The sequence below is a fragment of the Pipistrellus hanaki genome (genome assembly GCF_964339955.1).
Source record: "Pipistrellus hanaki genome assembly, chromosome: 2".
Classification (NCBI taxonomy): Eukaryota; Metazoa; Chordata; class Mammalia; order Chiroptera; family Vespertilionidae; genus Pipistrellus; species Pipistrellus hanaki.
The window spans coordinates 188,515,785-188,656,173 of NC_140504.1; the positions used below are offsets into that span (position 1 = coordinate 188,515,785).

The 140,389-nt window shown below is 51.6% G+C and overlaps 2 protein-coding genes across 15 annotated transcripts in view; both read left to right on the forward strand.

Moving 5' to 3' along the window:
* Positions 1–2,583: 2,583 nt before the first annotated feature.
* On the forward strand, positions 2,584–69,234 carry USP48 (ubiquitin specific peptidase 48). 7 transcript variants are annotated; one of them, XM_084874860.1, is made up of 28 exons: positions 2,584–2,958; positions 3,143–3,355; positions 16,281–16,401; positions 16,646–16,802; positions 20,824–20,951; positions 21,281–21,405; positions 21,910–22,018; positions 25,050–25,183; positions 25,844–25,926; positions 29,534–29,713; positions 31,039–31,167; positions 32,318–32,467; positions 36,330–36,527; positions 38,672–38,786; positions 39,900–40,027; positions 42,115–42,186; positions 48,176–48,300; positions 48,430–48,552; positions 48,822–48,883; positions 49,152–49,262; positions 51,962–52,092; positions 52,452–52,558; positions 53,556–53,660; positions 58,617–58,772; positions 62,465–62,590; positions 64,011–64,059; positions 65,234–65,260; positions 66,539–69,234. In XM_084874860.1, the coding sequence occupies exons 1-28, from the start codon at positions 2,945–2,947 to the stop codon at positions 66,559–66,561; spliced, it is 3,201 nt and encodes a 1,066-aa protein (XP_084730986.1). In that variant the 5' UTR covers positions 2,584–2,944; the 3' UTR covers positions 66,562–69,234. The 7 variants fall into 7 exon arrangements, with proteins under 7 accessions (XP_084730986.1, XP_084730987.1, XP_084730984.1 ...); XM_084874861.1 differs by having other exon boundaries at positions 2,736–2,958; positions 31,042–31,167; positions 39,897–40,027; XM_084874859.1 differs by having other exon boundaries at positions 2,750–2,958; positions 39,897–40,027.
* A 7,157-nt stretch (positions 69,235–76,391) lies between these two features.
* Positions 76,392–140,389, forward strand: part of RAP1GAP (RAP1 GTPase activating protein) — a 64,754-nt gene continuing 756 nt past the window's right edge. Inside the window, exons 1-25 of one of the 8 annotated variants that reach the window (XM_084874916.1) lie at positions 76,392–76,495; positions 93,653–93,688; positions 111,596–111,689; positions 118,024–118,059; positions 119,092–119,139; positions 120,367–120,405; positions 120,775–120,960; positions 123,648–123,751; positions 123,997–124,075; positions 124,481–124,534; positions 125,608–125,691; positions 126,168–126,268; positions 126,388–126,517; positions 127,534–127,689; positions 128,069–128,140; positions 128,790–128,876; positions 129,240–129,377; positions 132,224–132,355; positions 134,617–134,694; positions 135,454–135,563; positions 136,540–136,653; positions 137,899–138,022; positions 138,907–139,009; positions 139,341–139,444; positions 140,091–140,389. The exon at positions 140,091–140,389 is cut by the window's right edge and continues 756 nt beyond it. In XM_084874916.1, the coding sequence (XP_084731042.1) occupies positions 118,042–118,059; positions 119,092–119,139; positions 120,367–120,405; positions 120,775–120,960; positions 123,648–123,751; positions 123,997–124,075; positions 124,481–124,534; positions 125,608–125,691; positions 126,168–126,268; positions 126,388–126,517; positions 127,534–127,689; positions 128,069–128,140; positions 128,790–128,876; positions 129,240–129,377; positions 132,224–132,355; positions 134,617–134,694; positions 135,454–135,563; positions 136,540–136,653; positions 137,899–138,022; positions 138,907–139,009; positions 139,341–139,444; positions 140,091–140,389 (2,360 nt within the window). In that variant the 5' untranslated portion in view covers positions 76,392–76,495; positions 93,653–93,688; positions 111,596–111,689; positions 118,024–118,041. Of the gene's footprint in view, positions 76,496–91,664; positions 91,739–93,652; positions 93,689–111,595; positions 111,690–114,056; positions 114,175–115,699; positions 115,885–118,023; positions 118,060–119,091; positions 119,140–120,366; positions 120,406–120,774; positions 120,961–123,647; positions 123,752–123,996; positions 124,076–124,480; positions 124,535–125,607; positions 125,692–126,167; positions 126,269–126,387; positions 126,518–127,533; positions 127,690–128,068; positions 128,141–128,789; positions 128,877–129,239; positions 129,378–132,223; positions 132,356–134,616; positions 134,695–135,453; positions 135,564–136,539; positions 136,654–137,898; positions 138,023–138,906; positions 139,010–139,309; positions 139,445–140,090 lie in introns of those variants that run through there. The other 7 variants (XM_084874910.1, XM_084874909.1, XM_084874915.1 and 4 more) reach the window with 7 other exon arrangements.

The following is a 140,389-nucleotide window of genomic DNA, read 5'->3' on the forward strand; positions in this document are numbered from 1 at the left end:
TTGCTTGGCTGCCTCCAGCACAACCCATACTGGGCATCAAGCCCAAGTGCCCTCGACCGGAATTGAACCCAGGGCCCTTTCGTCCACAGGCTGATGCTCTATCCACTGAGCCAAACCAGCCAGGGCCTTTGTTGCATTATCTACCTCACTTGGCATTGTTAAAAAACAAAATTCAATTGAGCTGATCTGAAGACCTAATAGTCATTAGAAAACCATTTATGAATCGGGCAGCACCTCACCTAACAACTAGAAGGGACTAGTTACATGAATTGGTAGGTTTTACAGGCGCACCTCAGAGGCAGTACAGGTTTGGTTCCAAGATTACCCCAGTAAAGCAAGTATCACAATAAATTGTAAATTTCTTGCTAGTGGAGGTTCTTGCCTTCAATGTGTAAGAAAACAACATTTGGGAAATGGGATAAAGTGAAACACAATGGTAAGCCAGTATAGGCAGAGAGAGGGTGGGACAAGGAAGTTCAGTGGATTCATTCAGGCAAGGTTACCTGCCCTGAGGGAAAGGCGCGGGGTCTTAACAGGTAATCCTCACTAGGACTGACCAGCTAATTCCAGACTGATTGGTTTAATATTCCATTTCCCAAGGGCAGGTGTAGCTGGTTTAATTCCTCATAGGGGTGAATGCGGAAGGCAACTGATTGAAGTTTTGAAGTTTCTGTCACATCTCTCTTTCCCTCTTTCTTTTTTTTCTCTTTCCCTCTTTCTCTCTAAGATCAATTTTCTAAAAAAAAAAAAAAAAAAATCAATTCCTGGAAGAGGCTGAAACTGCAGGTACAGACATATCTTGGAGATATTGAGGGTGCAGTTCCAGAGCACTGCAATAAAGTTAGTGTAATCTTTTTTTCTGGAGGGTCTTGCCTTCAATTTATAAAAAAAAAGCAACATCTGTGAAGTGCAATAAAGCAAAGCTCACCCTCGCTGCTAGGGCCTATCCAGTTTCACTCAGTAGATAGAGAATCGGCCTGCTGAGGACTAAAGGGTCTGGGGTTTGATTCCCATCAAGGTCACATACCTTGGTTGCAAGCTCCTCCCTGCAGCCTGGGGCTCTGGATGGGATTTATGCAGGAGGCAACCAATGGACGTGTTTCTCTCTTCCACTCTCCCAAAAAATAAGTGGAAAAATATCCTCAGGTGAGGATAACAACAAAAAAGGAAACGGCAATAAAACTAAGCCTGCCAGTAGTAAGTGTTGGCGGGGCTTACCAAAGTGACTCCATCTTGGGTGTGTGGTTTCTTTTTCTTTAAAAAAAAAACACACACATTTTTTATTTCAGAGAGGATGGGAGAGGGAGATAGAAACATCAATGTGCCCTTGACAGGATCAAACTCGGGACCCTTCAGTCTGCAGGCCAAGACTGTTTATTTGAAAGACTCAGATTTAAAGATGGTGAATGATATATGAAAGATTTACATTTTTGTGTAGCTTCCTTCCCTCTGGATCAAGGCTATATATAAGGGGCAGTGTCATAGGTATAGAGTGAGAAGAAAATTTTGAAAGATATTTACAACATATAATTGATACAATTTGCCGAAACCGGTTTTGCTCAGGGGATAGAGCATCTGCCTGCGGACTGAAAGGTCCCAGGTTCGATTCCGGTCAAGGGCATGTACCTTGGTTGCAGGCACATCCCCAGTAGGAGGTGTGCAAGAGGCAGCCGATCAATGTTTCTCTCTCTCTTCCTCTGTAAAAAAATCAATAAAAATATATTTTTAAAAATTGGTACAATTTGATGACGTTGGTCTGAGTACTTCAATGTCTGAGTACTTCAGATGAAGACAGTTTAGGTCTGCCTCTCAAGCCTTAGTTCTCACCTCTCCAAGTCTCAGGATTTGTAGCCTCACACCAGGAAATTTCTCTCTTCTGTGCCTTAGCTCCTTGCTGTTCCCTTTATCTGGAAAGGAGCTTTTCTCCTACCTGGCTAAATCCTACTCATCTTTTAAGGATGAGTTTAAGAGTTACCTCTTCTGGGAAACCCGGTTCTCCCAAGTACTCCAAACCTTCCGAAGCTGGGAAGAGGACCTTGTATTTCTACTCCTCTCACCTTACCCATCTCCAAGGGCAGGGGCCAGGTCTTATTTTCATCCTTCCTTCAGGGAATGTCTGAATGTCTACTGATTAGCACTGGTTAGAATACAGTCAAATTCAGGAATTAGTGCTTAGACTCCATAAAGCTCTCATTCAAATGTAATGTTCTCAAAATCCTCACTCAAGCATCGCCCTTTAGTTTGCAAAACATTCTGATAAGGCTCTTTATATCCTGAGGCAGAAGTTTAAAAAAAAGGGAGTTTTTAATCCCTGGGGCTAGAGAAGAGCTTCAAGAAATAAGTTATCTTATACCGACAATAGCTTTGTAGAGAGTCAGGTGCTATAAAGGTGACCCCGCCCCCGCTGTGCGCCTCTGCAAAATCCCAGGCACATCCAGCTCTTCCTCCAAGACTACAAATCCCAGCATGCCTCGAATACAATGAGTGGCAGCGCGTAGTGCACGCCGGGACCTGTAGTCCGGTTCCAGTTCAGGAAAAGGCCCCGAACGTCTCGTGACGTCAGGTGGGCTCAGGAAAGGGAGTCGGAACCAGTCCAGGTTCAAGTCAAATCTTCCTCTAGAGAGCAGAGCCTGGTTTCTCTGGTGACCCGGTGTCAGGCCCCACCCCACAGTACAGCGGACCTATGGTGTGCGTTGAGTAGCCTCTCGCGTGATTCCTTCACGGTTAAACGGGAGGACCAGAAGGCAAGAATAGGCATTTAGCCCTCGCGGCGCCGATTCGTCAGGGTAGTGGTACACAGGACGCCTCCCTGCACACGGGCAGAGACGCTGCTTCTCCAGCGGCGCTGAAGAGGACGCGGCAGAACTCTCCCTGACAACCACTCGCCTCTCCTCCGCCCGTCAGCTCGGAGGCGCGGGAGGCGCAAAGGCTGCTGGGAACGCGCATGCGCCCATCCGGGTAGGGTGTACTTTCCAACGTCTGCGGGAGCGAGGCGCGGGGGGGAGAGAGTGTCGCGTGTCTGCCGCGGTGCTTTGCGGCCGGTCGTGCGCGGGCGGGCGCGGGCGGGCGCGGCGGCCGTGGCGCGCGCAGGTGACTGACTGGCCAGCTGGCTGAGGGAGCGTCTGGTCTTCATCGCTGGCAGGTGGCGGAGCCCAGTTGGGCGGCTGCGGAGGCAGCAGCGGGAGCCCGACTCCGGAGGCGCTCCTCCTCTGGCCAAGGCCATGGCCCCGCGGCTGCAGCTGGAGAAGGCCGCCTGGCGCTGGGCGGAGACGGTGCGGCCCGAGGAGGTGTCGCAGGAGCACATCGAGACCGCCTACCGCATCTGGCTGGAGCCTTGCATCCGCGGCGTGTGCAGGTGAGGCCCGTGCACCGGGCTCGCGCCCTTCCATCGCGTCGGACCTTGCAAAACGGGGCTGGGGGTCGGGCTGCGGGGAGGAAGACGGCGGCCCGTCGCGTGCATCCCGCAGGAGCGGAGAGGAGCCGGCGGGGGGAGGCTTCCTCCTTTCCGCCGGCCGGGCGACCTGGGAAGCGCAGCCTGCCCGCGCTCTGCGCGGCGGTGATGCTGCTGAAAGCCCATCTGCACGGGTTCTGGGCTCTTCCCTAGAAGATGGCGGGGGAAACGGTTAAAGGCAGGAGCCCGGAGCTCAGCTAACCTTGGTGGGATGTCTTGGCCACGGCTCGGCTTTTTGTTTGTAAAAGGGAACTACTTCGGAGTGAGCCTCCCTCGTTACAGCGCATCCCGCGTGAGTGCTGACGCTGAAGCATTGGTCATCGTAGTGTTACTTTTGGGTAGGCTTGCTTTGGAAAAACGTATGGTTAACCTTGTCATCGGTGCTCTTCGTCCTCCTGGTGACCTCCCTTCTTTCGCGAATCTAGTATTTTTTTAGCGTCGTCGTCCCCCCCCCCCCCTTTTTTTTTGTCTTTCAGACTCTCTCTACCAAGTATGATGTTTGAGTTGTGCAAGTTTTGTCCTTCCCTTTGCTCAGCCTCTGAACCTTGCCTTACTTTTTAGATCGAATCCTTGGGCTTTGTGCCCGACTCTTCTGCTTTTCCACCTTTTCACGCGGGAACTATAGTTTTTGTTCCGGAATGTTGTTGCATTGACTTGGCCGAGCCGGGCATGCTCAGTAGCCGCCTTTCAGCGGGCTCTCTGGTTTCTGCGTTCGGTGGCGGGATCCGGAAGGAATGGGAGTCAAGGTCTCGGCTCTGGAGCTCCCAGTCTGGCTGGAGAAGCCGGACAAAGTTAGGAACTTCCATAAGGAAAAGGAAGCCGTCCCAGCTCCGGGCGCCGGCCTCACAGGGAGGGCAGATCTGACTCCAGCAGAGTGCTGGGACCACCAGAAGGGCCTGTGTAATAGAATTTATTAAGCTCTAGGTCGTCCTCTCGACAGAATTAGGCTCCAGAGCAACCAAAAAGTGTAAGCGCTTTCACGTAGTTCTGATTTTCCCGGGAGGAAAGGAGTAGAAATTGGCTGAGATCAGTAGAAGGTGGATGTCGGAGAGAGGATGAGTTTTTAGCTGCGGTTGCAAACTTTACACACCCAAGCAGTTTTTTGTTTTTTTGTTTTGTTTTTTTTTAAACATGGAGATATAATTCACAAAGACGATTCACTTTGAAATGTAGAGTCCAGTGTTTTTTTGTTTATGTATACACAGGGTTATCCAGCAATCATCACAATCTGGTTTTAAGACATTTAGGGCCCCCTGAAAGAAGCCCTGTTTAGATTGGCACTCATTCCCCCCCCCCCCCCCCCCAAGCCCAAGCTCCAGGCAATCACTGATCGATTTTCCGCCGCTACTATAAATTTACCTACTTTGGACATTTCGAGTAAATGAAATCATGCAATATTTGGACTTTGGTGACTGGCTTCTTTAACTTAGTATATGTTCAAGGATCATCCATGTTGAAGCATGTATCAGTATTTCTAAAGCATTGTGTAAGAAAACATCATTTGTCATTGTAAGGCACCCAATTCAGTGTGTACAACTTTTACGGGGTTGTGCACACATCACGGTTGTCTTGTTCTAGTCCTTGTGTTCCATCACCCTAAAAAGAAACTTCCTATCCATTAAGTTCACTTCCCATTTCCCTCCCCTCACCCCCTAGCAACCACTGTTCTGTCTCTGGATTTCTCTAGAATGGATATTTCATCAAATGGACTTGTAAAACATGTGGCCTTGCCCAGGCCGGTTTGGCTTAGTGGATAGAGCGTGGGCCTGTGGACTGTAAGGTCCCGGGTTCGATTCCGGCTAGGGGCATGTACCTTGATTTCCGGCACATCCCCAGTGTGGGGTGTGCAGGAGGCAGCTGGTCAATGTTTCTCTCTCACCAATGTTTCTAACTCTCTATCCCTCTCCCTTCCTCACTGTAAAAAAAAAAAAAAAAATCAATAAGATAATAATAATAAAAAACAACCATGTGGTGGTGTATGGCTTTCACTTTGCATAATGTTTTCAAGAGTCATCCATGTGGTCGCGTGTATCAGTGCTTGGTTCCTTTCTCTGGCTGAGTACATTTTATTGTTTAAATTGACCACATTTCCTTTATCCATCAGTTGATGGACTTAAGAAACGCCCTCCCTACCTTGGCTGGAGGGCTCAGTGATTAGAAGGCACCTGCCTCTCTGCCTCTGTGGGGCACGTGCTACTAATCCGTGTCTCCCTCCCTTTTACTCTGTAAAAGCAATGGGGAAAATATCCTCAGGTGAGGATTTAAAAAAAAATCCCAATCTTTTATTGAGGAATAATTGACAAATAAATTGTATTATATTTAAAGTGTGTAAAGGTGCTGACTTTATATGTGTGTGTGTGTGTGTATTTGGTATGAGTTACCGAGATCAAGATAAATAAACCTGATGGACATTTTGATAATTTCCAGTTTTTGGCTATTGCTAAGAACATTTGTTAGGACATCTGTTTTCTGTTCTTCTGGAGATACACTGTACTTAGGAGTGGGCTTGCTGGGTCACGTGGTAATTATGTTTAATTTGTTGAGCTGCTACACTGTTTTCCATGGCTGCTCTGCTGTTTTACATTCCCACCAACAATGTAAAAGGTTCCAATTTCCTTGCCAACATTTGTTACTTTCTATGTTTTCTTTTTTTCAAAGGCATTTCATTGTGGTTTTGATTTTCCTAATGACTAATGTATTGAGCATCTTTTTATGTGCTCCTTGGTTATTTTCTTTCTTTCTTTTTTTTTTTTTTAAATCCTCACTCGAGGATATTTTTATTCTATTTTAAGAGAGAGTAGAAGGAAGGGAGGAGGAGAGAGAAACATCAATGTGAGAGAAGCACATCGATTGGTTGCCTCCCTAATGTGCCATGACCATGGGGATTGACTCTGCAACCCAGGTACGAGCAAGCCCTTGCCTGGGAATCAAATCTAAGACCCTTTGGTGGGTAGGCTGATGCTCTAACCACTGAACACACCAGCCAGGGCATCATTTCTTTTTACCCCCTGAATAATCCATTTTGTGTATACACCTACTACATTTTATATATATTTATTCATCAGCTGGTGGACATTTGGGTCATTCTGTTTGTTAGCTACTATGAATAAAACTGCTGTGCACATTTGTGTATAGATTTTTGCGTGGACATTATGGACAAGTTATTCTTCAAAGTGGCTACATTATTTTATATACAAAGTATAAGGATTCCAGTTTCTCCATCTTTATAGCTGATGTTTGTCTTTTTTTTTTTTTGGTTTCTCTTTTCTTATGGCCATCTAGTGAATGTGAAATGACTTTGGTTTGCATTTCTCTGATGACTAATAATGTTGAGTGTCTGTGCTTTTTGGCTAATTCATATATCTTTGGAGAAATGTCTATTCAAGTGCTTTGCCCATTTAAAAATTGGATTATTTGTCTTTTATTATTGAGTTGTAAGAGAATTATTTTTAAAAATTTATCTTTATTGTTGAAAGTATTACAAATGTCCCTCTTTTTCTCCTCATTCACCTCCACCCTGAACCTCCCCACCCCTCCTCAGGAGATATTTATTTATTTATTTGTTTGTTTATTTATTTATTTATATTGGAGGCCCAATGCACGAAATTCGCACCCCAGCTTCATTTGGCTGTCTGGTCTAATTAGCATATGCTTTTATCACTATAGATTGGATACAGTCCCTTATTTGCATCTTTCATTCTGTGGGTTGTTTTTCATATTCTTGATGGTAATCATTAGCAGTACAAAAGCTTTTAATTTTTATGCAGGCCAGTTTTTTAATAACTTTTACTAAAGTATTTTTAAAAATACATTTATTGATTTCAGAGAGGGAGGAAGAGAGAAATATAAACATCAGTGATGAGAGAACCATCCATCGGCTGCCTCCTGCATGCCCCCATTGGGGATCAAACCCACAGCTCAGGCATGTGCCCTTGGCCAGATCGAACCCAGGACCCCGCAATCCACAGGTGGACGCTCTATCCACTGAACCAAACTGGCCAGGGCATATTAAAAAAAAAAAGAAAAGAAAAAAAGAAATATATATATATATATATATATATATATATATATATTTAAATATATTCTATTGATTTTTTACAGAGAGGAAGGGAGAAGGATAGAGAGCTAGAAACACTGACGAGAGGGAAACATCGACCAGCTGCCTCCTGCACACCCCCCTGGGATGTGCTCACAAGCAATGTACATGCCCTTGACTGGAATCGAACCTGGGACCCTTCAGTCTGCAGACCGATGCTCTATCCACTGCTGAGCCAAACTGGTTTCAGCGCCGGCTAAAATATTTTTTAAAAAGAGCACACTCACACTGGGAATTGAGCCCACAACATGTGCCCTTGATTGGAATCAAACCTGGAACTCTGCAGTCCACAGACCAACATGCTAGCCATTGGACCAAACCAGCTAGGGCTTTATTGAAATATTAGAGGCCTGGTGCATGAATTCTGCAAATATTTTGTCTTCACTCTTAAAACTAGACATGTTTCCTAACAGTGAGGATAATAGTCAAGTAAATTCCTGGCGGTAAAATCGGTGGGTAAGCATTGTGCATTTTTTCATTGTGATCCACCTTTTTTTTTTTTTTTTAATATATATTTTATTGATTTTTCACAGAGAGGAAGAGAGAGGGATAGAGAGTCAGAAACATCAATGAGAGAATCATCAATCAGCTGCCTCCTGCACACCCCCCACTGGGGATGCGCCCGCAACCAATGCACATGCCCCTGACCAGAATGGAATCTGGGACCTCTCAGTCCGCAGACCAACGCTCTACCACTGAGCCAAACCGGTTTCGGCATGATCCACATTATTAACTTGCCCTTCAGAGTCAAGGTTCTACCTTACATTCCTCTGTCAATGTGTAAGAATGTCTTGTTTCCTCCTACCATCACCAGCACGATAAGTTAACCACGCTTGTTGATCTGATAGGTGGGAATGGTGTCCTGTTAGTTTGCTCTTTTTGCTGACAGTTAAAATTTTGATATGAATTTTTATTTTTTTGTGTGTTTTTTTTCATATATATATTTTATATATGAATTTTCAAAGTCTGGACTTATCTAATTCTCATTAGAGGAATAGTAGTACATGACTTATAAAGTTAAAACTTTACACAAATGAAATGCAATCTATAAAGTTACTGTCATGACATTATTTTACTTTAAATATGTATTTTTATTGACTTCAGAGAGGAAGGGAGAGGGAGGGAGATAGAAACATCAATGATGAGAGAGAATCGTTGATTGGCTTCCTCCTGCGCGCCCCGCACGGGATGGAACCAGCAACCTGGGCATGTGCCTTTGACAGAATTGAACCTGAAACCCTTCAGTCCACAGGCCAATGCTCTATCCACTGAGCCAAACCAGCTAGGGCTGTCATGCCATTTTAAAAAACACCTCATTCTTAAACTTTTTTTGTAAATAAATTAGTTTCAATTTATTGATTTTGAGAGTCAGAGGCAAGGATTTATTGTTACACTTATTTATGCATTCATTGGTTGATTCTCAATCAATTTTTTTTATTGATTTTTGGAGGCATAAATATGAGAGAATCATTAATTGGCTGCCTCTCGTACACTCTTACTGGGCATGTGCCCTGACCAGGAATCAACCATGACTTACTGGTTCAGAGGTTGACTCAACCACACCTCCTCACAAGCAACCACTGCCCTTATTTTGGATAGAATTGATTTTGCCAATTTTGAACTTTGTATACATTTAAGTATACATTGTAGCTCCTCCTGTGTCTGGCTTGTGCTCAGCATTGTGAGATTCATGCCTGTTGTGGGTAGAAGTATGTTCCTTGTTAGAGCTGTACAGTATGCCATTGTTACTATATTCTTTATTTTTCCTTCTGGTGATGGTCCATTTAGTGTTTTTTTCAGTTTTTTGGCTATTATGAATAAAGCTGCAATGAAAATTCTTATTTTTGCATGCTATATATGCATTTTAAAATATATTTTTATTGATTTCAGAGAGGAAGGGGGAGAGAGAGAGAGAAAAAAAAAAGAAAGAAACATGATGTGAGAGAGAAACATTGATCAGTTGCCTCCTGTACCCATCCAACTGGGATAGAACCCAAAAACTCCAGGTTGTGCTCTTATGAGGAATTGAACTGGTGACCTTTTGGTGCACAGGATGATGGCTCAACTAGCAGCACACCTGCAGGGGCTATTTTGTTGATCTGTAGGAGTTTATTTTGATACAAGTGTTTGTTGGATATATTGTAACGAAAATATCTTCTAGTCTTGCTAGCTTTTAAATTTTTTTTCAAACAAAATTTTAAAAAATTTGATTTCAGAGAGAGATTGAGCCTACAACCCAGTCATGTGCCCTAACTGGGAAATGAACCATGACCTCCTGGTTCATAGGTTGACGCTCAAGCAGAGCTACTCCAACTGGTCGCCTTTTAACTTAAATGGCATATTTGATTAGCAGAAGTTCAAATTCCAGTATAGTCCAATTTATCAGTATTTTTCTTTGTGACTATTGCTTTTTTTGCATGTATCTCATTTAATAAATGGCTATTTTCCCCAAGATCCTAAAGGTATTGTCCTGTGTTATCTTCTGCAAGCTGATTGGTTTATTTTTCGTGGTTAGATCTAAGGTCCGCCTGGAATCAATTACTTACTTATCCTTGTCAGTTGGGAAGTAGGGGCATGGAAAAGTTACAGATTTCCTGGACTCTGTCACCATAGCTGGGTAGAAGGTTGAATGACTGCTAATGGGAAAATCTCTGCTGCTAGAGAAAGTAACAGGTCTAAGTGAAAAGGGAGGCATATGTAGGGGGAAATTAACCAAAAAAGTCAACACATCAACCAAACAAGACTCTTGCAAATCTTTTTTTTTTTTTTCATTTTATTTTTTTTTATTTATTTTTAAATATATTTTAACCGCTGAGCCAAACCGGTTTCTGCAGTTTTCATTATTTTTTAAAGCCAGGAAGACAGTATATTTAAGTGGACCCTTAGACAGTTAATTTTGGAAGTATGTGGTATACTCCATAGTTCTAAGTCTGAGAGGTAGAAAAACATGGGAAGCATGCATAGCCTTTGACTCTGAATTTGCAGCTAGCAAGTGCTCGGTGAACCACTTTAGAGATGGTGGTTTCCTTTTTAGAGTGTATTTACCTTTATCTAAACAAACAGGCCTATTATACCTATTTTTTTTTTAATTAAAAAATATATATATTTATTGATTTCAGAGAGAGCTGTCTCCTGTACCCTGCTGGGGATCATGCCCCAAATCCAGGCATGTGCTTGCTCTGAACAGGAATTAACCTATGACCTGGGTCATATGTCAGTGCTCAACCACTGAACCACAGCAGCTGGGCTTTATCAGCCTGATCTCCAGGGGAGCGGGGCCTAAGCTAGCAGATGGCCATCCCATGAGGGGTCCCAGACTGAGAGGATGCAGGCCAGGCCAAGGGACACCTCTTCTCCCCTCCGTCCCCCCCAGTGCATGAATTTCATGCACGAGGCCTCCAGTCCTATATAATAAAAGCCTAATATGCAAATTGACTGAAGGCAGAACAACCAGTTGAACACCCAGTCACTGTGGTGTGCACTGACCATCAGGGGGCAGATACTCAATGCAGAAGCTGCTCGCAGGCCCCAGGCCATTCAAGGCAATGCCATCAGGCACAGCCCCCCCTAAAAAAAAAAAAAAAATCACCCCGCTGGGTGATCACCAGTCAGGCCTAGGGGCCCTACCTGTGCATGTCTCTAGTCCTATCTAATAAAGAGGCAATATGCTCATTGACCATCACCCACAGCAGAGGCCGAGTTCCCATAAGGAGCCTTAATGGCAATCAGCAGGGACCTGAGGCTCCGCCCTCCCCCACCTCCATAGGGCTTGATAGGGGAACTCGGGCTGTGCCCCCCACCAGGTGGGGCTTTACAGGGGCCTTCAGGGCACGCCCCCACTCCAGCACCAGGCCGGGGGCCATCAGAATGCACCCTCGCCTGGCAGGGCTTGACAGGAGACCTCAGACTATGCCCCCCCACCCAGTGAGGGGACCTCAAGGTGCATACCCAGTGCTGGGTCAGGGCAACTCAGGCCCAGGCTGTGCCCCCCCTCCTGGTGCTGGGCCGGGGGGACTGAGGCTGCACTTGACAGGGAACCTTAGGCCATGACTCCACCCAGCAGGGCTTGATGGAAGACCTCAATGCACCCCCCTCCTGGTCAGGGGGACCTCAGACCATGCGCCCTCCCCCCCAATCCTGGCACAAGGCCAGGGAACCTGAGGCTACGGCCCCTGCCCAGCAGGGCTTGACAGGGTGGGACTGGCTGGGTCTGGGTCTGTGTCGATTTTGAGGTGCATGTGGGTGGGTGGGTACTTGACTCTGGCAGTTAGACCTTGCTCTGGGAGCCCTTGAAGGATGTCCAGCTGACAGGGAGCGGGCCTAGACTGCAGTTGGACATGTGCTGCCTCAGAGGTGGGAGAGGCTCCTGTCTCCACTGTGCTCGCTGTCAGCCCAGCTTGTGGCCGAGCGGAGCCCCCGCTGTGGATGTGTGTGTGCCATATCCCAGAGAGAAAAAGCTTCTGCACAGCAAAAGAAATCAACAAAACACCAAGAAAGCTCCCTGCATTAGAGTACTGTACATATATTTGTCAGTTAAGGTGCATGCTGGTTACCTTCACTTTGATCACTTGGTTAAAGTGTATCTGCCAGGTTTCTACTCTCAAAGCTACTACTTTTCCTTTGTAATTACCAAACAGCTTGTGCTGAGTCTGTTACTTCTCAAACTTGCTCATTCTAGCATCCTTGATGATTGTTGCCTGACTCTGTAATTAATCCGGTGGACACCAAATGGTGATCTTCTAATTCTGTCCTTTTACTTTGTAAATTGGCTTTCTTTAGAGATTTCCCACCCATCTCATTATAGACACCTAGTTTATTCAGTAGCTTATAATCCTATTGTTACCTATTTTGTTGGATCAAATTGTTCCTGATCTGGCAGTGGAGCCCCTTTAAAATGCATTTTAACATGTCCCAGCATGCTTTGAGTGCATCTCTAACTCTCTGGGCACAGCAGATATTCCATGTTTATCTTGTGTTTTCCATTTCCCATGCCCAGCCTTAACAACAGCCATTTCTCCAAGGAGCCCTGGCTTCTTCTTGTGGGGATTACTTTGAAATAAAGATCTGGTTGCTAGGTGTGCTCATATGTACTGCCCAGTGTTTTACCTAACAACATATTCTGCCTTCTCTCTATATACTATACCTCCCTAGCTTTCCTCTCCAAAATTTGGTTCCCTTTGTCAGTAAATTTACTTTTTGTTGAGTTGTAGAATATATAGGAAATGGTTTCAGAATTGTTCATCCATGTCTCTGGAAAGGAAGCCATTGAGAGTTGGTAATTTATTCCTTTTGTCTTTACCCTAAAGACACTACTGATTGAGATTGCTGACCACTGTTCAGGTTGCTGGAGTTAGTCCCCCCATCCTTCAGTGTGGATATGTTACTTATGAAAATATATTTGTGTTGAATTTAGGGTTCCCCCATCCGTATTGACTGTGTGTGTGTGTGTGTGTGTGTGTGTGTGTGTGAGAGAGAGAGAGAGAGAGAGAGAGAGAGATGCGCCAGAATTCAACAGTGTATGAAACAGTATAGTCAAAAAGTGTCACACACTTCTCCTTTTTTTTTTTTACCCTTATCTTAATTTCATTGGTCTCTGCTTTGTCTCTCTCCTTTTTTTTTTTTTTTTTTTTAAATCAATCTTTATTGTTCATATTATTACAAAGGTTCCTCATTTCTTCCCCCCTCCACCAGGTTCCCACCCCACCCTCCGCCCCCTCCCCATCCCCCATTGTCCTCATCCATAGGTGCACAGTTTATGTTCAGTCTCTTCCTCCCTCCCTTTCCCCGATAGTAAATCCCTTTTCAGATAGTAAATCTGTTACTTAGCATTTTCTCATATCAATAATACCTCCACATGCCCAATGATACACTTCACACAGAAGACATTTTCAAATAGGTCAACCAGCCTCATCCAGGCCCCACCCAAGGCACTCACAGATCAACACCCCAGCGCTATACTAACTCAACACATCCAGATCTAAGCCTTCATCACTTGATTCAGCAGACCCTCAAGTTCCCGCAAAAGTTTCCAGCCATGTCTGAGAGGCAGCCGTGGGCAGGTACAGGTGAGGAGCGAGCTGTTTCGGGCCTGGCTGCTCCGGGCCTGGCCTCTGTTGCTCTGGTTCGTTCCACAACCAGCTGCTCCGGGTCTGGTCACTGCCGCTCCCGACCTAGTTGCTCTGGACTTGGCTGTTGCTGCTACAGGCCTGGCCGCACCCGACCCGGCTGCTCTGGGACCGGTTGCTCCGGTCCCGGCCGCTCCGGGCCTGGCCGCTCCCAGCCTGACAGCCGCTGCTCCGGGCCTGGCCGCTCCCAGCCTGGCAGCCGCTTCTCCAGGCCTGGCCACTCCCAGCCTGGCAGCCGCTGCTCCGGGCCTGGCCGCACCAGACCCGGCTGCTCCGGGCCTGGCCGCTCCCAGCCTGGCAGCCGCTGCTCCGGGCCTGGCCGCACCAGACCCGGCTGCTCCGGGCCTGGCCGCTCCCAGCCTGGCAGCCGCTGCTCCGGGCCTGGCCGCACCAGACCCGGCTGCTCCGGGCCTGGCCGCTCCCAGCCTGGCAGCCGCTGCTCCGGGCCTGGCCGCACCAGACCCGGCTGCTCCGGGCCTGGCCGCTCCCAGCCTGGCAGCCGCTGCTCCTGGCCTGGCCGCACCAGACCCGGCTGCTCCGGGCCTGGCCGCTCCCAGCCTGGCAGCTGCTGCTCCGGGCCTGGCCGCTCCCAGCCTGGCAGCCGCTGCTCCGGGCCTGGCCGCACCAGACCCGGCTGCTCCGGGCCTGGCCGCTCCCAGCCTGGCAGCCGCTGCTCCTGGCCTGGCCGCACCAGACCCGGCTGCTCCGAGCCTGGCCGCTCCCAGCCTGGCAGCTGCTGCTCCGGGCCTGGCCGCTCCCAGCCTGGCAGCCGCTGCTCCGGGCCTGGCCGCACCAGACCCGGCTGCTCCGGGCCTGGCCGCTCCCAGCCTGGCAGCTGCTGCTCCGGGCCTGGCCGCACCAGACCCGGCTGCTCCGGGCCTGGCCGCTCCCAGCCTGGCAGCTGCTGCTCCGGGCCTGGCCGCTCCCAGCCTGGCAGCCGCTGCTTCGGGCCTGGCCACACCAGACCCGGCTGCTCCGGACCTGGCTGCTCCCAGCCTGGCAGCTGCTGCTCCGGGCCTGGCCGCTCCTAGCCCGGCAGCCGCTGCTCCAGGCCTGGCCACACCAGACCCAGCTGCTCCGGGCCTGGCCGCTCCCAGCCTGGCCGCCGCTGCTCCGGGCCTGGCCGCACCCGACCCGGCTGCTCCGAGCCTGGCCGCTCCCAGCCTGGATTCTTCGTGGTTGTCTACTGCTGTTCTGGGCCTGGCTGCTCCCAACCCGGCTGCTCTGGGCCGGGCTTCTCCGGGCCCAGCCACTCCGTGTCTGGGTGTTCCTGGACTGGCCACCCTGGGCTTGGCCGCCTCTGCCTCAGGCCTGGCTGCCACTGCCCCAGGTCTGGCTGCTCCAGTGCTGGCCGTTGATGCTCTTGTTCTGGCTGCTGCTGTTCTGGGGCCTGGCCACTGCTGCTCTGGGCCCAGCTGCCACTGCCTTGTGCCTGGCCACTCTAGGCCTGGTCGCCGCTGTTCCAACATTCTGTCCCTTTTTTCTCTTCTTTTTTTTTTTCTTTTTTTTAAAAAAAACAACAAAACGCATTTATATTGCAATGTTGGCTGGTGCGTTGAGTTCTGACTTAGTCTTTGATCCTTCAAGATCTTCTTTGTATTCTTTCTTAAGTAATTTTACTATCATTTGCTCTCACTTGATTTCTTCACATTGAGAACTTCTTTGGTTTCTTCCTCCTTGTCCTGGGAGCTCAGCAGGTTGGCCTGTGGCACCCCTTTGTTCTCCGCGGGCTCCCACGCTGCTCCAGCCTGTTGCCGGGGTCGGCGCCGCCCAGGAAGCAGCCCCCGTCCTTGGCTCCGTTGCCAGCGCTCAGCAGTCGATTTTTTTTTTTTTTTTTAAATGTATTTTTATTGATTTAAGATAGGGAAAGAGATAGAAATATCAATGATAAGAGACTCATTGATAAGCTGCCTCCTACACTGGGGATCAAGCCCACAACTTGGGCATGTGCCCTGACTGAGAATTGAACAGTGACCTCCTGATTCATAGGTCAGCGCTCAAACACGGAGCCACGCTGGCAGGGCTGTCCTTGTGTTTCTTATTGCTTACGCACACACGTGCGCGCGCACACACTCACACACACGCTAGTATACTGTAGGTATTCTCTTGGCACTTTGCTTTTTTCACTTACTAACATAGCCTAGGAATTCGAGAGCTCCTTCCTGCCTTTTGTCTGTCGGTTGCTCTTATGTGTGTGTACCATATCCCCTGGTTGGTCCTTAGTTTGTTTCCGGCAGTTTGCAGTTCAAACAGTGCTGTAAGGAAAGACCTAGTGCTTGTGTGTTTGCACTGAAGGAGTTGTATCTTCAGGGTGAATTCTTAGAGATGAAATGGTTAGCTGTAAATGTGGATTTGTTAAGAGACTACAAAATTCTTCTCTGTAAGAGTCCTACCAGTTTGTATTCTCATTAGTAGTAAATTCATTGTTTTCCATAGACTCACAAACTGAATGTTAAGTATGGTGGAATACTTTCTCAGTTATGTTAATCTTATAGATAACAAATAGATTTTTAAAAAATGGTATGTCATTATAGTTTTAATTTGAGTTTTTGTTATCATGGAACTACAGTATTTTAAAATTAAACTTTTTTCTTTTTCTTTTCCATAGACGAAACTGCAAAGGAAACCCAAATTGCTTGGTTGGGATTGGTGAGCATATCTGGTTAGGAGAAATAGATGAAAATAGTTTTCATAACATTGATGATCCCAATTGTGAGAGGAGAAAAAAGGTGAGCCATCGTTTTTAAGTGATTTCATATGGTATCCCATGTTTGTTGCCTATGATCAGAAACCATGATTGGTTTCTGGTGAGTGTGAAATAGGTCTTTCATCAACGCCATGCCCTACCCTTGGCCAAGAGGCTGAAGGTGGTTCTACCATGTTGGTTGAGACAGTTTTAACAAAATTACCTGAAATTTAAAAAATGATGCCTCCTATAGCTTTTTTTTCGTTGTAAATTTTCTATGTTTGTAGAACTCATTTGTGGGCCTCACTAACCTGGGAGCTACTTGTTACGTCAACACGTTTCTCCAAGTCTGGTTTCTCAACCTGGAGCTTCGGCAGGCGCTGTACTTATGTCCAAGCACCTGTAGCGACTACATGATGGGAGATGGCATCCAGGAGGAGAAAGGTCAGTGGGGTGGGGTGGGGTGGGATGGGATGGGATAAGTATGCTAGGAGGTCACATCCGAACCAGCCAAATAGAGGAAACTTCCTTCCGAGTGTTCCTTCCATGCCAGGCATGGTTGTAGCTCTCTATAAACGTTGTCAGGATTCAAAATCATTTTCCTTTTTTTCTCTGTATCTATCATTTATGTAAAAAATGGCTAATACTCACCCAGCCAGTATAGCTCGGTGGTTGAGCATCGACCTATGAACCAGGAGATCACAGTTTGATTCTAGGTCAGGGCACATGCCTGAGTTGTGGGCTCGATCTCTAGATCCCCAGTAGAGGATGTGCAGGAAGCAGCCAATCAATGATTCTCTCTCATCATTGCTTCTGCTCCCTCTCCCTTCCTCTCTCTAAAACCAATAAAGAAAGAAAAAAAAAAAAAGGCTAATATTCAAGCGAAGAAAATATATTTGATGATTCTTTAAAATTTTTTTTAACATTTAAAAAATTTTTATTGATTTTTAGAGAGAGATATATGTTATTCCACTTATTTATGCATTCATTGATTGGTTCTGAATATATATATATATATATATATATATATATCAATATAATATATATATTTTTTAATTGATTTGTTTGAAGAGAAGGATAGAGAGTTAGAAATATTGATGAGAGAAACATCAAGCAGCTGCCTCTTGCACACTCCCCACTGGGTATGTGCCGCAACCAAGGTCCATGTCCTTGACTGGAATCGAACCTGGGACCATTGAGTCTGCAGGCTGATGCTCTATCCACTGAGCCAAACGGGCCAGGGTTGGTTCAGATTCTTGTGTGTGTCCTGACCCAGGATCAAACTCACAACCTGGATGCATCGGGATGATGCTCTAACCAACTGAGCTACCCAGCCTGGGCTACATTTTATTATTCTTATGTAGTTTACAGGTATACTTCTCTAAGTAATAGGCTGTGATTGTAGTCCATTAATTTCTAGTGACTGATAAAAATCAGTCAATAAAGCAGGCAAGGTTACTTTTTTGCCTAGTTTGTTACCTTGATGTATTTTAACCAAATAGTTCAGTATAACGCCAAGTAAGCAAATAACACTAAGAAGCTACTGTCAACTCTAATGAGGGCGATATACAGCCTAGGGCAAGGCCCTAGTTAGTAGTTCATCTGTAAACCTCGTGCTGTGTTTTATATGATTTATTTGGGCACAATGCTAACCTCCTTATTTTGTATTTTTTTTATTTTTATTGATTTTGGAGAAGAAAGGGAGAGAGAGGTTTGAAGCATCAATGATAGAATCATTGATCATCTGACTTCTGCACGCCCCCTACTGGGGACCGAGCCAGCAACCCAGTGCCCTTGACTGGAATTGAACCTGGGTCCCTTCAGTGTTCAGTGTCCCGTGTCCCCCCCCACCCCACCCCCTCCCCTCCACACACACACACTATCCACTGGGCCAAACCAGCCAGGGCACAACGCTAATCTCTTTTGCTAGGAGTGGGAAAAGATAGGATTTGTAAGCCCCACATCTTGCAGCCCTTCAGACAATGGTGATACTTGAGGGTCTTGGTTTTGTGCCTGTCAGTGGTAATCTTTGCTTCACAACACAATGTTTAAAAATCCTTAAGTTTGTTTCCTCAATACTTTATTTCTATATTTCTGAATATTTACATCTAGATCAATAGTGTGTTAAATATTTAAGATAATAGTGTATTTGTAAAGGATGAAATCATAAAAATGGATCATTTAAAAATTTTTAGCATTGTTTTGCTGAAGCATGAATTTACTAATGAGAAGATAGTTAAACAACAAATGAAAACTAAATTTTTATTTTATAAAATGATGTACCATAGCCGAAACCGGTTTGGCTCAGTGGATAGAGCTTCAGCCTGCGGACTGAAAGGTCCCAGGTTCGATTCTGGTCAAGGGCATGCACCTTGGTTTCGGGCACATCCCCAGTACGGCACACCCCTTCCTCTCTGTAAAAAATTTAAAAAAAAAAAAAAAAAAAAAAAAAATATATATATATATATATATATATATATATATATATTAAACATAAATAAAGATGTACCATAGCCAGAATTGTTTAGGTATCTTTATGAAATTTAAATATATTTTCTAAACACATAAATTGTAATATTTCACCAACATTCTTCATAAGCATGTACATTTCTGCTGTTATCTTTTATTTTTTTTAATATGTTTTTTTTAAATAAAGAGAAGAAGGGCAAGGGAGAGATTGAAACATCAGTGATGAGAGAAAATCATTGATTGGCTGCCTCTTGCACACCCCCCTACTGGGAATTGAGCCCACAACCCAGGCATGTGCCCATGACTGGAATTGAACCCAGGACCTTCAGTCCGAAGGCTGACTGCTCTGACCACTGAGCAAAACCTGCTAGGGCTCTGCTGCTATTTTAAGTCAACAGTGCTATGTAGTAGAGAGGCTTATGTTGGGAATGGTGGGATCTGAGATCTAGGCACAGCTCAGCCACTCCGTTATTTCATAGATAGGAAAACCAGTTGAAGATCTTATGGAGTACCTATTGCCTGTAAAATAAGAGTTGGAATAGATAAGACCTACTTGATAGCTTTAAACAGGCTGCAAAGACCTTTCACCTCAGGAAGTGAGATTTTTATCTTTATTTTGCAAATGAAATAACTGATTTCCTGGAGGTCACAAAAGAGATAAACTGTCAGTTTAATCAGAAGACAAACTGCACAATAACTTGAATGGAGAAAGCAAAGGGGATTATTAACAGGAAATTCAAGTAATGGGGAATTGTTTAGTAAGAATTAAACAGGACTTGAAACAATACAGGAGTAGCAGACATAGGGAGCAGCCATTAAGTCTGGGGCGGAGATCCGACCTCTTTGGAGAGAGCATTGCCATGGTCACTAGATGCCCTGACACGGCTGAGATGCCTCAAAAGCCTCTGAAGGCACCTGAGAGGTGCCTGAAGGTCATTCACTGGGTGTCATTTAGGAGGAAGTGTCTCAACAGACACATGCTGCAGTGAAGCTGGCTACCAGAGGAGGGACCGAGGGGCGCTCCTGGCCACCTGGAGGCTGCAGGAACCCAGAGTCTGAGAAGCTGCGCCTCCCGGAGCGTGGTGACAGGCATAACTGAGCTCTCCAGTGCCTCCTACTAATAAGACTTAACCTTGCCCTTCCTGGCAAAGGAGAAATATTTGCAGAGCTCATCTCTGTTACCATAGAGCAGGCAAAGAAGGGTGGATTTGGAGATGAGGGGCAATACATTAATAACTGGCACAGAAGGTAACACTCAACGTCTTTTAGGGCCCTTGAGGTTCATGCTTCCAGTTTGCGTACCTTCCCCAACTCATTAAAATTTGCTATTCAAAAGTTCTAGGATTTTTAAAAAATATATATATTTTATTGATTTTTTACAGAGAGGGATAGAGGTAGAAACATCGATGAGAGAGAATCATCGATCAGCTGCCTCTTGCCACCACCCCTACGGGGGATATGCCCGCAACCAATTTACATGCCCTTGACCGTAATTGAACCTAGGACCCTTCAGTCTGCATACCGAAGCTTAATGCACTGGGCCAAACCGGTTTCTGCTGTAGGATTTTTAACAGCAAAATCTTCCTTCAAATTTGAAACTCTAGGCTTGAGGTTCCTGTCACTTGCTCTGAGTGCGGCAAGTCCACATTAATGAGATTTCATTAAAGTGTTTGGCTATCTTTTACGAACGGGGAATATGGTCTTTATTGCGGGAATCAATGTTTTCAGTGTGATTTGACATTGTAGAAACTAGTCATGACTGTGATTGTTGAAATGTACATATGGCCTCTTGCTTTCATGGGATGTGTATAGGCGGCTCTGGCTGCCTCATTACTTCCAAAAGACATGGTTATGAATTTGTTTCTTTTGAAGTTTTAAAACAGTAATAAAATACTGTGTAGCTTAAATGTAAGGGTGTTTAATTATATCTCATGTGAAGATGAAGTACATTTTAAAGAGTAGCAGTTTTTTAAACATAAACATTTTTTAAAAATAGATTATGAGCCTCAAACAATTTGTGAGCATCTCCAGTACTTGTTTGCCTTGTTGCAAAACAGTAATAGGCGATACATCGATCCATCGGGATTTGTTAAAGCCTTGGGCTTGGACACAGGGCAACAGCAGGTAAGAACCTTGTGTTTATTTTTTTCAATATAAACAAGTTCCCAAGCTTTCCTTGGAATGTTTATAGAAGGGAATGAGTTTATAAATTATTTTTTCTATCTTGAATTAGAGCATTTATTTACTGTTCCATTTATTATACATTTTTCTTGATCCCATTTCTGAAAATTCCTATTTTGGGCACAAGCTGATTCATTATAGCTCTAGTCCTTGTTGGAAAATGTCAGATAGTTCAAAGTACAGATAGTTTTGGGGATGCTAACATATTTCTATTTGTATCAGAAGTTGAAAAGCAAGATACGATTTTTCTTTTTATTAACCCAAACTTGTAGGATGCCCAAGAATTTTCAAAGCTCTTTATGTCGCTTTTGGAAGATACTTTGTCTAAACAAAAGAATCCAGATGTGCGGAACATTGTCCAACAGCAGTTCTGTGGGGAATATGCGTATGTAACTGTGTAAGTGTGCTTCTCAGCTTTCCATGATACCTTTGATTTTAAGACAGTCGCTCATATGTTATCTAATTTTTAGTTCAGTTCCAGATTATAGCTTTAGTGGGTTATCATGGGACCTGAAGTATTTATAGACGTTGCCATGGGAGCATGTAAACAGCTGTCTTGATAGTTACAGTTGAACCCATCCAGGTGTTGGGAAGCTTGTCTAGTTTAGCACTTGCCATTTATTTTATGGCTGTGGCGTGAGCTGAAAGAGTAAGATTAAAGTCAGCTAGAATACTAAGAGTAAATATAGAATAACTCCTAGAAACTTTCCTAATCATAAAACACATGGCCTCCCCAATCACTTTCTGTGTTTACTTATTTACTAAGTATATAGATAGTGTGAATAATTTCTGTGAAAAAGGACTAAGGGGATAAATGCTTCTTTCCATATTTCTAGGATGTAAAACAATAGAACTTTGTTTTTCCCACCCTGATCTTAATTTTATCACTATTTTATTGCAGTTGCAGTCAGTGTGGCAGAGAGTCTAAGCTTTTATCAAAGTTTTATGAACTGGAGTTAAACATCCAAGGCCACAAACAGTTAACAGATTGTATCTCGGAATTTTTGAAGGTATTCAGTTTTGGTGTATATATTGTTTCTGCTCATTAACAGTTAAATACTATTCTGAATGGTTTTTTATTTAATGGATAAAGTCATTTCAACATTTTTTATATATGAAGTGTCTCTGGGTATGTAATGATCTAGAAGAACCTTAGTAAATTATAAAGTATTAAAGCAGGCTGCATCTTAAAATAATTTTTGGCTATTTCAGGCTATTTTTTGTATATAAAAACTTCCTGTATGATCAGGGGTGGTAGAGTGTTTGAGGAAATTGAAGCTGTTACTTTGTTTAATTTACATTTTCATTTAATGAGAGCTAGAATGTGTTGAATGTAAATAGTGTTTACATCACTGGTTATTCTTCAGGTCCGCCCCTTGATATCTCTACTTCCTGTATATTTATATTTACTTCCTGATGTGAAAGTGATCTCCTTTTGTTGGGGGGGGGGGGGGGCGCTGCTAGGCAGAAACCTTGGCTGTCAAGTAGGAACAGACACATAACATAATAGGTGAACTTACTGATTTTTGTACATTTCCTACTCCCTTAGTACAACCATTAGATGCTGGAGACACTCATTTGTTGAGTCCACTCAGCTAGGTGTTGAGTGGTCGCTGTTCTGGCACTATTTCAGCTGTCAGGGATAACCATAGTGAGGAAAACGGACAAAACATTTTTGCCTTTAAGAAGTTTCTAGTGTAACGGTGTTGGGATCAGGGAGGGGCAGTACGATAAATACAAGGAGAATACAGAGTGTCTACTATAAGGAGTGCTGTGGAGAAAACCAAAGCAGGGATGAGGGTGAGGTTGGTTACAGTTAGAAACAAAGTGACAGAAGGTGATGGTGTGAGCCATGCAAGAATAGGGAGGAGCGTATTTGGGATATTTTGTGACTGAAGCGAAACAAACAAGGGGAGAATGACAGGAGATGAAGTTGTAGAGACAACCAAGGACCGTTTTGGACAGGGCCTGGTACACCTTTGTCAGAAGTTTGACTTTTACTTAGAGTGAGGTGAGACGCCATTGGAGAGTTGTGAGCGTGGGAGGGATGGAGCCTCTTTCACAGGATCACTGGGTGCTGTCCCGAGAAGAGGAGGCTGATGGTGGTTTGGACCAAGGGCTAGCTGAAGAGATGATGTGTTTGGGTTTTAGGTGTATTTTCAGAGTAGAGCTGATGAAATTTGCAGGTTGGATATGGAGAGCAAGAGGTACCAAGGATTACCAAGGTTGGCCTGAGCACCTGGAAGAATGTGGTTGCCATAACCCAGATGTGGAGGATTGTGGGAGGAGCAGGTTTGGGAGAGGAATAGGAGTTTGCACTGGGGCATGCTACATTTGAGAGGCATAGTTGAGGGATAAATTGAAGCTAGATAAAGTCCCTGGGGATGCCCTATCTGGTTTGGCTCAGTGGATAGAGTGTCAGCCTGTGGACTAACGGATCCCGGGTTCGATTCTGGTCAAGGTCACAGGCTCGAGTTATGGGCTCGATCTCCAGAAGGAGGCATGCAGGAGGCACCAGTCAATGATCCTCTCTCATCATTGTTGTTTCAATGTCTTTTTCTCCCTCTCCCTTCCTCTCTCTGAAATCAATAAAAAAATATTTTAAAAAAATCCCCAGGGGTAAGAGGCAAGGGCTAAGGACTGAGCCTGGGACATTCAAGCATGAAGAAATCAGGGAGATAGGAGCAGTGGGCAGAGGATGCTGAGGAGGAGGAGGACTGGCCAGTGAGTTAAGAGGGAAACAAGTGAATGTGGGATCCTGGAGCAAAGTGAATAAAGTGGTGGTGCCAGTCTTGTATTATTTACAGTAATCTGTAACAAAGCTTTTATAGAAACAAAAGGAAGAATGTAGAAAGAAACTTCCGTTAGCTATATATAACATTGGATTTTCCTGCACTCTTATCTCTCTTATGTGGTTCAATAATTTTAACAGTGTGTGCGTGTGCACGTGTGTGTGTGTGTGTGTGTGTGTGTGTGTAGAAAGATAGATAGATATAATAATTTTATATTGTGGTGCCCAAGTGTAGTTTGTACCTATTTAATATTTTTAAATTAAGCTGCATCAAAATGCATACCTATATTTCTTTTTTTTTTAAATATATTTTATTGATTTTACACAGAGAGGAATTAAGAGAGATAGAGAGTTAGAAACATTGATGAGAGAGTCATCGACCAGCTGCCTCTGGCACACACCCCCAACTGGGGATGTGCCTGCAACCAAGGTATGTGCCCTTGACCGGAATCGAACCCGGAACCTTTCAGTCCTCAGGCCAATGCTCTATCCACTGAGCCAAACCGGTTATGGCTATTTTTTTTGTTAAATTAAATCTTTATTGTTGAAAGTATTACAGATGACCCCTTCTTCCCCCCTCCCCTCCCCATATTGAACCCTTCTGTTATGCCCCACCACCACCCGAGGCCTTCACCACCCTACTGTCTGTGTCAAATGGGTTATGCATATATGCATACAAGTGCTTTGATCTCTCCCTCCCACACCTCCCCCTTCTTTCTGAGGTTCTGCAGTCTGTTCTATGCTTCTAAAACCCATTTCCTTATAATTCTCTAACCTGCATTAACTGGACAGAGGACCAAACACAAATATTTTTTTAAAAATCGTACATTTTGATGCCGGGACCGGTTTGGCTCGGTGGATAGAGCGTCGGCTTGGGGACTGAAGGGTCCCGGGTTCGATTCCGGTCAAGGGCATGTACCTTGGTTGCGGGCATATCCCTGGTGGGGGGTGTGCAGGAGGCAGCTAGTCGATGACTCTCTCTCGTTGATGTTTCTAGCTCTCTATCTTTCTCCCTTTCTCTCTGTATAAAAATCAATAAAATATATTAAAAAAAAAATTGTACATTTTGAAAAGAGGCACATCAATTTTAAAAAGACGAAAGCAGTGCTTTTTATCTTACATGTCCTTCATTATTTAGAGTAGCTTGGTTTTAAACAGTCTGGGAGCTATTAATTAAGCTGAAATTCTATGATCAGTTTTAAAAATCTTTCCATCTTCTGGTTTTTAAAGCATGTCTTATTCCGTATTAGGAAGAAAGACTAGAAGGAGACAATCGATACTTCTGTGAAAACTGTCAAAGTAAACAGAATGCAACGAGGAAGATCCGACTGCTAAGCCTTCCTTGCACTCTGAACTTGCAGCTCATGCGTTTTGTCTTTGACAGGTAAGTATGTGCAAGTGGTAGTGTTGGTAGCTCATTGTGGCATAATGTGCAGATTTTACTGTAGACAGGCAATAAAATGCTTATAACTTGTCATTTAGCTTTGAGGGTGAAAGTTATAGATGGAGCCTGTTGATTTGAAATGCGCGTATTTCATGATTTTATCACAAAGTTCTTAAAGAAGCTAGACATAAAATTCAGAACCAGAAAAAGTGGAGACTCCTTTTCATTCTATGTAATTATTTTTAAGGTGCAAAGGAAAAGCAGACATTTAGGTAGGAACTGAATTACCTTGGCATTCTGTATTATTAAGAACTGGAGTAACATTTTCTGCTCCTTATGGTACCCTCAACTCCATGAGAATACATACCTTTTATTTTATCATTAAAACCAGTCTTTTCTTCCACGAAACAGCAGGAGAATCTGTGGTTTCCTTTTGTGATCAAATCCAAAGCTCTGGGGAAAAGTGCTGTGTTTGGAATTAGCACTTTACATTCATACCTCTTAAGGGATTGGTTTATTTTGCCCAAAAGACAGCATTACGTTTGCTTATATGGGTCCTTGAAGAAGGAAATCTGTTGAGTTGATTAAGATAGCTGACAGAGCTTATGCATTGTTTTATGATTATTTTAAATATAACTAATTAGCTTTTCTCTTGCCTAGGCAAACTGGACATAAGAAAAAGCTGAATACCTACATAGGCTTCTCAGAGCTTTTGGATATGGAGCCGTATGTGGAACATAAAGGTAATTTTTTTACTGAGCAGTGATAATCAGAGTGCTCAGAGATCATAACTTGTGATCTGCCTATGATGAGTCCAGAATAGTCCTGCTACATTTTATTACCCACTCTCTGGGAACAAAGGCTTTCTGGGTGAGCTGAGATGTTACTTCATTTTCTATGAGTTCGGCACATGACAGAGATTAGATGGTTCAGCAATATGTGCATAATTACGGATATCTATATAATAGAAGCCTAAGTGACCATTATGGCAGAATGACCAGAAGGACTGGTTGCTATGATGCGCACTGACCACCAGGGGGCAGATGCTCAACGCAGAAGGTACTCCCTGGTGGTCAAGTGTGCTCCTACAGGGCTAGCCCTGCTCAGCCAGAAGCCAGGCTCATGGCTGTGCTGGAGAGAGCAGCAGCGGTGGCAGGAGCCTCTCTTGCCTCTGCATCGGCACTAAGGAGCAGTGAACTGAGCGGTCAGGAGAAGGGAGGTTCTGGACTGTGAGGGATGTCTGACTGCCGGCTTAGGCTGCTTCCCTGTGGGTTTCCGGACTGCCAGAGGGTGCATGTGGGGCTGGGGGACACCTTGCAGGGCCCCCCCACACACACACACACAAATTTCATGTACCAGGCCTCTAGTAAAATAATAAAAAATGAAAAAGATATTTCATTGTTTCTGAACCCACGCTTGCTACCTTTTAAGTGTCAGTATGTATAATATTTTTAGTAGATTGTCTCCAAGGTACCTCCACATTTTTTTTACTTATTTAAAAACCTTTTATCAAAAACTTTAGGTGACATAATTCTAATATGTATATTGTAATTCATGTCTGTGACCACTGGTGAGAAGAGTTCTAGGATGTTATGAGATAGTTTCAACAAGAAATAGTTTACTACTTCCTCTTTTGATAGCCTTGACCTTACCAAACAGGGTGATTCTTATCAGAGAAAACCAACATCTTGCCCTTACTAGAAGGACTGTTTTACTTCCCTTTCAAGATTGATTGTACTTTTTTTATTTATTGATTGATTTTTTACAGAGGGATAGACAGAAATATCAATGAGAGAGAAACATCGGTCAGCTGCCTCCTGCACACCCCCCACTGAATTTTTTATGTCAAAATTACATATCAATGAGAAATATCAATGAGAGAGAAACATCGATCAGCTACCTCCTGCACACCCCCCAATAAATTTTTGATGTCAAAATTACATAATAAACTCTGAAATAAGCCATAAAACAAAACATTGAAAAGAAATGACTGTGGGGAGGTTGGGAAGCCATGTGGTAAATATGTGAGGTTTAAAATGTATGGTGCTTTGTCAGGAATGTGGCTTAAAAATTGGATCTTCCCTGGAAGAATGAAACTGCTGACCACAGACTGTGTCACTGTTAAATTTGGCCGAACAAATAAGTGGCCTTCGCTCTAACCCTGGCCGTGTGGCGCATTGGTTGAAGCGAGGTCCTGTACACCGGGAAGTCCGGGGTTTGATTCCTGGTTGCAGGTTGGGGCAGACATCCAGGTTGCAGTTTCCACCCAAGGTCAGGGTGCTTACAGGAGGCAACTGATCCATGTTTCTCTCCCTTGTTCTCTAAAATCAATAAAAACATATCCTTGGGTGAGGATTAAAAAAAAAAATTATCTTAAGTGGAGTATAAAATTTATCAGCAACAATGGTAATGTGATAGGATACAAGGGTAATATTGCTAATGCCAATACTTATGTGGTTTATTGTCATCATTAATAATTTAGGAAATACTGCCCCAGCCTATCTGGATCAGTGGATAGAGTGTTGGCCTGCAGACTGAAAGATCCCAGTTTTGGTTCCGGTCTAGGGCACGCACCTTGGTTGCAGGCTTGATCCCACCAATCAACATGTCTCACGTGTCGATGTTTCTCTCTGACTCTTCCTATCCTTTCCATTCTCTTTAAAAAAAAAAAAAAGCTATGGAAAGATATCCTCAGGTGATGATTAAAAAAACGCAAATGCTATGAAGAATTATTGGTTTTAAAAAACCCCCCACAGGTTTCCTGGTGTAAATGAGTTAATGCATTTGAGTATTATTTTAAATTCTAAATGATTTTCAGTTGGGAGGGGTTAGGTATTTTTTGCTACAGCTTTTAATTTGCATCACTGTCTCCTACTGAGTTACTAGAATGCTGTGACTGTCCTTTCCTCTGTTCTCTGTGCCTAAATCGTGTCCATCATTTGTATTTGTTGAATGAGTGATTGGTTACAGTTTTAAGGAAATTATAGTGGTGAAACGTGCAAAGATTTTTACTACAAAGCTAATAATTATTGTTTGTAATGCCCCTAAAATGCTTCCAGTCTAAATATTGAACAGAATGGGAGTTGTCCAGTATAGTGTGGTACTTGTACATAGTCATTATAAATAATTTTTAGAAGAATATTTAAATGATATGGAAAGATAATGATATTTGTTAGAAAAATCCTGCAGGTTTAAATATCAATAGTTTTATCTGTGAGATTGCTAATGAATTGTCTTCTCTTTTTTAATAATAAGATGTAGCCAAAACCGGTTTAGCTCAATGGATAGAGCGTCGGCTTGGGGACTGAAGGGTCCCGGGTTCGATTCCGGTCAAGGGCATGTACCTTGGTTGTGGGCATATCCCCAATGGGGGGTGTGCAAGAGGCAGCTGATTGATGACTCTCTCTCATCGATGTTTCTGACTCTGTATCTCTCTCCCTTCCTCTCTGTACAAAATCAATAAAATATATTTTAAAAAAAATAATAATAATAAAATGTAGAAGTGATTTTTTTCCAACACAAATAATGTGTTAAGTTTACAATCTTTAAAGTATATATTCTAACTTTAAAATACTTTGTTGTATCCTAAAATATAAATATTCATTTGCTCATATATTGCTGTATAGATAAATAAAGCCTTCTTACACAAACCACTGGCACAACAGGCTGATGTGTAGGCTTTATTTTTTTTTAATTATTATTTTTTTTATTGATTTCAGAAAGGAAGGGAGAAGTAGAGAGGGATAGAAATATCAGTGATAAGAGAATCATTGATTGGTTGTGTAGGCCTTGTTTATTTAAAGGAGAATAGGAACTTAATGCTTATGAAGAAATCTGAGTGAAGAATCAGTATAGATTTTTAATGTTTTCTCTCATATCCAGTTGTCTTCCCTATACCTATTGTGAAAGGCAGGTTTTCTTAATGACTTCCTCCCCCCCCCCCGCCCCCCCGAAAACATTGTCCTATTACATAAGCAGTAGATTTTTACTTTTGCAGTCATCTTTCATTAGTTTGCGTAATTGATTTTTGTAACAAGTTGGAGAATTTGAACAGAATTTTGGTAAGTATATGACTCAGGCAAATTACCCGGGAAAGGCAAAGTATAACACCGAGTAACTTTGTAACCCTGAGTACCCAGGATGCCACAGCTTTTCCTCTGTCTATGAAGGGATGAAGAATTAATATAGTGAGCTTATATTATCATGTAAGTCTTAATTTCTTTTAATCTTAGGTGACATGTTTAGGATTCTATCAGATGCATAAAGAATTGTATTCATTATCATTTAGGCTTAGAGTACAAGAAAAAATATTGTTACCCCAAATTTTATTTTCACTTTCTCCTTTCCTAGGTGGATCCTATGTGTATGAACTCAGTGCAGTTCTCATACACAGAGGAGTGAGTGCTTATTCCGGCCACTACATCGCCCACGTGAAAGATCCACAGTCCGGCGAATGGTATAAGTTTAACGATGAAGACATAGAAAAGATGGAGGGGAAGAAATTACAACTAGGGATTGAGGAAGATCTAGGTAAAACCTTTAAGTTGTGAGTGCCCTTTTAAAATATAAATATTTTTTTGCCGGAAATATTTGTGATAAGTTATTATGGTCCAAGATTGTATGGGCTGTCAAGGATATTTGTATTTATTAAACATAATCTCTGAACATCTTTTATTAGCAATGCTTGAATTAAAAAAAAAAAAAAAGATTTTGCTCCAGAGGTGGTTTCCATAGTGTCATGTTTGAAGGCAAATATTTAAATGTTTTCAGTTATCAGGTTAATTGGGAGAGACAGAGGCGATGGTAAGTATTAAACTAAACATGATGGCCAGTAGATTTAATATGTAGGATTTGTAGTCCTTTTCTCTGGGTCGGGAAATTTATTTTTGGCATTAATTATAGCAAGGGAACTTTGCTTCAAGGACCGTACCTACTCCTTCCTGTTGAATGTCTTATCCCAACCATGGAGCGGGGAGCAGCACCTCTGGGGAGGAAGCTTTTTGCCATTTTGTAGTGATGAGTCTGCCTTAAAAAGTACTTCTTGAAATAGTATCTTAGTATGGAGCTCTCATCAACATAGTTTTCTTAGGCCAAAATACCCGTTTATTCCCTGAAGCATTTATTCCCTGAAGGGAGTACATGGTTTTCCCAGTAGGAGCCATTTCTCTGAGGTTTTCCAGTTGTCATTTTTCGGTGAGATTTGGACGGGATCTAAATAAGGGGAAAGGAATGGGAATGAGCGTGTGTCTTCGTGCCACTGTTTTTTAATGGATCAGAACCACTTTTCCAAAGAATCGGAGGAGCATGGCAGTTGGCTGGCTTTGCTGGCTTTCAAGGCATGTGGACAATCTTTCTACAGATCTCCATGTGCCAATTATTCTTGTGATTTAAATATAGAAAACACTCTTACAAGAATAGTAGGTATTCATAGGCCAGGTAGAACATTTCATGTTAGAGTGTCTTGGAGAGTGTGTGTGTGTATATTAATTTTATTTCTTTGGGCAATTGAATTAAGTCTGGATTTATTTTTATAATTTAAGGCCAATATTAAAATAAAACCCAAGTAGTAGTACTTTTATTGTTGTTCCAGGTATGGTCTCATGAAAAACACTACTTGCCATTTTTTGAGAATGGAATATGGCAGGCAAGGTAGTGGGGGTGGAGGGAGGAAACCTTTTTAAAGAGTCATACATCTGTAGAGCCTGCTAAATTTGTGCTGCATTTTAATGTTTTAGATCATATAAAAGTTTCTTGATCATATATTATAGGATTTGTTTTTAAGTCCACGCCACCCCCATGAAAGAATAAACAAACGAGGCATTCTGATTTAATCATCTTTGATTTCTTTCCCTCAGCAGAACCTTCCAAGTCCCAGACACGTAAACCGAAGTGTGGCAAAGGAACTCACTGCTCTCGGAACGCATACATGTTGGTTTATAGACTTCAGACTCAAGAAAAGCCCAACACGTCTGTCCAGGTACCAGGTAAGCCGCTTCCCATTATTGTGTCAGGGAGTATCTTAGAACGCCATGCTGGAAGGTCAGGGACAGGAACAGACTGTTTTTGTTGTTAATATAGGTTGATTGATTTTATATTGTTAGTATTGGTGAAAGTAGATATAATCATTATAAATTTACTCTAACGTAGTGAGTTTTTAAAATAGGGCATCCTTTAACAGAACTATTCCATTGAACCTCCCTAACCTCCTACAAAAACAAACAAAAAATCTCCTCCCCTCCCCCCCAAAAAATGCAATTTAAAAAAATCCAATAGGCAATCCAGAAGTATTTAATGAGCAGATTGGGTCTGGTTGGCGTGGCTCCGTGGTTGAGCGTCAGCCTATGAATCAGGAGGCCATGGTTTGATTCCCGGTCAGAGCACATGCCTTGATATCTCCAGAGCGGGGAGTGCAGGAAGCAGTAGATCAGTGATCTATCTCACCATTGATTTTTCTCCCTCTTTCTCTGAAATCAAATAAAAACACATTAAAACCACAATTTGGTTTTATTTTGTTCAATTTGTAAGTATTTTCTAGATTTCAAAAAAGAAGAGTTGCTACTGGCCTGTAGAATTCTTTAGTTGCCATTTTGTCTATACTGTTCTGTGCTCTGTAGCACCGTGTGTGTGTGTGTGTGTGTGTGTGTGTGTGTGTGTGTGTGTTGTGTGTTGTGTTGTGTTGTATTGTGTTTTTAAACATGTTATTACGGTTTTGAGAGAGAAACATTAATGTCAGATAATAGCATCACTGTCTCCCACATGAACCCCAGGGGAATGAACCAAAACCTGGGTATGTGCCTTTACCGGAACTCAAACCGGCAACCTTTCGGTGCACAGGATGGCACCCAACTGAGCCATAAAGGCCAGGGCAGTAGCATGTATCTTAAAGTTGTGTTTCGAGCCGTCTGATGGTTCTGGTTGGCTGTAATACCATGGATAGCCAGGTGGGGACTCACTCTAGTGTCTGTTCAGTTTCACGTTTGCCTTCAGGTTGGGGGTCTCTAACAGAAAAGGAGACCACAGTAGGAAACTGCCTCCAAAATATGAGCCAGCGTTTTATGTAATTTAGAGACCAGCGTGGTTCGGTTTCTGGAAACGGGATAAAGTGGTTTTGTTTTTTCTTTCTGTTTTGAACAGCCTTTCTTCAAGAGCTGGTAGATCGGGATAATTCCAAGTTTGAAGAGTGGTGTGTGGAAATGGCCGAGATGCGTAAGCAAAGTGTGGACAAAGGCAAAGCAAAGCACGAAGAGGTTAAGGAGCTGTACCAAAGGTTACCTGCTGGAGCTGGTCTGTAAGATATTCTGGGACAGCACTGTTGCCATTGAGTGCCTTGTTCTATGTTCACAAATGTGTACGAACTTTTCCCTTCCCCGTCTTATAACTCACTAATGCCAGCCTTGTATGCTATAAAATTGCCATGTAAACCAGCACTAATGTGATGTGTAGCATTTCATATAACTTTCATTATCATGTACTTTTCAAAATGGGAAGCTCTTAATTATAAGATTTAGGTCAGCACTCTTCATATGAGACAAAATAGATATTCCTATTTTGTGAGATAGCAACTGAAGGACAAATTGGATTGGGTTACTATGGAGGCAGCCCAGTCTATTTGGTTTCCTTGTACTTTGTACCCTTGCAGTATTAACGGGCATTCTTATTAATATGAGTACTATTTCTTAGGATTAATTTGAAATTTAATATAAAAAGGAAACCTCAACTTTTTAAAGCTGGTATGCCATTTGTAGAAATATATTGTCTTAGTCCTTTCATAGACACGAATTCCTCTAAACCCAATTTCTACTTAAGAGAGGCAATTTAATCCTAATTTTAGAACATAAACACTAAAGCATAATTGTACTTACGTATTTTGTCTTTTTTATAATCTTAATTCTCCATTACTCTTAGAACTTTAAACAAAAGATGAATATAAATGACTAAATCTGAGGAATACCTCGTAAAAGTTCTTTATTTTTAAATCCTCACCAGAGGATATATTCATTGATTTTTAGAGAGAAGGGAAAGGAGAGAGAAACATGGATTGGTTGCCTCGCCTATAGGTCCTGACAGATGATCACATGTGCAATGTAGGTATGTGCCCTGATAGGGAACTGAACCCAAAATCTTCCGTGTACTGGACAATGCTCCAACCAACTGAGCCACACCGGACAGGGCTTAAAAGTTCTTCGTAAATGATTTGATTCTGAGATTTCTTTGTAAACTATTACTGTCTCTCTGTTTCAAAGGTTGGGATTGTCCTAAAGAATTAAAAACTGACCTTAATTTTCTTGGAAATGATTTGGAAATGAACATATGATTCAAAGTTGTAAATTCAGTCATTGGAGTTCGGAACCGGGAGTCAATTTATTGAACTTTAGTCCGTTTTCATTATTCATTGGACAAGAGAAAGGGATTTGCGGAGTCTGAAGGAAAATGCTCTTTGGAACCACTCTTTATAAATCCGCATGGTCCAAAGATGTCAAGTCAGCGCATGCTTATGCTTCTCTTGGCTGTTTTCATTCCATCTGTAAGGACTGTGCTGTAGTAAAATAATCTTAAATTATCTGTAGATAAAGTATTTTAAATATTTTTTAATGACTCAATCTTTATAGACTGAATAATGCTCCAAAAGAAAATATTTTGTTCAAAATCCAGGCATTAAAATATTATAACTTTGAACCCAAATGTGCATTTCCCTTTGGTAAATATTGTAACAATAAGCTTTGCTGGTTTGTCAAATGCTGAGATTTTATACAGTGTGTTATCTCCAGATTGATCATTAAAAAGAGTGTTTATCGCCATTTGGCGAGTTGGCTTACCCATGCCTCTGGAAGGCAATGCTTAGGTAGTTTGCGAATCACAGAAGCAGAGCACGTCTTTGAGAACCTCCCAGGAGCCTTTCTTTCGGGCAGAAACATCTGTGGTGTAAAAAGTGCTCCATAAGTGGATTCTGACCTAACCATTAAAACGGATGCTAGACCTTGACTGCCAGGGACGCTCTGGGCAGAGATTGATCCAACTCTAATGTGATGGGGATGGAAAGTGGAAAGAAAGAGCTCAGTCACTTCCCTTCCATGGGTTTCTCAGCACACTGAAACTGGCGCCCAAATCTGCACACCTGGGGACTATAGATTTACACCAGAATTATAGGCCCAGTCTCCGCTCTGTTCCACACTATACACCACACGTGATTTTTCTAATCTTCATGTAGTGCACTGAACCCAAACAGGAAGCTTCACTGGGAAGTTCACCCTGGTATGGGGATTGGAAAATGTCCGGAACCAATCGCCTCGGAGTCCCATTGCTATTGCATGGGCCGGGATAGAGGCGCTCTGGGCTTTGACCCAGCAGTCACCCCCTGGCAAGCAGTGCTATTTGCTCTTTTAGTTTCCCTATATTTCTTATAAAGGTCAAGACTCTCATGGCTTATTTTTTCATTTAGAAACAGCAGATACTTCCCCAGCTGTGGGGGAAACAAGAACACCTGGTGAATCCTTCTTGAAAGTTGCTCTGTGTGGAAATCCCGTTTTCCCGCCTTTGACAGCCTTCAGATTACTAAATTTTAATTGATGTGACTATATGCGGGGGGGAAAGTCAGACATGCTAAGACTTTGATTTTTCCTTTCTTAGAGAGGGATTTCACTTTCTTAACTCGATCCCTGCCAAGTTAAACTTGATAAATGGCAAATAACAATGAGAGGTATTTTAAATTTCATTAACCATATCATTATATGTTGTGAAATGCCATGGCCATGTTACCTCTACTAAATCTTAAGGTCTCCTCTTTTATATATTGTATGAATTGTATAATTAACTTTTCTGTATCTCTTTTCTTCCAAAAAGCTCAAAATGCTTCACATATCTTATCTTTTATATTCAACAACATCCCTGTGAGGTAGGTAGAAGGCAGGTATTATTATCTTCATTTTACAAATAAAAGATATGAAGCATGGAGAGTTTAAGTGACTTGCTCAAGTTCAGTCTCTTGGTGGCAGAACTTGGATTAGACCTTGGAATCAGCTTGTAGTCAGTCACCTGCTCTTCCTCTGCAGCCGTGTCTGAGCTGATCAGTACAGTTTTAGCACAAACAAGCATCCAGAAATCCTGAACTTTGTTTTTGTAAATGTTGAAATGTTTTATGCTAAACGTAAGATGGGAGTTAGTTTTCTAGATTTGTAACTCGAGAGAGGTATAAAATTGCTCACAAATGGGCTTTGAGGTGAACTGTCCATCCCTCAGATCTCATCAGAAGTAGTATATAATACAAATATATAAATTCAACCTCTGTATGTTTTCTTCTATGTTTTATGCTTGGACTCACTGGAGATCTTTGTAAGTAATCAAAGCTGGCCCTTTACCTTTAATTTTGGCTTGTAGGGAACTCAGGGACTCTTGTTTTCCCAAATTAAAACTCACGTTGAGGTGTTTGTTTTTTTCTTAATTTTTACTACTTCAAATTGAAATTCAATTCTAGTGCATTTCATCCTGGAATTCATTTAAAATCGCTTATTTCCTTGAAACAAATAATAAATAGATGATGATATGGATTGGGTGGGGAAATCAGTTACCTCGTCCTCCATATGCCCATATCATCTTGGATGAAGAAAAGTTCAGTGATTGAAACAGGCCCGTTAAAGTGCGGTTATCGCCGATGGGGTTAATCTCTGACTTAGAACTCAGTCAGGCTTCTTTTACTTTTCAGATGTATGTTATGTATTGACGAAAAGGATTGATGAAAAGGGTTTTATGGAATACACAGTAGGGGATGAGGTTATGTGATTTGCGAGCCAGCATGGAGCGGCTTGTCAACAACAATCACGGTGTCCTGATCAAAGCTCTGCTGTGCTATCAAGCAAGACACTTCTCTCTGTGGATACCTCTTTTGTAGAATGTGGTTAATAATACCAGCCGATCCCCTAGGCACTCAGCAGATTCACCCCCGTCACACAGCAGCTTGAAGCCAGAGGAAGGAAGGATAGGGTAGTTAAATGGAGCTCTGTGTCATATGTATCCAACATTTCCCCTCAGCAATGATTCTGATTCTGCGAACTTTGGACAGAGTTTGCATTGTCTTTTGAGAAAAATGAATGTATCACGTAGTTAAAAAGCTGTGAAAATACATAGGCTCTTTCCCTTGCTCTCTTCTCAGAGCCCTATGAGTTTGTCTCTCTCGAGTGGCTGCAGAAGTGGCTGGATGAGTCGACACCTACCAAGCCTATCGATAACCACGCCTGCCTTTGTTCCCATGACAAGCTGCATCCCGATAAAATATCGATCATGAAGAGGATATCCGAATATGCAGCTGACGTTTTCTACAGTAGATACGGAGGAGGACCGAGACTCACTGGTAATTTCCGATGTCTTCTCTGCTTTAAAAAGAGTGATGCTGTAGGGCCTCATCACGTGGTCTCCATGGTCACTAGACCCAATCTAAGCCAGACTAAAGGTTCCTTAAACTGCAAGAAGGATTTGCTAAAGAAAGCAGAAGTAGCATTATACATGGTATACTTATGGTGTTAGGAAAGAAACTGGTACTGCTCAATGGGCTTTTATCTTTTTCGAAGCAGACGGAATAGGATACTTTTGAGAAAATCATCTGGTAGGATTTTGTTGCTTTATGCTTGAGCCCTGGTTGGGTAGGTCATTTGGAGCATCACCTGATGCACCAGGAGTGCAGGTTTGACCCCTGGTCAGGGCACATACAAGAATCAACCGGTGAATGCATGTAATAAATGGGAAAACAAATTGATGCTTTCTGTCTCTAAAAAAATGTAGTGTGTGTGTGTGTGTGTGTGTGTATATATATATATATATATATATATATATATATTATTGATTTTTTTACAGAGAGGAAGAGAGAAGGATAGAGAGCTAGAAACATCAATGAGAAAGGAACATGGACCAGCTGCCTCCTGCACACCTCCTACTGGGGATGTGCCCGCAACCAATGTACATGCCCTTGATTGGAATCGAACCTGGGACCTCTCAGTCCACAGGCTGAGGCTCTATCCACTGAGCCAAACTGGTTTCGGCAATATATATATATATATATATATATATATATATATATATATATATATATATATTTTAAAATATATTTTATTGATATTTCATAGAGAGGAGGAAGGGAGACAGATAGAGAGCCAGAAACATCAATGAGAGAGAAACATCGACCAGCTGCCCCCTGCACACCCCCTACCGGGGATGTGCCCGCAACCAATGCACATGCCCTTGACGGGAATCGAACCTGGGACCTTTCAGTCCGCAGACCAACGCTCTACCACTGAGCCAAACCGGCTTCAGCAATATATATTTATTTTTTAAATCCAAGTCCTCGAAGCCTGGTCTAGTTGATTATAGATCTTACGCATCCCTGCTATAGTGACTTCTAACAGTATGTGATGTGCACGTTGTTACTTAGCTTATGGATGGAATCTGTGTGATTCTACTCTAATAAACGAAAACACTACCCCTTCCCGCCCGCCCCCTAAAATAAATGCTATTTTCTGACCATGTCCCACTTCTGCATAAAAACTGGCACTTAACTATGTGCTCCAGGGCTTGTGTGCATCTGGAGTTTTCTGTTTTTTTGATTCACAATCAATAAATAGCAATGGGATGATCTTCCAAAAAGTAAAATTGCTATGATTCCTGGCACTGTGCTTTATAGCAGGCCTTGCTTTTTGTTTTCCCTTTCCTGTTCTGGGCTTTGAAGTGTTCCCGTGAACCTCTTAAAACGTTTAACATTACATTCATGGTTGTCAGATGCACTGACTCCCCACCGCACCATTATTTGATTGGTGTCTTGTGAAATTGGCATCCAAAATTGCATTTCATGGGACAGATAGTTTTGACATATAGCATTTTACCTCTTATAACAGTGTTATTATGTTGATATTAACATTACAAAATAATTTAGGATATATATCTATTTAAAAAATATTTTTATTGATTTCAGAGAAGAAGGGAGAGGAAGAAAGATAGGGAAAAAAAGGTAGAATATTTCACTAATGTTAAAAATACTGATTTCATAAATAGATATAAACATTTTAGGTAGAGTGAATTGAATTCATTGTATTAAAAATTGAAATCACCTATCTTCTAAACCTGTACTTTCTGCTGTAGGGTTTTTTTGTTTGTTTGTTTTTTTTAATGTTTAGAAACCACTGTCTTTTTAAAAAAATATCTTTATTGATTTTAGAGAAGAAGGGAGAGGGGGAGAGAAACATCAGTGATGAAAGAGAATCATTGATTGGCTGCCTCCTGCACACCTCCCCACTGGGGATTGAATCCGGGATCCTTGAGTCCGTTGGCTGTCGCTCTCTATCCACTGAGCGAAACAGCGAGGGTGATACATATTAATTTGCTGTGTTGTCAGCATTTGTGACCTTGGTTTAGAATTCTTTTGTGTTTCCTGAAATGGTGAAACATTTTCTTGACAGGAAATCTGTACGTGAGTAAACTATTTTCTTTCATTCTCTCTGGCCCTAGTGAAAGCCCTGTGCAAGGAGTGTGTAGTAGAACGCTGTCGTATGTTGCGTCTGAAGAACCAACTAAATGAAGATTATAAAACTGTTACTAATCTGCTAAAAACAACAATAAAGGGGTATGTTTCACCATGTATATTGTTTATGATAAACTAAGAAAAAACAATTAGAAGAACTAACCCGGTAGCTGATTATTTTTAGATAAGAGGGAATTGGATTTTTTTTAAAGAAAGAAGTGTGATGATATGCATGGCAGAGCCACATCAAGTTTTGCTGTGACTGCCAGTGTGGTAAAGACACAGAAAGCTGAGTCACACAGCCTTTGCGACAGTATCCCATCATTAGAAAGACGGAATCAGAGATGTGGACCTGAGGCCAGGTCAGAACAAGGCAGGGGTGCATGCCTGTGTTTAGGCATGGAATTATGGAAAGCCGTGGTGCAACTTCATACTGCCTGGTCTGGTGGTGTCCGCCTGAGATCTACAGAATGAAGTATGTGTGTTAACAAATGGTACCCAGCAGACATCCTTGTGAGAAACATGCAGCCCAGTCAATCCAATTGAGAAAGAAAGAAAGGAAAGGAACATCCAGGGTCCTTTAGAGCAGTGGTCGCCAACTGGTGGTCCGTGAGTCTGGAAGTTTGGCCACCATGTTTTAGAGTATGCTGAGCGGGGAAACAACACCCCCCCCCCCCCCCCAACACACACACACACTCACACTCCCTATAGTACCTGTGGATTCAGATACAATAGAGTCAGATGGCATTTATTATGTCTGGATTTTTTTTTTTAAGTTGTGTATTACCCAAACAAAGATTAATCTAGTTGACCGTTTTTAGTCATTCCACAAACAGCCTAAATGTGTGTTTATGTGTAGACATGGATGTATATATATGTGAGTGCGTCTGTGTATACTTAGAGGCACAGCTGTATGTGATTGTGAATAGTAATCAAGTGAAAGAAAGCAGCCAGTTGATTGATGTGACCGGAATAAATGTAAATGAGGATTAGGAGAAGCAGGGTGAGGTTTAGGATGGAAAACTACCTGCAGTTCAGTAATAAGGAGTAAAAATGGCCTAAATGAGGAAGTGGGTTAGAGAAATTGTGTACATACCAGCAGACTTTGAATATTTGAGATTCCTTTTAGTTGTGGCCTTTAGAGGGAAGGAAAGGGAGGGGAGGATGTGAGGGAACGGGACACGCATGATTTCACTTTCTCTCTGTTCCCAGCAGCGATGGCTTTTGGGTGGGAAAATCGTCCTTGCGCAGCTGGCGCCAGCTGGCTCTTGAGCAGCTCGATGAGCAAGATGGTGACGCAGACCAAAGCAACGGAAAAATGAACGGCAACACCTTGAATAAAGGTACCTTCTAGAACCTGTGTCTGTGGCGTGAATTCTATCACAAAACTGTAAACATTTGTTTTTAGTAAAATTGGTTTGATTCCAATCCCTGTGATTTTAAAGAACATTTTTATTAAGCCTACAGCTCTAAAAAAAATGCCTCATAACAAATGAAAAGTGTTTAAGCTAATGACATCGAGCAAGGGTCAAAGGTCCAGCAGCTCAGAAAGGGGGGACTGCTGCCAGCTGCAGAGTGTGCTGTAAGGCCAGGACATGTTGGTTGTGGATTATCGGCCTCACTGACAGGCTGCCTTCCTCAAGTAGAGGAGCCTGGGCTTCGGATGAGCGGGCAGCTTTTGGATAGCTTTTTTTTTTTTTTTTTTTTTTTTACAGAGAGGAAGGGAGAGGGATAGAAAGTTAAAAACATCGATCAGCTGCCTCCTGCACACCCCCTACTGGGTACGTGCCTGCAACCAAGGACCCTTATCCACTGAGCAAAACCGGTTAGGGCTGAGTTTTGTTTTTGTTTTAAAGCTATGCTTTCAAATAGGAAATTATGTTAGTCTCAGCAAACCACTAAACTTAATTTTATAACCAACATTTTATAAGATATCAAGGAAGATTAAGGCATAGGAACTATTTTTAGATTAAAAATGGAAACTAGATGTTTGATCAGTTTACTAATTCAGAGGTAAATTAGTGATCCATAAGCAATTATTTCACTTAATTTTTCTCATCTTCAAATATTATTTACATGTATTTTTACCATTTTAATATTCTTAACCATTTTACTGAAATACTTTCATTTTCTGCATTCAACCATATATCATTCCATTTTGCTTGGTGTGGCCTTGGTGTCAATACCCCTTTGAGAAAATAAAAACACCAAAGCCATTATTAGTTTTAAACTATGATTTTTAACACTTAAATTTGAAGTTCAAATGAATTTGTAGAAATTCCTGGACCAGAGAATTATCTCCATATATAATTGCTATAAACTGACACACAGTGGTAAATTTCCTCCAGAAGTTATTTCCTCATGCTTTCGTCAATGTAAAGAGTACATCAGTCACATCCATTTTTTCCCCAGACTGATGAAGATGAAAAATGACTTAGCAGTGTCAAGGCTTATATCTTTCAAAACCATCACTGAGGTCGGCCCTCCTCATATATTTGAGTTGTTATTTGTGCATATATGACAGATGCCAGAGTTACCTGATTATGTCCTTCCTTTGCTCATTTCTCTATACTTGAACTTCTTAACATTTTACAAATTATTCTTTTATTAATTAATTTTAAAAATGTATTGTGTTCTTAACTTGGAAAACCCATAGATATCATAACTATTCTGATCTCCTGATACTTAAGACTTCTCTTATTTGATCATGTTCCTTGTATATAAAACTAAAAATTGATGTTGATACAGTGTGGGCAAGTAAGAAAAGTAGATACTGGGAGAGAAATGTTAACAAGATAAGCAAAGTTCTTATTATATGTGTTTGACACTAAAGGTTAGGTTTTTATTTTATTGGCCTCTAAAGCTTTCTGTTCAACCCTTAAAATCAGAGAACGACATGACATGTAGATTATTAACCCTTTGCACTCCGAACCATTCTGGTCATTGGCTACCAGCTACTCGACGCTACTTTGCGGCGGAGTGCGTTGAAATAACTCAATTCCCCGTAATCACTAATAAACTGCAATGTCCCCTGAGAGTGGACATCCGAGTGATATGCTAGAAATCCAATGTCCCCTGAGAGGGGACAGCGGAGTGCAAAGGGTTAACTTGGTTATGACACCATTTTGAACATCTTGACTAGAATTAACGGAAGGATATGTAAGTTGCTTTTAAATTTTTTGGGAAAAAGCTACATTTTCTTGCATAATCTAATTCTTTAAAAAGTTAAACTGCCATTCAGATAGTCCTCTTTCCTTTTCAAGGAAAGAAATATAACACTTAGCAGAACTGTGTAGGAATTGCTTGGGTCAAATTTTAAGAATGTTTTAACGTTTTCTTTGTTCAAAATTGTGCAGAGTATTATCTCTGCTACTTTGACCTTTAAATACAACAGCCAGAGCAAGTTACTCTCTGTGTTTCCTTTGATTAGACGAATCAAAGGAAGAAAGAAAAGAAGAGGAGGAGGAATTAAATTTTAATGAAGACATTCTGTGTCCACATGGTAAGCTAGAAGCATAAATCTTCCGGTGTCAGACTTGAGCACATTGTAAATATTTTGTTAACTGTTTTGTACTTTCTCTTAGGAGTTCGGCCATAATACAGCAGCCATGGTTTTTCTAAACTGTACTTGATTCTGATGTTTCTATTCTCATATCCTTCTTAACTGTTAGATTCTAGTGCCTGATTTCAGGCCAGTGCCTCACACACCTTTTCTTCAGTCTTTGCAATATATGTATATATACACAAAATAGGATTTTTCCTATATTTAGTGGAGAGGGAACTTTTTGGTCACTTGTCTCCTTGAAGGGCTATCTGAGTGGAAAGGAAGACTTCTAGTTGTTTCCCACGGCTGTCTTTGTCCAGTTTGAACACTTTGAGAACAGTGTTCATCTGTTTCTTACTAGAGGCCTGGTGCACGAAATTGGTGGTGGTGGGGGAAGGGGCGGCTCATCCCAGTATGCGCCCTCTCGCTGTCAGGAACCCCTCCCTCCTTACGCCTGCCTGCTTGTTGCTCCTTACTTCTCTGCTCACTGTTCCTTAGTGTTGCTGCGGAGGTTCCTATCACCGCCACTGTGCTCGCCAGCCACGAGCCTGCTTCTGACCTGAGTGGTGCTCCCTCTATGGGAGCACATTGACCACCAGGGGGCAGCTCCTGTGTTGAGCTTCTGCACCCTGGTGGTCAGTGCACATCGATTTGCGTATTTGGGTTTTAATATAAAACTGGTAGGGTTATTATTATTATTATTATTATTATGGGTATTTTTTGGTTTAGTTTCTTAGACACTCCTATTTATTTGTTTATGTATTTATTTGGTCCTAGTTAGAGCTCACTACTAGTAAGTAATTTTTTGCAAGGGATTCTTTATATATGAGACATGATAATCTATTCTGTTAGCACTCTGAAAGTCAAGCAGGTCTCTGCTTCTCAAAGCCTTCTACTAGGTAAGGACCCCTCACCCCTAGTAAAAACTTGATTTCTTCTTCTAATCCACATCTTCGCGTTTCTTTCGGGTTTTTTGTTTTTTTGTTTTTTTTTTTGAGAGGGAGAGAGAAACATCTATGTAAGAGCACAACGTTGAATTGCTGCCTCCTGCCTTCCCGCTACTGAGGATCAGCCTTTTGGTGCACCTGTCAAAGCCCAGCCGAGCTACCCATCAGCCAGGGCATGTGTGTTTCTTGTTGTGTGCTAATGTTGCCCAATCACAGAATGCTTGTTGGTCCTAATAAATTCCTAATTTTGGGTCTTACTTCATTGGTTCATCATGAACCAATACGTAATATCTCGCCCTCGTGCACTCTAGCCCTTTTATATCAAGGGTCCTTGATGACAGTGGTGACGGTGCTCCCCTGAATGGTCCTGCAGGCTGGTCTTTCTGGATATTGTCTCCCTGCGCTTTAGCTTACTAGCTAAGTGGCATTCTCATTTACCACACTGCTAGGTGGGGAGGGAGGCCATCCTGGGATTTGGATTTAAGTCTCTGCATCCCAAGCCCATCTCTCCTTCCCGTCCCATCACCTACAGCCCAGTTTGTCCACCTTATACTTTGAAGTCACAGCAGGAGCACGAAAGTGAGAGAAGTGGCTTCCTGGGTGGTAGACAGATTGAATAAATAAATAGGGGGAGGCGGAGTAAATAGCCAAAAGTAGATGAGTTTTTCTCGAAATGCTTTCTGTCATCTCTTACTTTACCTTCACAGCATGATGTGGACCTAGGATGAGTGCCTTCCTTTTTTGAGAGCTGAGGAATGCTTGATCTGTGATCTGTCCTACTGTTGAAACAGTGCCAGAACTCAGATCGTCAACTCATTCCTTCGCCCACTGACTTTTGCTCTGTCTTCCCACCTCCTGTCTCATCTTGTCATTTCAGTATTACAGTTTTGATTAGAAAGCCTGGCAGAGCTGAATGTGATTTCAGGACATGTGCTGCACTCCTCAGCAGAAATTGTACTTGAGCTGCTTTTTAGTTCCTTAGCTTGATCTGGTACTTGTTAGCCTTTTCTTGCTAAAGGATAGTTCTCAACTACTGTTTTTGTGGACATCAATTGTCCATGTACTGTGTCTCTGAGATCAGATTAACTTCACTCATTAGGTTTATATTAAAACTAGTGACCCGGTGCATGGATTCGTACTCATTGAAAGGAAGTTGCCGGGACCGGTTTGGCTCAGTGGATAGAGCGTCGGCCTGCGGACTGAAAGATCCCAGGTTCGATTCTGGTCAAGGGCATGTACCGTGGTTGCAGGCACATCCCCAGTAGGGGGTGTGCAAGAGGCAGCTGATGATTCTCTCTCATTGACGTTTCTAACTCTCTATCCCTCTCTCTTCCTCTCTGTGAAAAATCAATAAAAATATATATTTAAAAAAAAAGAAAAGAAAGGAAGTTAATTAGAAGGTGGCCTGTGGGGTGGGACTGAGCAAGGTGGGTCGGACAGGCCCGGGAGCCAACCTCCTGTGATCCCCCCAACCCTGGCATCTGTGGAGTGAGTGGGTTCCTCCGGCAGGAAGGGTCCCTTGGCTTGGTCTGCAGGGATCAGGTCAAAACCTGCTGTCCGTCCCCTGAGGATTCCCGGAGTGCGAGAAGACATTCTGCAAAGTTGCTGTTGTACAGGGTGTGGAACATAAACACAGATGTGCAGTAAACCAGTGCCGCAGCAACAACATAACCCTGGGCCAGAGGTGGAATTCTGCAGCCCCGTGAGACCTCCCAGCTCTCTGTTTCATCCGAGAACTGCCTCTGCCAAGTCACTGCAGCTTGGCAGCTCCTGCCTTGAGCATCTGCCCCTGTTGATCACTGCACGTCACAGCAACCGGTTGGACAGTCAGACACTTCGCATACTAGCCTTTTATATACATAGATTTGTTCCTAGAATGTGATGGTGGTGGTAATGGTGGTAGTGATGGTAGTACTGAATACAAGTACTAGTGAGATGATGATAGTAGTCATCTTCTGAATGTTTATACCCATGCTGGTAGTTTTCTAAGTGTGTAGATATTAACTCGTCTATAAAACAGTGCCGAGAGTTCAGTATTACCGTCATATCAGTTGTACTGATGAGTAAATAAGCTGAGGCATAGAGATTTAAGAGTCATTTGCTCAAGATCACCACATTTAATGGATAGTTTTACCTACGAGCATAATTTTCTCAAATTACTTCAGAAATTTAAAGGACTTGCACTATCTTTCATTGTGCCATTTGTCCATTATGCGTAATTGATTCTTTTCATTGCCTTTTGGCAGCTTGTAAGATTTTTATTCCCAGTGTTCACTGGCATCTCACCGTGGCCTGCCCTGGTGCAGGCCCGCCCTCCCTCCCTCCCTCGTGTGAGGTGCTTGTGGAGGCCGGGTGCACCCAGGAGGGCCTCGCTGGGGAATTCCGGATGTCAGTATCTGCTCTTGGGCTGCTCAGATTTCTCCATAGGCATCCATTCTCCTGCCTGGAAGTGCAGCCATGGCTGTGCCTGTTCTGGGGTAGAGAGAAGAGGGCTTGGGAGGCTGCCTCTGTCAGCTCATTGCCTCACTCCTCTCTGTGCTTTGTGCCCCTGGTGCAGAGGGCTGATTCATATGTCACCAGAGAAGGTATTCCTTGTGGGTAGAGGGGCAGCTATCTGTAGAATCTAGAGGAGGCAGAAAATAGTAACTGCCTGTTCAATAGACTTCTAATCCATTGCGGGTTTTTTGTTTTGTTTTGTTTTGTTTTTAGCTCCACCTGTACTTCAGGTGACCACAATTCTAGGCAGTTGTGCAGTGTAATAAATCTTGTTATTTCTTGACTTTTGCCGATTTAAAATTCATTTTTCATGTTTCATCTGTCTGCTTTTTTTTAAAAAAATATATATTTTATTAATTTTTTTACAGAGAGGAAGGAGAGAGGGAGAGAGAGCTAGAAACATCGATGAGAGATCGATCAGCTGCCTCCTGCACACCCCCCATCGGGGAAGTGCCCACAACCAAGGCACGTGCCCTTGACCGGAATCGAACCTGGGACCTTTCAGTCTGCAGACCGACGCTCTACCACTGAGCCAAACCGGTTTCGGCTGAATTTTCTTATTTTTTTGTAACAGAATTCCCCTTTTTTTAAACAAATTGGGTTATACCATTCATGTACAGAGGAAGAGTTTTTTTCTTTTTCTTTCTTTTTATATTTTATTTTTATTTATTTTTTATTTTTATTTTATTTTTATTTTAATTTTTTTTTATTAAATTATTATCTGTTCTTTCTTTTTTTTTTTAAAGAAGGAAGAAAAGGAAAAAAAAAAAACACTTAAAATTATTTTTAATTGCCTTGGAGTGCTTTCTAGAAAATCAGGTCATAGAAATATACCTTTCCTTATTATGGCTGCATTGTATTTCACTGTAAAGATGTACTATACTAGGCTTGGATAATCAATTAATCTTTTAAAGATATTCCCTAATTGTGTCTTAGGGTATGCATGTTGGATTAAGTTTTTATAGCCCCAGAGGAAATTTAAGTTAATAGCCTATTCAGAAAGAAAGTTAAATTTTACATTGTGACCCATTTTTCTCTGGCATTAAGTTTATTAAAGCAAAGTGATAATTCCTTGGGATTGTTTGAAGGTCAATAAGAGGCGAAGGGTGGCAGTTATGAAGATATATTTTTTGGTATTAGAAATTATGGAGTTTGAATGAACATACCTGGGTTCATAGTCCAGCTTCATTATTCTTCAGCTGTGGCATCCCTAGGTATATTAATTTTTCTAATTCTAAGTTTATTATTATATAAAACACATGAAGCAAAGAAGATACTTATTTTAGTAAAAACATTTTTTTTTTAAACCAGTGATATTCACCGGTGTGTGTCTCAAGATTATTTTTAATATATACTTTTATTTTATTTATTTATTTTTAATCCTCACTCAAGGATATTTGACTTTCAGAGAGAACAGAATGGAAAGGGAGAGACAGGGAGAAGCACCAATGTGAGAGACACACACATAGATTGGTGGTTGCCTCCCGCCATGTCCCCTGACCAGGGCTGGGAGCCTGCAGTGGAGATATATGCCCTTTAACGGAATCAAGCCCAGGACCCTTCAGTCCACAGGCCAGTGCTCCATCCATTGAGCCAAACTGGCTAGGGCAGAATGATCATTGTTTTTAGAAAGCTTTATTTTAACACACATGAAGGTGCCTGGCAAACGGGGATAGAAAAACATATGGCCTTGGGAACTTCCAGATGGTTCTCTGGGTAATGACCCATTCAGTACATAGGGACAGTTCATTAATCCATCAGTTAGGAAAAGCTGAATCAATGAAAACTAGAACCCCAGGTGGAGTGGGATAGAGTTGGGGGAAAGGCAGGGGCTGCTGAGGTTGCAGGTTTCTGCCCTTTGGCCGTTAGCACGGCCTTCCGGGAAGAGGAAGGGTGGTGGTGACCAGTCCTGTTTTTTTCTCTGGATTTTTAAAGACCCACAGGGATTGGGGTGATGACAGTAGGAAACTAACAGGATCTTGTCTGGACACAGTTTATCAGTTGTACAGTTGATAATTATTTAACTCTGAATCCATAACTTAAGAGAATGGACACCAATTGAAAATACCACTTTAATTCAGGGCGATTTCAGTGAGGCAGCACGACCGAACGGGCGGAAGTGCAGCCTGCAGGAAGCTGTGAGGGAGGGTGGGCGGAGACCAAGTGCTGCTCGGCAGCCCTGCCTCACGCAGAGCCCCCCGGGTCCCGGGAGCCCCCTCCGGCAGGAAGACAGACAGGAAACATGCGCGGCGCTGGTCTCACGCATCTGTCTTTATGGCCTGGTTTTTCAACCACAGATACAGTGAAGGACACACAGGAACGGCTCCTTTAGAATGAGATAAAATAAAACCAGAGACTTCTGAAACCAAAGAGAGAGAGAATTTAAACACTTTAGAAGAGAATATTTTTCTTAGGTTTAAGAAATTGGAAACATCCTCTTTGGAGGCTGTCCATTGATGTTTTTGGTTTAAATGTTAAAAAAAAATTTTTTTGGTGTCTGTTAGGGGAGTTGTGCATCTCTGAAAACGAAAGGAGGCTTGTCTCTCCAGAGGCCTGGAGCAAACTGCGGCAGTACTTCCCCAAGGCGCCCGAGTTCCCCAGTCACAAGGAATGCTGTTCGCAGTGCAAGGTACTGAGCACAAGGCTCCTCCCCGCGCCCGCGTCCCGGCAGGAGCCTGGCTCTTTGGCCCAGGGTGGGGGGAGGCAGGTCCCCCCGTGCTGTCAGCAGGGGATGGTTGATGGCTTCATTCTCTTCCAGATTTTAGAAAGAGAAGGGGAAGAAAACGAAGCCTTACATAAGATGATTGCAAACGAGCAAAAGACTTCGCTCCCGAATCTATTCCAGGACAAAAGCAGACCTTGTCTTAGTAACTGGCCAGAGGTACAAGGGCCCCAACCAAGGAGAGAATTCGTCTTGTGTGTCAGAGGCTTTTCTGCTGTATTGTTTCCAGACAACCCTGAGCTGCTCTGATTCTCTCTGTCTAGTTTTTTTCTAATCAGGGGGCTTTACTCTAACTCTGTTTCTTGGTGACGGGCTGTGTTTCCATTTTATTCATGAAGCTTAGTGCATGGAAAATCATTTCCCCCCTAAAGGATTCAGTTCAGAACGCGATGAAGCGATGGCTGCTTTAATGTGATTTCCTGTTCTAGGATACAGATGTCCTCTACATCGTGTCACAGTTCTTTGTAGAAGAATGGCGGAAATTTGTCAGGTAGAATCCAAAATGTTTCTGTTTCTCTTTTTGGGGGGTTGATTTTAGTGTTTTAAGAATTCATAGACTCTGGTCATGATACCTTTTACTTGCTTTTTCTAGCATGTGCTCAAAAAGCTTTCGTTTAGGTTAAAGGAATAATCCAGAGAAACATTTAATTTCTAATATCTTTTTGAATCTATCTCATTTTTAAGTAGTTGTCTGAGCACGGTTCTGTGTGCTCCTGCAGTAGTGAGGTATGTTGATCCTCCTTGTCTCGTTTGAGTAGGAAACCCACGAGATGTAGCCCCGTGTCGTCGGTGGGAAACAGCGCTCTTCTGTGTCCTCACGGGGGACTCATGTTTACATTCGCTTCCATGACCAAAGAAGATTCTAAACTGTGAGTTTCTTCTCTTCATGCCATTTGTCTGTTTCTAACCATTAGCAAGTTTCTTATCACTTTAAGAATCTAGTCCCTTGCTGAATTGTGGGTTTTTCCCTCTTTCATATACTCACTGTACTAGAAGGAGCACTTTTTTTTTTTTAATCTTAAAATATATTTTATTGATTTTTTTTTTTTTTTTTACAGAGAGTAAGGGAGAGGGATAGAGAGTTTGAAACATCAATGAGAGAGAGACATCGATCAGCTGCCTTCTGCACATCCCCTACTGGGGATGTGCCCGCAACCAAGGTACATGCCCTTGACCAGAATCGAACCCGGGACCTTTCAGTCCGCAGGCTGAAGCTGTATCCACTGAGCCAAACTGGTTTCGGCTACCAGTTTGTCTTTTAAAATAATTTTTAAATAACTATCCTATCTAATAAAAGAGTAATATGCAAATTGACCATCATTTCAACATAAATATGGATGCCCCCCATGAGCCAAAGATGTCCGCCCTCATGTGGACACAAGATGGCCGGCAGGGGAGGGCAGTTGTGGGGGGCAAGGCATGCAAGGGAGGGCAGTTGGGGGAGATCAGGCCTGCAGAGAAGGACAGTTGGGTGAGATCAGGCCTGCAGAGGAGAGCACTTGAGGGAGACCAGGCCTGCAGGGGATGGTTGGGGGGAACCAGGCTGGTAGGGGAGGGCAGTTGGGGGCAAACAGGCCTGCAGAGGAGGGTAGTTCAGGGGAACCCAGGCCTGCAGAGGAGGGCAATTGGGCTGGCAGGGGACTGGTGAGGGGGTGATCAGGCTGGCAGACAGAAACAGTTAGGGGCAATCAGGCAGGCAGGTGAGTGGTTGGAGCCAACAGTCCTGGATTGTGGGAGGGATGTCCAACTGCCCATTTAAACGCACATCCTCGAGGGATCCCAGATTGGAAGAGGATACAGACTAGGCTAAGGGACACACACACCCTCCATGCATGAATTTTGTGCACTGGGCCTCTGGTATAAGACATGCCTCTGACCTTGCCTGTAAACCATGAAAAGAAAATTGAAAAATTAATATTCCTATGGGACAAAGCTAGAATTTGGAGTTTATTACTCCTATATCAATACTTTTAGCATCAGTTCAGGAAGCTTAGAGTATACATATATTTTCTTCTAGGTACTCCCCTGTTTGTTGGGGAAATATCTATAATAATTTAAAAAAAAAAAAGTGGGACACCAATTATTTAAAAGTTAAATTCAAATATAGTTGAAGGGCCCTCAGTACTTAACCTTTTAGTCATCCTTTTCTCTTTTTATTCCCGACTGTCTCACAGTAACCACTGTCCTGAAAATTTTTTTTTATTGATTAAGGAAATACATATGTCTCTTTATCCCCCCCCCCCCATCTCCACCCACCCACACCCTGCTTATGCCCTCACCCCCCTGGTGTCTGTGCATGCATACAAGTCCTAGGGTTGATCTCTCCCTCCTTACCCCCACCCTCTCTTGCCTTCCCTCTGAGGTTTGACAACCTGATTGATGCTTCTCTGTCTCTGGATCTGTTTTTGTTCATCATTTATGTTGCTCATTATATCCCACATGACTGAGATCATGTGATATTTATCTTATTGTGACTGGCTTATTTCACTTAGCATCTTCAGGTCCGTCCATGCTATTGCAAATGGCAGGAGTTCCTTCCCTTTTACAGCAGGGCAGTATTCCATTGTGTAGCCTCTGCACTGATTCTGAACATACATAATATACATCTGAAAATTAAAAGTGTACCATAGTCGAAACTGGTTTGGCTCAGTGGTAGAGCATCGGTCTGCAGACTGAAAGGTCTCGAGTTCTATTCAGGTCAAGGGCATGTACATTGGTTGCGGGCACATCCCCAGTAGGGGGTGTGCAAGAGGCAGCTGGTCGATGTTTCTCTCTCATCGACCGTTTCTAGCTCTCTATCCCTCTCTCCTCCTCTCTGTAAAAAATCAATAAAATATATATTTTTTTAAAAAAGTGTACCGTAGTTTTTTTAATCCACTCATCTGCTAATGGACACTTAGGCTGTTTCCAAATCTTAGCTATTGTAAATTGTGCTGCTTTGAACATAGGGGTGCATATGTCCTTTTTGATTGGTGTTTCTAGTTTCTTGGGATATATTCCTGGAAGTGGGATCCCTGGGTCAAATTACCCTGAATTTTTGAGAGTTATCCATCTCAGAAAGGATTTGTTTAAACACACACACATGCACGCAGACAGGCACACACAGTAATGTTTTGCACAGTTAAAATTTTTCTATCCTTGGCCAGTGTGACTAGAAAGATTGCCAGTTCCATTGCTGATCAGAGCACATACCTAGGCATGGTTGTCCCAGTTCGGGGTGCCTAAGGAGCCAATAGATGGATGTTTCTCTTCTCCTCTTATTCTCTCCTACCACCCCCTCTTTTTCTCACTCCTTCCCTTTCCTTCTCTCTAAAATCAGTAAAAAATCATAACCAACTATGTTCTTTCTCAATTTAGGTTTCTGAGATTTAACTAAGTTGATTCATGTAATTTTAGTTCCTTTTGTTTTTTTGCTTTGGTAGCATTCGTTTGTGTGGGAACAAACACCCAAACTACTGTCCCTCGTTGCCGATGGTGTGTCTTTCCCCTCTGACTCCTCTGTGTTAAAGGCTGGCTGTGATGATCTCGCCAGTTCTCTGATTAAGGCATGTTGTGTTTTTTTGCACAGTATAGCTCTCATATGGCCCAGTGAGTGGCAAATGATACAAAAGCTGTTTGTTGTGGATCATGTAATTAAAATCACAAGGACTGAAGTGGAAGACGCAAATCCTTCAGAAACACAGTATATTTCTGAGCCGAGTAAGTTTTCATGCTGCTTTTGGTTTGCGTAGTGAAGAGTTGACATTGTCAGGGAAGTAAGAGCCTGGGGGTATTATGTTCTCTCCTTAAGAGTAAAGGTCCTGTGGCAGTCCAAACTAATACTCCCGGGGGGGTGGGGGGGATCATACAATGATGTCATGATTTGTTCATTTATTTCTGGATAGTAAATGGGTTTCTGTATTATTGTTATTTGCATATAACAGTACAACAATTCAACAGTTAATAGAAAATATGAGTAATTGTTTAATGGATACTCACTGGTAACTTTGATACATGTTTTTAATTATTTGGGTCTTCGATAGTAATTCCTCAGCCACTGCTCTTTCACTTTTCTTTAGAACTCTGCCCAGAATGCAGAGAGGGCTTACTGTGTCAACAGCAGAGGGACCTGCGTGAATACACTCAAGCCACCATCTATGTCCATAAAGTCGTGGATAATAAAAAGGTACCAGTCCCTCTTGTGGCCCTGGTTGGTAATGGTCAAGTTTTTTTTTTCCTTTTCTTTTTTTCTTCTTTTTTTCTTTTTCTTTTTACTTGCTCTTGGGAGTTTCACTGAGAATTGCAAAGGATCACATTTTTGTTTCCATGGAGCTTTTTGGTATAAGAATTAAAATTAGACAGGAGTTGAATATGAATAGTTATGTGGTTGCTTGTGGAGTTGGTGGAATGAATATTCGACACACAAATACTTATTGAATGTCACCTGTGTGTGTGGAATGGCTGCACTGCTGGGGGTCCAGGGGTGAAGAAGATAGACAGGACCTGGCCCTCACGACCGTTTGTGCCTCCTGAGGAAGATAAGTAGCATTGGAACTCCTCTATCTGAACCACTCGAGCCTTGAAAAAGCCCGACAGTCAGTGTGCTGGGAGAAATGGAGAGCATTTTTGAACTGCTGCAAGATAACATCATTGTTAAAGCCAACAGTGAATGTTCTATAGAGATCACTTTACGTTTATGGTGAATGCATTAAGTGCAAGAATAAACCACAGGATAAAAACCTAACATGTTACAAGAGGATACAGAGCCCCTGAGTCTTGAAGCTCTGGTGTGTGTGTGACTCCCAACGGTGATAAAGGTGTTCCTCCTCTTTTTTATATATATATATATATATATATATATATATATATATATATATATATATATTATTGATTTTTCACAGAGAGGAAGAGAGAGGGATAGAGAGTTAGAAACGTCGATGAGAGAGAATCATTGACCAGCTGCCTCTTGCACACCCCCTACCGGAGGTGTGCCCGCAACCAAGGTACATGCCCTTGACCGGAATCGAACCCGGGACCTTTCAGTCCGCAGGCCGACGCTCTATCCACTGAGCCAAACCGGTGCCGGCGGTGTTCCTCCTCTTGATAATGGGGGGCAATCAAAGCCTGTAGCTCATCTTCTTAGGTCTGACCTACGTCTGTCTCTGCTTTCCTCACACATTCAGGTGATGAAGGATTCCGCTCCGGAGCTGAATGTGAGCAGTTCCGAAACAGAGGAGGATAAGGAAGAAGCTAAGCCAGATGGAGAAAAGGACCCAGATTTTAATCAGGTACTTGTTGAAGCCGCTTTTCATTGTCATACCTTCGGCTGTGCTGGCAGGGAGGGCAGCCTCCGTACCCGTGGGTCCTCAACACCCTTCGTGTCCTTCGTGTTTGGTGGCGTGCAATAGCCGTCCTGATTTCCCATGAGAAGCTGTGGACAGCATTATTACAGGATTACAGTAACAAATTTTTAGCTAGAAAAGAAGACTAAACAAGACCCACATCTTGGTTTGTTGCTGAATTATGGAATCTTCAAGTATGAAAGGCTATCTTAGATTTCTTCATTATTAATAAACAGTGGATTTGATAATGGAGTTTATAGATGAGATATTTGGGTCTGTAAGTAGACAAATGACCATATTAACTTTAGTCTTTTCTAGTTCTGTTATGATTTTCTATCTCCTCTCTCTCTTTTTTTTTTTTTTTGTCATACCTTTGGCTGTGCTGGCAAGGAGGCCTCCGTCAGCATTGGGGATTGTTGACTTCAGTACCAGTTCAGATCTCTACATTTCAAAATATGTTTCCACTGGTTTGAGAGAGAGACGTCAATGAGAAAGAGAAACACTGGGTAGTTGCCTCCTTGACTATATTCTGTATGTCTATTGTATTGGGAAAATAGTCTTAAGAACAGGAAATAACGTAGGAATAAGTTTGGTTGCTGTACAATGTAGATAAGCTTGGTCTTTTCCAAAAGTCAGTCCACTGTATTCCAGGATATTCTATGGATACCTTAATTCATGGAATTTCTGCTCTACCTAGAGTTAGTTTTAACAGATGAGAGATTTTTTTTCTGCCAAAATACAGGGTAGTCAAATGATGGCCGTCGTTCTCCCTGATGGAGCAAGTGGTATAGTGATCATCTGCTGTATCTGTGAGAGCGGAATTCTGGGCTTGTCCTGTGTGTGCTCACCGATCCTGCTATTTCATTTTTAGCATTGAAGAAGAAAGTCAGAAAAGCCCTCTTCGACTTGAATCTTGGTCTCCCCGAGCTACATGTTACTGTGGTTTCCCAGCTGGTAGAGATACGTCAGCATTTGCTTTCTGTGCTGTCGCATCTCATAAATGTTAACTGTAAGGCACCTGTGAGAGAACAAAATCGTGCCTTCTGTGCACCATCCTCCTGACAACCATCAGCCACTCTTGTTCAAGTTGTCCCACCAAATTTGTATTTCCGTCAGTCAGCATTGGGGGCCCTCAACTTCAGTGCCAGTTCCTATCTGTACATTTCAAAATATGTTCCCACCGGTTTGAGAGAGAGACGTCAATGAGAAAGAGAAACCTTGGTTAGTTGCCTCCTGCACGCCACACTCCTGACTTGGGATCAAGCTAGCAACCTGGGCTTTGCTCTGACTGGAAATCTATGCATGGGATGATCACCCTCAACCAACAGCCACACTGGACAGAGCTATATGTACACGTTTTACAGGAATGCAGGCTTACAGCTCTGAGGGGATAATGGCAAATAACCCTCCTATGAAAATCCATGTGCAGATATCCCTTCTGTTTCTTGGGATGATTTTTGAGAGGTGACAGAGTCAAATAATATATCTCTTGGTAGGAGTCTGCAAACCTTTCTGCCTTTGGAACCTGTTTATTGTCAACTTTTTCATGTTTCAAATTCTTATATGGTTCATCTTCCATGATCTTCACAGATCTACAAACAAGTCTATTTCCTTTCCTAGTTGATATGCTAAAAGAGTGTGTGTGTGTATGTGTGTGCGTGCGTGCGTGCGTGCGTGCGTGCGTGCTTTTACCCATCCTCATTTACAGCTTCATTCTCTTTTTTTATTTGCTTGGCTGGCAGCACCATACTGTTTAATTTTTATCTCTCAGGTGTATGGGACTCTCATCTTCTCTCTATATTGTTTATTACCTGTGGTCACCAACTCACTTTCTGTTCCTTCGGTAAACTTTAAATTAATTTGGAAAACTTGACATGTATGTTCTTATTGTTCTTAGTTTCTGTTATTTCAAGGTTTGCTTTTCCAACTAAGAAGTATTTAGAAAACTCTTTACATTTTCAAATGACTTAGGCTTTTGGGAATCTGACTTTTTTGAATATGTAGTTTTATTCATTATGGTCATAACCACAGCAATTTACAAAAGTGAATGTGGAATTCTTCGTTGTGGATGACAACAGATTTCACATGTACAAATATGATAGAGAACGTTGGGAAACATTGCTTTTTATGCTGTAATTACACTTTATACTTTGTAATTTTCTTCTGTCTTCCTTCTCCTTGTTTGGAAGTTGTAATACTCTAGATGTTTTAAATAGTTCTTGTCCCACAATAAAATCTCAAATGTAACCTTCCTTCTTTAGAAAAGAGTGGAGTCCCAGAATATCAACGTTTCAGAATGCCAGCCTCCTCAGACCTTTTCTTTGTACCAGAGTTGATCCTTGAGCAACACTGGGTTCGGGCTGCCGACCCCGCATATAGTCAAAATCCACGTATAACTTGACTCCCCAGAAACTTTCCCAATAGCCCACTGTTGGCTGGAAGCCTTATCGACAGCATAAGCAGTCAGTTAACACATCTTGTATACTATCCATAATGTATACTGTATTCTTAACAATAAATTAAGCTAGAGGAAGGAAAACATTATTAAGAAAATCATAAGGAAGAACTCTGGCCTTCGTGGCTCAGTTGGCTGGGTGGCATCCTGGGCTCCTCCTGTCAGGTTGCATGCTGGGTTCCCGGTAGGGGGCGTGCAGGAGCTAGCTGCTTGATGTTTTACCCTCGCATTGCTGTTTCTCTCTCCCTCGCCCTTCCTCTCTCTCTAAAAATGAATGGAAATATATTTTTTTTAATAAAAGGAAATCATAAGGTAGAGGAAAATATACTGATTGTATTTATTGGTAGGAAAAATCCACGTTTAAATGAACCTGCTAAGTTCAAACCCGTGTTGTTCAGTGTCAGCTGTACATTACAGTATCTCGGTTCGTAGATAGCTTTTAGAATTGCTGTTGTAAATCCCCATAATAGCAAATGATTTCTACTTGTCCTTAATGGAGATGAACAAATCTCTCTTCCTCTTTTCTCTTAAGCTAAATCAACCTAGTTCCTTTGACTCTGACCTTATCTACAATTTAGGTTAATAATGAACCCAGTATTGGTTATCACTTAGGTAACTAAAAGCCATCTAAAACCATCGGGCTGCTTTTTGTCAGATAAGTTGGATTTAAATTCTATGGCTTTTTGTTTGTTTGCTTTTAAAGTAATTCTGGGAAAAGCTTTTAGACCCATTTAAAACCAGTCATTAAAAAATGTTTCATGCTTAATGCTCAGGGCTTTGTTATTTGGTTGTTTTTATATTTCTAAAGTAAAATTTTACATTGCTGTAGTTACTTTTCCTAATTGTGGAATTAAGGTCCAGTTTTACTTTTCCTTTCAATTGTCTATCGAGATTAAAGAGAATGTTTCACCAGCTTTGACTATTTATGAACTCCAACGTTTACTTAACCTTTCCTTACAACTGTCAGATTCGTTGAACCCATCCGGTGCAGTTCCTAGCCTGTGGGCATCACCCTAAACAAATGCTCTTCTGTGTTTGCATCCTGAGCCTCTTCCGCTTGTAAATCTCTGGGGCTCCCATGGTAATGACTGTGGCATCTGTGTCCATAAATGATCCCTAAACCGCTCTGTCGTGCGCAGCTGACACTCCAGTGTCTCGTGGTTACCTCATTCAGATTTCATTAAACCAGGGAAAGGGTTCTTTTTTGTTTGTTTTTTGTTAATCCTCACCCGAGGATATTTTTCCCATTAATTTGTAGAGAAAGTGGAAGGGAGGGAAGGGGAGGAGAGAGAAACATTGATGTGAGAGTGACACACATTGATTGTTTGCCTCCCACCTGTGCCCTGACCAGGGCCATGAATTGAATCTGTGACCCTTTGTTACGTAAGTTGACGCTCTAACCGCTAACCCATACCAGCCAGGGCCTCTGTTAGGCTCTTGATGAGTCTTGTAGAATGACATTTGGTCCTTACCTATTATTTTTTTCCTTAAGACTAGTATAAGATGTATTACGTGCTCATGTGGATTCCTTTATTTTGTTTCTGAACTGCCCTTAAGTTCATTATGACATTTCACGTCTAAATACTTAAACCTGCAAGGAAGTGTTTAAAGTTCTCGGTAGTTTATATTTAATTCCCATGACTTTCTCAAGAACAGAAGAAAATATTTAGTACAAATAAGTTAGGATGATGAATTCGATTAATAATCTTAGCCTTGGCCCAGTGGCTCAGTCATTTAGAGAGTCATCCTGTACACCAAAAGGTTGTGAGTTCAGTTCCAAGCCAGGGCGCATACCTAGGCTGTGTGTTCTATCCCTGTTGGTAGGGCACATATAAGAAGCATCCGATCAATGTTTCCTCTCTCTGTCTATTTATTTATTTATATTAAGGTATTATATGTGTACATATCTTTCCATTGCGCGCGCCCCCCCCCCCCCCACGCCCATACATGCTCTATGTCTCTTTAAAATCAATAAACATATTCTCCAATGAGGATTAAAAAATTTTTTTAAAGAGTTTTCCTGCATATCACATGTATTCTGATTTAAGGTCAGACATATCATTTTGCTTTTAAATGTCCTCTTAATGAAGTCTTCTTAAAACAACTGTGGATATCTCATTTCATTCTTTATTCAGTTTTATGAGCCTGCTTAAATTAAAATGAGTTTCTACGTATTTTTTAAAGTAATATAGGAAGAAAAGATTATTTAAAGAACAACAACAATTTATTGTTGAAAGTATTACATATGTCATTTCTCCCCCGCCACAGGCCTTCACCCCCCTACTGTCTGTGTCCATGGGTTGTGCATGTGTGCATACAAGTTCTTTGGTTGATTACCTTGACTTATTTCTGACATTGAACTTCAATGTTTAGGGAACCCGTAAGTGGAGCATGGGTAATACTGTGGATCATTTCATTGCTTTCTTTGTTTTGAATCTTTATTATAGAGCAACGGAGGAGCAAAAAGGCAAAAGATATCGCATCAAAATTACATTGCCTATCAAAAGCAAGTTATTCGACGGAGTATGCGACATAGGAAAGTTCGTGGCGAGAAAGCACTTCTTGTTTCTGCTAATCAGACATTGAAAGAATTGAAAATTCAGGTGAGAACAGCTAACACTGAGCATGTTATAGATGCAAAGGACCTGCATAAATCTTGCTTTCCACCCATGTTTATATGTGTAATTGGTTTTTCTAGGCTGATCTCTAGTCATGTATTAAGCCACTGAGAGGGTTTTATTGGTTTCAGAGTAATGCCTGCTGGGCCCCAACATTAAAATAACTCTTTCTTTAAAATGGCCACAATTCTCTAGAACAGACAAGAAGCTTTCTATGAAGATGAAAGTGTTTTTGGTTTCTGGAATTTGAGCTTTCCAATGAGAAAATTGCGTGTCAGTCTGTTCCCATGTTGGGGTTGTTCTAGAATAATTGGTCTCTCACTTGATTGTGCTGTTTGCTGTTCTTTGACCACTTAATGGGCATTTGAGCCGATTATTACCAGGATCTGTCAAATTTAAGGGGATGTAAAAGGCAGCTGCTTAATTGTTTATTGGGTGAGTCAGAAATTATTTTTATCATAATATTTTTTATGTCAGATAGGTCTGTTGGGTAGAATTTTAAAATTACCTTCACCTCTATTCTCAGACTGGTGTTTTCATATTTTTTCTTAAAGGTTCGTTTTAGATCATTTTCTCTCTATCCCCCTAAAAGCATGCATTGCTTTACAGATCGATTTAACGAATGCAATGTGGGCATTGTGAAAAGGCTTCACGGCCATGTCACTTCTCGGTGCTTGCGCTGAAGCACTGTAAATGAGCATGCCAATGGTATATCTCAAAACACAGGCAGAGGGGGCTGATAAGTTCAAGATGCCCAGGAAAAAAGTCTGGCCCCTGATCTGCTTCGGTCCCTGCTATATGTCCAAAAAGCTGACCAAACTCCCCTCTCTGCTACTTTCATGTGGCATAGTTCAATGGTTACGCATTCTTCTTGTTGCTGATATTTATCATCGTAATTGAGGCAAAAGTACAGGCTTCCTTTGAGGGTGTTATGTGTTCCAGATTGTCCAGGGAACGGTATTTCCCTCGGTTGAACCCAGGGCTCTGAAAATAAACGTGTTGGCACAATCTCTCCCCTCTGTTTATTGTACCTTTTCCATCTGAGAAAGCTTGCTTCTGTCACCGGCTTTCTCCCTGTCAGTGGTAAACCTCGAACATTCAAACCCTTTCCCAGCACACAAAGGGCCCCTGTGGTGGCGGCGGCCTTTGAAAAGCCTGTGCTGCTGCTATTGTGGGCTGCCATTTTTTAAGAATAAGTCAGAAGAGTCAGCAGAAACCACCTCCATCTCGGAGCATGTAACCTGCACCAATGGGTTGTTAGGAGGCAGCAGCTGCTCAGAGGTTCCTTTACAGGGTCCTTCCCCTCATCTCCCACCTGCTCGAGCACCGCTGTGACCCAGGCAGGGCCCAGACAAAGGGCAGCGAAATGTCATCTCTTCCCTCTGCTCAGTGTGGCAGCTTTGAAAGCTGCAGCTGGATGTGACCCCTCTACCTCAGCAGCCTGGACAGCTTCGGCGTTTGTGGTGGGTGGTTTTTTGAACAGCATGTTTTTTTGTGTGTGTTTGATGGAGCCTTTCCTCCAGGAAATACTACAATTCCAAGTTAATAGGACGGCAAGCTTTGTAAAACTGTCAGTGGCTTAGCCCAGACATACCCATTTGCAGCTCTCTAAAACCTGAAGAAACTTGCTTGGCCAAATTACTAATTCATCCACCTATGATGCCATAAAGTAAATGAAGTATAATTTATTCATCTCCTTTCTCAAAGGATGCACAGTATTTTATTGTGTTATTTCAATTTTCCAAGAATAGGTTTTGAGTGGGTGGTATTGCCTGCCTTAGAAAGGAGGAAATGTTGGCACAGGTTAAATGGCTGGCAGTGGAAGCCATTGCTTGTACATTTCCTTATTTCTCTCTCCCTCTCTCTCTCTCTCTCTCTCTCTCTCACACACACACACACACACACACACACACACACACACACACACCAACAAGCAGCAGGGAGCCACTCACTGTTAGGAAAACACTGTTCCCTATTTCTCTATAGATCAGGAAAGCTGTATCTACTTTTTAAAGAGGCTTATAGTAGTTCTACTCAAGCGTTCTCCTAGTACTTATGGTTTATGAGCTATTATACCAAAGACCTCCATGTCTTTAATTAGCCTGTTCCCTTGTTCTAAAATCATTTTCTCCTCATTAGTACACACTTGTTCATTTGTCACTGAACCCCTTCTACAAAACCTTCCTTGGCCTCCGGCTGTAGAGCTGGCTGTTCTCTCCCCGCCATTTCCCCCCTGGATCTTACAGGTACCTCCCGCTGCCGCCTTCACACTGTGTTGCTCTCCCTCCTGTGAACTCCATCGAGGCGTCAGTCACTTTGATCTTTCTTGCACTTAGCACAGTATCTGTCAGGTAGCTTCTTAGTAAATGTTTCATTAGTTCTTGAGTGAATTTTAATGTCCTTGTCTGTGTGCTCAAAATAATAAAGTCTGAGCACCAGCCCCTCATCCATCGTACTTGTGTCTCGTGTCCCGTAGTATTTGTTGTTAGTCCATAGCGTGGTGCAAAGACGATGAGCATTCAGGGATCTGAACCAGCATTCCTCCAGCCAAGCAGCTGCGTCATTTCCCACAATCATTGTCTCAGATGCCTCCGTGCGACTACCTTCCTCACAGGTCCCGGGGCCCGTGCTCGGCTGGCTTTGGGAGAACTGTCCTGTGGATTCTTCTTCCCAGAAGCAGGCTTGTTGCTTCGTAGGCAGTGGTTGGATGATGTCCGTGCACTGTAGCCCCCCACCCCTGTTTGATCAATCCCCGCTAGTTTCTCGGGGGCTGATGTCCTTTTGAGAAGTCCCGTTGAGGTTCTTATTTGTGTGCCGTTAATCAAACCCCTTTTCTGGCCCCAGCTGTCCCGGCATGGGAATCTCCGGCCCCTGTTGGTTCAGGCTGCTTTGCTAGGCTCGTTTTGTCTTCACAGCTTCAAAGGGTAGAGGAAGAGAGTCCATGGAAAGGTAGGATTGTTTTCCTCTAATATGGGTATAGGAGTCATGGAAAATACATGTAATAGAACGCACTCCATGAGGACGTAACTAAGTTATGAAGCATGATACAGTGCACACCAGATGTAATAAAAATGAAAACATTTTTTTCTGAGATTGAAAATGTGTAAGTGTTATACCTAGTAGTCTTTCTGAATGTATTTAATTTAACACTAGGCTAGAACTAGGGTCCTTCACCCTTACGGAATTCCAATTTTGGTTCCTAGACGAAGGACTCAGTCTAAGAATATGTGTTCCAAGGACTGAACTGTGTAGTCCAGGCTGCTTGCTAAAGGAATCGAAGCAGAAGGAAGAAGAGTCCAAATCGCCTGCGGGCTAATTTACAGACTTGGTGATTACACGCCCACGGGACTTGGGCTGAGTGACAGTAGTGGCCCTGTCCAAGCCTCATGACCAGAGGAGCCGTCAGCTCAGCCCCTTCTGCTCCTTCATTCCCCACCCCCGCCCTCACAGAGGTGATGGGCACAGGACTAGAGGATCTCTTCCAGCCTTCCTAGGGCAGGTCCCAGATGTGGTGGGATTATATAGCCACCTTTGGTAGGTACAGGTGGGCTACCTGCACACAGTAATGTCTTTTGTACTCAAGTTCTTTTATCTTTTAAGGAATCTATTTACCCAAATAAGATATAAGTCTCCACATTTTACTTTATGTCAACTTTCTTTTCTTTTCCTTTTCTCAGATCATGCATGCATTTTCAGTGGCTCCTTTTGACCAGAATCTCTCCATCGATGGAAAGGTTTTAACTGATGACAGCGCCACCCTCGGCACCCTTGGAGTCATTCCCGAGTCTGTCATTTTGTTAAAGGTGAGTGACGGCTTCTTCCCTGAGAAATTCTAGGTTTTTTCCTTCTCTTTCCTCTGCAAAGTTCTAATGCTGCACACCCACGTGTGAACTGCTGCGGTGGAGGTTACAGCTGCTCGGGTCCCCAGCAGGCCGTGGTACCAGGTGATTGCCACAAATTCGTGCTGGCTTCTCGGTTCACCAGCTCTGTCCGAGCCGCAGAGACTTAGAGGAGGTCACGGCATCATTGAAGTTTTCATAATTTTGTTAAAAATAATGGATCTAGATTGCACCTCCTCCCTAACTTCTGGATCAGCAGAATCAACGATACTTCTGCTATGAAAGCATTCGCTCATTTCCTCGTGGCTCAAAAACAGCAGCTTGTCCTGTTCGGAATCACACGGACCCGAGGCTTGGCCTCAACAGTCAAAGCACTTTTGGTTGCCCTCTTGTCCAGCTCATGGACACTGGCTTTAGGTAGAATGGGTGTAGGAGTTGTTTTCAATAGCGGGGCTTCTGAGAAATCATCCAAGAAAGTGAATCATTGGACCAGCCTTATTCGCCCAATGGTTCTCCTGAGTAGAGGGTACCTACTCAACACATTCATTTGCTGCTTTTGTTTGTATGTGGCCAGAAGCCATCCCCACTGTGCTAAAAGTGTTCGTAGGGTGTTTGAACTGTGACATACGCGCCTCAGTTCTGGGGAGATAAGCTAGGCCCTGACGTGATGGAGCAGACCCCTATCTGCCCCACACACACACACACACCCTCACCCTGCCACCCACCCCTCCTGCTGATCACTTTCTACTTTCTTGGAACTGGAGGTTCTGTGGAATTACTGTGAAAGCCTGTTGACTTGCTGAGTCCTAGCAGGCCTGTCTGAAATCCTAGGAACAGCAGTATTGTTAACGGGTTTGTACTTCCCGTGGGCAGTTAGATTCCCACTGGTCACTGGCTCCTGTCCTTCCAGCTAATCCCACCGGAAGCTCGGGCTCTGTGTTGGCTTCTGCCCTAACAAGGATCAGGGTATTTTGTTCTTATTAGTGAGGCAGGACAAAAATGTATTTTTAACCTAGTTAGTATATTTAGAGGACCAGACTGGCTTTTTATTCCTACCTAACTTGGCCACCACCAGCATGTGAATTCACATTAATTAAATCAGTTTAGTTACCTTGTTATCTAAACCTCTCTACATCTAGAGGTGTTTTTAGGAGCTGGAAAACATGCCACATACATGTGCACTTCTGTGGGTGATGAGTTTAGACCTATTACAAGGCAGGCCACCCTTCCATTAATCCTCAATCTCGCCGGCTGTGGCTGGAACCCAGTTCTGTACTGGACAGTGGTTAGATCTGTGTCCTGTTGCCACATAGTCTGCTCCTGGGCCAGACTTCCTCCTGGCTGCCTCTCCCTTATGTTTTGAATTGTCTTCTTTGTTGTCTAGGCTGATGAACCAATCGCTGATTATGCTGCAATGGATGATGTCATGCAAGGTAAAGACGAATCTACTATAGGAATTTGTTGATTAACTTGTTAGAAGTTCGTGGAGTTATTGGTATTTAAGCTTTCATCTATAATACTATTAACCTTAAAAAAGGGTTCCACATGCTGAAAATGGGAAGCAGAGAGAAGAGTAGTAATTATTTAGCTGACCCGGGAAAAAACAAACAAACAAGAAATGTCAGCCTAGAGATGGAAGAGGTCACCAAGAAGCAAAGCTAATTCAGTCAGGCACACAGGAATGGGAGGCCCAGGCACCCCTGGAAGTGGGCGTGAGGGGTGAGCCTGAGAATAGGAAACTGTAAGAAGCAGGAGACACCTCGCTGTCCCCCAGACCCTCCCAGCCCGTTGCTTTCCCTCCATGTCCCGCTGCCTCTTCCCCGGCACCTCAGACGGCAGCTGGAGTGTGTGTCTCAGCTCAGTGAAAAAACTAAACCAGAAGGTGAGGCTGAGGCCGGCCCCTTCTGCGCACCCGGCGCAGGAGGAGCCGCAGGGTGCGTGAAGGCTTCAGGAAACTGGACTGTCCTGAGGCTCACAGGTCTTTGAGAGCTTGCCCTTGAGTTGGAGATGGTGTAGAGAAGATGGAACACGTAAATAGTGCAGAGCCACCAACTCAGAAAAACGAAAAAATCATACCAGACAAGCAGTGCAGCCACAGTACACCGAAGGGTCCAACTGCAGGCAGTGTTAATAACGTTTAAAAATGCCAGTGATGTGAGCACCGGAGATCGGCCTAACAACAAAGTATCACAGTGTGGGCAGGAGGATGTGCAGCCAGTCTCTTTCCTTGAGGAATTGTCTAAAATAGTGAAATAGCAACAGAAGCATGTGATTTAGGGGGAAAAGGTTGCACACCGTAAGAAATAGCTGCAAGAGCCAGAAGTGGTTCCTTCTGGCGTAGGGGGATTTGGTGGGAGAGTGGAGGGTGGAGAGAGGGGGGTCTGGCTCCGAGGTCAGTCCCAGGGTTGTCTCCAGACTTCCCAGGAGCTGCACAGAATGTAAAAACGAAGAATGTCATCTGATTATCATCACCCATAACTTCAAAAGTAATGATTATGGGTGAAGTAATTAAAAGTTATTTTAAACCTCATCTTTGGGCATTGACATGATCTTGTTCCTTACTATCTGTCACGACAGTCTTTCTAATTTGGATTTTCCCCCCCCCAGTGTGTATGCCAGAAGAAGGGTTTAAAGGTAAGTTACATTTGTCATGTTCTGTTCGTGAATGTCAGAGTCATACTGTAATTTTCTATTAAAGTGAAGGCTATAATTTGATTTTAAAATTTAATTCAATCTGAGTCTCATGACTGAAATTAATTTTAGTTAAATGCATTTTTTATTTGAGCTTCTTCGTTACCTTTTTCAGCACTCCGCTTCAGATGGGGCCTGTGTGGTCACAGTATCTGCTAGCACATGTCCATTCTGCTTTCTCTTTGTCTGACGGGGGCGTGGAGTGGGGTGGGGTGGGGTAGGGGAATTAGCTAGTGGCATTTCAAGGTTTATATTTAACCTGTTTCCAGTTCACCCTGTCAGTCGCATCTGCGAGCAAAACAGTTTGTATGCAACCGATAAGAATTAGAGGAGAAGAATTTGCTGAACTACATGAGGTTCAGTGAAAAGGTTTCATTAATCTATTTAGAGTTAAGGCATGTCTTGGGTTATGGAGACACAGCAGTGCCTTGTTCTATATCTTGGCTGCTACAGTTGTAGGCACCAGTATTAGTCACTAATCCACCGAATGCAGACCTCTGGCATTTACTGCTGCCATTCTCCCTGGCTGTGGCCGGCTCCAGAGGTTTAGGCAGGCTGTGATTTCGCCCGGGAGTCTGTTTGAATCGGATGTCAGGGTGCCTTTGCTAAAGGAAATGAGTGACAGAGCCACTGGCCCGTGGAAAGCCTTCCTCCCCGCGCCCCTTTGTTGTCTGCGCATCACGACTGCAAAGAAACCCTTGATGTCACAGCCAAAGCAGAGAAAACATTTTTATGAAAAATGGCCATCAGATGTGTCAGTCAAATCTCATTAACTGCATGAAGACAACAAACACATGGCTTTGAACAGAAATGGGATTTAGCTGAAAACCTACTGTTGGGCTGATTTTTAAAAATATATGCATTGATTCCAGAGAGGAAGGAGCAGAAGAGAGAGAAAGAGAGAGACATCAATGATGACAGAGCATCATTGATCGACTGCCTCCTGCCTGCACCCTACTGGGGATCGAGACTGCAACCCGGGCATGTGCTTTTGACCAGAATCGAACCGTGGACTCTTCGGTCTGCAGGCGGATGCTCTATCTACTGAGCCAAACCAGCCAGGGCGTGGCTGGTATTTTTTCCTGCCCTTCAGCACCGAGGGTCTGCCGCACTCGTTGATTAAGGTGGATGGTCCCTGGGGTGGTGTCTTCTGGGCGAAGGTTATGCGTGGACTCTGCGTGTTTGGTTCGTAACCATACTTTCACGTGTTTCTTTCCCCAGGTACTGGTCTCCTTGGACATTAATCTCTCGGACCTTTCCCGACCGCTGAGAAAGGACCAGAAGGGAAGAGGAGATTGACATGTTAGGGCATTAACGAAAAGCTGGATTTAAGAATCGAATCATTACGTGACTCTTCCAAAAGGCAGAAAACCATTTCAAAAGTGACCGTCCCAAATGCCTTGTGTCAAATAAAGCCGATTGCACTGAAGGGCCTCAGACTTGAAGGAAATGTTTCAGGTTTTCTATTTAAGGGGTGGGGTTAGGGGAAAGGCGAATAAAGATCAAACCAGTTTAGTAGCAGTAACAGGAAATCATGTTTACATATGAGATTTATAGTCACGGGAGGGAGTGAAATTCTGTCCTATTTCCTTGCTCGAGTTTCATGCCAGATGCACTGGTCCGTAGGAATTTGTATCACAGTAAACGGGACAGCATTCTGCTCTGAGCTAACCGTAACTCTTTTATATAGAGACGTAATCTGCTTACCAGTACCTGTCTTTGATTCCTATTTTACTTTCAATAAAGCATGGAAGTGAAGAACTTGCCATGATTGTGGGAAAGTATCTTCAGACTAGAGGCCTCTCTGCGTCGGCTGCAGCACGCCCGCCTCACGCTGCCCGGCAATCTGTCTCTCGGTGTCGGGCACAGGAGGGGGCGCCTGCAGTGACCGAGGGACCCTGCCTCGCTTCTGACTTCAAAGGCTTTTTGCTTTCAAGCCTTCCGGAAAGGACGACGAATGTTAGACCGTGTGGCGGCATCTCCCTCCGGTTCTGCTTACTCAGGAGCAGAAAATCAGACCCGCCTCGCACCTTCGGACAATCCAACCTCGGAAGAGCAGCGTGGACGACACAGGCTTTTGTAAAATGTCTTCCTGTCTCTCAAGTCCACCATCCTTCGCATCTCTCAACTCTCTCTCTCTGAAAACATTCTTCCGGAATGGCCAGAAAGCATCTTTACATCACTTTGTTTGAAATTGGGGGAGAGCGGCCATTTTACCCGATTCAGGATTATTGTCATGAGCGACATGCAACCGAAGCAATATTCCTAAGAACACTGAAGGACTTTCAAATAGAGTTTACGGCGGGAGTGTGTTGAGCTGTCTCCTTTGTTGAGCATGTATGTACATCTCTGGGGTCTCTCTTGCTAACATTTCCCCTCTAGGTTTGTGCTGGGGTTCCTGCTCCCCCTTTTCTAAACGTTGAAACTCAACGGAGGGGGGGGGGGGGTCGGGTTTCACTCGGAGGGCTAGGCACCCTGGTGGCAACACCCCTCTTTTTATCAGAATAGCCATAGCTTTTGGGCAAAATTATGGCTTCCTGTGTGTCCCCCCTGTGTTTGCAATGCCTTCGGTCTTTGCCCCCTGAAGACACTGTGTGGGAGAGGGCACCCAGGAGCCTCGAGCCAACCCAGGAGCCAGTAGTTCCCACCTGCGGTCAGCACAGGGAAGGACTCGGTTAAGGCCACAGAGAGCTGATCATCTTTTTAAAAATATTTTTTTATTGATTTCAGAGAGGGAAAAAGAAACAAATGATGAGAGATGTGTACGCCCCACACACAGGATGGAGCTTGCCACCCTGGCATGTGCCTGAACTGGGAATCCCAATCACGACCTGGCTTATAAGTCGATGCTCCACCACCGGCCCACGCCAGCCGGGTCTGATCCTCCTTTTTAGATCTCGCTCTTTTATTTTGCTCCCAATGGAGCTGGCGCATAAGAGGAATAACATGCCAAGCGACTTATTCTTTCCCGAGGCAAAGACTTGTGCAGAGGTTTGCCTAGGGCTGGAGGGGGCAGCTGCCTTTTCCTAGTCAGCAGCTGTTTGCCAGAGCACATTCTTCCTGGGGGTTGACATCGACCTGTCAGTAGCTCCCCGAAACCCAATCTGTTTCTCCCAGCCTGCCATTAGTAGTTTTAAATCATGCTACTTGAGCCTTGCTCTCACGCAATGGCACAAAATAGCGGCCTTGTGTGCGTCTTCCGGGCAGGTGACCCAATCTCATTTTAATAACTCCTTTAGTGACACTCGCCAGGGCTGGGGGTCGGCTGGGCCCAGGGAGCAGGGGGTACTCCCCAAGCCTGTCCTCGTAGCCCCAGCAGTGGTCTTCCCCTGCCCCATCAGTGCCGCTCAGGTGCTGGCCGTGCACCGCAGCACCACAGCGCTGTGTCAGGGACGCAGGAACCTGGGCCCGAGACCCAGTGAGGTGGGATCTGTCCCCACGGGCTGCCCCGAGCTGTTGGGATCAGGCTGGGACTTCTTTCCCAACCGCAGTCGTGCCCTTGCAGTGCCACCCTCACCACTTAGTAGGGGAAAGCAGGTCCACGCTGTAGCTGAAGGTCCAGTTCTTGCTTTGTAGTGACAAAGATGGAGACCAGTTGGCTGTGACCACATTTCAGGGCGGAGACTTTCCCTCGGGCTTTTAACACGCACGTGGGTTTTTTTCCAATGTCAGGCCAGTCCTTGGTAGAAGGTTCCTAAAGCTGGAGTCCTCCTGCCGCCCTTCCCCTGTCGGCCCTTCCTCAGTCCCGCGCTGAGGTGCGCAACACGTCAGACCTGAAACAGAGGTTGCCGTTCGGACGTCTTCATTCCCTGAGGGAATAAGTATCTTCCTGTGTATCGAAGGACTTTGTTGTTTGGAATCACTGTTATCTTTCTGCCAAATTAAAAAGAAACCAGTGTCCTTTTATTTCTATGGAATCCTCGTCCAGATGAATTTTTGTTCCTCTAAGTGTCCCGTTGGTTTAGGCTATGTGGTCAGACCCTGGTGAGCATGTAAAGCGAATGCTGGGTTTGAAGAACCTGTTTTAAATACCCGAGGGATGGTTTACCACTGACGTGATGCTGGAGTGAAAGGGCATGAAAGCCTGTCCTTCCTGTTCCAGGATCAGGGAGGGGCATCGTCCCCTCTCTCTGGCATCTTCGTGTGCAGCCCGGTCCGGCTGCAGGGACGGAGCAGAGTGCAGGCGGGTGAAAGGCCAGTGTTTCCGCTGTTCAGTTCTCACCCCACACACCTGTGAGCACCTCTCCCACCATCACCTGCTGCATCTCTGATCCTAGAGACCAAGAGCTGACGACCTCCAAAACCTTATTTTTTATGGACACTGATATTAACGGGATTTGATCAACATTTGCATCCTTTATTCATTAAAATAAAATTAGAAACACCACCCCTTTGACACGTTTCACTGAATGAACAGCCTTGTGCAGAGTCCTGAGTGTGGGAAAGTCTAGAGAGACGGCAAACCTCACATCCGGAGCCTTTGGGTGTTTTCAAGTGTTACTATTTCATTTGGCTTAGGAGCCTGCGAGCTGTTCTAGGTACACACGCATGTGGGCAAGTTTGAGAAGTTGGGTCACCTGTGTTCCAGATAATTTTGCCATTTATGTTATGACAGAAGTTCATTTGCTCTGTCTTAAGTTTTCTTAGCGCAGAGAACAAGGCAATATTTGCTGCCTTGTTTACCCTGCGCACTGAAGTTAAGCAGTAAAATTATTGGGGTGAAGTACTTTGTGTTACTCTGTAATTAGATTCTACTTTTGTGAGAAAACGCTTTGGAGTCCTCTGCGAGTCTTCAAGAATAAACAAAGCCAAGCTACCTGGACCCCCTGCCCTGGTGGCCCCTGGCAGCTAAAATGCCTGCAAAGGTGTCTGGTTGTCCTGTGCCAGGAATGTTTCCTCTTGTCCCTTAAGGAACACGAAGCTAATGGTCAAACACAAGCCTCGTTGGTTCTTTATTTGCGGGGTTATGTTGAAAGATACTCAGGACACAGTTAGAATGGGCTCTGGAGATGTATGTCTGATGGGCAGGTCCTTTCCCAGAGGGGCAGCTTCCCATGTGTTGCCAAGAACATCAGGAACAGGTGCCGTGAGCCGCGGAGGCGCCAGGCAGTACAAGACTGGCCAGAGCCCAGGCTACTTCCATGGCCCGGGCCTCACGCTTGTCATTCACCTCTGGAGACATGAATAATGTTCCTGACAACAGTGCACAGAACAGGTATTTCTTGTGCTTTCCCCCAACAAATAAGCCACAGAACCAGTTTTTTATCAAATGAATACGGCATACTGTTAACCATATCACATCACTTAAAATTTTAAAAAATAATTGGATTTAGAGGTGGGGGGAGGGAGAGAAACATTGGTTTTCTTAAAAAAAATTATATATCAATATATATATATATACTTTTATTGATTTCAGAGGAAGAGAAACATCAATGATGAGAGAATTATGGATAGGCTGCCTCCTGCACGCCCCCTCATTGGGGGTCGAGCCCACAACCAGGGTATGTGCCCCTGACCAGAATAAAACCTGAGACCCTTCAGTCCGCAGGCTGACGCTCTATCCACTGAGCAAAACCGGCTAGGGCAATGTTGACTTTTTTTTTTTAGACATTCATTGGTTCATTGGTTGATTTCTGTATGTGCCCTGACTGGGGGGTCAAACCCACAGCCTTGGTGTATCAGGTTGATGCTCTTAACGAACTGAGCCATCCGGCCAGGACTTGGCACTTTTTTTTTTAATGCATGTTTTGGACAAGTTGGTGATATTTCTTCATTCCTGAGCCCCATCAAATTTTAGGAAGGAGGAGGTTGCAGAGTTCATCCTGTGACTTGTCTAGGAGGGTACGATCTCTTCTGGCTGACCTTGGACTGCTCTTGGGATTGGGATCTGCCCGCACTCATTGCTGGACCGAGCCTTCCTCGTGTCCCAGGGGAAGCAAAGACCATGGTCTCTGGTGATGGGGATCCTGTTGTCGAGGGTCCTCCCTCCTACAAGCGCAGGTGGCACGTGGCTCTCCTACAGTTTCACACTTTCACCCATGAGGCTCTGAATCCTCTGTGAAGTCCATCCCAGGAGCTTGTCCAGCATAACTACCGAGGCCATTGTCTGTGTTTGCCCCAACATGCTAACAGGAAAAAGCACCCTGCTTTCAAGGACTTGGCTAAGACCCGGGAGGCTAGGCCCTTTGAAGTGGAACTGCTCTCCATCCGGAAGGGAGCCAGACTCGTGACAGCAGCTGGAACCCCAGATCTGTCAGTGCTGCCAGCAGGCCGGCCTGGGCCACAGGAAGTGGGGACCCGCCCCAGGGGAGACAGAAGGCCTGGGCTTTCTGTCCAGGGCCGAGTGGTTGCCAGCCGGCATGCTGGCCTTTGCGCACTCGAATCTTGGCTCCCCTGCCCCCTCCCCCCGCCCCCCTCGGTCTCTGCTGTATTTGTGTTTGTAACCTAGGGAACACTCAACGGCTACCCGCTCTTTACCATCCGGGACAAGTGTTTCCCTCTGGGCCGCAGTGTTCTCTGAAGGGAAGCTGGAGGGGTGGAAGTTGTCAAACATGGACTAGGTGGAAGGAGACCGTGGCCTCCGCTCCTCAGCTCCTCGCCCGCACCCACCCACGCCCTCGGAGCTCCAGGGAGTGCGCTTGGGAAGTCGCCCAACTGGACGGCCTCTGGGGACTTCTCTGCATCAGCCCGTGAGTGGTTTCTGTGCTGGCTTCTGTCTGGCCTTTTCGCTGCATCTTCTCTCAGCTGGAGCAGGCTCTGACTCGGGGTGAGAGGCTCCAAGCGGTGCTAGACCGTTTAGAATTCTGGAACTAGAGGGAACTGTTTTTTATTTTATTTTATTTTGTCTTCCTGGGAGCCAGAGTTAGGGCTGGCCTGGATCTTATGTCTGCCCCTAAAGCCACTCCGATCCCAGAAATGAATCAACCTAATTATGAGACTGTTCTTGTGCCCGAGGGCAGGGGCTCAGCCGGCTTCCTCGCCACATCCCACCGGGAGCCACATGACCTGTTCTCAGCCAAGAAAATGAATGATCCCTTCAGGGTCCACTAGACACTCCTTTTTTTCTGTGACAGCAAGACCTCAGGGGGAGAGCTTCTCTTCCTTCAGTCTAACCACGTGGGGGCTTATCTTTTCCACCCTCACAGGGGGGGTTTCTAGCTGTGTGCACATTCATGACCCAGACTTCCCCGAGAGGGGGCCCCCCAGGGCTGCATCCTCTGTGCTATCTCCAGCATCAGTGGGGCAGCCAGACACAAGGCCCAAGGCAGCCAGACACAAGTTCCCTGGTGCCACCTCCCACCCCTCATCCTGTCTTATGCTCACTGGAGTGGCACTGCCTTCTCCCAGTCAGTCAGCCCTGCAGACAGCACCCCCCTCTCTCCTTTACCAGCCCCTCCTAGATCTTTTTAAAATATATATATATATATTTTCGCCGAAACCGGTTTGGCTCAGTGGTAGAGCGTCAGTCTGCGGACTGAAAGGTCCCGGGTTCGATTCCGGTCAAGGGCATGTACGTTGGTTGTGGGCACAGCCCCAGTGGGGGGTGTTGCAGGAGGCGGCTGGTCGATGTTTCTCTCTCATCGACGTTTCTGACTCTCTATCTCTCTCCCTTCCTCTCTGTAAAAAATCATTAAAATATATATATTTTTAAAAATATATATATTTTATTGATTTTTTACAGAGAGAAACATCGGTGAGATACCGATTCAGCTGCCTCCTGCACACCTCCCACTGGGGATGTACCCACAACCAAGGTACATGCCCTTGACCGGAATCAAACCTGGGATCTTTCAGTCCTCAGGCCGACGGACACTCTATCCAATGAGCCAAACCAGTGAGGGCCCCTCCTAGATCTTACTGTTGCACAGACAACGCACCTTGGGGACCCATCGCTCTTGCGTTTTCTCCCCTTGCTTTTCCTGCTGGGCAGTCTCTGGCCCCACCTTCCTCCCCTTTGATCCAGCCAGGGAGGGGTGGGCATCGAGGGGGGAGTTATTTCCCTCCTTCCCGTCGTAGGACTGCATCGTGCATTATTCCGAGTTCATTGTGCCTTCCACACTTTCACCCTCCAGTCTTCTTAGATGTCAGCCGTTCTGAAGCCAGCTTTCATTTCGAGGACTTGGGCGAGCAGGGGTTGTGGCGAGGTCGCAGTGTACTGGTATTAAGTGGAAAAGCAGAGGCTGGTGCCAGGAGGCAGCCATGCGTGGCTGGTCAGCCCTGAGTGGTTTGGACTGAAGTAGGGCAAGGAGAGCAAAGCTGCGGAGCCTTTGTCCAGCCTTCGCTGCCATGCCCAGGCTCCGTGCCAGGCCCTGTGCCCAGCCCCCCTGCAGCTCGGCACATGCTGCCTTCTCCCCAGGGGCCCTGCCAGTCTCAGAATGCTGCCCCCACCCCGGGGCCGGCTGGAGATTAGAAGGCTCTTGCGCTGAGGTTTTCTGGAAAGAGGGAAATGCTGTAATTGAAAAGCTCCTTGATTATAAAGAAGAAACGGAGAGGCCTGGCGCAGAGGAGCTTTTGCTCGTTGGCCTGCCCGGCCAGGGTTGGGCACGTTTAGTCCCTGGTCCCCCGGTGCCAACAGACCTCAGGCCCTTGGGAATCCTGGGAGTCTGCCGGGCCCAAACCATGACAGGCCACAGCTGCAGCTCCTCAGGGAGTGCGTGTTCACATCCCCACGGCCGCCGGCTGCCCTCGCTCCAGCTCAGGTGGGGGCCTTCGTCCCGCTCGCAGTCTGCAGCCGTATCTCAGCACCGCCCTCCTGGCCAGAAGTGGGAGTCTCAGCATGAAGGGGGGGCGGGAGGGGGGGCTCCTTGGGGAAGTCGTTAGAGAAGCAGGAAGAGACACCGGGATTGTGACCAGAATTAAGGATACATCTGGCCGGGCATACAAAAATGAGCCAAAGGAGCCCTGACCAGTTTGGCTCAGTGGATAGAGCATCTGCCTGCGGATTGAAGGGTCCCAGGTTCGATTCCGGTCAGGGGCATGTACCTTGGTTGCGGGCACATCCCCAGTAGGGGGTATGTAGGAGGCAGCTGATTGATGTTTCTCTCTCATCAATGTTTCTAACTCCCTATCCCTCTCCCTTTGTCTCCGTAAAAAATCAATATATATATAAGCCCAAGGATATGGAGATATGCTTCAGAGGACCCTGAGATGGGTGGGCCTAGCTCCAGGTCTGGAGGCTTTCAGTGGGCCCTTCCCAAACAGGATCTGTTCTCACCGAGCATCTTCCAGGGCCTGTGCCCTGCGGGACATGCCTGGCTGGGGCGATGGCTACGCAGGGAAATCCCTTCTGCACCATCGTCAGCGGTGCCTCGGCCATGCTGGTTCAGCTTCTCCCTCATATGACTACTCCGAACCAGCTCTGTAGCCACGGTGCTTGCTGAGAAGGGTCCAGGACCCAGGCCCAGGTCACATGCCAGGCGGGGAATCAAAGGGCCTCCATGGGGGGGAGTGATTGGCAGGTGATGCTCCAGGAGTCCAGGGAGCAGCCGTCTGCCTCCTGCCCTGACCTTAACCTTGTTCCACCAGCAACTCACAGTGTCTGTGGCCCCTGGCACCAGCAACGCTGCTCGGCTTTAGTAGAAATGCCGGAACTCAGGCCCCAGACCCCCTGGATCCAGACGTGCATTGGGATCAGGCCACTCCTGGAAGTATGAGAGGCCGGGGCTGGGCCTCCTTTCTCATCCATGGCTTGGGGGAGCTTGAGGAGGAGGAAATGGACGGAGAGGGACTGGAAAATAAGGGCCCAGTTCCACGTCCCTTCTGCCTTTTCCCATTTGCTGGAGGATGGGATGAGGATGAGACAGGTCCTGCCACTCCCTCTTAATGCTAATCTCTCGGAGGGGGTGAGATTCTCGGGGGGGGGGGGGGGGGGACAGCTGCGGTGGGACTGAACACGCAGCCCTGTGCGCCTCAGGTCTTCCAGGGGCTGAGGCCAGGGTTGCTGAAGGGCCAGAGCTTTTTCTTAAGGAAATGCAGTCCCTGTGGCTGGGAAGACAGAGGGGGAGGTGGACTGACAGTCATTTGTTAAGTACACAGCAGGTGCCCAATAAACGTAAACAGATGAAGACTTGAGTCCTCCCTAAGCCCTCGCTGTGGAGGGGGCCTGGGACTGGCTGGCCTTGAGGGTCGCCTCTGTTTGACATACTATTATAAATGGTTACAAATGAAACGGAGGTTTGTCTCTGTCCCCTCTGACCTCAGTGTCCCCTGTGATTAGAACACGGGAGTGCGATTCAGGGGTCTCCAAGGTTCTCCCTCTAACAGCGTCCTGACTCAGGCATGATCTTGGGGCCACCAGGCACGCCCTCGCCCACTGTCCCCCGCCGCCCGGACTTTGCAGACACACGGCCTGCTTCCTGGATGCAGCTAGGGCTGCCCCTGGAGGGGCGCGCATGGAGACAGAGGGAGGTGGGGAGCGGGGCCCAGGGGCCACAGTGTCAGCGTGGCTGCTGCTGCTGCTCACTTGCACGTGACCATGGTCACGTCTCTTCCCCTCTGTGGGCCTCGGAGGTCAGACTAAGCAAGGGGATCCCTGGGCCCCCTTCCTGCCTGGGTTTTCAGCTCTTGTCCTGACGCCACCTTTCGCCTTCCGGTTGGATGGGAGTGGGGAGCCAGCTGCCGGTGCAGGGAGGATGTCAGAGCAGCTAACCTGCTGGGGGCGTCACCGAGGCCCTGAGCCCCGCTCGCCCCGCTCGCCCCGCTCGCCCCGCTCGCCCCGCTCGCCCCGTGCCTCTACCCGGAGCCCAGGGGGCTGGGGCGCCTCGCCCACCTCTCCTGTCGCCCATGACGGTTCTCTCCCGCTGGGCACAGGCTGGCTCGCTGGCTGTTGCAGGGGAAGGGGGGGGTGATGGGGGGAAAGAGAGGGGGAACCCGGCCACGGTCCAGCCGGTAACCTTGAGCAGCCCTCGCCCTCTGGCTCTGTTTCCCCACCTGTGCGAGGGGCCAGGCGCCGCGGGGACCTGCCGTGGGGCGGCGGCGGGGGCCGGGCGCTCGGCGCGGCGGGCTCCGCGGAGGGGGGGCCGCGGGCGGGAGCGCTCGGCGTCACGTGACACCCCCCCCCCCCCAGCTGCGGCGGCGGCGGCGGCGGCGGCGGAGCGCTCCCGGCAGAGCTGCAGCGGCCGCCGCGGCGCCGCACCCGAGCGCAGGACCCGGCCCCCGGCCCCGGCCCGGCCCGGCCCGGTGAGTGCGCCCGCCGCGCCGCCCGGGGAGGGAGGGGACGCGGGGACCCGGTCCCGGGGGCCGGGGGTGCGGGCTGCCGCGGGGCAGGGGGGCCAGGCCCGGGCGGAGCGGCGAGCCCCCCGCCTGCGGGGTGCGGCCAGGCCGCCGCGGGGGCTCGGGTCCCGCCCGCCGGGTGGGTGGGGGCGCCTCGGCTCAGAGAAGGGGACGGGGAGGAGAGGGCAGAAACGGGCGCTCCCCGTCCCCGGTCCCGGTCCCCGGGGCAGGGGGCCAGCACCGCCCAGGATGAGGCGCCCGGAGCCCGGCGGGAAGTGGGGGCTCCCAGGCCAACGCCCCCAGCGGGGAGGCTGGGGAGGCTGGCGATGCCCTTGCGTCCTCAGGACAGAGCCGTCCCCCGCCTCCCGGCCCGACCCGCCGCCGGCAGGACTGGGCATCACACAGCGGGGCGCCGTCCCGGGCCCCCAGGGTCTGAAGGCTGGGGGAGGGAATCCACAGGGGGGCCCTCGCGCCCCGCAGGCGCCCTGGTGCTGGTCGTGGGGCGCCTGGGCTGGGACACACACACACACACACACACACACGCACACACGCACAACTAGCGCCCTCCGTGGTCGCCAGACCCTGACCTGTGCGTGACCCCCAAGCTCCTCAGGGTCATACCCAGGCTGGGGTGGAGGCCACCCCGCACACAGGGCACCTGGGCATCTGTCTCCTGGCCTCACTCCCCTCGCTCCCCAGCCAGCGGCCGCAGGAGGCACCAGAGGAGCCGGGCCAGGCGGGAGCAGGAGGAAGGAGGGGGACATGAAGCCCGGAGGCGGCTTTTCCTCCCAGACCAGACGGGAGGGAGCCCACCCGCCACAGGACAGCGGGCCCTCCTTCCCCAGGGGTTTGGGGAAGAGATGAGGATGGGGAACAGCCCTGAGTTTTCTAGCGAATGAGAAGGAACTCAGTTCAAAGGTTGAAGGACGTGGAGGCCGGCATAGTGGGAGGGCAGCCTCTGGGGTTGGGGTGGCGGGGGAGGCGGTGGTCGCGCCTCAGCCTTGCTCTGGGACCCCTGGCTGTTAGAGGGCCTGGGCAGGGGAGGGGGCATCCTCACGGCCTGGGCGGGAATTCCAGGGGAATGATTGATCCTCAAGTGGCAGGAGCGCCTCCCCGCCCACAGCAGGCTTCCAGGCCAGGGCTCATGCGCCCATTGCACAGATGTGGAAACAGAAGCTCGGAGAGGCTGAATACACTGCCCAAGGTCACAGAGCCGCCCTCTGCCTGGTCCTGTGTGGATCTCCACAGCGGCGGGGTGGGGGGAAGGTCACGGGTGGGATGGAGTGTCCACAGTGGGCCTGCTCCCCTGTGCCGCGTGGGGGTGCGTCTGGATGGAGGCGGAGAAGCTGGCACCGGCTGAGGAGAACCCTCCACCTTCCCCAGGGCCCAGAACTCAGAGCTTCTCCTCCTTTGGAACCCCGTGCATGCTTGGCCACCCCTTCTCACAGCCAGGATGCTGTTCCCGCCCTGGGACCTTCCCTGCTCACTACCACCCTTGGGCAAAGCCCTCTTCTCGTCTCTCTGCCCCACGGCGGGGGTCTCAGGAGGTCTCTCTCCTGGCTCCACCCAGCTGCCCCGAGGGAACAAGAGGATTCCTCCTTTGGCCTCTTGGAATGCAGAGCGTCTCCTTTTGGCTTGGGGGGGGGGGCGGTCTCTGCTGCATGGGCCTCAGCCCTTCAGCACGATCTGCACAGGCCTGGGGTTAGGCAGCCCCGAGCCCTCTCTCTCAGCTGGCCCTGCCCCCCCTCGAGGCCCTTGGAGGACTCCTGGGGCAGGTCTGTCTCAGGCGCCACCTGTCTGTCTGCAGAGGCCTTTGTCCTGGCTGTCAGAGGCTGCCCAGCAGCCTCATGTGCTGCTCAAACACCGAGACCCGCGCACAGCCAGACGCAAACGCAAACAGGATTCAACTCACAAATATCTGAGCCCCAGACACAGGACCCCTGCCTCCCACTCTGAGCGCAAACACGAAGCACACCGCCCGGCCGTGGGCACACAGATCGGAGGTGGTGGTCGGCAAGAGGAGCTTCCTCCGAAGCCCTCCACCGCTGACGTCTGTTCCCATGATCTCCTCCGGGGCGCACACATGACACACACACACAGGAAAGCCCCGTGCCCTCAGAAATGAGCATGGCAGACCTGCTCATGCACCCACTCACGCCCGGGCCACGGGGGCGTGCACACGCGTGAGTGACATCAGCTTCCTGCGTGTGGGACGTGAACTCATCACCCGGCAGAGGGGGGCACAGGCCCCTCCCTCTGGCCACCCCAGCAAAAGCTCACCCGCTTCCTTCTTTTCTGCCTCGTGCGAAGCCAGCTTGGCTCAGAGAACTGGGAGCCTGCCTGTGCTTCCCCTGATGGACCCTCCTCCCCCCTCCTCCCCTCCCACACACACCTACACCTGCCCCTCCCACCAGGCTCCCCCTGGCTGCCCCTGCCAGAGCTCCCTGTCCTCCCCCCCAACACACACACAAATCAGAACACTCTCAGCCCAGACTCCACAGCCTGGGTTCCATTTCCTTTGCCACTTTTGCCAGGAGGCCTTGCCAAGTCTTTCTAGGGGCCAGCTGGTGTGGAGGGAGGGGAGTCCTCCGAGCTCCCCTCTGCTTACCTCCTCGCCTGGCAGAAAGCTCTGCAGCCTGGGCCTCTGGCACCGCTGGGAGCAGCTGCTGAGAGGCGCTCCTGTGGGCTCAGATGACCCCCGGGGCAGGCTGGTGCTGGGCGGGGAGCAGGGAGGGGCTCGGAGCTTGGCCGCTCTCACTTGGGCACTCACCCACCCTAGGCTTGCCAGAGCGTGGTTCTGGGTCCAGGCCTGGCCCTGCCTCCCGCTGGCTGTGTGGCCCTTGCAAATCTTTCCCCATCTCCGGCAGCCATCCCCGGCTCTGGGCGGCAGCCCCCCCTGTGTGGGGAGTGTGAGGTGGGAGGTGGCAGCCCTGTGCTAATGAGGAAGGAAGTTCGGCTCAGCTGGGCCGTGTGGGCAGATTGGAAACTCTAGGCCCACACCGGGTCAGACAGGGGGTGCCAGTCTGGGACTTCCTGGGGCGGGTGGCCACTCTTGGGGACCTGAGAGCAGGGGGCTGCAGGGATAGTTCCTCTGTGGGTGTTTGGGGCCCCCAAATGTGCTCTATTTTTAGGGCTGAAGGCTAGTGCTTGCAGACAGTGACTCAGAGAGGGCGAAGGGAGGAGCGGGAAGGTGCTGGTGGAGAAATATCCCCAAACAGGGGAGTCCCATGCGACCCCGGCCTTCCCCACGGGAAGGGAAGAGCCAGACCCCTGGAGCTCGTGCTGTGTGCGGGCACCAGGGCGGGGACCTCGCTTGCACACCCACTAAGGACGCTGAGTGTGTGGTGTGTCCCAGGGACACGGAGAGGCGCTGGGTGCGGCATCTGTGGGTCCCACCAGGCCCAGGGTGGTTTTATGTGGTCACATCTCCGAGGAGGAGGAAAGGCTCAAAGAGGTGAAGCGCCCTGCCCACACCGCACCACACTGTGCCAGCGTGAGCCACCTTCCCTTGGGCCTCCTCTTTGAAGAAGGAGACCTGAGTTCCAATTCTGACATTGCCACTGACTAGTTGTACAACGTGGGGCAAGTTACTGCATCTCTTTGAGCCTCTGCTGCTGCTGCTTCTTTTTTTTTCTTTTTAAATATATTTTTATTGATTTCAGAGAGGAAGGAAGAGGGAGAGAGCGAGAGGAGAGCGAGAGAGGGAGAGAGGAAGAGAGAGAGAGAAACATCCATGATGAGAGAGAATCATGGTGGATCGGCTGCCTCTTGCAAGTCCCCCACTGGGGATCGAGCCCACAACCTGGGCATGTGCCCTTGACAGGAATCGAACCTGGGACCCTTCAGTTTGCAGGCCGACGCTCTATCCACTGATCCAGTGAGCCAAACCGGCTCAGGCGAGCCTGTTTCTTTATCTGTAGAGTGGGGCTCACCCACTGCATGCGCCTGATGGGGTTGCTTCCAGGGGCCATGCCCACCTCCTCCTGGGCACTTGTGGACTAAGAGGATATGGGCTGGGGCTTGTCAGGAATCCAAGTCCGGTCTCTGCTGTGTGACTTCGGACAAGTCACTCGCTCTCTCTGTGCCTCGTTCCCTTCTCCATAGGAAGGGGTGACAATACTTGCTGCCCACCTGGGGGTGCTGTGTGTGCAGATCAGACATGATGGCCGGGAGCTGCTGTGAAAAACAGAGCTGCACCCAGAGATAGGGGAGCGCAGAGGAAAAGCAAACGCCAGAATAATGTGGAGAAAAAGTATTTTAAAAAACCTTCAGATATTTTATTATAGCAAGAAAAAAAATAAGCCTTTTCTTCAGTTTTTTGGGGGTAGTGGGCAGCTTTTCCATAATTTCACATTTACAGGGCAGTTGGCCTTGCTGTCATCATGTGAGACGGGTAGTGTCCCCCTGAGGAGTCAGTGTCGGGCACATAGTAGGTGGTCAGTGAATGGTCATGACGGCGCCGAGTGGCCTAAGTTCCGTAGTGAACGGGGCTGCGGTGTTTCTGGTTGTGACTGCTCCTGCATGGTGACCAGGACTCTGGCTTTGCTTCCGTGGAAGGTCGGTGTAGGGTTGAGCTGGGACAAATTTGTTAGGACCTTGGATGCCAGGCTAAGGAGTTTGCATTTTCCTGGAAGCCATTGGGTGAACCAACGGAGGGATTGGCTGAGCCTCCTGTGGGCAGGCCTTGGGTGCTTGGCCAGGCTCACCAGCCAGGAACGCGGGAACAGCCAGCACCGTTCTCTGCCCTGTCCCTGCTGGGTCCGTGTGGCTGTTTCCCTGAGAAGCCTCCATCACGTTCCATCCGGGGCAGGCGAGGCGGCCTGGCCTCAACCCATCAGGGCGGGAGGGGGCTGTCCTCTGTGCTGAGGCTCCCATTCCTCCTCCGGGTGAGCTTGGCCAAGTCACCTGCCTCTTCCGTCTGTGCAGTGGGTGTTTACAGCGTCTGCGTTGCCGTGTGACACTAATGAGACCGCGCTGGTGACCGCGTTAGATGAGCCTCAGGTGGGTCATGTCTCCGGGGGACGCGTGCTGTTTCTTATAATGATGTCTTCCCCAGGCTCCTCTGAGACGTCGGGGCTGCTGGGGCTGGGGTTGGGGGGGGGGGGGGACAGCAGTGAGGACAGACTCCTTAGACACCAGGGAGGCCGTGACCTTCTCAAGGCCACAGGAGCCACGTGCCTGCCACAGCCAGGCTGCTGGAGGGAGTGGGGCCAGCCTTCCGCTCTGCTCCTGAGTCCTCAGCCCTGAGTCTCTGCAAGAGGGACTTCCCGCCCCAGCTCAGAGGACAGCCCTCTCCGAGGCCCCGCTCCTCTGAGTGGGGGTCTTCGAGGTGGGAGGAGGCGGCCGACGGAGGGGGACCTTAGAGACTCCTCTCTGCTCGCAAGCTCCGTCCGCACCGCGGGGGCAGCCCTGGTCCTTCCGTTCTTGTAAGTGGGGCGTGTCGTTGGCCTTCGAGGGGCTGCCAGGATGAGGCCCAGGCTGACAGAGGTCCCGGGGGGGCCCGCCCACCCTGGCAGACTGCTGCAGGCCCTCGGGCCAGCCGGGCAGCAGGCTGTGGATGCCACTGGGTTGAAGGCTCTGAGTCGGTGGCTCCAGCCTTGCCCCGTTTGCCTCACCTGAGACAGGGGAGCTCTGCCAGGCACAAAGGGGTCCCTTCCAGTCCCTTCCCCAGGGCTCCGAGTCCCCAGCGGCAGGACTGTCCCAGTCATCGGGCAGACTTCCCTGGCTGGCTAGAGAGGGAAGGCCCTCAGGGGTCCTCAGAGGGCAAAGAAAGCTGGGGCCTGCCCCCCGCCCCTGCCCTTGCTCCCACACGACACCATTGGGGCCTGCGCTGAGCCTGCCAGGTGAGAACTGGCTTCTGGCAGGGGGAGCAGAGGGAGGCTGGTGATGGGACGCAGGTGGGGGCATGCATCGAGTGCTTACAGCACGCTGGGCCCCACGCTAACCACTTTTCACGGATCTATCTCATTTAACTCTCAGAGCAATCTTCATTAGCTGCCCAAGGTCACCCAGCTGGTGTGTGGCTGGGGCTGAGATTGAATTAAGGGCTGTCTGATCCCACTGTCAATCACTCGGTGCACTGCATGCAGAATCAGGTGGGGAGGGGAGTGAGCAAGAGAGAAGAATGGCTGTGCCCTAGGAATGGGGGCAGTTGGGGGCACGAACGGGGGCAGCTAAAACTCTGGGGCGGCCCCCACCCTTTCCGGAGCTGGCCCCAAGCCTCCAGATCCTCCTCCCTCCCTTTCCCCTTCCCATGGTCTGTCCTTGGGGCTCAGAGGCCAGGACTTGGGGAAAGAGGATGAATGGGGAGATCTGTTGGCAGACATCCCCGGGACGAACAATCCCACAGACCCTGGCTTCTCCCGGCCCCCCTGTCTGCATGAGCTCCGAGCTGCGAACCCGGGAAATCCTCAGCATCAGAGCTGGAGCGGAGCCCGTGGAGATCAGCTGGTCCAGCCCCCTCGTTTTACAGATAATAATTACCGTGATTACGCTCAATGGTGGCAATTCACAAAGGGCTTTCACATCTGGGCTGCCTCTGTGCGCGCCAGAGCCCCTGGGGCTGGCGGAGCTGCTGTGCTGGTGTGTACGCCCCTCCCTGCTTTGTGACGGAGGAAGCCACGGCTTAGCGGCCAGGAGACGGGTCTCGGGCACACATCTGGCTTTGGTACTTACTGTAGGCTCCAAACCCGGATCTCTCTTTCCCCTGAGCTCCTCCCACCATCTTGGGCCCCTGAGGCCCAGAGCCCACCAGGCGTGGCTCAGGACTACATCGCGCGTGAGGGCTGAGAGGTCAGCAGGGGGACAGGGCGGTATCCGGTGAAGCTCTGGCGGTATCCGGTGAAGTGCTGTTGTGAGAACACAGTCCCCTTCTCCATGACAAGAGGGACAGACTGAGGGGCAGACCTGTTCTCTGGAGGCCCCCACCCACTATGCCCATGAGGACCAGACCCCTCCTCCCCACTAAAATCATGGGGACCAGCCCCCCACCCCTCCCTAAACCCATGGGGACCAGGCTGCCCCAGAAAACCAGACTTAGAAGGCACCTTGGAGGGCCCTCATTATAGAGAAGGAAACTGGGCTAGAGGGGTAGGGACCTGCCCACAGTGAGCCAGTGGCAGGGCTGGACCCAGGACCCGGGTCTCCTGACTGAATGTGTGGCTGTGCCAGCACGTGCCCAGCAGCAGGAGTAAAGACAGTCCCTGTTTAGAGTTGCCAGGGCTGAGCACGTTACATGGAGTCCTAAGAACAACAAGTACTGTTCTTATCATTGCCACCCCCTTTTACAGATGAAAAAACTGAGGCTTTGAGAGGTTCTGAAAAGGTCCCAAGGTCACAAACCAGGAAGTGACAGAGGCAAAGATTCAAACACATGTCCATCTGACTCATGTGAGCCCGTGCGTATGTAATATGACAGGAATGGACCTGATGCCGTCTTTCTCCTTGTTCCTGGCCAGCCTAGGACGTCATTCATTCATTCACTGGGTATTTACGGAGGGCCTCCCCTGCTGAGGAGACCGGGGGCTGATCGGGGGTCAGAGGCTGAGAGCTGGCATAGCTCCCTCTTCCAGACGTGAGACCTGAGGGTCAGAGTCACACAGCTCAGGCCCGGACCAAACCCTGCTCTGTCTGGCCTCACATCCGTTTCCCGTTTCCGCCCGGGGTGGCTCCCTGGGCCACGCTCTGGGCCCAGGCTCGGTGGTTATGGGTTTGGAGCCCTGGTTCCTGCAGGCAGGGCTGCAGCCAGGCAGCAAGCACTCCGTGAGCACCTGCCCAGGCCGGGGAAGTGCTTCCTGGAGCTAAAACGCGTGAGGCATGAGGGGCCCCGTGCCACCCTCCCACCCGTGCCCTGGGGTGGAAGAGGCTGCCAGGCCTCTAGGGGTGTCGGGGCAGGGCAGTGTGAGCTGGCTGAAGGGCTTCTTCTTGGCAGGAGTGCCCCCCAGAGGGACTCAGCAGAGGTAAGGCCTCAGAGGTCTTTACAGCCCCTTCTACGCTCACCTGTCCTTGAGTGGCCACCAGCCCAGCAGGCCGGTTCCTGGTCTGAACGGGGGATGATCACAGCACCTAACTCACCGGGTGGTTATGAGGATGGAACCAACACGCGGGCTTGGCACAGGGCCTCGGAACTAGGGCTTCTCTCCTGAGCCGGGGTGCAGGTCTGACGGGGGTGCAGAGGTCGGGAGGCGGGGGGAAGGGGGCCTGAGGTCTGGAGGAGGCATCAGAAAGGCAGGATCTGCTTGTTCTCAGGCCTCAGTTTCCCCATCAGTCATGGTTGTCACGTAACTGTTGCAGGATCTGCATCACGGATCTGTGGTTGGGATCACAGAGGCCCCAGGGCACGTAGGTGCGGTTCGTGAGCAGCGCACAGGGCGAGGGGGCGGCGGCACGTGGTGGCATTGTGCCCCCGGAGAGGCGGCAGTTCGCATCAGGCGGGGGGCAGGCTTTGGGGGCCGCCCCCGCACCAGGGGAGGAGTGAGAAGTAAGGGGAGAGCAGGGCGCTCCCCGGGCCCCCACCCTCCTCAACGGAGACGCCCGCCCGGAGCGCTGTCCCTGGTCCTGGAGCCCGCCCGCCCCTTCCCTGCAGTTCCCGTGATGGCCATTGGAGGTCGCCCGGGACCGCGGCGGATTCGCAGGCCCGGTGAGAACACTTTTTTTTTTTTTTTTTTTTTTTTAAGAGCATTCCTTTTCCTGTAATGATCTACCTACACTCCTGATTTCAAAAACCGAAAGATATCCCGCCCTGAGAGAGTAAAAGCCCTCGCCCTGGGTGGTGTGGCTCAGTGATTAGAGCGTTGCCTCGCAGACCAAAGGGTTGCAGGTTTCATTCCCGGTCAAGGGCATATACCTTGGTTGCAGGTTCAATCCCCAGCCCCAGTTGCGTGCATGGAGAAGACAACCAATTGATGTGTCTTTCTCACATCAATGTTTCTCTCTCTCTCTTTCTCTCTCTCTCTCTCTCTCTCTCTCTCTTTCTTGTTCTCATTTCCACTTTCTCTAAAAATCAATGGGAAAAAATATCCTCTGGGAGGATTAACAACAAAAAGTAAAAGCCCTCTTTTCCATAGATACTCTAGCATGATCACACCCCAGTAATCAAGCATTTTGAATGTAAAAGGCTAATATGCTAAGTGTCCTTCCCACCTTCCGTCTGGTGGCTATGATGCACACTGACCACCAGGGGGCAGACATTCAATGCAGGAACACAGGTGGAAACATTTTACACTTTAACCCTGTGGTCGGCAAACTGCAGCTTGTGAGCCACATGTGGCTCTTTGGCCCCTTGAGTGTGGCTCTTCCACAAAATACCACATACTGAAAAGATGTAAGAAATGGTGGACCTTGAAAATGACTTCAGGTTTTCTCACTGCACAGAATATAGTCAAATACTGCTGCAATTAAATATTTTACCCTTTGTTCACCAATCGTACACATGTGTTTCCATTTGTCATTGTTGATTGTGAATTTGGTTGATACTTCTATTATAGAGAAAGGGCGAATAGCGATATTAAAAGATTTTTTCTAATTAATTTCCTAGTACATATATAAACCAATTAGGTTCTAGAATGGGATCAATGGGCTCTTCGCCCACATGAATATCTGGGGGATATTTGATGCAGGGCAAGTCTTCCTTGGGTGGAACCTTTCCCAGTTTAGCTTTCCTGGCCCCCACCCACTGAATGATAGTGGGCGTCCCCAGTAATTGCCAAGGACAAAAACCATCCCCATTTATTTATTATTTTTAAAAAATATATTTTATTGATTTTTTACAGAGAGGAAGAGAGAGAGATAGAGAGTCAGAAACATCGATGAGAGAGAATCAGCTGCCTCCTGCACACCCCCTACTGGGGATGTGCCCGCAATCAAGGTACCTGCCCTTGACCAGAATCGAACCTGGGACCTTTCAGTCCGCAGGCCGACACTCTATCCACTGAGCCAAACCGGTCTTGGCCTCGTTTATTTTATTTTATTTTATTTTATTTTTTAAATGTATTTTATTGATTTTTTTACAGAGAGGAAGGGAGAGGGATAGAGTTAGAAACATCCATGAGGGAGAATCATCGATCAGCTGCCTCCTGCACACCCCCCACTGGGGATGTGCCCGCAACCAAGGTACCTGCCCTTGACTGGAATTGAACCCGGGACCCTTCAGTCCACAGGCTGATGCTCTATTCACTGAGCCAAACTGGTCAGGGCCTCATGTATTTTCTTAGTGCCCTCTAGGACGCCCCCATTGAGAATGACTGTCAAGGTGGGGGACCTTGGCTGGGTGAAGAGGGGCTCACAGAATCCTGGACTGGCTGAATGGGAGGGTGGAAACTTAAGGCATTGTCAGGGCACCCCATCACCCATCTTACAGATGGACCAACAGAGGCAAAGTGGGAAGAGTCTGTGCTAGAAAACAATGAGTGACCAGCAGAGCTGGGGCCCCCACCCAGGTCTCCTGCCCCCTGGTACGGGCTCAGTAGGCCTAGTTGCACTGGGTAGAGCTTTGGGCATCAAGCAGTCTCCCTTCCAGCTCAGCCTACATGCCCCTGAAAATGGGCGGCGGGTGGGGGTGGGGGCTGCCCTTAGCAGAGGGTACAGAGGAAGGCTGGCTGACTCCAGCCTACAATGTGTGAGAGGGCCCTGGCTTCCCTCTCATTGGGGTGCAGTCATTGCACAGCCCTCAACCCCCAAAGAGCCATCCCTCTCCTACCTTTATTTCTTCCCAGTAGTTATCTGGGCACTGTGTGTGTGCGTGTGCATGTGTGCATGTGTGTGCATGTGTATGTGCATTTGTGTGTGCATGTGTGTGTGCGCACAGTGTGTCTGTATATTACGTACATGTGAGCATAATGTGATCTAAGGGTGTGTAGGTCTGTGACTTCTGTGCATGAATCTGTTGTCATTGATGTGTGTTCACATGTGTGTACAAACCTAGCCACAGTCAGGAAGTGAACACACGCTGGTTTTGGAACGTATGGGTGTGAGCTTGATGTGACTTTGCATGTGTATGTGCATGTGGGGTTGCAGTGTAGGGACTGACGTTCGTGCGGGCAGATCTGCATGAATTTGATCTGCTCTGACCTCTGAGGGCATGGGTTAGATGCCTCTGTGCACGATACAAGGGCAGGTGCTTGTGTGTCGGTGAGGCTCCTGTGCAGGTGTGCACACAGATCCTCCCAGACTCGACGCCTTGTTATCCTCTGTTACGAGAGCCTGAGCAGTGCCGGGTGCACAGTGCATGCTCAGCAGGCGTTAGTCGAACGGTTGAGGAAGGAAGAAAGACATGCCCTTTGGTGTCTGTTTCCAAAAGGGCTTTGCTCTCAGGGACCTATGGAGGCACCTGGCCCCTGTGTGGACCAGAGCACGTCCTTAGGGGTGTTGGCCTGAGTGGAGGCATTTATTCTGACCATTGTGTCCGGGCCACATTGTCCTGGTCCCTGAAGGGGACACGATGAATAGGCAGGTGTCTCAGGAACCCACTGAGTAAAGTAGGAGTCTGAGAGCCAGGACGGGGGATGGCTGGGTTGTGAACCTCACCGGACAGTTGCTGGGGAAATGGTGTGAGCCAAGCTGCACCCACTTCTCCCTCCCTCCTCAGGGCCTGAGGTCCCCCCCACCCCCAGGCTCCTTCTCCAGGAGCTCAGGGTGTACAGCATGTGATTGGGTGGGTGTGGCTTGGCTACAAAGACCATGGCTACGGGTAATGCTATTTCGATAATGGAGAGCGGATAATGGAATCCTCCAAAGGCAAATGCATGTTTCCATTATTTTGTCTCGAACCCCGCAAGGTGAGAGGGGGTGTTCATCAGATGAGCAAACTGAGGTCCGGGGAGGAAGACGGATTATTGCAGAGCCACACAGTGGGCTGCTGGCCAGGCAGCTGAGACAGATTCCCTGAATGGGAATGATGGGGCAGGGGAGGTTGCCGGGGACCCGGGTAAGAACTGACCCAGCAGTCCCACCTGGAGCCCGGGCCTGAGATCTTCCCAGGAATCGGCGCCTCGATCACATTCCCTCTGCGGGCTGGGACGTGGGAGCTGGAGGCAAGTGGGTGGGACTCCCAGAGCGGAACCCAGGGGGACCTTGGGAAGAGAGCTCTGAGCACGCCATGCTGTACCCTCCTTTCCTTCGCACAGAGTCTGGCGCCTGTCAGGCTCAGGTGCAATCCTAGGAGGTCCAGCAGAGGAGGCTGCCTGCTAGGAGGAGGGCCTGGCCCCTGGAGGGCAGCCCGGCTCTGCTTTCTAGGTGAGAGGCTGGAGGGAAAGGGAGAAGGGAGCTCTGTCCCCTCCCAGAGATGGCAATGACCTCCTGGTGCCGTTGGCGAGCGCGGGCTCTGTGCTGACTCTGGGTCACAGTGTGAGGCCAGCTTTCGGGGTGCTATTAACTAATGTGTTTGAGATCTCAGAGCTAGGAAGTGTCAAAGCCTTGTCCATTGCGTGTGTGTGTGTGTGTGTGTGTGTGTGTGTGTGTGTGTCTGCCTTGTAGGTTGGTCCAGATGTCCACACCTAGACCTGGCCCATTCCTTCCAACAGCTGGACGGCATTGCATGGTGTAAACGGATCTTGATTTATTTGTCTGACGCCCTCTGGATGGCCATTAGTTTGTTTTGGAATTCTTACTACAAATCTTTGCTAACTACAAAAATGGTGATTTCATACAGTTTAGCCCAAGGCAGACGACGCTGCAGCAAGTGCTTTCTCTAATAATAAGCACATGCTATTCAAATACTATTCTCGTGCTTTATAAGTATCCACTTAAAGCCAGTCCTCGGCAAAACCCTTCGAGGGAAGTCCTGTTCTCTTCATCATCAACCCCGTTTTGCAGATGCAGAAACCGAGGCGCAGAAAGATCGAAGCGACTTGCCCAAAGTCACCCCGCGGACCAGCGGGAGGGCTGGGATCCAAGCAGGGTGAGGTGGACATTTCACAGGCATGAGGACATAGACTTGTGGTTCTCTGTCCCTTGTCCTTGGCCCTTTATCTCCAGGCGCACATGCCCCGAAGTAGAGGCTGCATTCTTGGAGGTGACCTTGCAGGTTAAGAAGGTGCTTTTCAGTTATGCTGTTGCCTGAGGGGCCAGGAGCCGGCCAGGGAATGTAGGTGCTTTCCTGGCGGAGGGAACGTGACCTCCCGGCTCGCCTCCCCTCCCCCCACTCCTGCCAGTGAGGCAGCTGCAGCTGGTCGGAACCCAAGAGGCGGGCGCCCACACTGGGCTCTTTGTCCTCGGTGGGAACCCTGTGGCCCCCACGGCCCTTCTCAAGGGCCCACTGTCCCAGCACCAGCAGGACCTCCCGGGGGCTGGCCCGGCTGGGAAACTTGGCACACGGAGGCCCGTGGCCAGCCTGCCAAGTGGACACGCAGAGCCCACTTATGAGTCATTCCTACGGACAAGACAGACCCGAGCCAGAGGGCCCTGTCCTAGGGGGTGGGTGCGGCAGCCTGGATGTGGCTGGAGTCCTGGGTCCCAGCCCTGGCACTGAGCACGCCCCCAAGCCCAGGCCCGGCTCCTGGTCTTCCCTCCCTCCGGCTCTCTGCCCCCCTTCCCCACTGCCACCACTCAGGAGGGAGAGACGTCCTCCCTTCTCAGGCCAACCTCGGTGCCCCTCGGGGCCATGTTGGATTGCCCTGTGGGGAGTGGGCATCCCTCACTGCCCAGGACGTCCCTCCGCCCAGGAATCTGCCTGGTTCCGGAGCACCCGGCCGAGAGGGAGCCAGACCCCCGCTGAGGGCCAAACCCAGCGGGCAGTTCTAAGGGCAAGGAGGTCGGGCTGCCCTGCTGGGGGTCTGCACGCTGCGAGGGGCTCTGAGGGCTCCTGTGCCCACCAGCGCGGGTAGCGAGGAGATGGTCCAGGGTGGGGGCAGAGAAGAGGCTGGGGGTGGACCCCCCAAGAGAGCAGTGATTGCTCTGGTCTGGGGTCTTCATCTGAAATGTTTTTAACACTTTATGTTTTATTGTTTCCTTTTTCTTGGGTAACACGGGTCCGTTCCTTCTTTCACGCTCTGCACCGCCTCCCCCTGCCTGGGTGAGAAAACGGTGAAGCCTGTACCCAGACCAGGGGAGATGGCGCTGTGCCCTGGCCCAGGGCTTGGCTACACAGTTCCTGAAAGGCTTTTGAAGCATCCCTCTCACCCTGTCATCATGCCCCTGGCCGTCCGTCCTTCCTTCCGTGCCCCCCACTGCATCTGCTTCCTGTAGTCCTTTTTTTTTTTTTTTTTTTTTTTTTTTTTAAATATATCTTATTGATTTCTTACAGAGAGAAGGAGAGAGTTGGAGAGATAGACAGAAACATCGATGAGAGAGAAACATCGATCAGCTGCCTCCTTCACCCCCCCACCCTAACCAGGGATCTTCCCGCAACCCACGTACATGCCTTTGACCAGAATCGAACCCAGGACCTTCCAGTCCCCAGGCTGACGCTCTATCCACTGAGCCAAACCGGTCCCGGCTCCCTGTAGTCCTTTTAACCCGTGGGAAACTCCGTGGAAAACCTGAGAGCTCTGGTGGCTTCCCTGGGTGGGCATCTGGAGGGGGGAGGGGAGCCCTGGGGGGCAGGGCCAGTGCGCCCCAAAGAAGGGAGGGTGTTATTCTTTCATTCTCTCACTGGCCTGAGCAGAGCTTCTACCTAGTGCGGGACTCTTGGAGCTGCTATTTTTGAAGCATTATTGTATCAACTCATTCCATTACCGCAGGGGCGGGGAGCGGGCGGGGGAGGAGGTGAGTCCCATTTCACAGACCAGAAATGTGAGGAACGCACCAGGAGGCCGCAGACTGCCCACACTGCGACCCTTGACCCTGGAGTCCAAGTTCTTGACCCGAGCAGCTCAGCTTGCTGTGACGACGGGGCAGGTCCGCGCGGCCCGAGGAGGGTCTGCGGCCCGGTGCGCGCCCCCCCCCACCCCCCCGTCTGGGGGTGAAGGGTGGGTCTCATCTACCCCCTCCCTCCTCCTTCCCCGCCGCCCCCCGCCCCCGCCCCCGGTCCAGCTGGGAGAGCCCCGCGAAGCCCCCGCCCGGAACGGGGGAACAAGCGGCCCTTTCTGCGGCGGAGCTGGCCCGCGGCCCGCGGCGGACAGGCCGCCGGCGGGGCGGGCGGGGCGGGCGGCCGGGTTGCCGGGGTGACCGGGCGGCGGGGAAGGCGGCTCCGGCGGCTGCGGCCAGAGGGGCGGGCGGCCGCGGGGGCGCCATGAGCTGCCGGAATCGCAGCTTCACCTTCGGGGCGTACGGCGGGTAGGTGCGCCGGGCGGGGGCGCCCGCGGGCGCGCGGCCCGGGTCCGGGTGCCCGGTGCCCGGTGCCCGGTGGTGAGTGTGGCTGTGCTAGTGACTGGGCTGGTGAGTGTGGCTGTGAGTTGTGAGCTGGTGGGGGGTGAGCGCCGGGAGGCCAGCTCCGTCGGTGTGTGCGTCCCTGCGCGCTGCGGTTGGGTGTCCACGGGCACGTGTGGGGTCGGAACTTCCCGTGTTTGTGTCCCAAGTTCGCGCGGGCTCTAAGGCATGAGCCTGGTGTGTGGTCGGAGGCCGGGCCTGTGTGTGTGCCCTCCTGGCTGCATGCATAGTGGGGTGGGCTGGGGCAGGTCAGCGAGGCCTTGCAGGGGCCCCCACTTGGTCTCTGATCAGCTGGGCCCTGCACTGGGGCTTTGGAAGAAGGGAACCTAGAAGCCATTTGCAGCCCCCCCCCCAGTCCCGCCCACCCCACCCCTTGGGCTGCCCCTATGCCATGCCCCCGTCTCTCAGGGACCCCCTCTCCCCAGGGCTATTGGCTGCCAGGGCCTGGAGACCTGGAGACCTGGGTGGAGGTAGTTGGAGTGGTGACTGTACATCTTGAGGTCACCATCCTTCTTGACTTCAAGTGCCCAACTCAGAGGGGTGCAGAGGCATGCCAGGGGGGTGGGGTTCTGGCCTCAGGCGGAGATTTGGTAAATGGGAAGGGAGATGGGTAGGCAGCCTGGGGCCAGAGCCCCTTTCCTGGCTGGACAGGTAGTTGCATAAGCGTCATCAGGACCTGCCTCCCTGCAGTTAGAGGGACACACGCCTTTGGGGTGAGCAGCAGGTGGGGTTCGCGCCTGTCACGCTGCTGGTGCAGGCGAGGTGCCCTCTGAGCTGTGGGCACTGTGTCCCGCGTGCCTGCCCTCTCTGGACACCCAGCCTCGGGCTGCCTCTGTCTGGGGCCTGGCGAGCCCGCAGGTGAGGAGAGGAGCCGGGGTTCTGGTCAGCGGACTCGGACAGGCAGAACAGGCTCTGCTGGGTGACCTTGGGCAAGTCCTGGCTTCTCTGGCCTCACTTTCCCAGTCTGCAGAGTCCACCCCAGCGGACCCCCGGGAGACCCCGGTCCTGCCCCCCAGAGGGTGCCCCCTCGCCGGCGGAGTCTGGCTTGGTGCCCCTTTGCCATTCTCCTCCTCTGGGTTCTGGGCAGGAGGCAAGAGCTGTTTGTTGTCCCAACAGCTGCTGAGCCCTAGGCCCCCGCTGGGCAGGAGGGTGAGCGCTCTCCAGCCCGCCCAGCCCCAAGGTGCCCTCAGAGGTGGGTCGGGGGAGAATCTCCCTCTGAAGGGGGACCCGGAGGGGCGGGGGGATAAAGCCTGGGGGTACCGCTGAGCTCTGGGAGCTTGAGGACCTGCTCTGGCTCTGCTCTGGGGGCAGGGTGTGTGTGCTGGGGGGCCTCCTGCTCCCACATTCCCCGGCTTCTGTCCCCTCGTGGCTGTGAGTGCCAGAGCTCCAGCTCCAAGATCAAGGCCGGGGCGTGGGGGAAGTGTGTGTGGGGGGTTCTTCCTCAACCCCCACGTGTTTAGTCCCGTCTGCAAACACTGGGGGGGCCTCAGCCACACCCCACGTCTTTGCTCTGGCCCCACATGCTGTGGCCACCGTTCCTCTCTACCTGCTCCAGGACCTCCCATGCTGACCCCCACATAGCCTGGCCCCGGGCCCCTGCTCCCTACCCCTGGGTCCCCAATCCTGCCTCTTTCCTTACCCCTTACCCCACACCTTCCCGTGCCCCTCATCTGGCATGGGGGCCCCTGTAGCCGGCGGGGGACAGTGACATGGCACGGAGCATCTCCTCCGGCCGCCTCTGGGTGGAGGGTGAGGGGGGTGGGCAAGTCCGGGTCAGAAGGGACTGCTCCCTCACCTGTTGCCCCTCTTGCTGTGTTTCAGGGTGGACAAGTCCTTCACCCCTCGCCGGAGTGTGTGGTAAGTGCCGGGGCGAGCTGCTGGGCGGGGCAGTCTTGAGCTATTCATTGCCACCCCCGATAACGCCAGTCCAGGCCCCGCCAACCTCTGGACACTCTCTGCAGGCAATGCCCCCCACGTATCGTCCCCCCAGGTTTCCTTCCAGAGCACTCTGCCGGGGGGGTCAGGCATGTCAGCTCTGCCACTGCCTGTGCGACCCTCAGCAATCCGCTAACCCAGGGGTCGGCAAACTCACTCGTCCACAGAGCCAAATAGCAGCAGGACAAACGATTGAAATTTCTTTGGAGAGCCACAGGTTTAAATCTTAAACTTCCTCTAACGCCACTTCTTCAACATAGACTCGCCCGGGCCGTGGTATTTTGTGGAAGAGCCACACTCTAGGGGCCAGAGAGCCGCATGTGGCTCCCGAGCCGCAGTTTGCCGACCACGGCACTAACCTCTCCACAGCTGAGTGCTCTCCTCTGTGCGGTGGAGACGGGAGTGCCTGGGTGACAGTGGAAGTTGTAAAAACAAAACAAACGGCCCGGCATACTGAGGCCCTCGCTGAAAGGCTGTCCTTCCTCTCTCTCCTCCATTCCTTCCACCTCGTGGCGGCTCCCGGCTGGGCTGGGGGGGCCCTTAGCCTCTGGGCTGACCCCCTCGCCCTCTAGTTCCACCTCACGCACAGCCCTCCGATGCCTCCCCTCCAGCCCGTGTCCTCGGCGGGAGCGGCCTCCTGTGGGGGAGGAGGGGAGGGGGCGGTGGTGCCTGCAGCCCCCCCAGCACTGAGAGCAGTGGGTGGAGGTGCAGCCTCACCCCGGGGTTCACAGCACCCCTGGTGCTGCCTGGCTTCCCTGGCACCAGCTCCCCCCGGGCCCAGCTGGCTGCTCCTGCTGCCACTTCAGCTCCCTCAGGCAGCCCCCGAGGGCTCTGGCTCCTGCTTCCCGCCCCCGCTGAGGGCTTCCCAGGGTCCCCGGGCCCTACAGGGCCCCCAGCTGCTGGGCGACTCCTATCTGGCATTACTGCCCCCCAGGAAGCCCTCTCTGGGGTGGGAGGCACATGGGGTGCCCAGGCTGGGCTCCGGGGTCTGCCCTTTTCTTCTCCTTTGATGCGCTCTGTAACCTGGGGCCCGTTCCTCTCCCTCTCTGGGCTTAGACCCTGCTGCTGTGCCCTTTGAGCTTCTGCTCTGTGCAAGACTGTGCTGGGCTCAGAGCAGAGGTTGGGGGGAGGGGAGGGAGACGCCGTCTTCTCCTCAAGGGGTTCAGTAACAGCACCCCCACAACGGCCACCTGTCAAGCACCTGCTGTGACCGGGTACTGCCAGGTGCTTGAACTACATCACCTCCGAGAACCTTTCCCACATCCCCGAGTTAGGGACCGTTACCTCTGATTACGGATGAAACCGTGATGCTCAGAGGGGGGCGTGGACTTCCCCGGGTCCACACAGCTGGTCAGTGGCAGAGCTGGGGTTTAAACCCAGATCTTCTAGACTCTGCAGAGCCCAGAGTCTCACCTGCTCTGTCCAGGCCTCCAGGCCACAGAGCGGCCTGAGTGAAGGATGCACTTGGGGAAGACTTGGAAGAGGGTGACCCAGAGAGTCCACTCGAGGGAGCCCTGAGTGAAGAGTCAGAGATAAGGGCCCAGAACTGATAGGAACTAACCTTCTCTGTGAGGTTGGGCAAGTCCCCTTTCCTCCCTGAGCCTCAGTTTACACCTGCAACGGAAGATTCTGAAATCAGGATTTGTCCATGACCCACGACCTCCTTGCTGGAGTTGCTGTCCAAGGTGCTAACACCTAGATCCTCCCTCCCCCCCTCTCCACCCCCACTTCTGGAAGCCAATTACTTAGCCCCCGCCCTGTGCCTGGCATATCGTTAGTGTACAGTGGGGGTCATTTTGACTATTCGTTATGATTCCTGGCATTCAAGGCCTGTCTCCCCCTCCTTTTCCAGCCCGGGACTCACGTCTCCCTTCCCCGCATTTCTCATCCGTGGGAACATGGACCCTATGATCACGGTCTCTGTGCTTTGCTCACATTCTCCCCTCCCCTCGCCATGCCCTCCCTTCCCATTTCCACAATCCTTTGCCTCCAGCCCACCTTTGTCACTGTTTGTCGAGTGTTTTCTTTCCTGATCCCTGCACCCCATCTTTCTCTCCTTAGAACACCTCTCCTTATCATGCCTGTCGAGCGCACATTAGGCTCTTTTCTGGGGCAGTGGGGAGTCATGGCCTTCAGAGTCGGACGGACATAGATTAGAAGCGGCCTCTGCCACATGTTAGTGATGTGATCTTGGGCAGGTCATTTCCCCTCTCTGAGCCACTTGGTGCTCAATACGTACTTGTTGGGTTGGATCTTCCAGGGAGCTGACCTCAGCTGAGTGGAATGAATCTACATTATACTGCAGTGCAGAGCAGGCTCTAAAGTCCTTGGAAGCAGAAGTTACTTAAATATATATATATATATATATATATATATATATATATATATAAATTATTGATTTCAGAGAGGAAGGGAGAGGGAGAGAGAGATAGGAATATCAATGATGATAGAGAATCATTGATTGGCTGTCCCCTATTGGGGATTGACGCTACAACCCAGGCATTTCGGAATGGTCCTGGGTTCAATTCCAATTGAACAACCACAGGCCGACGCTCTATCCACTGAGCCAAACCGGCTAGGAAGTTACTTTTGACTTAGGCCCACTTTCCAGCTCTGGTTCCATACAAGTTGGGCTGTGCTCTTCTGATCTTTCTGTCCTCCACACGGTCTGGCACAGCTGTCCAAACCCAGCAAATGCTTAATGGATGTTTGTGGAATTGAACCGAATGTGTCTAGAGAGTGGGACGGGTAAGACTTTGTCAAGTAAGCTGGAGAGGCTTCCTGGAGGAGGAGGAGGAGGTAAAGCTTCCCCAACTCCTTTAAAGAAGGGATTAGAGATTGGGGCTTGCATCCGGGGAGCAGTGAGGGCTGGTAGGGGCCAGATGTGATCATGACTGAATTCCCCACCCCTGCACCTCGTCAGCAGCTTATTTGCAGTGGAGGAGCTCAGAACAAGTGTGCAGGTGTCAGAGGGATGAGGCATGAGGCCCAGTGTGAGGCTTGGGAGCCAGTGGGAGTGGGTAACTCTGGTTCTGTAGTTGGAATGAGGGCTGGACATGTTTTTTCTTTTTTATGGAATTTACTGCAGCGACATTGAGTAATCAGGGGGCCGGGCACGGAGGGAGGATACGAATGGTGGGGAGAGGAAGGCGTGACCCTCGGGTGGGGGAATGGCTGGTGCACTTATCCAGGGAAGGGGGTTCTGGAAGGGAAGAGTCAACTTTGACCATAAAGCTGGGGGCCTCGGAGAAGGAAGAGGCGGGACCCAGCAAGGATCAAGTGCCCACTGTGTGCCGGGCATTTCACAACGGTCGTCTCCTCCAGTCGTGATGGCAGTCCTGCAAGTTGGCTTAGTGTCCCCATTGGAGAGGCCAAAACCCAAAACTGAGGATGGCGAAGGGAGGCTCTGACCCAAAGTCACAGAGCTGGTGAGGGCTGGAGGTGAGTCCCGATTTTCCTCTGGCCAAGCAAGGGACCTGGCCCGGGGTGAGGAGGCCACAGCAATGAGGGGAGTCCTGGTTCAGGGCTAAGGAGAGGGAGATGGCCCGCAATCCCTCCAGAGCGGCAGTCACTGCCCAGCCCCAGGCGCCCCACTGGGAGGGCCCATCTGATCCCCAAGATATCCCCCGGGACAGCGATGCTCCCAGTTGCTCCCCATAAGAGGCATTTCCTGGGTCCCACCATCTGGGCTGAGCACGTCATCTGCATTATTTCATTCCATCTCTAAACAGCTTCTTCCCCAGCTGTCTCCCCCATTTTATAGATGAGGAAACTGAGGCTCAGGGAAGGAACCTGTCTGGTGTAGACAGGGCCAGTCTAGGAGAGGCACGGTGGTCAGCCTGAGCCCAGACCTTTAACCCTTGCTCTCCTGCATGCTGCCTGTGATGAGTGCGGGCTTTGGTGGGCAGCTTCTGTCCTCAGGTGGCTTCTCCCTGTAAGGACTGAGCCGTAGGCCCTGGCGGTCTTTGTGCCACTGCAGGAAGCACGAGGCTGGCCTCATTAGTGGCTCCGAAATGCCAGGCAGGCACAGCCCGCTGGGCCTCCTCATCTATTATGCATCTGGTGGGCAGGCCCCCGGCGGGTAGCTGGCAGAGCACAGGATGAGGGAGCGAGCAGCTGCTTCCTGAGCCCACACCTGCCACCATACCTCCGGGCAGGGATCCCCAAGGCAAATGCTAAGGCATCTGCCTGGTCCAGCTGGGGTAAGGGGGTCCCATTGGGGACAGAGGCACCGATGCTGGTCCCTACCTCATGAGCCTGCCTGTTCCAGTGGCCACTTCTAAGAATGTCTGGGGGTCATTTGGGACCAGGGTGGGAAGAGGTGGGCTAAAATAGAATCTTTTTTTTCTTTCTTTATAAAGACAATATCTTTTTAATATATATATTTTATTTATTATTTACAGAGAGGAAGAGAGAGGGATAGAGAGTTAGAAACATCGATGCGAGAGAAACATCGATCAGCTGCCTCTTGCACACCCCCTACTGGGGATGTGCCCGCAACCAAGGTACATGCCTTGACCGGAATCGAACCCAGGATCTTTCAGTCCGCAGGCCGATGCTCTATCCACTGAGCCAAACCGGTTTCAGCTAAAATAGAATCTTAAGGGCATAGCTTCCTGTCTGTACCGCGCCTCTGAGTGATAGAGCCACAGTCATTAACCCTTCATTCATTCATTCATTCGGCCACAGGTTATTGCTGAGCACCTGCTGTATGCCGCCCTTCAAACTCAGTGGAAAGTGAGGCAGGCCCAGCCCCTCTCTCCGGAGAGCTTGGTGTGGCCAGTGCTTCCCATCTTTGAGCCTCAGTTTCCTCATCTACAAAATGGGGAGTAAAGAACATGGCCTATCAGTAGGCAAGAAAGCAAACTGTGTGGTTGTGCTGAATTTTGAAGCAGGGTACACACTAGGGAGAGCTGACCCTCACCTAGAGCCTGCTGGGTGTTGGGCTGTGTCCCAAAGCGGTTGCATGTAAGGATGGACTTACCCCTCACAGCCGCCTCATGGGGCAGGTGCTATTCTTACCCCTGCTTGAGAGCTGCGGAGACGGAGGCGTGGAGGGGTCACACAGCCTGTGTAAGGCCTCTTAGCAAGGCTGGGATTTGAATCTAAGCAGTTGGCTCCTGTTTGCACATTCCCCTAAGCTACAGGGATGGAGGATGACGGAGGAAGCCATAGAAGGCCTTTGTGAGGAGGTAGCATTTGAACCCAAACCTGAAGAATGGGAGGCATTGGCTGTGGGAAGAGTTGGCAGGAGCCAGGGGGCCGTCCTGGCAGAGGGGGGACAGGAGGGGCCATGGCCCCGAGGCAGGAACAAGCTTCGTGTGTCTGGGAGCAGGGAGGAGGCTGGTGTGGCCGGAGGGAGGAGGGAGAGTGAGGGCAGGGGTGGGTTTGGAGAGAGCGGAGGGGCCAGATGGATCAGGGTCTTGCAGGCAGTGTAGGAGTGTGGATGCAATGTCAGCGCCTGATGCGCAGAACCACTGAATCTTAGACTTCCGGCTTTGTAAATATTAGAATCAGGAAACCTGGGTCTCCTAGAATCTTTGGAGATGGAAGAGACCTTTGACATACCCTCCGATGGCCTCCCGCTTAGCAAGGAACCCTTCCTTCGGTCCATGACCCCTTTGAGTGTTGGAAAAAACCTCTGGGGTCTCCTGAGAAACATGCAGCTTTATCTTCAGCGGCTTCAGGAACCTCTTGAAACCCGTCATCCCCGGTTGAGACCATCATGACCGCTCCCCAGCTCCTTGACCAGCCCTTCCTTGCTCAAAGTGGCCTGTTCCATTGTTGGACAGCTCAGATGGATATTAAAGTTCTTCCTTATTTAGAATCAGCTGCCTGAGCCTACATGCACCCCCTGGGTCTCCCATCCCCCACTCGGGCTCTTCGGTGAGATAAGGATGGGGATTACATGTATCTCCCCAAGTCGGCTGTCTCTGGTCTGATCGGCCACTGGTCCGGGCCTGCCCTCCTTTTCTTTCTCTAGTCGGCTCAGCCCTTGCACGAAAACGCCCCTCTGGTGTAAGGAGTCGGGAAGATGCCCTCCAGGTGGGTTTTGGTCCTGGGGCTGCCCTAATTTTCCCGTGTGACCATGGAAGTGAGCCCCCTCTCTGGGCAGTTTCCCCAGGCCCAGCGTTGGCACAATGAAGAGGCACAGGAGGCTCCTCGGGTCTCTTGCAGCTCTGAGGTTCCCAGCCTGAGGGCCCTGCTGGCCTCTACCTCCCGGCCGTGCCCAGGCTCAGGCATAGAGAGATCTGGGTTCTGCTCCTGGCAGACCTGACCTCCTGTCAGTCCAGGCGTGTAGGGTAACTGCTCTGGCTATTGGTCTCTTCACCTGTAGAATGCAGACACTAAAGGCACCAGCCTCGTAGGTGGTTGTGGGATTCAATGAGGTAATTTGTGCCAAGGGCTAAAACCAGGGCCCGGCACAGAGCGACGCCCGGAACGCAGTTACTGCGGATCGTCTTCTGTGCTGGGCCCTGGGAAGGGGGTGGAATGACTCCGTGTGTGGACTCTGCCCTCTGGAAGCTCACCACCTGCCTGGAGGTGAGTCCTGCTTACAGGTGAGCGTGCTTTCTGTCCCTGGGCGCTGACCTTGACACCGGCCTGGAGAACACCGGCTGTGCAGCCAGGCAGGCTGGTGCTGCGTGTGTCCTGGCTGGGTGACCTGGGGCAGCACGTTCCTGGCTGAGCGGTGGCACCGGTTCCTTCCTTTGCGCAGCAGGTGGAGGTATTAGCAGTCCCCACCTCGGGGTGAGTGAGAGCAGTGAGGCGATAGGGTAAAGCCCTGGCTTAGCACAGCTGTGCGGTGTGGAGCCCGGGGCCGAGGGTAACAGGTGGAGAGAACAGTGTGTGCAGAAGCCTGGAGGTGGGGCAGACACGCAGGGCCGAGTGGGCCGCGTGAGGCAGCTGAGCCTCCATCCCGCGTGCAGCAGCGGGAAGCCGCTGGGGGCTTTCAGGCAGGTAGGTGATGATAAACAACACGCGCTCGTGCAAACCCACGCACGCCCCAGACAGAGCACTTTCTGTGCCACCCACATGTTACGTTCCTGCCAGCCCTGCCATCCGCACGCTCCCCCACAGAGCCACACCCCCTCTCTCCGCCAGGCAGGGCTGTGGAAAGCCTGGTGCTGGCTGCCAGCAGCAGTGTCAGACATGTATCCCACCGGCCTGCTGACTGTGGGGCAGGCGTCCTCCACTCCATCCGGGAGCGACCTGTGTGCGCTCCATGTTTGCACAGGCATGCACATGCCTCAGGCACACATGTGCAGGATCGTGACATTGAATTCTCCTAGCAGCCCTGCAGAGACGGTGATCAGCCCCATTTCACAGGGGGGAGGGGGGAATGGAGTCGTGGAGGTGTGGAGAGGCGAAGGAACTTGCCTCGCTCTGCAGCGGGAGCCGGGATTCGAACTCAGCCCATCTGACTTCTCAGTGTGTTCGCTGGCCCATCCGGCCATGGTTGTCCTCTTTCCGGGCTCTTGCTGGGAAGGTGGCAAGTGACCTTCAGCGCCAGATTGTTCCAGAAACAGGTTGATCAACATGGAAAGTTATTTAGAGTCCCAGCTCATGCCCACCTGCCTAGTGACCCTGTGGCCTTGAGGGGAGTGCCAGGGCTGGGGCTGGGTACCTGCCAGCCCAGGGCAGCTCAGGGCATGGAGTTGAAGCCTGGAGCCGGGGCCTGCATTTGCATTTGCAAATCAGACAGACAGTGCTGGCCCTGGACATCTGGCCTCAGCTGGCCTGGCTCCCAGGATGTGGCAGTGGAGGTCCCCCGGCACAGCCCTGTGCCCCAGACCCAGGCTGCTTCTCTCCTGCCTTCTCTCTTCCCTGCCCCTCAGAGCAGGTTGCCTGAAGAGTGTGAGCTTTGGAGTCCGCCGGGCCGGGTTACAGCCCAGCTCTGTCTCTCCTGGCTGGGGGACTGTGACCATGAGGTCCCTCGTGTCAGAGTCTCCTCCTTGGAATTAAGAGTGAAGACTCTCCTCAAGATGATTGAAAACGATGAAGGAGTCAGTCCTCAGAGAGCTAACTCATAGTGAATGTTCACTTTTAAGAAATATATATATATATTATATATATTTTTTATTTTTTTATTTTTTTATTTTTATTTTAAAAAAAAAAATTTTTTCTGGTCACAAAAATAACAACTGCTCATTGTAAAAATCCAAGCCATGCAGACAACTAAATCCTGTAGAAGGCAGAGTTCTTATCCAGGGAGAAGCTATGTGAACTTTTACATGCAATTTTAAGTTTTTGCCAGTAAGCTGCTTGCTGTGCAACCTGCTGTTTTCTCTTCCTAGTAACCACTAGGCCTCCAGCCCCTTTTCCTGCCAGGACTACAGACCTTCTTCGCCACCACTGAGTCTGTGGCGTTTCATGGTTTGTTTGTTTTTTCTTTTTCTTTTTTTAAAATATATTTTATTGATTTTTTACAGAGAGGAAGGGAGAGGGATAGAGAGTTAGAAACATTGGTCAGCTGCCTCCTTCACACCCCCTCCTGGGGATGTGCCCGCAACCAAGGTACATGCCCTTGACTGGAATCAAACCTGGGACCCTTCAGTCCGCAGGCCCATGCTCTATCCACTGAGCCAAACCGGTTAGGGCATCATGGTATTTCATAGTTTGCATGTACCTTGATTTAGTTATTTAACCAGCCTCCTTTGAATGAATTTGGGGGGTGGCTTCCAGACTTTATTGTGTACCCCGCTGCAGTGAATGCTCTTCGCTCATGTATTTTTGGGCATTTGTGTAAATATTTCTGGGGGAGAAATGTCCAGGAGTGGAGTTGCTGGGCCAGTGCACGTTTTCATCTTCGACAGGGATGGCCGGACAGCCCTGCAGAGAAGTAGTAGCAGCCTGTGTGCCCCAGTCACCCCGGGAAAGGCCATGTCCTCAAAATAATGGGAGTGACCCACCGCCTCGGGCCTCAGTCCCAGGGACCTAGTCATCGAGAGGCATAGAAACCACGTGGAGGCCCCCGGGAAGCCACCTAGCCACGCCCGGCCTCACTGACTCCTCCTGTTCCTGCACGTCTGTCTCTCACCGCTACACCCCGGAGAGGCCCTGCCTGCCGTGCGCGACAGGGAGCTCGGCACCTCACACGGCGGGCGGCTTTACTCTTGAGCAGTGCTAGCACAATCTCACCAACCTTCCCTGGAATCCTGCCTTGCTTCTTAGCAACCTGGCCGAGAAGGAAAGAAGGAAGGAAGGAAGAGAGAGAAGGGAAGGCCAGAAAATGCTCACACTTTACATGCAGTCATTTAGTCCTCAGGACAGCCCTTTGTAGCAGGCACCGCTATCCCGCTTTAGAGATGAGGACCCTGAGACTCAGAGAGGTTAAGCAACCTGCCCCAGGTCACACAGCTGTTAGGGAGCAGAGCTAGGATACAAGCGTAGGCAGCCTGGCTCCAGAGCCCACACCTCTGATGTTCTACCTCCCCAGGCAGGAGTCTATGGTTTATTGAGCACCTGATGTATACAGTTATGTGCCACTTAGCCACAGGCGTACATTCTGAGAGAGGCATCGTGAAGGGGATTTCATCGTTACGCAAACATCATGGGGTGCACGTTCACAAACCTCAGTGGGATAGTCTGCTGCACGGCTAGGCTGTAGGGTACAGCCTGTTGCTCCAAGGCTACACACCTGTACAGCATGTTACTCTATGAATACTGTAGGCCAGTGTTTCCCAAAGTGTGGTACGCGTACCCCCAGGGGGACGGGAAGAGTTTGGTGGGGATATGCACTGCACCGTGCTTAGCTGCGCCTAATTCTACGTTCTCATGAGTACGAGGGGTACTCAGCGTTATGAAAATTATAGAAGGGGCACACATATGTCAGAAGTTTGGGAAACACTGCAGTGTAGGCAATGGTAAGACTTTGTGTATCAAAGTATATCTAAACCTAGGAAAAGCACAGGAAAAATGCAGTATAAAAGATAAACAGCCCAGGCTGGTTTGGCTCAGTGGATAGAGCTTTGGACTGTGGACTGGAGGGTCCCGGGTTTGATTCTGGTCAAGGGCACATGCTCAGCTTGCGGGCTCGATCCCCAGAAGGGGGCGTGCAAGGAGGCAGCCGATCAATGATTCTCGCTCATCATTGATGTCTCTATCTCTCTCTCCCTCTTCCTTCCTCTCTGAAGTCAATTTAAAAAAAAATTTAAAAAGGTAAACAAGGACACCTGGGTAGGGCACTCACCAGGAATGGAGTTTGCAGGACTGGGCGTGGCTCTGGGTGAAGGGGTGGGTGAGTGGGTGAGTGAGTGGGTGAGTGTGAGGCCTGGGGCACCGCTGGACACTGCTGCAGACGTTATAAACATGTACGTTTAGGTGGCACTCAATCTTCAAAACAACAGGAGATTAAATCAAGCCCAGGAGAAAACGATGCCATCAGGAGACTCGGTGCACACGAGGTGTGTGCGGCTGTTGCTGGCATAACACAGTAAACTTCCCTTCCTGGCAGTAGCAAGAGGGCACTCTGAAATAACAATGAAAAGCACAGTACAGTAAGTACATGGTCGTTCAGCATCATTATCCGGTGCCGTGTACTGTGCATAATTGCATGTGCTGTGCTTTTATGTGACTGGCGGGGCCGGAGGCTTGTTTACGCCGGCACCGCCACAAACATGTGAGTCATGTGTTGCGTGGCAACATAAAGACGCCTCCAGCGTCACCAGGTCACAGGAATTTCTCGGCTCCGTTCTAATATGACGGGGCCTCCGTCCTGCAGTCCCTCATTGACCGAAACGTCATGAGGCAGCACGTCTGACCTCAGCCCTGGGCTGGCCGGACTGCACACGCAATATCTAATTTACTCACACAACAACCCCTGAGGTGGGTGTGACTGTCCCATTTTGCAGATGAGGAAGCTGAGGTCCAGAGAAGAGAAGCAGCTTGGCGAGGAGGCACCTCCACCACCCGCTAGGGTTCCAGTTTCATCCAGTCTCTGGCAGCCTCCACGCCCCGTTTCCCAGCCACCCATTCACCCTCCTGCACTGTGTCTGAGCCAGATCTCAGCGCCATCTCGTCTCAGTCCCCGTCACCAGTGGGAGCTGTTGGAAGAGGTGGCGGTGACTTAATCGGGAACGCACGCGATTCAGAGCCAGTGCCAGGGCTTTTCCCGCCGCCGCCGCCTTTGGTTAGGAAACGGTGACCTTGTCTCTCTCCAGGGGAGTGTTCCACCTTGGCCCGGCAGGATCTTCTGTCACCAGCCTGGCCCCAGGCCCACGGGGCAATCCCACTGGCCAGGGCGGGAGAGGGATGGATTAAGCAAGGCCTCAGCATGGGAGGGTTTGGTGTCTGGGTTAGCAAGGCCCAAGCAGTGCCAGGAACAGCGGGAGAACAGTCCGGGCCTGTGCCGCCGGGGCTTGGCGTTGAGGTGGGGGAGGCCTGGCTCGGCCAGCTTGGCTGCCAACACCCGGCCCCATTGTCCAGCCGAGAGCAGGCGGCGGGACATGTGTCCTAAATGCGTGACTGAGCGTAGGAATGAAGGGCAAATGGGGGAGTGGGTGGATGGTGGGGCGAGTGAGTGAAGGAATGCATGGGGTTCAGAGGAGGGAGACCGCTGGCTGGGGGGGTGGGGGGACTGTGAGGCGGGGTGGGGGGTGGGGGGGAAGGACAATAGGTTAGTGAGCATCGGGCCCAGCCAGTGAGTGCTGGGCGGTCCTCTGGCATGGGCACTAAGGAGGGGCAGCACGTTGCAGGCCCATCACTGGGGTTGTCCTGCCTGGATGGGGCAAGGGGTAGAGCAGCTGGGTTTGAGCTTCGGGCCTGGTACCTTGGGCAAATCCCCCGTCTCCACAGTTTTCTTCCGGCGGAATGGAGGTAACGTTACCGGGCTCAGGTTCCGTGAGGGGCTGTTGACAGAGTCCCGAGGGAAGGCGGTTTGTAAGCCGTCAAGTGCCAGGCTGGAAAAACATGTTATTACCGAGCAGAGGCCCCACGGCTAGGTCACTCAGTGTCACTCCTCCCCCCGGGCCCCGGTGCGGGGAGGAGGCCATCCCTGGGAGGCAGGGAGGGGAGGCTGGTGCCACCGCGGGGCCAGGCCACCTGGGCAGGAGCAGGTGGAGGGAGGCCCCAGGTGCCCGTCCCCGGGTGGGGGCCGGTCCCATGACCTCCGCTCAGGGCTGCCAACCTGTTGTTTGCTCAGGAGGCTGCTGCCTGGCCCAGCTCCGGGATCCGGGTGTCTCGGCGCACAGCCAGGGCGGGGTGAGGGTGGGGGCCCCCACCTGCCACCTCCCAGCTCACCCCTCTGCCCGGCCTGGAGCCTGAGGCCCTCTCCCCCACCCGCGGGGGACCCTGCCAGCTGTCCCCCTCAAGTGGCTGTGAGACTGAGGGCCCATCTTGCAGCTTCCCTGAGCCTCCACCTCCTTATCTCGGTAGGGGGGTGAAGATGGCAGCGCCCTCAGTCAGGGTGGTGGTGGTTGTAAGGATTACAGGATATCACGGTGCTTGGCTCCCCCCACCTCGACCCCATGCTCCCCCTTCAGTCCTGGCAGAGGTCAAAGGTGCCTGGACAGAGAGAGTCAGGGGCCGCCATGCCTGTGGTCCACCCTCAGCCCCTCCCCATGGGCTCTGTAGGAGGGGGTCAGGCTCTCCGGCCTCACTTCAAAAATTCACTCACCGGGCTGCCCCTGGCCACCATCCTGACACCTTGGCAGGGCTAGGGGCAAGCAGGGGGGCAGTGCCCAACGGGTAAGCTCCAGAGACAATGGGCCTCTGTGGCCCCTGGGCAAGGGGCCGTTCCCGGGCAGTGTCTGTCTCTGGTTTCAGGAGATTAGCGTTCCCTCAGACCTGGCACCAGGACGGGGAGACGGGGAGCGCCCAGGCCCCACCCAAAGGGGCTTCACTCAGGGGCGACAGGAGTAGCCCTCCGCACCCTCTTCTCACTCGGCGGTCCCTGCTCCGCCCCTGACGGGAATCACCACTGAACCAGCTGGTCTCGTGGCCTCTGGTGAGGAGCACTGGGCTGGGCTGGGCCCCTCAGGCCCCTGTCCTAGACTGGTCCCTCCATGTCCTTCTCACCCCTACCTTCACCGCCCCTGACCACCCAAGTCTGGTTTCCCAGCATGCATGCGTGCCATCCGGCTCCCCTGCTCCCCATCACAGGCTCCGGGCCTCAGGGGTCCTGTGTCACCTGCTCTGGCACCATCTCACCTGTGTAAGTTGGGTTTTCAAGCACATAATAGGTAGCAGCCTGTGCAGGGAGGGGCCTGCTGTGTGAGACACGTGCTTTGGTTGGAAATGGCCTGCAGCCCGGCCAGGCTAGAGCAAGGCGACTGGGGCGGCACAGAAGGGGGGCTGGTGTGTGTGGGGGTGAGGCTGGGAGAGCCAGCAGCAGCCAGGCCCACCTGGGGCCTCCATCGGGCAGCAAATTGTGGATGGGCAAAGGGCCAAGTCCTACCCCCAGGACAGTCCAGTCCCCCCTCGGGGGGTCTCAGGAGAGTGGCTCACAATAACAGCGCTCACTCTGCTCCATGGCTCACAGCAGCCCAAGGGTGGGCACCTCACCTCTCCTTTTGCAGGTGAGAGGACCTTCCTACCCACTCTCCTCCTCCCCTTCCTCCTCCAGGACAGCAGGTGGGAAGCCGCCCAGGGAGGCCTCTGGTCACCTGTCCTCCCTCTCCCATATCTCCCCACCCGTCTGGGTCTGACCTGCGTTTTGCAGAGTGAGGGTGCCCCCCACCCCAGTGTGGCCTGTGAAGCCCTGGGCTGATAGAAGGCCTGGGTTCTGGCCCCCAGTCTGCCCCCACCTTGCTGGGCGGCCTTCTAGTGGTGCTTTAACCTCTCTGAGCCTCAGTTTACCTCCTGGGAATTGGGGATTCTAGCGACCGCCTTATCTCCGGATCCAGTTCCGGGGAGTCTCCCAGGGGTGAGCAGATGAAGAGGGCATTTGAGAAGTACAAAGAGCTGTACTCACCGCGGTGAGATTATCATTGTTACCTTGATGTGGAGATAAGGGAGGGGGAGGAGGTGCAGTGACAGTTGCCAAGAAACCCTGGAGCTGTCAGCAGCGGCTTCCGGCCTGGCCCATCCCACTCAGGAGCCGGGCCCCTCCCCCCACACCCCCCGTCGCACCCTTTCGCTGGGAGAGATGGGTGCTCTGAGAGGGAAGGGAGCTGGGGCCAGCTGGCTGGTGGCCATGTATCTGCGGGGCCTGAAGGTCACCCAGGAGTGTGCCTGCCCCGAACTCCGGGACGGCTCCAGCTTTCCCTGTGACCTTGAGCAAGTCACCTCCGCTCTGGCTACCACCTTTTCTGTGTCCAGGTGTTGTGTACCTGCAGGCAGGAGTCCAGGCCAAACAGGGCAGGATTCCTGGTGGTGGCTGCAGGGCAATGCCTGGCAGTGGCTGCAGGGCCAGGACCTGCGGTGGGAGGCCACTGGGGGCCAGGGCTGGGCGGCAGGACGGAGGGCCTGGGCTGAGAGCATCTGTGATGCATGTTGTAAAAGAACCCTGGGCTGGAGTCAGACCTTGGCACTGCCCTTTCCTTGGTATGACCTGGGGCTTGTCACTGAGCCTCTCTGAACCTGTGTGGTTTTTTTTTTTTGTTTTTTTTTTTTCTTATTTGGAAAAAGGTTGGTAATAATCCAGCCTCACAAAGCTGCTGTGGGATCACATGAGACAACGCCCGTGGAAACTGCAGAGTGCTGTGGAGATGGGCATGGCAGGGAGGGCATGCTCCAGGCACCTTCCAGATGCTACATGTGCAGGAAGAATGCAAAGCATTTTAAGCTGGGCCAAGCCACAGCGTCAAGAAGGTTGTCAGAGGAGTGGGGAGGGGCCGAGGCCTGGAGACCTTATGTGAATGGATGGTGGAGACCAGGAGTCAAGGGTGGGATAGAGAGAGAGAGAGAGAGAGAGAGAGAGAGAGAGAGAGAGAGAGAGGTTCTAGTTAAGTTGGAGGGAGGACATTCACCAAACTGGGGGAGGTCTGCAAAGGCCAGAGGCGGAAGGAGGGGCCAGAAAGGTGGGGGAGAGAAGGTGAGAGGTAGGAAGGCTGAGAGGAGGAGGAGGCAGCAGCGGAGGCCAGAGGGGTGGGGAGGGAGGCGAGGGGCTAAGTGCATTCATTCCTTCAAAAGCACCAAGAAATTGCTATTTATTAAGGGACAGCATAGTGTACAGGCACAGTACCTAGACCTGATGGTCAGGGGTTCAAATCCTCCGTATTTCCCTCACATTCACAGCGTGACCTTGGACAAATAGCCTAACCTCTCTGTGTCTCAGTTGCCGCCTCGGAACGGTGAGGACTGGATGAGTTAATACGAGAGAAGCAGCGCTGGCTGCCATTGCTGTTGTCTCGGTGACTATTACCTTTCCTGGGCTGCCATCCTGGGCCCACAGGGCCAGCCTCCCGTTCTGTGACGTCCAGAACCTGGGCTCTGCCCTGACAGATCTGGGTTCCAATGCCTGCTCTGCCTCATGGACAGTGTAACCTTGGGCGAGTCAGCATCCCCTTCCCCAGCCTCAGTTTCCTCACGTGTGAGGCCAGCCGCCTTGGAGTGCCTGACTCCTGGGGAAGCTCTGAGGATTGGATAAGGTCATGGGAGGCACAGGTCAGCTGTGGCTTTTGTTCTTATCGCCCTGCTAGCACTTCCTGCTGCCCTCATCCTGGATTCCTTTCCCTCCCCTGCCCTTTAGGGCCTAAGCATGACCTTTTAGGTGGAATTACCTGGGGGAGGGGGAGGGGGCTGGGCATTTCTCGTGAGGAGCGGGACTCTGGCCAGCCAAGCCCTGGAGAGCCGAGGGCCTGGAGGCTGGGCCCTGGATGGAAGCCTGAGCCCCCTTGTCTTTGCAGAGTTCCCTAGTCCTGTGCCCACATGAACAGTCCTGACTGAGATGGGCACCCGGGCATGGGGAAACTGAAGCTGAGAGGGTTCTGGAAGGGGACCATGTTAGGGAGCTGCTGCCAGGCTGACCTACAGTGGCACAGCGGGGGTCAGACCGGAGGACACTACCCAAGTAGCTCCATCATGGGCTACAGCCTCCACTCAGCAGCCAGGCCACGCCAAGACGGTGGTCCCTACCACCAAGGGGGCCAGCTTGGCCCCTGCACACCCTCTGCTCTCTGTCCCACTGGCACTGGCCCTGCTCCATCAAGGGCGTGAGCTGTAAATTCTGGCTCTGACACCCACCTGCTAGGAGAAGTAGCTTCACCTTCCTGAGCCTCGTTTCCCCCCATCTGTAAAGATGGGGATACATGATGCCAATCTTGTGGCACTGTAGTGAGGGTATAATGTGCTTGACACAGTTACTGCACACAGTAGGTCTCAATGAAGAGTCCCCGTGCAGCCACAGAGTGACGTGCCTGGGCCATTTGTATAGGCCTCTCTCTAGCCCCTCATCTCCAGTCTCTCCCCGGGGTCTTGCAATCTATAGGAACCTGTGTTTGGGCTGTTTCCCCGCCCCCAAACTTCCAATATCTCCCTATTGCCAACCTTCATTGAGACATTCAACTCCTCAACAAATACCTAATGAGATCCAAGATCCTAACTCGGGGAGCCAGAGGTCACCATGAAGGAATGAATAGCGAAGAATTTGTTGGGTGGATAGTAGCTGCCCAGGCTCTAGGTGAATTTTTTTTTTTGAAACTGAGGCCGATAGGAGTGTCAATTATGGTCACACATACCTCCCCCACCCCGGTGCCACTGTCCCCATGTCTGTTCTGGGTCAAGGCCTTCCTTTTAGGACGCACCCCCGGGAGGTGAAGAGGAGGCTGCAACAGGGCTGGGGCTGGTTCCTCGGGCCGCTTCTCCTACTAGACGAGGTGGGCTGAGGGGTCAGCAGGGGGCAGAGGTGGGCTGAGGGGTCAGCAGGGGGCAGAGGTGGGCTGAGGGGAGTCAGCAGGGGGGCCCAGAGCCCCTCAGGGTCTCCCTCCTGGGCCAGGTTTCTGCAGGCTCGCCCCCTCCCGGGGTGTGGCAGTGCCAGCTTCTCCTGACTCAAGCGGCTGGTGCTGCTGAGGATCACCTGGCGGCCGAGTGACACAGCCTCTTGGCGGATGGGCGTGGATGCAGCCACCTCAGGGTGGCCCTAGGCAGCCGGCAGAAGCCAGGCTGCTCCCCAGCCCTGGGCTCCCTGGGTCCCGGGAAGCACTGTCCCTGGAGGTGGCCTCCTCAGCAGGCTTTCTAGGATGACGGCGCTGACTTACCCTCACCGGACCAGTTTCCTGTCCTCAGGGAAGGGCGTGGTGTGGGCACAGGGTTCGGGCTTGCCGTCGGCCGGGCCTCAGATGCTGGCTCGGCTGCTGACCAGCTGTGTGACCTCCACATACCTCTGGGTCCTTGTCTGTCCGGTGGGAATACCAGTGTGGTGAGCAGGCTGTGCCTTCAGGCCAGAGTGCGGGGCGTGGCACAGAGCCCGGCACCCAGTAGGCCCAGTGAGAGTCAGGTAATTCTATTGTCAACAACAACAGCCAGCAGCCTGTCAGTCCGAAGGCCGCTGCCTCCCTGAGGCTCAGGAAGAGGTCCATAGAGGCTGGAGCATCCTGCTTAAACCAGAGGCTTGGGCTCGGCCATCTACAGCAACCCTCCCTGCCTCAGTCTGCCCATCTTCAGAACGGGCTGTGGACACCCTCTTGGCTGGAGTATGCGGGAGGGAGGGCCCGTGGAGCGTGTAGGGAGAGACCCTGTGCACATCTGTGGTCTCTGGGGAAGGAGAGCCTGGTTAGCGGCCCCGCTCAGCAAGCTCCTCCTCTTCCTCCTCCTGGGCAGCACCGGACCCACTCCTCCGTGGAATCTGTGTCCCCTCGCGTCCCCCAACTCGGCGGTTGACTCTTCCTCCCCAAGTTCTCAAATCTCCCCACTGAGGCTCTCCCTGACCTCAGACTCTTTCTCTCCCAGGAGGAGTGATGGGCAGAACCAGCGCTTCCCTCAGGCACTAGACCTGCCGAGAGTGGACTCAGTCTCCCCACCCGCTGCTTCACTCTACCCAAAGGTGAGTGCCCGCTCCCCGCTGCCCTGGCCTGGAGATGCCCAAATGAGCACCGGGCAGAGGTAAAATGTTCCTCACCTCTGGGTGGGCCTGGCACAGGCTAGGAGGTTGAATGGGGGGGGGTCTGTGGCATGGCTGGGGGTGGGGGAGAACAGCCGGGAATAAACTGGCTCAAGTATTCTTTTTTTTAAAAAAAATTGATTTTAGAGAGAGGAAGGGAGAGAGAAACATCTGTCCTGCGCGCACCCCGATGGGGGGATCGAACCCACAACCTGGGTGTGCGTCCTGACCAGGAATGGAACCCACCACGTTTTGGTGTATGGGTTGACGCTCCAACCCACTGAGCAACACTGGCCAGGGCACAACTATTCTTCATTTTCTTCATCATCATCACCATCAGTTTCCTCGTCTGTAAACCGGGGATAACGGCAGTGCCCGCTTCCCAGGGCTGCGGTGAGGATTACATGGAAAAGTGCCAATAACGCGTTTCACACGCAATGCCTGGGCTGGAGTAAAGGCCCTGTGAACGAGGCTGTTGTTGTTATCATGGAAATCAGATGTTCACCCGGAACCTGATTAGTGTCAGACTTTGAGCTCGGTGCCAAGTGGCCAGTAACCAGCCAGGCACAGACCCTGCCCTCGAGGAGCTGGAGTCCAGATTAGAGAGAGAGAGAATTAAACTTCTGCAGAGCATCACGTGCCAGGAATAAAGGCTAGCATTGATTGAGATTTACCGTGGGCCCCGTGGACACTTAATGCTCTACATACAGCATTTCATTTCATCCTCAAATAATAGCTTCTATCCGTCCCATTTTGCAGATGAGAAAATGAAGGCTCAGAGAGGTTAAGTTTCTCATTCAAAGACACCCAGTAGGATGTTATGGCGTCATGACTGTAACTCAAGCTGTTTGCCCAGAGGGCCTGGTCTGGTGGCCTCTCTGATGCCAAGGATCACAGGCCTGTACTGCAATACCCTGTACGGTTCTAAAGCGTGTTCACACGCATCATGCCTCTTGGTCCTGTCATTAAACTCGGGTGGCAGGCATTATCCAGCCATGTGGGGGTCCTGTGGACAGGATCAGGGGATCCTGGCCTACTTCCTGTGTCTGGGCATCAGCTCAAGACGGGCCATGTGGGCCCTGGGGCTCGGCTGGAAGGGAGTGACTCGGGTTTGTGAGTGAGCATCTGGGCGGAGGCCTGTGTTCGCACCAGTGCTGCGTGCCCTTGGACTGTCCCTTCTCTTTCTGGCCTCAGTCTTCCAGCCGGAGAATGAGAGTTGGACCAGCCCGTCACCCCGAGTCCTGCTGCCCAGCCAGCCTGAGGCTGCCCTTCCTGGATAAGTTCTGAGATGCCTCCCCTTGGGCTCCTGGCCTCCACCCAGTCTGCCTAGAAACCTCCGTTTGTGCCAACACAGCCCAGATGGGAGGCTCCAGACAATCCACCCTCCCCCAGAACCAAGTGGACCGCAGTCTGTGGATCACCCTCCTTCAACAGGAGGGAGCCAGGGGCCAGAGAGAGTGAGCAAGTCCGCTGGACCCCCAGCAAACCAGCGGTGGAGCTGAGGGAACCAGGCCGGCGACGCCCTGTCCGCCCCCTCGCCCAGCTCCCCTAACTCTGCACACGTGTATGAGGTGATGGAGCCAGTGAGAGGGGCAGGAGGTCTCCCTGTGCCAGCGGGCACCTCCCTGCCCCTCTCGGGGCCTCCGTTTCCTCATCTGTAAAATAGAGGGGACACTTGGTTCTCTACCCACTTAGCCAGCTTGCAATGGAGAGATAACCCTGAAAGTAACTTTGGAAAGTAGAAATCAGGAAGCTGAACTATTTCCAGGATTACATCCCTGGGGTAGGACAGGACACCCAGGAGGGACTCCCTTCATTGAGAAGCCCCTTGAGCTACCCAGGACCTTCCTACCCTGCCCCCTCAGAGGGGTTTCTTCACGTGGGGATTCCGAAGTCTGCACAGACATATGTATGCACGCGGACACAATCATGTGTCTGCACATGTGTGCTGAAACTCGCACGCATACACATGCAAGCATGTATAGATACATGTGTACAAACACACACGGCCAGGATGTCCAGGCACACACAGTTACACCCTGTCCCAGGCACACACACGCACACATACAGCTGCTGCACCCCTGCCCCCACCCCCTCCGCTCCACCTGGCACACAGGCATCTCCGGCGGCGATAGGAGCAGGTCTCGCCTCCTCCCAGTGTGGGAATGGATGTTTCTCTGGTAGCTTTTTGCTGGGTGCCCGGAAGTGCTCAGGCCTGGAAGTGCCTGCAAAAATCAATATTTGCTGCTGTTAATTATTAAAAACAAAGCTACACCATGTCTGGAACACACATCTCTGGAGTTCCCACTGGCTCCCTGGGCTCCAGCCTGACCCGGGGCCAGGTCTGGGGGGCAGGAAGGCGGAGTGCCTTTCTTCCAGGGGCCGTGGTTTGGAGATGGAGGTGCCAGCAGCTCCTTCAGGATGCCAGGTTGGTCCCTGAGCTGGTGGGCAGCCCTGCGCCTGCAGGGTCCAGAGCAGCTGGTATAGGCGTGACCACAGCTCAGGAAGGAATGGCTGCTTTCCCAGCATCTGTCTGGGAAGGGGCTGCTGAGGCCCCGGCCCTGCCCCCGAGGTGCAGGGGCAGACACAATGGGGGGTCAGCCTATTTTATAGGGGGGAAACTGAGGGTTACAGAGATGGCCGGTTCTCACTCAGGTTCACCCAGCAAGTTGTAGCAAGGGCAGAGATGGAACCCGTATGTATGTCCTGAAGTCTGCTCCATATGGCGGCACCTTGGCAGGCCCTCCCCAGGCATTGTGGTGTCTCCCCCAGGGTCAGGGGCAATTAGGGCAGAGGAGGGGCTAGTTAGAGCCAGGTATGGTCTGGGGCCTGGGGAAGGGAGAGAACAGGCCAGCCACTGTCTGGCATTGGGGAACAGGACGAGAGGAGGAGGGAGGGGAGAGCAACTCCAGACCTTTCCCTGGATTTCTAGTTCTGCCTTTCCTAGCTATGTGATTACCTATATATATTTTTATTTTATTTTATTATTTTATTATTTTATTTTATTGACTTCAGAGAGGGAGGGAGAAGGAGAGAGAGAGAGAGAGAAATCATCAATCAGCTGCCTCCTGTATGCCCCACATTGGGGATCGAGCCCTCAACCAGGGCATGTGCCCTGATAGGAATCAAACTGTGACCTCCTGGTTCACAGATCGATGCTCAACCACTGGGCCACACCAGCCAGGCGCTAGCTTTGTGATCTTGAGCGTGATATTTCACCTTTAGAATCAGTTTTCTTTTTTTTTCTTTTTTTTTAAAATACATTTTATTGATTTTTCACAGAGAGGAAGGGAGAGAGATAGAGAGCTAGAAACGACGATGAGAGAGAAACATCGACCAGCTGCCTCCTGCACACCCCCTACTGGGGATGTGCCCGCAACCAATGTACATGCCCCTGACCAGAATCGAACCTGGGACCTCCCATTCCGCAGACCGACGCTCTACCACTGAGCCAAACCTTTTTCGGCTAGAGTCAGTTTTCTTTCCTGTAAAGTGGGAACGACACCCGCAGCTCCTGGGCGGTGGGAGAGAATGAGATTGGTTAAGGGTCCAGCATTCAGTAGGTCCTCAAGAAAAGTCTCCAAGGTAACCCACTTCTTAACCTGCCTGGCTTCCCAGCCAGTCCCAAGAACCCCGTCCCATCCCGGAGGCCCTGAGGCCGGGTGCCCGAAGTCTGGGAAGCCAGAGAAGGCGGAGTGGGGTGCGCCGGGGCGAGCCTGGGGGTGCCGGAGACCCCGTGCGCTCAAGTCTTCCAACTCTCCGGCTAGTGCGCGCAGGCGCAGTGTCCGGGGCCGCGGTCGGGCCGCTGGGGGGAGAGGGGCGGGCGGGGGCGGGGTCTCGGTGTCCCCGCCCCGGATCCCGCAGCCCCGCCCCCGTCCCGCGCCGCCCGTACCTGGCGCCCCGCCCCCTCCGGCCCGGCCGCCCGGCGAGCCCAGCGCAGGCAGCGCCGCCGGGAGCCGGAGCCGGAGCCGGAGCCGGAGCGGGGCGCCGCGGAGCCCGGGCCGGAGCCGCGGGGCCAACCGGAGCGCCCCCGGGGCGGGGCTGCGCGCGGGCCGGCCTCGGGATGGCACAGCTGCGGCCCCCGGCGCCCCCCGGCCGCCCGCGGAGGGGCTCGCTGCCCGCTGGGGCCGGCTGGCAGGTGAGGATCGAGGCGAGGTGGCCCGGCCCAGGGGCTCTCGCCGGGTCAGCCCGACTTCCCTGGAGCCGGCAGCGCTGCCCCGGCCCGGGCGCGTCCTAGAGGGGGTGTGAGCTCGCTCCGGGCTGACTCCGTGCCACGGCGGCCGCGGGCACACCCCTGCCCGAGGGCCGGGCTTGGGGCTCTCCGGCCACTGCCCACGGAACGGACAGGGCGCAGGTGGTGGGACCGTGGCTGTGAGTGTGTGTGTGTGTGTGTGTGCGTGTGTGAATGTGTGTGTGTGTGTGTGTGTGCGCACGCACGCTCCAGCTTGGGGACCATTCCTCCATCCCCTGCCCCTTCCAGGTGTGTGTGTCCGTGTAACTTTGCGTGGCGCGCTGGGCACTTGGCTCACAGTCCCCCGTGTGTCGGCATCGGAGGCTGTGGCTGTGGGTGTCACTTGTTGCTGTGTGAACACACTGGTGACACCGCCATGTGTCAGTGTTGATGTGACTCCCGCTGCATTGTTCCTGACCCTGTTAGGTCACCATGAGGTGGGGGACATCAGTGCACCCTGTCGCTGCTGGGCTGGAGTTGTGTAGGCACAGGGTGCCGGGTGGACAGGCGTGTCTGCCTGCCTGCCCTGCAGGTGTGTGTGTGGTCTCTGCTCGAACAGCCTGAGGGATTGTATCGTCCCAGCTCGGAAGCACTGGGTGTGGCACAGGTAGCCATGGGTCAGTGTCACATGGGGAGGGTTTTGTCCCTGGGGTCAGGCCTCAGAGTGTACACATGGTGTGTGTGTGTGTGTGTGTGTGAGAGAGAGAGAGAGAGAGAGAGGAGAAATATGAGTGGTGTGTACTCAACTGGGTGTGAGGGCCATGCCGTGACCCTCACCCTTGGTGATAACCACTCCGCAGTTGCCATGTGCTTTTCCTTTTTCTCAAAACTCACCGAACGAGGTGGGATCAGGTCCTTCGTGCCTGCTCCGCAGGGTGTGTGACTCCGCGGGAAGGTGCGTGGGAGTGGGGCTCTGTAGCGGAGTTTCCATGAACGTGCCCGCCTGTGTCGTGAGAGCCTGCTGCTGTGTCTCCACACGCAGACCTGGTGTTTGTGTAGCTTCGTGTGCCATTGCTGGCATGCAGGTCTGCACAGGGGTGGGTTTGCGTGCATGCGTGTGTGTGTGTGTGTGTGTGTGTGTGGTTCTTGTACACGGACCTGTGTAGGAGGGGGGTGCTGTTGTGTAACTTAGGACACCGGCACGGGTGTTTGCTGGCTAGTGTATAGCTCTGAGCCTCAGAGTGGGTGTGCAGAGACCCCGTGGGACTGTGTTTGCTTTCTTTGGTACAGTGAGATGTTTCAATATTGGTGTGTAGGCCTGTGCGTGTGTGTTTGAGCGAGCGAGTGAGAGAGAGAGAGAGAGAGAGGAGAGAGAGGGGGGAGTATGCGTTTCCTGGTGCCCAGCCCCGCAGCACATGTGTGTGAGCTCAGGCTTATGCCCATGCAGAAGCCTGATCCTCACGGGGCCGCAGGAGCTGGGAGGGGCTGGGGGAGGGGCGCCCTCCCGGAGACTCTGGGGGCTTCCCAGGCCCAGCCCCTGCCCCACCGGCCTTCACGGTGCGCCTTCCAGGAAGGCTCACGGGGAGTTGGCGCTGGAGAGGCTGAAGCTGCCAAGGCAGCTGGCAGATGCCCGATTAACCCTGCGTGCGCCCTGGCCAGCCACAGGAGAGGCAGTCTGCGGGCTGCACGGGCACTCGCACACACGCGCGTTGGGCCACTGGGACGCCCCAGTGTCCTCTCCCCCAACAGCCCCCGGCCCCACTGCTGGAGGGTGAGGGAGGAACCCCAGACCCTCCTGAGGGTCCCAGCGAAGCTCCTCTCTGGAGCTGGCACCTGGGCTCTTCTCGGGTGCATGGGCCTGTCCTGGCACTGCCAGCCTGGTAGCGACACGGGGACGCTGTGTCTCTCCCCAAGGGTCACGCCCCTCTGTCCGAGGCGCCAGGGGAAGGGCTGCCCTGCGGGGCCCGGGCTCTGGGTGGACAGGCCCAGGGTGGGGCTGGTCAGAGTTAGAGGGACCGGATGGATCGGTGCAGACACCTTGGGGCTCAGCAGGATCAGCCGGACCACCCTGAGGCCTGACCCGCTCTCTCCCCGTCTCTGTTGCAGAACACAGATCTGTTTGAGATGATTGAGAAGATGCAGGTGAGGCTGGACCCATTGCCCCTCCCTGGGGGCCGGGCTGGGGGGGGCGGCCACACCTCTCTGCAGACAGGCCATGCCGGGCGGAGCTGGGGGCAGTGTGTTGTCCAGAGCTCTCTGTCCGGAGTAGAGGATGGGGACCAGTAGGGCCCAACTTCCTGTCTGACCCTGGGGGCCCAGGTTCCACCTGTGTGCCTCCCTACCTCCCATCCCCCTCCTCTCACAGAACTGGGGTCTCCGCTTCAGCCCCGCAGGAGGTATGACAGACTCTGCAGGACCCTCGTGCACAGTGGGAGGAGGGGTGGATGCCAGGGCTCAGGGCAGCCAGCGCTGTGCCGCAGCGCGGGGGAGGTGCCGGTGAGCTAGGCGGCCCCGCCCCCGCTGCCTGACCCCTGCCCACCCTCCCCTGCCCAGCTCCCGGCTTCCAAGCCCTTGTCTGTTTGTGCAAGGGTCTGTGCTGGGAGGTGGTCAGGGGCTGGGATGAGCTGGAAAGCCCGCAGGAGCTTCCCTAATGTCAGTCCACCCCCTACACCCTCTCTCCTGCCCCCACCCATGTCTCTGCCTCTCTTCTTTAGTCCTCTGTGTCCATCTCCCCCCGCCCCCCCCCTCTCTTTTTCTTTCTCTCCCCCTCTCTCTCGTTCCCCCTCTCTGGCCTCTCCCTCACTCCCTCTCCCTCTCTTAACAACACGTATCTGTGTAGATGCAATAGCCTCCCTCCCGGCTCCCCACACTCACACAGGCACGCGCTCACCACCCTGCCCCCACTCCCCGCGGCAGGCATTCCAGCACTGAGCCCCGGGCCCCTCCCTGCCGCCGCCTCCCACAGCCCAGGTGACTTACCAGCCGCCCGCCGGGCCTGCAGAGGCCTGAGGGAGCAGCACCCTGCCCGGGGGTACCCCACCTCTGTGGGCTTTCCCCTTCCACACAGGAAGGGCCGTGAGCCCGGGGAGGGGGCGGGGGTGGCCCTGCAGCAAGCAGGGGAGGGGTGTGGAGGGTGGGAGAGGAGTAACAGGAGGTGCTGCCCTCTCTTTGCAGGGAAGCAGGATGGATGAACAGCGATGCTCCTTCCCACCACCCCTCAAAGTAGGTCTGAGCCACGACCCGCCCTTGGGCTTCCTCAGCGGCCGCCCCAAAGGGCTTGGGGATTGGGGCTGGGAAGAGCGTGCAGACTCCCTCCCTAGGGTGGGGGTGGGTCTGGGAAGTCTCACCACAGCTGCCCGCCCAGGAGCCAGCCCAGGAGAACCCACCCCTTTCATGAAGTAGTCCTCCTGCGGGCTGGGTGCTGGGGCGCCCACCTCCCTCCGGCCCTCTGGGAGTTCTGAGATGCATGGAGCCCCCCGCCCGGGCTGTAGGCCTGGGGCCTTCATTCCAGCTCCTCCCTGCCATCTTGCTGCAAACTCACCCTGCCTCTCCAGGCTGCCCTGCCCAGAGTTCAAGCCCCATCCCTCACACGAGGGCCTGCGTACACGGTTTTCCTGGAGGCCAGTTATGACAAGCAGTTGTAGAAAGACTCACTCAAACTCCTGCTCCCTGAAGCTCTTACCTGAAAGGCTGAGGGGGAGGGGATTTGAGGAGGGGTAGCCAGCTTGCCCCCCTCCCCCCATCCTCCCCTGAGGAGCCAGACAGGAAGCCGGGGACTGAAGGAGATGAAAGGAGGCTCTGGTTTAGTCTCACATCTTTCTTGGGGGGCAGGGGGGCTGCATGTGGCCTCTCCAGGTAGGCATATGGTTCTCTGGTTGGTGATCTGGGACCCCAGCCATCCAAGAAACTGGCAGCTGAGCCTGCGGGCGTGGGCTCAGGGTGCAGGGGTGAGAATTAAAGGGGCTGCATGGGCATAAGCCTGATTTTTATTCAGGGCTGGGGTTTTCGAAGTGTGGTCCTCAGACCAGCCCCCTCAGCACCACCTGGGAGCTGTGAGAATGTGAATTCTTGCCCCCCCCCCCTCCCAGACCTGGGGCATCAGAAAATCTGGGGTGGCTTGTAACCACCTGGGTTTAATTGAGCCCCCAGGCTGTTCTGATGCACCGAGAACCCCTGGTCTGGAGGTTCCTTGGGGGGGGGGGGGCGACACACACAGCGAGCTGCCTCCTCGCCCAGCAGGCCCAGGCCCAGAGGAGGCCGCCAGCACTCAGTGAGCTAAGCCTGCTTCAGCCCAGCCTCTCGGGGTCACCCCAAAGCAAGCCCTGCCTCACCTGTGAGGTGGGGAGATGCTCCCAGCCTGCTGCTGGCCAGACAAGGAGCATTGTGGGAGGCTGGGAGGAAGGGTCATGGTCCCAACCCGCCGGCCTCGGCCCTGCTTGTGTTTTGCAGACGGAGGAGGACTACATTCCCTACCCAAGTGTCCACGAGGTAACCCCCCGGAGCCCCCTGAGCCCACCCTCACCCCCAGCCGGAAGGCACTCCCACGGGGAGGCGGGAGGCCCCTTCTCCTCCCTCTCGGGAGTCGAACCTCCGTGAGAGACCCCGTCTACAGGCCAAGGACTTCTGAGCGCATCTGAACCCCAGGCCTCTGAGCCAAACGTTTCAGCCTCCGCCAAGGTCCTGCTCCTGGCTCTACCCGTCCCCACCCCACCCCACCCTTCGAGAACGGGACTTGGGGCTCCCTGTGGTGTGGGACCCACGTGGCCTCTGGGTTGTCCGTAGGTCTGCGCTGGGGAGTTGTCCTGGGGTCCCCGGTGGGATGTGGTGTGGGTGGCTCTCAACCGAGTCCCCCTTCAGGTCCTGGGGCGAGAGGGGCCTTTCCCCCTCATCCTGCTGCCCCAGTTTGGGGGCTACTGGATTGAAGGCACCAACCACGAAATCACCAGCATCCCCGAGGCAGAGCCGCTGCAGTCCCCCACGGCCAAGGTGAAGCTGGAGTGCAACCCCACCGCCCGCATCTACCGGAAGCACTTTCTCGGCAAGGTGGGTGGCCCGCCGGGATTGGGTCCGGGCCTGCGGGGGAGAGAGCCCTCGGGCTGGGTGACACGGCCCCAGAGCCCGGAGTCTCAGGGAGCATGCCTAGTGAATTCACTCATTCATTCAACAAACAACTGTTGCAAAAAGCAGTCTTAGGGCGGAATGGCCAATGGCAGGGATGCTACCGGGGCCTGCGTCCCGGCTCTGCCACTCACTGCGTTGGCCTGCAGGCCGGTGGCTGACCTCCCTGGGCCTGTGTCCTCAGCTGTGGAAACGGAGGTGATGGCGGTACCGCCTCAGAAGGCTGCTGCTGCAAGGCTTTCCTGACAGGGTGCTTGTGGAGTTTAGAATGGCGTCTAGCCAGTGTGCCTGGTCCTGTTCAAGGCACATGGTGTGGAGCGGCAGACAAGGCATACCCAGGCCCTGCCCTCAGGCAGCTTGAGGTGGGGGTGGGAAGACACAGTCATTTCATGGTGTGACCTGGGTGGATACAACCCTCACCCCATCACCAGCCCCCAGTGCAGGGGCCCTGCCTGGTCCCAACTTGCCAGAGGGTCCCCCAGCGGTGTTCCAGGCCAGAGTTATTGGGCCAGTCTGTGGGCGTGGGAGGGAGGTCCCTCGCTGGGACCCTGTACGTGCCCAGGTGCCTTCTCTGTGTCCCTTGTCTCTGAGGCGACAGGTGGTAGCGTGGCTCCAGGATCTCAGGACCTGGGCGGGAACCTGGGCTCTTCCGTTCCTTAATGGGGTGACCTCGGGCAAGCTATTTGGCCTTCCTGGGCCTGTTGCCTTACCTATTAAAACCAGGCAATAAAAGCACACTAAAACATAGAAAACCATACCTGACCCATAGCGAGTACTTGGCAAATGCTAGCTGCTGTTATCACATTTTAACTGAGTCCGTGAGATCAGGATTGCCTAGTCGTTCAGAAGAGGAAACGGGGGGCTCAGAGAGGGAAAGTGACGTGGTCAAGTTCACACAAGTACTGGGCGAAGAATCGACTTAGCTTTGGCTGACCTTCCCTCAAGACACGCTATGAAAATAGACAACAATATTGTCCTCTAGTTATGTAATGTGATGAATGCGGCTACAGTGACAATCTTATCACAGTACACGAACGCGTCAAAGTAACCCGTTATACACCTTAAATTTATAGCTATGTGTCCTATTTTTAAAAGGACATGCTTTGGGAAGGGCCCTGTTGCTAGGCGTGTGTATGCATGTGTGCACACACGTGTGTTGGGAGGAGGGGCTATTCCTTGGGCATGGGATTCTACCTCCAGCCGAGAGACCTGCATCCTGGCACCACTGTCCGGAGGCTCTTAGTGGGGTCTGGCAGCTGGTGGGATCTGGGGGACTGGGCCAGCTCAGCACATAGTTGGCACTCAGAAAAGTTTGCCAAGGAGTGACAGGGGACAGAGCGAGTGCCTCGAGCACAGAAGGACCTGAGGAGGTACACGTTGGGCATGATGGCCAGAGCGGAGGGGACGGGGGGGGGGGGGGGGGTGGGAGAGAGCCAGGCCCACCTCCTGCCTCCAGGTGGGGTGACTGGGGAAGCACCGGGGCCTGTCCTGGCAGAGGGCGGAGGTCAGGTTAACTTTGGGGACTGACTTTCTGGGACCCAGAGCCCACTTTCCCGCTGCACCCCTGGGGCTCCTTGGGCTCAGGCTCGGGGACTGGGGAAACTCCCCACCCTGAGGACCGGGCGCAGCCCTCCCTGCCAAGTGCCTGCCGCTCCCTCTCCGCAGATGGCACCAAGCACCTGGGGTTTTCCATCGCTCTGTGCCCAGGTGGGCTGAGGGGGACTCTGCCTCAGGTGCGCTCGGACTCTCCCTGTGCACATCCCCGGCCCTGCCTCCTCCTGGGCCTGCCCTCTGAGCACAGGCCTTCATGTTCCAACAGGACCGACTTCCAGGATGACTCCGGGGCGGGTGTGGCTGGGGAGCCTGCACGCTCCCAGGGCCGGGCTGCCCGGGGGAGCCCAGGCCAGGCTGGGCTGTGATCTCCCAGCTCTCCCGGCCCTGGGCTTTGGGACTTCCCCCCGGAGGGACCAGCCCTGGGCTCCTCTCCGGGGGAACCGTCCCTGCAGCGGCTTCCCCTGGGGCCGCTGGGATATTTCTCCCATTCCTCCCCACCTGCAGCTTCTTCCGGTGAGGCAGGAGGGCGGGAACCTGCCCGGTCAGCCGCCCAGGGTGTTCGTGAGATGTTTCACTTCCTGTTTCCCACGGGCCCTGGCTCCAGGGGCCACAGGTTGAGCAATCAGTCCGTCAGCGTATTTTCATGGAGCCCCTACTGTGTGCTCAGCGCCAAGAAAGGCAGGGCTGGGACACAGCTATGGAGATGCCAGACGGGGTCCTGGAACCGGTGAGAATCCAGAGAGGGGTTCCTATAAGTGTTCCTTAAACAGCTGCTCTGTGCCAGGCACTTTATCCCTGTCAGTCGCTGCCGCCATCCCACAGGGAGAAGGCCTTCCTCCCAGTTCGTAGACTGGGAAACTGAGGCACAGAAGGTGAGGTGATCTCCTCAGGCTCCCCAGCTGGCAGGTGGCCGAGTGAGGCTTGAATGCAGGTTCGTCTGGTGCTGTTGCCGGGTCACCGGCTGCCTGGTGAAGGGCCCCAGCTAGGAGCCAGCTGGCTTTCTTGTTTGGTTCTTATCCATGCTCACCCACTCCCCTGGCCTCTACCGCCCCCCACAGGAGCACTTCAATTACTACTCCCTGGACGCTGCCCTGGGCCACCTGGTCTTCTCACTCAAATACGACGTCATCGGGGACCAGGAGCACCTGCGGCTGCTGCTCAGGTGAGAGGGGTGAGGGGAGGGGCCCTGTGGCAGCAGGGTGGGCGGAGGTCTTGTAATCTGAGAATTCATCTCATGTCACCCACTCTCCTAATGGAGGCCCAGAGAGGGCCAGGGATTTGCCTGAGGCGGCACAGCACGTCAGTGCCCAGGCCAGGCCTGGCCCTCCCTGGGCTCTTTCTCCGGGTGGAGGGGCTCCCGTCTCCCTTCCCGGGGCCCAGCCTTTCACCGGGGGCTTTCTCCTCCAGGACCAAGTGCCGGACATACCACGATGTCATCCCCATCTCCTGCCTCACCGAGTTCCCCAACGTGGTCCAGATGGCAAAGGTGAGGCCTCTGCTCCGTGAGGGGGTCCCCTCTGCACCCCCCTGGGGGGCGGGCACCCAGCGTGAGGGCTGTGGCTAAGCCTCAGCGTGCTCTCCTCTTCAGCTCAGGGCCTAGCCCCGTGTGCTGCGGCCCCGTCCCTGAGGTTCTGCCGCTCACCTGCCCCATGCTGGGCCCTGTCCCCTGCCTGTGTGTGTGGGCGCTGTTTTAGAGCACTTTCAGAAACGGGGGACCCCCGTTCTCCTCGCCCCATTCTGAGCAGCAGGGAGCCCACAGAATTGCTTCCGCCTTGGTTGTTTTCTCTCCTTTCTGCACCGTGTCTTCCCCCTCCTCCCGCCTTGGCCTGGGAGGCCCAGAGGGGCCCCCCTCCTCCTGTCCCTGCCTCTACCCCCATGTCTCCTCCTGCAGCTGGTGTGCGAGGATGTGAATGTGGATCGATTCTATCCTGTGCTGTACCCCAAGGTACGGCGGGCCCTGGGCGCTGCTCACTGAAGGGGGTGGGTAACACGGGCACTGAGCCTTTACGGGCACCTGCAGTGTGCAGGGCATTCTTCTTAAGTGTCTCATTTAATCCTCACAATAACCCTGCAAAGCCAGTTTATGGAAGAGGAACTAGAGCTCAGAAAGGCTCTGTGCCTTACCCAGAGCTGCACAGCAGATAATAAAGGTCTGCATTTAAACCTAGCGTTGGGGGCCCGAGGGGTGGGGTGGGGAGGGAGGGGCATGCCTTCTCTCTGGAAACGCCCCGTGTAATTTGGGGACCCTCCCAAGGGCAACTGGTGCTCCCAGCCAGGGGCTTCCCTGGCCTTGCCTTCCGACCCCAGGGGGCACCTGGTGAGGGAGACTAGCACAGGCGCCGTCCTCAGGGCTGCTCGCAGACAGCAGCCGCAGTCCCAGGCGCTGTCACATGTGGGAAAAGGGCGGGACGTCTGTCTTCAGTGAGCCAGGGGCTTCCGGGAAGAGGCGGGCCTTGGAAGACAGGTGGACCCTGCAGCTCTGACCGGATTCTGGAGCAAGCTGCGGTGCCCGAGGGGTCCTGTGGTCCAGGAAGTGTCCCCGAAGGAAGGGGCTCAGAAATTAGATTCCATCTCAGTTACAGCAGAGGAAACTGAGGCCCAAAGTGAGGAGGGAACGAAGGAGCTGGAGGGCCCACAGCAAGGGGGTGGCCTTGGCCTGTTGTAGACCGAGGAGGTGGGTCTACAGAGGAGCCCAGGAGGGAGCTGGGTGTTGGGGCATCGAGTAGGGATGGGCGGTTAGAGGCAAAACTCAGAGCAATGAGCTTGGGCTTTGGAGTCCAGCAGGCCCGAGTTCCCGTCCCAGCTCTGCGTGCAGCAGGCTGTGGGCCTTAGACAAGCTCTGGCCTTGGTTTCTTCGTCTGTAACATGGGAGCGTCAGAAAGGTCTTCCTCGTGAGTTTGTTCTGAGGATTAAAGGAGAGGATGCTCGTGGTGTGCCAGCCACAGGGCTTGGCACAAAGTAAGAGCAGGAAGTGACAACTGGGAAAAGCAGGCTGCTCACCCCCTGTCCTCTCCCCAGGCTTCCCGGCTCATCGTCACCTTTGACGAACACGTGATCAGCAACAACTTCAAGTTTGGAGTCATTTATCAGAAGCTTGGGCAGGTGTGCTCTCCTCCTCCTCCTCCTCCTCTTCCTCCTGCTGCTGCTCCTCCTCCTCCTCCTCTTCCTCCTGCTCCTGCTCCTCCTCCTCCTCCTCTTCCTCCTGCTCCTCCTCCTCCTCTTCCTCCTGCTCCTCCTCCTCCTCTTCCTCCTGCTCCTCCTCCTCTTCCTCCTCCTCTTCCTCCTCCTCCTCCTCCTCCTCCTCCTCCTCCTCCTCCTCCTCCTCTTGCTCCTCCTCCTCCTCCTCTTCCTCCTCCTCCTCCTCCTCCTCTTCCTCCTCCTCCTCCTCCTCCCTGCTCCCCCACCCGTCTGGCCCTGTACCTGGGACCTCAGCCCTTTGCGGGGAGAGCACTTAGCCAGGGACTCAGTTTCCGGGGGCTGCCAGAGGTCCTCCTCCCAGCCTTCTCTGGGGTGGGGGTACGGGGGTGGGGGGCGGCCCAGGTGCTGCAGCCCATGACCTCTGCCCTCTGTGTCCCCAGACCTCCGAGGAGGAGCTCTTCAGTACCAACGAGGAAAGCCCTGCCTTCGTGGAGTTCCTCGAGTTTCTTGGCCAGAAGGTCAAGCTGCAGGACTTTAAGGGGTGAGCCTTAGGGGGGGATAAGCAGGCTATACTCTGGGGCAGGAAGGGAGCCCCTGCCCTGGCCCCCAGGAGGCCTGGCTGGGCTGGAGACTGAGCCGTGGCCTGGGGGGCCCGGGCAGGTTCCGCGGAGGCCTGGACGTGACCCACGGGCAGACGGGGACCGAGTCCGTGTACTGCAACTTCCGCAACAAGGAGATCATGTTCCACGTGTCCACCAAGCTGCCCTACACCGAAGGGGACGCCCAGCAGGTAGCCTGGGCACCCGCCCACCCGCTTCCCCCCCCCACCCCGTCCTCCTGTCCCCCACTCCCTGTCTGTCCGGTGTCCGCCACATCCGGCTCAGGGGGCCCTGGGATGTAGAAGATGGAAGTGATCCAGTCCCCCCTCCTTAGGGGCTCAGTTTCCCCATCTGTGAAATGGGGTAGTAATGACACCTCACAGGTGAGCGTACATGAAGGATACACGTACAGTGGCTAGAAGAGTGTCTGGCAGAGCAAAAGCTCAGCGAATCGGAGTATTTTTCCTAGGAGTGAAGGGCATTGCGGGGTCATGTGGGGGTTCTTAGACTTGGCAGAGGTGAGAATCAGGAAAAGCTTTCCAGATAAAGTGCCTTTTAGGCTGTGAAGCAGCCAGGAGCAGTGAGGGGGTCCCCGTTCCAGGTGGAGAGAGCAGCTTCTGTGAGGCCCGGAGCTGAGGAGGGCAGGGCGTGGTCCGGGAGCTGAATTTAAAGACTTGTCACTCTGCCCTGAGCGGCCTGCAGGACACTCTGCCTTCCCCCACTCCACCCCCAGCCCAGGGGGGAAAACGGTCATGTGAGAAACAAATGAAAACATTTATTTCTTACTTTTACTCTCATTTTCTTTTGAGAAGATTTTCTGTCCATTTTAGCCACATGAATTTATAGTGGGTGGAACTTGTTTGTTCATGGGGGGGAGGGGGGGGGCTAGGTTTGGGGCATTTAGAAGAAGAAGAAGGGCTGAGAGGTAGGGCCTAGGGACCAGGAGCCCTGGGTTCGAGTCCCCTCACTCACTGTAGGGCCTTGCAAGTCCTGTCTCTCTTGGCCTCGGTTTCCTCATCTGTCACAGAGATTCTAAGAAAACGGAAAATAATTTGAAGACAAGTTCCTCACCACGTTTTTGGAGGGAGAAGCGAATCCTTAGGCGTGTCCCCTGCCTGTCCCACACCCCCGCACCCCCCCGCCCTGTGGCCCGCCCCCCGGCCCCCCGCCCCCCGGCCAGGCGGTGAAGGCCGGGCCCTGTGCTCAGTTGCAGCGAAAGCGGCACATCGGGAACGACATCGTCGCGGTGGTCTTCCAGGACGAGAACACGCCCTTCGTGCCCGACATGATCGCGTCCAACTTCCTGCACGCCTACGTGGTGGTGCAGGCCGAGGGCGGGGGCCCCGACGGCCCCCTCTACAAGGTGGGTGACCGCAGAGCCTCCCGGGATGAGGCCTCGGCTTTCCCAGCTGTAAATAGGGGGACTGTCCTGAGGGCTCTCAGTCCCGCTCTTGCTCCAGTGATGGAGGCTTCCCCTCCTGCCCTCTCTGCTCCCCATAGTTCCCCTCTCAGAGACCCGTGCGCCTCTTCCCCCTTCATCACCCCCGAGGGCTCCCGAGACCCCTTCCCGCCACTCAGATCCAGGGCCCAGCACGGAGGCGCTGAGATCCTGGGGTTCAGCCACTGAACACCCCCCACCCGGGAGCAGGCCCTGTGCCAGCACGGGACGGGATGGGGAGGGGAATGAGGGGTTCCTGGCGGGCGTGGGGCCCCACGGGGACCGGTCCCTCCCGCCCTCGCAGGTCTCCGTCACGGCCAGAGACGACGTGCCCTTCTTTGGGCCCCCGCTGCCGGACCCTGCGGTGTTCCGGAAGGTGAGAGGCTGCCCCGCCCCACCCCGGGCAGGACCACATCGGCGGGGGCCGCGCGGGGGACCCACATTCTGCCATACTGTGTGCCAGGGCAGCGGGCCTCCCCTACCCGTGCGCCTGGGGCCTGGCTTTTCCGATCATCTTGATAAAAAACTGGCCTTTCTTTACCAAGTCACAGAGCAGACTATGTCATGGTTTTACATTTTTTACATGTTTCATGTCAGACTCTGTGGCCCTTCCTCGTTTCTGTTATCTTCCTGACAGTCTTCTTTCTTCTAAAATGCCTTGCAGAGGGCGGAGGGCGGGGGGAGGGGCGGAAGGGGCACAGGTCTCTCTCCTCCACCCTTGGAGCCCTGGCTTCAGTCCCCCACAGGCTGGGGCAGTCAGAAACCCGGATCCAGCCAGCCCCTCACTTCTGTGGGTTTGCTCTCCTGAGGGGCGGGCAGCCATGAAGGGCACAAGGGGCCCTCTCAGGGCCCTGGGCTGGGGAGCTGAGCCAGGGAGGGGCCCTGGAGTGAAGAGGGAGACTTCTGGGCTCCAGCAGTTGGGGGCTCAGGGGACTCCAGCCCGGGACACAGGGCACAGCTTCTGTTTCTGTTCCCCTGAATCCCCCCCCCCCTCCCTTTCTTTTCTCCACTCTGGGGGCTCCCAGGGGCCCGAGTTCCAGGAATTTCTGCTGACAAAACTGATCAATGCGGAATATGCCTGCTACAAGGCAGAGAAGTTTGCCAAGCTGGAGGTGAGGATGGGCTGCCGGGTCCGAGTCCCTCCCCGCAGCTTGAAATTTCAGACCTGCCCCTCCCCCCCTCGGCAATCTTGGCCTTGGGGATGGCTGCAGGGGGAGCAGGAGGTAGGGCTGTGCACGGCTGGGTCAGGGGAGAGGATGCAGGGCATTTCTGGGGATGTGAGGGGATTGCTTGGGCAGGTGGGGCTCGGAGTGGGCAGGCCGGCAGAGGGCTCCGTGGGGGCGGGGACAGGCGGCCAGATGTTGGGGCCTGAGGGCAGCCGAGCGGAGCTTAGGCTTGCGGGGGCGCAGGCCCACTCCCCACGCTCCCAGAGAAGGTGACCAGCCCTTGGCCCCTCCTGACCGGCCGGCCCCCAGGAGCGGACGCGCGCCGCCCTCCTGGAGACGCTGCACGAGGAGCTGCACGTGCACAGCCAGTCCATGCTGGGCCTGGGCGGCGACGACGACAAGCTGGAGAACGGCGGCGGTGGCGGCGGCTTCTTCGAGTCTTTCAAGGTGAAGGCCGGCCTGCCAGCGCTCCCCGGGCCGGGCCGGGCCGGGACCGGGTGGGCGTGATCGGGGTATGGACACGTGGTTCGAGTAAAGTGACCAGGCGTCCCGCTTTTGGCGGGACAGTCCCGATTTTCAACAATTTGTCCCGCGTCCCGATCGGGACTTTTTTCAAACGCCGCGGGATGCGGGAAAAATTGTTAGAAATCTGTTGTTAAAAAAAAATTGGCAAAAAAAATACCACCTGAAAAACAAAAAACAAAAACAAAACACATTGAGGTTAAAATAGAATTAAAAGCTAAAAAATGTGATTTGTTTCCTTTAGAAACAGAATACTAGGAGAGCCTGCAAATGCACTATGACTGATATGCTTGGCAGTTAACGGAGATCAGAAAACCATACTCAATCATCCTGAAGAATACAACTGCTGTGTAAATTGTGACACCCAGTTTTAAATTGTTATTGCTTTTAGTAATATTATGGCTAATTATATCCATATTTTGTTGGAAATAGGGCTATTCATACTTGCAATGTGTTACTATCAAAGAAAATGGATCAAATCTTCTTTCTTTTATCATTCAGAAACAAAATACAAAAATTTTTTAAATAAACAATATCATTGTGAAAAACAAGAAAAAAAAAGAAAAAGACAAAAGAAATCTGGACTGTCCCGCCAAAAGCAGGACCATCTGGTCACCTTAGGTAGAGGCTCATCTTGGGGGCGGAGTTGGTGGGGGCGTGGTCGGGGATATGGACGTGTGTGGGTGTGGCTAGAACCGAGGGGGCGTGGTTCTGAGGGGTATGGACACCTGTGGAGGCGTGGTTTGGGGGTTATGGACACCTATGTGGAGTGGCTAGAGGCGGGCTCACCGAGGGGGCGTGGTTACGGGAGTTATGGACATCTGTGGGGGCGTGGCTAGAGGCGGGCTCACCCAGGGGTGCAGTTGGGTGGGGGAGTGGTTCTCGGTGGATTTGGGCTTGAGGGTGGGCCCAGATTAGTGAGGTGGAATTTGCATTTGGGACTGTAAAGCGGGGCGCTGCCCAGGGAGGAATTCATGGTTGGAGGCGGGGCCCAGGCGTGGTGGCCCAGGCTCCCTGAGGGTTAGGCTGAAGGCTGGAGTGTCTGGGCGGCAATGGGGCGTGAGCCAAGGGGCCGTCAGAGAGGAACCTGGCCTGGGTGACCTTCAGCTTGTGTGACCCACCCTGGCTGTCTCTGGTTTCGTTCCGTGTTAAGAGCGCAGACTCCGTGTTAAGACCCCAGCTCTGTCGCTAGCTTGGTCATTCTCTGAGCCTCCGTTCCTTTGTCCAGTGGGGTAATGACAATTTATACAGTTGTTGACATTTGTAAAGCAGTTAGATCGGTACAATAAATGTTAATGAGCAGAATGAAAAATTCTGTCCAGCTACCTCAGCAACTGTTGTCCAAAGAGAGAGCCAGAGGGAGTTCCTTTTCTCCTTGGATAGTGCCCGGACCCCCCCCCCCCCAATCCCCTCCCCTCCACCAGCTGCAGGTCCCCAGGTGGTGGCTTCCTTGCCCTTGTCTCCTACACCCACTCCCAAGTACCGGGCCCCAGCTCATCCCTGCAGGCCACAAAGCTGGAGCCCTGGGCTCGCTTAAGGGCCTTAGCCCCGCTGCCCAGGCCTGCCCTGGACTGAAGGGAACAGGCTGTCTTTGAGAAAGAGGCCTCAGGAGAAAGCCTGCCTTTGCCCCCTGGACACAGGGCTGGATGGTGTGAGTGCTCCTCTGAGAGAGGGCTCCAGGGACCCCACCTCGTGTGGGCGTTAGCTGGTGGACCTGGACTGGTCCGAGCCCACAGGTAAGGATTTGGGTTTGACACGGGCTCCAGGCTTGCTTCTGCTCTGGGGTCAGCCTGTGGAAAGTGAGCGTGGGAGTGCTGCCTGCCTCGCAGGGCGATGGCGTGAGAGAGCCAGTGCCGAGTGCCTGGCCCCAGTAAGCATTCGGTACGCACTGGCTGAGAGAAGCAAGGAGGGAGGAGCAGAAGCCCTAACCGGTTTGGCTCAGTGGATAGAGTGTTGGCCTGTGGACTGAAAGGTCCCAGGTTCGATTCCAGTCAAGGGCATATACCTTGGTTGCAGGCACATCCCCAGTAGGAGGTATGTAGGAATCAGCTGATCGATGTTTTTAACTCTCTATCCTTCTCCCTTCCTCTCTGTAAAAAAATCAATAATATATATATATATATATATATATATATATATAAAATTAATTAATTAATTATTATTATTTTTTTTTTTAAAGAAGCTTTAGGAAGGCTTCCTAACAGGAGAGAACTGTTTTGGGAGGGCTCTCTGCACATACTTTGGGCCATGACCCAGTATTTTCTTTTTTAAATAAAAAAATATTTTTATTGTTTTTATTACAGAGAGGAAGGGAGAGAGATAGTTAGAAACATCGATGAGAGAGAAACTCTAATTGCTGCCTCCTGCACCCCTCCCACTGGGGTTGTGCTCGCAGCCAAGGTATATGCCCTCGACCGGAATCGAACCCGGGACCCTTCAGTCCACAGGCTGACTGACGCTCTCTCTACTGAGCCAAACCGGTTTTGGCCCCAGCATTTTCTTTAATACTCACCACAGCCACACGACAGGCTCCCAGGCTCAGGGGGTGAGTGGCTTGAACTAGGTCACCCGGTGAGTTGGTGGCAGAGCCAAGGCCCAAACTCCCCTTGGCACCATGTGGGCCTGGCTCTTGCGTGGCCTCCTGGGGAAGGACTTCTGGCACTCGGAGCGGCAGTGGTGGGGAGGAACCAGGGGCCCGGGTTCCGGGGTTTCCCCGAGGAGCAGGCGTTTAAGAAACCTGTGCCTCCTCCGCCCCCACCCCACCCTCACAGCGGGTCATCCGGAGCCGCAGCCAGTCCATGGACGCCATGGGACTCAGCAACAAGAAGCCCAACACCGTGTCCACCAGCCACAGCGGGAGCTTCGCCCCCAACAACCCGGACCTGGCCAAGGCCGCGGGAATAGTGAGTGCCTCCCCGGGGCCTCCTGCTGGCCCTGCCCCCAGCGCCCCGCAGTCTGCGGGGCCGCCATCCTGGCTCTAGTCTCCGTCCAGCCTCTGCCCTCCAGGGGCGGTCAGGGGCCCAGGCCAGGCACTGTGGTGCCGAGGGCCTTCCGTCTCCTTCCCAGCGTCTCGACCTGCCACTCCCCCTGGCCCCTTATGCAGGTGTGACTTCGGGTCAGCTCTGGGGCAGCCTCTGTACCACATTCCTTACTGAGCACCTGCTGTCTGTCGCGCGCTGGGGACTGGCTGCTGTGTGGGCACCTCCTTGGATTTCTGGGGGCACCAGCTGTGTGCCAGGGCCTGGGTTTCTGTGTGAGCACCTGCTGTGTGCCTGGCGCTGAAACGCTGGTGGTGACCTGGGCTGTTGTGTGGACATGTACTCTGTGTGCACCTGCTGTGTGCCCAGCCCTGGGCTGCCGTGTGAGAGCCTGCTGTGTGCACCTACTGTGTGCCCAGCCCTGGGCTGCTGTGTGAGAGCCTGCTGTGTGCACCTACTGTGTGCCCAGCCCTGGGCTGCTGTGTGAGAGCCTGCTGTGTGCCAGAAAACAGGCCGCGGAATGAGCACATCGTGTGTGCCGAGCCTGATGTGTGGGGGAGTGAGCTGTGGTGTGAGCACTGACTCTCGCACCTCCTTCTGTGTGCCCGGCCCTGGGCTGCCGTGTGGGCACCCGTGTGCCAGGGCCGAGGTGGCTGTGGCTGCCTAATGTGTGTCAGGAATTGTGTGGGCTTTCGTGTGAGCATCTCCTAAGTGAGTACCTACTGTGTGATCACTTCCTGTCTGCCAGGCTCTGTGGGTTTCTGCTACTAATACTCAGGGTGGGTGCTGGGCACACAGGTTGGGCAAGGCCTTCAGCTGTGGGCCTCTGCTTTCTGCCGCCCCGTGGCCGCCCCTGGCACTGCACCCACTGCTCTGCTCCCCTGTCTCCATCCACCCTTCTTCATCCCTCCACCTCTCCACCCCTCCATCCTCCATCCCTCCATCCATCCCTCCATCGCTCCACCCCTCCACCCCTCCACCCCTCCACCCCTCCATCCCTCCATCCATCCCTCCATCGCTCCACCCCTCCACCTCTCCACCCCTCCACCCCTCCACTCCTCCATCCATCCCTCCATCCATCCCTCCATCCCTCCACCCCTCCACCCCTCCACCCCTCCACTCCTCCATCCATCCCTCCATCCATCCCTCCATCGCTCCACCCCTCCACCCCTCCACCCCTCCACTCCTCCATCCATCCCTCCATCCATCCCTCCATCCATCCCTCCACCCCTCCACCCCTCCACCCCTCCACCCCTCCATCCATCCCTCCATCCATCCTTTACTGACTGCTGCATGCCAAGCCCTGCGCTCAGTGCTGTGAGGCTGTGTCACTGTGGTGAGAGGGACCTCCCACCCCATTCCTGCCCGTGATCTGGCCTGGCCAGGGAGCAAGGTCCTCTGCGGTCCGGCCCTCACCAAGCCCACCCTCCCCCAAACCCGGATTGACAAGCCACCCCCGTCCTGGCTGGAGGGGCCCAGCCTCCCGTGGGGGGCTGTGGAGGGGCCCCAGAGACAGGGCCAGGCCAGCAGCACCCACCATGGCAGTAACCAGACCCGTTTTTGTTTTTGTTTTTGTTTTTGTTTTTGTTTTTGTTTTTGTTTTTACACAACTCTCCGCTCTCTTCATGTTGCTTCCTTTCCTTCCACTCCCTCCTCTCTCCCTGTCCTCTCTCCCCTTTCCTCCCCCGCTTGTCCTCTCTCCATTTCTTACATGTTTATGTCTCCTGTCCTCGGGCACTCCCTCTCCTCCTCCTCCTCCTCCTCCTCCTCCTCCTCCTCCTCCTCCTCCTTTTCTTCCTCTTCCTCCCTGCCACTGCTCCCTCCCTTGCTTCTTCCTTTTTGTCTCTCCCTCCCTTCCCCTTTCCGTCTGTCCCCTCCCATCTCTGTGTCTGTCTGTCTATATTCCACTCTGGGCCCCTCTCATGGGCTCCTCCTGTGTGTTCCTGTTGCTGTGTAACCGTCCATTTGTCCATGTCTCTGTCCCTCTTCCCCCCTCTCCCCTCTCCCCTTCCCCTGCCTTTTCTTTCTCCCTCCCAACCCCCTGCCACTCCCTTCTTTGTTTCTCTCTCTCTCTTTCGCTCTTTTCCCTGTGTCACCTCTGTTTCCCCTCCTGCCATCTCTCTCTCTCTCTCCCCGACCCTCTATGTCTGTCCGTCTGTCTCCGCCCCTCCTCTGCTGCTTGCCAGTCTTTGCTTATTCCCGGGAAAAGTGCGAGTAGATTCGGACGCCGGGGCAGTGCCATAGGCATAGGAACCGTGGAAGAGGTGGTCGCCCGTGGGGCCAGCGGCTCTGGAGCCTGCCTGCACGCGCTGCACTCTGCTCGCTCTCAGGACGAAGGCCATATTGGGGATGCTGCCCCCTCCCCCGGGGACAGGTGCAGGGGCACGCAGGTCGGAGTGCTTGCAGCTCTGATGGCACCCAGCACCTGCTTTGGGGCCTGGTCCCTGTGCCAGAGCCGGTGCCCCCGGTCAGAGGCTCCTGGGCCTGTCCCAGGATCTGACGCCCGCAGACCCTCGGCCCGGCTGCTCGCCCCCCAATATCGCCAGTTCTGCATGAGGTGCCATCCCTCTCCTCTGACCATGAGCTGGTCTGGGGGGTTCCTGCCCTTCCTGGCTCCCTGGGACCCACCTTCCTGATTCCCCCAAGAAGATGGGGGCCTGCTTCTGTGTGTGTGCAAATGGGGGTATCTGCCAGCTGCCGGCCCAGAACCTTCCCCAGCATGGGGTGTGGGCTTGGCTGCTATATCCACGCCCCATTGGCCTTAGGCCGCAGGTCCCGGAAGCCCTGGGGGTGGGGGGATGGCCATTGGGAGTGGCCGCAGCCCCTGGGCCCCCACCGGCAGTGTCACCTGGGGGGGGGGCCTCTGTGCAGGGGGAGGGCTGTCTCCGGACATGGACGGTTTCTTCTGTTCTTTCTTGCTCGTTGCCTCTGCTTCGGGGCCTGGAGCAGCAGGGCTGGGGTGGCATGTGGGGCCCCCGGGCTCCCGGGGCAGGTGGGCACTGAGTTGGGGGCTCTCCTCGCAGTCACTGATCGTCCCCGGGAAGAGCCCCACGAGGAAGAAGTCAGGCCCGTTCGGCTCACGCCGCAGCAGCGCCATCGGCATCGAGAACATCCAGGAGGTGCAGGAGAAGAGGTGGGTGAGCGGGCGGCGGGGACCGGTCTGGCTCCTCGGACCCCCACGCAGGGGCAGAGCGGAGCAGGCAGGAGGGAGTGCCTGCCCTCTGCCCCTCTGCCCGTCACTGGTGACAGCTGTCCATGTCAGTCCCTGCTGTGTGCCAGGCACCGTGCCAGCTCATCACCTCACATAAAGTGCTCCCGGCTGCGCAGCAGTTCTGCTGGCTCCTTGGGGTCCCGCCTTGCACACCGGGACGCTGTAGATCAGTGGGCTCAGGGCCTGCCCAGCTCACACAGCCAGTGGGGGGCAGAGCTGGGAGTTTCGGCTAGTCTGTGGGGGTCTCTGAGTACCTCTGTGTGAGCAGCGGTGGGCAGCATGCCGTAGTAACAGCATGGCAGCTCTGGGAAGCCAGGGGTAGTTCTTGGGTGTGAATCCCATCTTTACCACCATCGGGCTGTGTGACCTTGGGTAAGTCACTGCACTTCTCTGAGCCTCGCTGTCCCAGCCTGAGAAAAGGAGGATAAGAACACGCCAGCATCCTGGGGCTGGTGCGGGGTGTGGCGCTCTGCGTGTGAAGCAGGGGGTGGGCACACGGAGGCTCAGGAATGCTGCTGGCTCAGTCCTCGTGGGCAGGAGGACCCACAGTCCCGCCGATCCCGGGTTTAAGTCTTGGTTTTGGCACATTCTGGCTGTGCATCCTGGGCAGGTTCCCTCCCATCCCTGGGCTCCAGTTTTCTGATCCATGAGGGACAGTCACACCTGCTCCCGTGGAGAGGGGGGAATCGGGGTGTCCTGTCTTAGGATGGTTCTCCGAGGTGCCAGCCCCGGCCTGGCCCGTTAGCCGCAGGGACTGCCCTGGGTCTGGCCCCTGAGTGTACAGGGTGTGGGTATGAGGCAGGAGGTGCCCGTGACCTCTTCTCACCACCTGGGCCTCGTCCTACCCTGATGCCAGGCCTGGTGCTGAGTGCCCCCGCCGCCCCCATGTGCCCCGCAGGGAGAGCCCCCCGGCTGGCCAGAAGACCCCGGACAGCGGGCACGTCTCCCAGGAGCCGAAGTCAGAGAACTCCTCCACCCAGAGCTCCCCCGAGATGCCGACCACCAAGAACAGGTGCGCTGGGGCCCAGGCTCACCGGGCCAGGGCTGGGGGGTGGTGGGCTCATGTTTTCCATCCCCACCTGGGCTGGGGGAGGCCAGGGGCACGGACCCTGCCACCCCAGGGTGTGGGGGAGGCCCGGGCACCCTCTCGGGTCCTCCGTTGACACCCACCCACCACCGCTCTGGAATACATTGGCGACCTGGGCCAACGTGGGGGTGTAACATGACCCGGGAAGCTATTTCCAGAGAGTTGTGGTCAGAGGAGAGCAAAGCAGGGGAGGCGATGAAGGATGACTTGGGGGCAGGGGGTCATATGGATGCTCAAGCGAGACACTGACAGAGGGGCGAGGGAAGAGGGTTCCAGGTAAGCGGCACAGCCAGTGCAGAGGCCTGGGGTGTGCTGGGAGGACAGCGGGCACATCTCCCAGGAGCCGAAGTCAGAGAACTCCTCCACCCAGAGCTCCCCCGAGGAGGGCAGTGCCTTGAGCCGAGTGCCTGAGCGGCCAGGCCCAGTGAAGGGTTGGGGTGAGGGCAGGACTGGGAGCTCCTCCATTCGGCTCTCGTTGGCTGAGCCCTTCTCTGCTGACTCTGCCTCAGCCCAGACAGAACGTCAGGCCGGTGAACGGAGAAGCAGGGAAGGGTGACGGGGGTGGTGAGAGACAGGGTGTGCAGGAGCCAGAGCCGGGAGGGCCACCCGGCCGTGCGAGGAGGAACCGGGGAGGACCTCCCTGAGGAGGGGGCCCTTGCTGGTGTTTGAAAGATTAACTTGCTCTGAGGGATTTGACGGGCAGAGTGAGACTCCCCGAGCGTGGAACAAGATTAGGGGAGGGCTGTGAGCACACTGCGGCGTCGGAAGCTGGTCCCGTCTGTCCTCCCACCGGCAGCTGGGTGACTTCGGACCGTGTGCCTGCCCTCTCTGTGCCTTGGTGTCTCCTCATCTGTAGGGTGGGTCCAGTAATGATGACAATGGGATCATTCGGGCAAAAATAACGTGGGACAGTGCCTGGCACAGAGCAAATGTGCACTCCATGATAATATTAATAGTTATTATTGCGCACCAAAGGCAAGGAAACCAGACTTTATCAGGGGCCGTGGGAGCCCTGAGAGGGTTTTGAGCAGGGGAGGGACAGGACCAGATCCGCATATTGAGGAGGACAGTGGCCGTGGGCAGGTCTCCCCGGGCCCGGAGGGCAGAGGGCCGGGCCTGGCCGGGAGGGGCCCTGAGTGGGTGCTGGCTGATGGGTGCTGTCTGTGGCAGAGTGGAGACAGCAGCCCAGAGAGCCGAGGTGCTGAAGGACTTCTCCCGCTCCTCGTCCAGCGCCAGCAGCTTCGCCAGCGTGGTGGAGGAGACGGAGGGTGTGGACGGGGATGACACCGGCCTGGTGAGAGGCCCGGGGAGCCGGGGAGCCACCACAGTGGCGCTCTTTGGAGGAAGCAGGGGGCTGGCTGTGGCTGAGATGCAATCCGGGGACCCAGCCAGAAGGAGTACTGCAGACTGACCCTCCCTACTCTGACCTCCCATGCTCCCCAGCGTAGGGGAAGGGGGGCCCAATCCCTGAGACCTCTGAAGACCCCCTCCTGCCCGCCTCAGCCTCATCTCCTGCCACTCCAGCCATTCCGCACCCTCTGCAACCCCCCAAACCCACGAGGCTGACTCTACCTCTGGGCCTCTGCACGGGCCCTTTTCTCTGGAACACACTCCGCCTCCTTCTCCTTCCTCTTTGTCTGACTGAGTCCTGCTCCCGCTTCTCGGCATCCCATGGCCTCCTTTTGTAAGCCTCTCCGATGTCTGAGGCCCTCTTGGTGCCTCACAGACCCCGGGCTCTGCCCTCAGCCCCCGTTTGTCATTCATTCTTCACTCCACACACCCGGGCTGGGCACCTGCTCCCTGCCGGGCCTGTCCCAGGTGCTCCGGGCACCGCAAGGAGCGGCGCAGACCGGCCCTCCCGATGGGCCGAGATCTGGTGTGGTGACGTAGTCTCTCCCCAGCTGCCTCGCCGCTTAGACTTCGGTCTCGGAGGGCAGGGACCTGCCCCACGTCTCTCGGTGGCCTGGCCCACGAGAACGTCAGTGAATGATGGCTGATGGAATGAACGGGCGAATGTGGTGTGCGCCTGTTCCCGCTCTGTCCTCCTGGGGCCTCCCCGGAGCAGACGGTGGGCCCCTCCTCTCCGCAGGGAGGCACAGGGGGCCCGAGGGGAGGGGAGCCGAGCCAGGGCCCTGGCCCAGGCTGACCCCCTGCTTCCTCTCCGCCCTGCGATCCCAGGAGAGCATCTCGTCCTCGGGGACTCCGCACAAGCGGGACTCCTTCATCTACAGCACGTGGCTGGAGGACAGCGTCAGCACCACAAGTGGGGGCAGCTCCCCAGGTACCAGGCTGGTTGGTGCTTGTGGCCGGAGGGGTCAGGGCTGGGCATTGAGGGTGGAGACCGCGGCTCATGCCCCAGGGGGCGGGTATGTCATGGAGGGGTCATCATTGAGCTCAAGATGATGGGGTGGCTTGGAGGGCTGGTCGCTTCTGGAAGGGTCTCAGAACATGATGGGGGTGAGGGTTGGGAGTGAGAGTGGGGTTCCCGGGGTGGGGGTGGGGGACTTGGCGGGGCTGGGGAGCACCAACCAGTGCCGACCACCCATCCATACCCGTCTCCCTGGTGCCTCCCCGCGGCCAGTGAGGTGGCTCCCTCCTGCCCCCCTCCCCAGGCCCCTCGCGGTCGCCCCACCCAGATGCCGGCAAGTCGGGGGACCCTGCGTGTCCGGAGATCAAGATCCAGCTGGAAGCAGCTGAGCAGCACACGTCCCAGCTGGTGCGTGCGGCCAGGGGGGAGCCAGGGGCGGGGCCTGGGCTGAGAGGCCCCCTAGGCCGGCGGGGCTGGGCTCCTCGGCCTGGGCACGGCCAGTGACCTCTGCTTGCCTGTCTTCTGCTCCACGCCGCCTGTCCTGTCCCCTGCTCGCCGCCGCTCTGTCTGTGCAGGGCTGTTAGCCGGGCCCCCCTCGGAAGGTGACGGAGCAGGTCAGACCAGCCCTCCGCTCTCATTTGGTGGGGGCGGGCGGGAGCGGCGAGGGAGCGGGCCAGTTTCTCCCTGTCCCTCTGTCCTGTGTCTCCCTGTCCTGTCCTGTGTCCCTCTGTCCTGTGTCTCGGCTGAGAGCTTTGTGCCTGGGTTCGAATCCTCCGCCACTCGGATACTGAGTGACTTGGGCAGGTCCTCGGCCCCTCTCTGGGCCTCAGTTTCCTTCTCTGTGCCACGGGGCTAACCAATGCTTCCTCCCTTCTGCCCACGAGCTCCTGGGAGGATCTGGTGGGGGCCTGGAAGGGACTTGGGAGTTGCTGGGAGGGGTGGGTCTGGAGGGGAAGGGTTCCCAGGGGGGTGGAAGGGCCTAGAACCCAGAGCTCTGAGGGGGGGGGGGGCGCCTCCCTGCTCCGTGGTGTCTCCATCTCCCTCTACCCCGCAGATGAGGTCGAAGAAACACAAGGTGAAGATGCCGGGTCAGATCCAGGCAGACAGGACCTCTGCCCCCAAGGCCACCACCAGCCTGGGGGCTGCCCCCGGCCCCCCCCACCCTCCCCTTGGCGCCCCGCCTGGGCCGTCTCTGCAGGGCGGAGCCATCCGGACCTGGGAGTGGGGCAGCTTCTGGTATCCTTCCCCGTCCCCGGGCTGGGGGCCGGGCTGGGCGGGGAGCGGTCAGCTGCAGCAGGACTCCAGGCCCTGCTCGCCCCGACCCGGGCCCCCCGTCACTCCTTGGTGCCCCTC

What these genes read in the sequence shown, in the direction of transcription:
- USP48 (XM_084874858.1), top strand. An exon ending in TGCATCCGCGGCGTGTGCAG is followed by an intron (nt 3,356 to 16,280) that starts GTGAGGCCCGTG and finishes TCTTTTCCATAG; the next exon opens with ACGAAACTGCAAAGGAAACC. An exon ending in ATGCGTTTTGTCTTTGACAG is followed by an intron (nt 25,184 to 25,843) that starts GTAAGTATGTGC and finishes TCTCTTGCCTAG; the next exon opens with GCAAACTGGACATAAGAAAA.